This window comes from Vanessa tameamea, chromosome 15 (genome assembly GCF_037043105.1).
Source record: "Vanessa tameamea isolate UH-Manoa-2023 chromosome 15, ilVanTame1 primary haplotype, whole genome shotgun sequence".
Lineage (NCBI taxonomy): Eukaryota > Metazoa > Arthropoda > Insecta > Lepidoptera > Nymphalidae > Vanessa > Vanessa tameamea.
Genome location: NC_087323.1, coordinates 3,245,460 through 3,389,638, shown reverse-complemented (window position 1 = coordinate 3,389,638; position 144,179 = coordinate 3,245,460). Strand labels below are relative to the sequence as shown.

Genomic DNA, 144,179 nt, shown 5'->3' with positions numbered 1-144,179 from the left:
ATCTCAATAATAATGTTGTTCACTTGGCGGTCCAACACGTTACTTATGCTTCCTAGTATTAGCACTATATTAAATTATTGTGTTCTGGTTTGAAGGTGAGTGAGCCAGTGTAACTACGGGTACAAGGGACATAACTTCTTAGTTGCCAAGATATATGCCACACTGGTGATATAAAGTATGACGAATATTTCTTACAGCATCAATGAAGTAGTATATATGTTGACATATGGCAGATTTTCATACTTAGGATGTTTATCTTCACGTCTAACACGAGATTCATCTGATGTACAGTTACTACCACGCCATGGATACTGCAACGGGGGTTTGCAGATGCGTTGCCTGCATTTAAATGTGTAGGCTATTTTCTTAAAAGAACCCCGATATGTATATAAGTATGTATGTAAACAGTATATAATATCTGGTATACCAGTAATTTGCACCTACATGGTGCAAATTACGTCTCACCACATCAATACAAACTGAAATAGCTATCGACGTTTATAGAACGAATATTTATGTGGACTGTATTAACCACAAAAATCTGAACAATACAAAGGGACTACACGTGTAACATTTATAATGGTTTAATTAATTAATCATCCGTTACATTTTGAACATCGATGTGAGGACACTGAAAATCCGATAGTAATCCCTATTGGAGTACTATTCACCAAATTCCCTGTGTAAGAACGCATATTTCCGGTTCTCGATAGCAATCCCCTTTCAATAACTGTCTCTTTGTGCTTTGATACCTTTGCATTGGCTGGTATTCGATACTAATTTCATATATCCAAGAAGAGCAGTAGTATGATACAAAATGTTTAACTAAAGTATGGTTTTTTAAATAAAATATACTTTATTTCAATTAATTTGGTTGATTCTTAAAATGATACCGTAATTTTAAAAGATTATATTGCACTGTACAACAACTACTGTTCTCCAATGTAAATTTTGAAGGTAAAACGAAAAATTCGGTGGTTGTAATTAACATTAAAATATGTAAAATATTTTTTTTATGACCTACATGAAAATCACACAATACTAATAATAACTCCACACTATACATTGTTTTAATGAATAATACGTTTCAATTACTTATTGCCTTGATGTGAGATTTATTTATTCAGCAGGAATTGGTTAAAGTTGGCTCATAAATTCCATAGAAATTTTGACAGTTATATTGAATAATGATTAACGATATCAAAATATCTATTTATATTAAAAGTATCAAAACTGCTCAGTGTCGTTTTTCACGATATTTGTATATTGTATTCATGTACTCGAATCAATACTCAGTTAAATAAAGTAAACTCTAAGGCCTTATTATGAACAAGAAGAGGCTTTTACCCAGTGTGGGCATAATTGTATCCAAAAATAACAATTAAATTCCACAACATTAAAATTGAAAACTAATAAAAAAACATTTTTAGGGGCCCTTTTTTTAAATATCTTTGCTCTCATATATAAATAAATGGAATTTATTTTACATTATTTTTCCTGTTACTAATATTGGATTGGAGTTGGATTAGATTATTGGTGTATTAGAATGTCCTTTTAACATTAGTGTATACAGTGTATTTTTTAGCTGTAAGAAATAATGAAAGCTCGATGTATCGTGATCTTTATTTCATACAGATTACAGATACAGAATATAAGTTTAATAAATCATGTATTCAATTTTGAGATAATTCTGTTAATATAAATTTCGAGTATATAATTAGAAAGTGCTCGGGGTAACTTTGTAAGGACGCCTTAATTGCTGCTTTGACATTTATTGGCGTTAAATTTAGGGTACACTTAAATTTTTATTACAGTTTCCACCTGTTGAAGGCGGAGCTGCTCTGTAATTTAGCACTTTATTAAACGGAAAAATATTTTTTTAGAAAATGTTAAAATTTTAGAATTTTAAGATTAAAAATTCTTTAATAAAGCTTGTGTCTTTTACGATGTAGCATTTAAAACTTATTTAATCATTTTAATTTATCGTATTCGTGCGATATTTTATGTTTCCTTAATGATTTATATTTATAATAAAATCTAATTTAATTATCCAAGACAATTCATATTCTTCAATTCAATTTATAAAAATATAAAACTATTTTTCAACTTATCAATAAATCAAAGAGATAAAAACTCAATTTTCAATTAATAGCAACCCAGCGTATTTCATGAATCAAAAGTCGTAAAACAAAGGAAAGAATCAATTTCTTGTAATTGCATCACTTTTCACGGTACCGCCATTAACGTAACCTTTTTAATCTGTTTTTTTCCGGTTCCGTCCGGATATTGGCGGACGACTAACGGTCCACTTATCCGGATCTATTGAATGGCCATCGGACACTAACTACTGCTTTTCGAAGTTCTTACCAGTTTTTTCTGGTTAATAGATTCTGTGTAATAAATTGCCTTAATTTATTAAAGCCGTTTTAAGAACAACAAGGATTTTATAAAGAGACAAAACTGCAGCAGGTTTTATTGTTGTAAATTTTTTGTAGTAGAGATTATTGTAAACTAACTAAACCCCAATGTTCTTTATATTTTAAGCCGTAAAATACTTTTGTTATGTTTTAAATAAAAAAACATAATGTAGGAAGAATAATAATAATTTCTGAACAGTTTTTTTTATAGTTGTAAGGAAGGCGGGCTTGGGTCACTTACGACTAGACATTGAAAGATATGTACGTGTTGACGGTACCTTTACCGTGTCAACATGACGCTAATCATGAAATTTTAATTGATATTGCTTAAGTCGTTATGGCCCTATAAATGAAGCACGTAGTTTTAACCAAAGTTCTTAATCTCGTAGAACACGATAGAACACGAGATCGATAAGAACTTTGGTCGAAGGAAAACATCATGAACAAATCTGCACGTACTGTGTGATAATTGTGTCACATGTATCATGTAAGCAGTCATCACTGCAACAGCTTGATGTAATATCCAACTTTTTTCCTTACGATGAGAGGAGGAGTTTGCTTAGCAGTGTTGTATTTAAATGATTGTTCCATGTACTTCCTTAATACGGTCAAATAACATAAAAGCATAGTTCCACACACAAAATTAACTTAGAGGAGCTAATTGGCCTCGCTTGGGTTGCAATTATTACAAAGGAATCCGCATTCGAATTCCGACTAATTACACCCAGTAGTCATTGTATTATTATTGTTTAAATGTCAGAATATGAACAACTCAGAGAAATAATTGAAATAATATGATAAATTCGTTTTTTAAATAGAGATGTTGGATCACTCTGCATCTTCTACCAAATTTTTCACGGGGAATGTTCCGAGGCATTGCTTGGATTAATTCCGGCTGCTGAATTTCGCCTTCGGACATCTCGTCAAAATTCCAAATATCACCCGCACCACCTAGATATCCGAAAATCCACAATAGCGCGATTTTTAAGACATTTTCTGCCTCGCTCAACCACTCTGTGGAACCAGCGTTCGGTTTTCTGAACCGATACGACTTGGAAACCTTCAAGAAAAGAGCGTACTCATTCCTGTAAGGCCGGCAACGCACCTGCAATTTATTTACCCCCTATTTTTGTTTCACCATCCGAAATATGGATGGCCAAACTCACTTCATCACGGTTCGTGATGAACTTAAAGTTCTTGGCATGGTCACCCAGCTCCACCAAGTATGTGTTTTTATTTTACCCGATACCTCTCAAAAACCATGTGATGTTTTAAATTTAGTTTTTAACAATTCACAAAATATTTAAAACATAGAAAAGAGTAGACCACGAAAAATATTTCTTATTTCGTGGTCTTTTTTATTTAATTTATGAACAATAACTACCAACGAATTAGGAAAAGACTAAATTAATATGAAATTATACGAGTATGATGTTTTCACTCTCTACGTCAGTCAGTGGTTCCCAAATTTCATAAATTTTAACCAAACTAAATTATCACCAAACGATAATTGATAACACGCAAAATCACGGACAACAACACAATACTTGAATTTGAAAGTCGAATGATTCGAAGGTCATAACTCCAATTATTTTCATACCACGAATACCTTTTCGGAAAGGGTAAATTTATATTGTGTTGCTAAACATCACTTCTATTCTAATTATTCCTTGATATTTATTTTATTACTTTTCATTTGTTTTTAATCGTAAATATTACATTGCTTATGTTAATTATAAGTTAAAAGAGGTTTATGAAAATGTAGCCTATGCTATATATTTTTTAATTTATCTATTAAAGGCGGTCAAGTTGGGGTTGGAGAGGTATAGGCAAGGCCTTATTACACAAGCAAAGTCGCGCTCGTAAAACCAGATTTAAATATAAGTAATAACGAATATTATATAATAAATAATAACTTGACTCGACGACTTAAATTAATTTATAAATATATTTTACAAGTTCATGAAAATTATAAGCTTAATGTTGCCGGACCTTAATATAAATTGATATTTAAATTCAGAATATCAATGTAAATAAGGATTTCTAAATACATTACCCTAACAAATACCACCGAAACATATATGTACCAACTTAAGGTCAATACTGCTAAAGACACCTTCCTAAAATCCTGACAGTTAAAGAATTTAGGCCTTACTTGTAAACGTTGTATAGCGAGTATATCTGTCTCATTATTGTGTCATTCGAAAAAGGGAGACATTTTTTTTTTAACTTATCAGCCTCTAAACTATTTAGAGATAAAGCCGTTTGAACCAATATTTTAAAATTGGTAAGTCTAAATCCATTTTTTCTAATATTATTAGACAAACCGCAGATGAAGGAATTTCAAACATTATAGTGAAGCAACAAAATCGAATACTAAATCAAAATTGAATACATATTATATCCTGGTCTTGGAAAAAAAAGGGAAGCTCCGCCGCCTTTTTGGGCTATTCTTTTAGGTTTCAAGTATGTTTTCCAAACCGAAGTCTAATCACTCAAGAAGGTGCGCGCCTCTACGTTAAATTATCGGCGTTTTAATAAACTTAACAAAAGTAAATATTGAACAATTTATTTATTTTTTTGCTTTCTCGTAGTCGTCTCACGCACACTAAGATATCTAGCGTCACTCACATTGATGCACGCTAATAATAATTTAACGGTTTTGCACGCCTTCGTGTGTAAATAGTTCTATGTATATCTACATTTGACAAATAATACAAAATTAACTTAATATTTAACGATATACTGGAATATTTGTTATATACAAATAACATATCTATATTGTATATGTATATATTTAAAACATGAGGCAAGATGGAAAATCAATAATGATAGTCCAGAATATATACAGAACACGTGGATCTGAGATCACGACTTGAAATACAAATACACTCAAACTTTAATTGTGTATTTTGTTTATAACTCATCTTGTGGTCGACAATAAAGAGAAACATCGCGAGCGAATTGGTGACCATGTGAACAACCGACCAGCACTGGAACGGCATGTTGGAAAAGCTCTAAAGCCTCTAAAATGAGACATTTGGTCAGCGGCAAGACATATACGGAATTACTTTAACCGAAACTCTGAGTAAAACTTAACCTACTAATGATTTCTAAAATTAACGAATAAAAAGGTTTCGAATACATATATATTATGCAAAACATATATATATATATATATATATATATATATATATATATATATATATATGTTTAATATATTATAATTATATTATATATTATATATAATATATTATTATATATTATAGTATAATTATATTGTACGTTACAATATTGTACAAGTGCTCGTAAGTATTAACAAAACACATATTACTGAACGTATTATTACCCATTGCGGTATATTGCGCCCATAGAGTAGTGTATTAGAAAATTAGAAATACCATCCAGCTTTTAACAGAAAAATATTTTATTTTGTTATTAAGAAAAATGTCGACTTTAAAAACATTGAAATGTGTATAGTCTGGCCCATTTTAGATGTTAGTTAAGCCGTAATAGATTAAAGTCATAAATATTGGACAACATCACATACATTACTCCGATCCCAATGTAAGTAGCTAACGCACTTGTGTTATGGAAAATCAAAAGTAACGACGGTACTACAAACACCCAGACCCCAGACAACAAAAAAACGAATTAACTTTTTCTACATCGACTCGGCCGGGAATCGAGCCCGGGACCTCGGAGTGGTGTACCCATGAAAACCGGTGTACACACTACTCGACCACGGAGGTCGTCATAAGATACGATGGAAGGAATTTGGCTCATTTAGTTCAGACCACTGAAACTATTTTAGTTACGACAATACAAGAATTACACGCACGTCGTAAATAAAAGTACATCTGTAATTCACTGAAAGCAGGCATTACTAGTATTCACAACAAAAAATCTCAAAACTCTTTAACGAATAATGGCATCACTATTCATAAATTTTAAAGATATTTTTTTTCCTATTTACAGTTTTTGACAGAAGTACAATCACCAAGAAAAACGGAAAATTAAAAAACTATATTTTCAATGTCAGTCGATCGGCAAGACGATAAGGACGAATCCATTCATTCTCCCTGAAACTAAACAGTCATGTTTTAAAAGCTCATATAAATTGAATTAATACTTTTTACCTAACAACTACAGAAACAAAACTTACCTCGTTCTAATATCTGTATGTTAACAAAATCATAAGCAAATAAAATATTAATCTTCACTGTCGTCTTAAATTGTATGCTGTACCATTTGTACTGGATTCCTTCATCCGTGTTCGTACCAATTTCCCTTCATTCGTTGGTATTCTCGTCCCGTCCGTGCGCGGATAAATTACACTTGCTAGGCTTAACCCTTAGCTGGAATCAATAAATACTTTTTGGGTCTTTTCATTACATAACACCTATAAAAAAAGAGGTAATTTATAAATAGAACTTTTTTATCGAATAATAAACACATAAATATTCTTGAAGTTATACTTCTTTGAGCATGGCGAATTATACTCTTGTTCTTTCGAATCAAAACGTTTTTGACGTAGAATACGTTTCATAGACATAAGTACAGCTTAAATGTACTCTAGCAGTCTCTTTTTGTCATAGATGTTTCAATATAGAATTGATAATACTTGTGAAATGTATTCTACGATTATTTTAAAGATATTTGCAGTTTTCTCTTATATTTTTATTTAATGTCTACGAAAAAGATGAACAACAATATGATTGTATTATCCGAAGAAAGCCGAATCGGTCAAGACATTTATTACAAGATGTTATAACACAAAAAGTAAACAAAAAAATTTCAAATTAGAAGAACAGTAACATAAGAGGGACCTTCACAACGAGGTGGTAACACACCGCCTCTTAAGTTAATGATGACTGTCTCAAGTTTGTGCGAGTCACACATTTTTCCTTGTCTTGTTTCCTTCTTAGACACAAATTATTATTTCAAGACTTTACGTTTAGAAATGGAGGTATTAAGAAAACAATATTCTCAAGGTTTGATGAGCTCCAAGCCTATTCCCCAGGAGAGCCTTAGCCCAAATATGGGGCATTTTAAAGTTATCGTTGTTTTGATTTAGCTTACTAACTGTTTGAAACAGAACATACCAATATAAAGTATTACTCTTTGTTGAGGAGTGGCTAGTGAGCCACTCCTCAACAAAGAGTAATACTGCCAAGCCACTGCTTGTGATCGCTACAACTTTGTTGACAAATTTCGAGGACATTTTAGTGATTAAAAATAGTACGATTACAAATGTACATATGAACACTAATTACAGTACAAAGGTCTAGCGCAGAGCGAGTATTTATTTATTTATTTATTTATTTATTTATATTTTGGAAACAAACAGTGCTATTAATAATTATAAATGTTGTACATAATTAATCCTTAAACCAAAACAGTTTCCTATGACAATTAATACATAAATAACTTTCAGAGTGTAGAAAGCATATTAATAATTACTATTATAAATTATACATTATCAAATGTTAATAGACGCTAACTTCATATTACGGTACAGTAATGGAACTGAAAAGCTGAGATCAGAGAGCAGTTAAGATTCAGCTTTGCGACAAATTTAAACTATAATTACACAGAGCGAGCGAATTAGTGTACCAGTGCATAAATAAAAATTGTTGTTTGAGGAACTTTTTTATTATTATTATTATTTTATGGGACGAGAAATTGGGTCACGGTTTTTTTGTCAACTGTGCCCACCCATAAATACTAGCGAGAAGTATACATCACTCCTAACTCTTACTCCTTACTTACGCAGTAACGTAGAGTAAGCGGTAGATTATTGATGAGTAAGCGGAATCCACCAAGCTCTACTTGATAAACTAAGACCAATATAATAATTGATAAACCAAGCTCAAGCCGGCCCCGTTGCTCAGGGTACACCACGAGGTGGTGACTGACATGTATCCCAAACTAAGACCAACTCCAGACCAGATTTACATATTATTTATTTGAAACATATTTTGGCCTTGGGACTGCAAACTGCATGTCGTGACGATAAACGGCATGACGCTCTCATATTACATCGCGTGTTCTTTCTGACGCCACAACCTACCCCCTTGTGTGTGAGTGGCGTGTATACTATAATTTTATTATACTTCGTTGCTACATAAATATATAATAAATATTTATTTTATTAACAAACCTGTATGTTTTTATTTTGCACCTTATTATAAGAATTATTAACAGTAAGGCCTCAACTATACACAAATAAAAATTGTAAGTTACTGTACGAATCATGACCGCGCCGAATCGTGGCAAGAATGCTAGCAGCATTTTCCCTTGTAATGGTAATTACGATCCTCTGAGCAAGACATGAACCAGCCCTCCTGTCACCAGTGGAGACAATAAGGCGAGGTGTTATACTTTTAATGAAGGTCTTTGCATTACTACTCCAAGGTTTAAGTGTTTCAACCGCAAATGATACAAAGACATAATTTAAAATAAGAGATGAATATTTGGACCGTTTTAGTCCACATTAATTACTGTTTTTGTTTAATTATTATAAGGATACACGGACATAAACCCGCGCATCTTAATCTAATGGAGTTAAAGTCTAATTAATATGTTTAATCAGCTTAAAAAAAAAGGGATGTTCTCAATTTGAATGTTATTTTGTATGTATATTCGGTCATTATATGATATTTTTATGTTCGCAAAATTCGTTATTCCGAAACATTATGACTATTGGTCCCATTTAAATGATTAAAGATCTGATGATGATTTTCGAGCACAGGCAACGTAACTTTTTAATGAATGCCAGCAAATCAACCGCGATTACTGCTATATTATTATAGCATATATATAATACTATAAATATCTGAATATTCATATGTACATATATATAATTGAAATATACATGCGTCTTCTTTGAGTGATAGTTTATTCGAAGCAGAGAAACGCGATCTCGCGTTGATTGCAGTGATCGATATTGAAGAGCCGGTGCTATTTATTACTCCAACCTTTATATCTTTGGCTTGAAAAACACGCAATCCCTAGAGTTCTTTATAAGTCACACAAATGATTCACTTTTTTATTAAATTGACTTTTTTGAACACAATACATAGATTATGATGTTGGGCCTTTTTAGCATTAGCATTAGCAGTCTGTAAATTTCCCACTGCTGGGCTAAAGGCCTCCTCTCCCTTTGAGGAGAAGGTTTGGAGCATATTCCACCACGCTGCCCCAATGCGGGTTGGTTGCGTTGAAATTAGACACATGCAGGTTTCCTCACGATGTTTTCCTTTACCGCCAAGCACGATTTGAAATATAAACACAAATTAATCACATGAAAATTCAGTGGATGCACGCGTTCTAACCACTGGGCCATCTCGGCGTTCGGCCTTGCAAATTAAAAATTTAAATGTACATATTTTTATTTATGAACGCATGCCCCTCCAAATTAAATTTACGGAGTATATTAGTATGAATGCCTCTCGTACATCCACGATGTCATAGTGCGTGTGAGTCGATTAAGATGAAAAAGTAGAGACAACAAAAATTAAAATTAGATTATATGATTACTTCTTATTTTAGGTTTTACATGAAATTTTAGGTGGAATGCCCTCGGCCACATAATGAGAAACCGAAAATACGAGCTGCTGCAACTCATCATAAAAGTCATCCAAGAAAGACGAATTGTGGGTCGAAAAAATACATCTTGACTAAAAAACCTACACCAATGGTATGGAAAAAGCGGCTATTCATTATTCAAAACCGTGACATCGAAGATACAAGTTGCCTTAATAATCGCCGATCTTCGAAAAAAGATAGCACTTTAAGAAGAAGAAATGTTGCTCTACTAGGCTAAATCTCCTCCTCTCATTTTAAGGAGTTTATGTTCGAAAATGTGCCGCGAAAATTTGATATGCTCAAAGTTTTGTGTTATAAAATATTGTCATACTGAATTTTACCTTAACTGCGTTACAATATCACATTATATATTTTGTATTTGTCTAATAACTTGTTAATAATTAAAATGTGTTAATTGCTTCGTCTAACACTAGATGACGTTAGTAGTTGATTGAATCGCGCTATCGTTATGTATTTTTTGGATAATATAGGTCATATTCATATTTGAATAAATGCCTATGCGTTCGGGGTTTAATCTTTAATTTCCCCTGGCTATGTAGTACTGAGACAGTTTTAAAACAATTATTTGATCTAGCATTTTACATGCTGACTATATAGAGAGTGTCATGTCATCTCATGATAAATTATTAAAACAAAAACGTGATTCATAATCCCAGATTATTCTAACTTCCGATAAATTTATTCTGAACCAGCACGAGATTGGGTTTTAGTTAAACCGATCTTATTGTTGGTTGTTTCGAATAGCCGACATTTAAATTTTCGTAAGTTGCGTAGAGAAAGCTGATTAAATTTATCGACCTTTATTCATCCGACTTAGTGCTACCACAAATATTTATCTTAAAGTTGTATAAAAAAATTAATAGTCAGTTAAACTCAAATTAAAGCTAGTTTAATATTCCCGAAGAAAAGAAAAAAGCTATTAACGTACCTTTAATAGAAAATGAAGTTTTTTAAAAATATTGATATAAACATCAAAAGAGGATTAAACATCAAGATTAAGATGATCATGTATAAGATTTTATACATGATCATTTTCAATGAAACGAACTGCGAAGAAATTAATTTTATTATGATTCCTAATAACTAAACCATGTTTTAACTAAATGTTAAAACAACCCGAAATGCTTGTTCAAATAATTTTAAAAAATATTGCAAATAAAATATTGTATAAATAATAATAAAATAGTGTCGTATTAAAAATATTAAAAGTAGAGCAGGATAAAAGAAATAATTTATAAGTCATCTAGTATCGCCAGATTGAAAGGAGGTTTAGTAAACATGATAACCGAAAACAGTAGATAATAATGAAGATCAGTCTAATCTTTGGGACAATCAAATTACCGAACACCTCAAAGACCCTCTCCTATATTTTATTTATAGTGTTATTGAAAATCAATGTTACATTTAAGATGTTCAACGTTTAGCTTATCTTAATTTTAAATTCAAATTCGTAATCCGCAAAATATTCAGGGCACGGTCCGTTCGACCTGTTTTGCGTTGCTAATTTCCCTTGTTACAGGGTTAAGGTTTGTTTATAATAAAACTGTGAAAAGTATTTCGTACACGTTACAGACCCTAAATTGTTAATTTTATTTAGCTTATAATTAATAATTTTATATTCTAAGTAATTTTATATTTTATAACCGTATTTAGAACAAATATATTGTGCGGTGCGGTTCCGGTAGAGTAAAATAGAGAGAGACAGAAGATCATTGTGAAAAAAGTGCTTAAAATTCAACCACCTCAATCATCGCTACAATAATGAGGAACTATCTTATAAGAAAAATGATTACGAAACATTGCTTAAATTACCAATGTGTCAATTTCGACTTTTCCCTCAAAACTACTCTTGTTTTTTTTTTCCTTTCTCTTGTTTGTTTTTACTATTCTTGTTTTTTTTAAGGTGGGATTAACTAAACCTAACTCTGTCTTCTTCATTTGAATGATAAATCAACAATGACAGGAAGAGATAAATATACGTTACAATACGTTTAAATAAACACTCACTAAACAAAATTTATAAGTAAGTCCATAAATCTCTACATAGTATGAAACAAAGTCGCTTCCCGCCCTCTGTACGCTAAAACCTTTTAAACTATGCAACGGATTTTGGCAATAAATAGAATTATTCAAGAAAAAGGTTTATATGTTAAATACATGCATATTATAGTCTACTATACTATATAGAAAAGCTGAGAATTTCAATGTTCCTCAATCAAAAAATCAACAATATATTCTTATTACGAGTATGTTGGGTCTATCTAAAAGTTGTATATAGGCTTTTATTGTTCGTATGAAGTCGGAATGTGTAGCTCCTTACATAATAAGATATAAACTTCTCATGAGATAATGAAATTTAAACAATAATTATTGTACAAGTGATAGAACGAATAGTATCAAATCAAATAAAATCAAAATATACTTTATTCAAGTAGGCTTTTACAAGCACTTTTGAATCTCATTTAACAAACTATATTAAGTGAAGCTACCACCGGTTAGGAACGTAGATTCTACTGAGAAGAACCGGCAAGGAACTCAGTAGTTACTCTTTTTCAACATCTAAAAACAAAAATATATAGACATTAGTCTGGATAAAGCCCGCTCGTTCACGTTTTCTCTAGTAAGTCCTGTTTTAGTAATAAAACTACGATGGCTTAAAATCGACTTCATAACAATAAAATATAATATTTTAGGTAAATTGTCAAATCGTTTTAGAAGATTTTATATTACTTCTGTTCTTCGTATTATTAAATTGACTTATTTTATAAATATTGTACCAACTCACTACTTTCGTGTTGAAATAATTGTTATACCAGAATTAGATATAATTATATTGATCATGGTAAATATTTTTAATATTGGCGTTTTTTTTTCTATGAAGTGGCGCAATTGGCCCGATGGTGGTCACCACATTGGCATTAGTGACGTAAGATATTTTAACAATTCCAAATGTGCCAATAATTTTTGGAACTAATTTCGCAGTCACCTTTAATTATATTTATCAAACTCAAACACAACAATACGAAGTATTGCTGCTTGGTGGTAAAATGTATGATAATCCAATTATCTACAATGCTACACAAAGTCCTACCACCACCAAGGCAAAAGTTTTGGCATGTTATTATATTCTTTAACTTATTTCCCATTGACTGTTGCTGTTGAAAAGACCAAATAATTAAAGAAATAATTTTGATTTTTTTTTTTTGTTGTTACGTGTTGAATAGATGGTACTGTTTTTTCCGACATACATCAAAAATTACATTTATTTTTTTACATTCACAAATGTACCTGTATTATAATAAATCGATTAATTTTATGGTCACTTGTTAAATAGTCTTTTTAAATTAATAATCATTATATCTTTGGATGTTTCGATCTTTAAAAACTTTGCAATGTCAAACAGTAATAAATATATGTTTATACAGTGTGAACAAAATACTTTTACAAGGGACGCGATATAGTTAATGAAACTAAAATAATATAAAAATCTACGTCCCGAATCCGTTTTCTTCCACATTTTATTTGCTGTATAGCATACAAATATTTGCGCATGGAATTCAATATTTTTAATATTTTTTACGTACTTACTATTGGACGCCGAATACCATAAATAAATTCAGCTCACTTCCACTGACCCTTGTGCTATTTCTAAATTGAAAAACGAATTGCAAATGACAAAGCGAGAATTTCTGTTGAATATTGCCCTCAAACTATTATATTTAAAACCTTTTTTGTGTACCAGATATAAAATATGTACAAATCATGCGAAAATAGAAATCCAATAAATATGCTTATACTAGTTAGTACTTTAACAGACATGCTTAAAGTTACTCAAGATACTGTGAGAGGTAGGAAGATATACTATCATACGAACACGTATCGACTTTTTAAAGTAATGAAAATGATTTAATTATTTATGGTGCAGTGATATTTATGTTCATGAATAGTTCTCAAAAATAGTTTTTAGCAAGGAAGTGTTTTCTTTTTATAATAAAGGTGGGTCGACAGACAGATTGGCACCGTAATATATTTTCACCATTCCTTAAAACACAAATGCTGATGAACTTGAAAACTAAGATGGTGACACTTGTGCTTGTAGTAACGCTGGCTCAAACCTTCAAACCCGTACGTTTGGCCAAAATCACTTTCACAAAGTTCGCATCGCAACGCATCGCATCGCATCGTGTAATACAAAAATAGCATTTAACCGTAAGAATTTCTAAGAATCGAAAACAACCAAAGATTCCTAATTGAAACTCAAATTTCGTGAGTTTTTAGGTTTGAAATTTGTGTTTACATATCGCGTGCTTAGCGGTCAAGAAAATATCGCGTAAAAGTTACACGTCATCTCCTCTCTATACAATTCTCTCCTCTCATTTGTAAATATATAATATTTCTATTAGACAAATATATTGTAACTGTGATAACATTAATTATAAACTATACCTTATTCCTTCAATTAACCGCCAACCTGGGATCTAAGGTACGTACGTACGTCATTTGTATGTCCCTTCATTTCCTTTACGAGTCCCTTGTGCCATCATGGTTGTTTTTAACGGTAAAGTGATTGATGAGTGAGTCGTACTAATCCTATAATGCTTGCACTGTATGTACTATATACAAGTTATTAATATTTCGGTGAAATCAGAAATAATATTTTAATCCACATTTTCGTTTATTTGATACGATAACCGCTAGTTTTACAGTATAATAGCATATATGACGCAGCATTATAAATAAAGCCGTGATATTATAATTTCTCTAGTCATTAGTCATTAGTATTTATTCAATAGTCTAAATTTCATCAATATCGTGTTCAATTTTGATTTCATTGAATTTTAGTGGCATTTCGACAAATTGTTAAATATTAACATTTTATATTTTAAATGATTAGCAGTCATTGTATTGTATAAGTGCTTAGCATTACCTTAGTAAGCCCAGGGCCAACGCAGTCGTCGGGACAATGTTGGTAACAAGAATATAATATTACGCAATTATGATCTACATTATAATTATATTTCGTTAGAATTATACATGTACGGCCTCTCTGTCATTAAGTTGTAACAATTTATAAAGGAATTTTACTAGCAATTACTATTTCTTTATCATTATATCTAAGACTATTTCGTATCATATACATAAATCTACACAAATCTATTGTTAATTTACTCATATCGTTTATACTTTTCGAGATTTAAAGTTAAAATCATTACAAGAAGTGACAGCGACAACCAATCCAATTCCGACGTCACAGTACAGTCGTGGACGAAAGCAAGTCCAAAATAAAGACAAAAAAAATCTAAGTATTACAAAGAGGGCTTAACAAACAAGTGTAATAACGGAGAACTCAACTCAAGCAGAGCTCGCTTGATAGGCGGTTGCAACAAATTTTAAAGTCAAATCCCGAATCGCAAAATATTCAAAGCTATGCTGCGGCTGTTTCGACTTGCAAATCGTATCGCCCTGTGTACTAGACTGACTTGATGTTCGAGGGGGCACTATTACACTTATCCGTTACCATTTAAATTACCGTTTTAATAATAATAATAATATAATCTCTCCTTGTATTTGTTGACCTCAGTCAAGGTGGTCCTCGTCAATAGAAATTAACTTAGAAGATACAATAGCACAAGTATGTATGCGTTGCATGTATCCTCCCTCACTCTCTTCTGACTGGATACGGATATCGATGATTGAGAGATCCGGCGTACGGCCAATGGCTCTGAGTAAAATATTTTAAAACACCTCGTTTATTTTATTGCCATCATTTATTTTCAGGCTCGTATAATATATTTCGTGATTAAAAAACTCCGAATTCTTTGAAGCAAATTATTTATCCGTTTAGATATTTTACACAAATGTGTTACCATTATTAAAAATATTTACTCGAACAGATAATTCAATGAATGTTTTTAATTTCATGTTTCACTGTTTCGAAATTCAAACTTATTTCTGTAAATATATAAACTTGATTTCATTCTTTTTAATCCATTTTTATCAAGCAATTATCTTTAATAATAGTCTACAATTATATTTTATATTGTACTAATCATAAATCCTATAATAATAAATCACTAAGAATTTCCGTTAAATATAGTAAGTCCCTCCATAGTTGTATATCACAATGGTTCGTCTGTATAGTAATAAGCCAGTGCTTTAGTTGCAAATATGTCAAAGCTCCGCCAAATATTCAAAACGAAATATAAAATTATACAATTCGTAAACTGTATTAAAATATACATGAAATGTTTTTCCAATATATAATATATCCTATGAATGTTGATAGATATTCGTTCGTTCAGTCTGGTTCATTTACAAAATAATACATAATATTTTTATTTCAATAAATACTAATCGAAAGGAACCAAAGGTTATTTGAAACTAAAATGATGGGTTTCAAATAATTCATAAAACGCATATTTATTATATATTAAATGGAATTTATTTAAACAGATACAGTATGTTAAGTAAATATTTACTCTGTTAGAAGATTTACATATTTCACATTTAGTACAATTACATTACAGAAAAATGTAATTGTAAAATCTTTGAGAGATCGAATAAGATTGACAGTTTAGGGAGTAATGTTTTTTTTTTTAAATTATAATTATAAAAATAGTCAAGACATCTCTCTCTGAAACCAACATTACTTAAAGAAACCTTATTACTCGTTAGTCGTACAATCATCTATGAAAATAAATACTATTTTTCATAATAAACACGGTTATACGGAAGGCTTGATAATTAATAGAACTCTATGTGATACATATAGGTATTTTGTGATTTATATAAAGCATTTGATTGTATAAAATACAAAACATTTTACATAACCGAAACATAGCATTTCTAATTCAGTCAGAATTGAATGTAATCTTCTAAATCTGTCCTAAAAATGGGTATGCCATTACACAGGGATAAATTTTAGGTCGTATTCTATTTTTGGTATATATAAAAGATTTTCTTTCTATATTTTTGCTGAAGATATAGTTACATTTTAAACTAAGTAAACAATGAATTATCAATGATGGGTTTATAACCTATTTTACTTATTAACCTTTTTTTATGCTATAGGGGGCAAACGAGCAGGAGGTTCATCTGATGGAAAGTGATTACCACCGCCCATGGACATCTGCAACACCGGGGGGCTGGCAGGTGCGTTGCCGGCCTTTGAACTACACGTACTTAGGACACAATATCTTAGTGAAGCATTGGCGATGTAAAGAATGGTTTAATATTTCTTACTATGCCAATGTCTATGAGCGGTAATGACCACTTAACATCAGGTGGCCAATTTACTTGTCTGCCTAGGTAGGCAGAGATCTTAGGTAAGAGTATATCATAAAAATAAAACTATAAAACTGACTTTTATAACAAAACAAGCAAAAACTTAACACCAAGTTCCCTACTCCACTAAGTCAATAAACTCTTTCAGGGGCACGATACTTTTCTATAATGAAATTCTGAGGTTATTGTAAATTTTGCTGATGATATGTTTAAATCTTAAGTTAAAAAATAAAACTTGTGTATTTAAGTTCATTGGTGGTAAAGAATACCTACCTAATTATAATTTCTGGTTCTTTTCATTTGATCTTCTAATCATGAAAAATATCTACATAATATATGACATAAATAAATAAAATTGAAGTATGTTATTTATTAATTTTAAATATTATGCATACATTATATTGAAAAGTCTGAGGGTGATTTAAATATTTTATAACTATGATTCAAAGAGGCATTTATCCACGTTAAAATAGCAAATATTTCATATTTATATACATATATTATATATTACCTTTTGCTAGTATATAATAGCAATATAATGAATCTACCGAAGTTAAGAATATTTAAATATTGTTTTACAGCTTTGAAACCTCAAAACATAAATCAAAAATGTCAAATTTTAAAAATAATAGGCCATAAGATATGTTTTCATCTCAGGACCCACAAGACATTAAATGAAATATTGTGTGAACGCAACACTGAAGGATTACTTCTTAATCCGTGCATTGTCTCGAAACGACCTTAACCAGCATCTTCGCGCTTTGAAATTGTTTACGTCGATAAAATTTAAATAATACGCCCATAAAAACTTTATCGCAGAAACCTTCATGATATACTCGCTTTAACAAAGTTACTGTTTAATTCATTAAAATCCATGGTAGCTCGTCGTTCGTCGGGAGATGGTCCGAAATCCCTCGAAGTCTCGTCCCCGGAGAGAAAGTGCTTTGTTACGCGTTATTTTTTCTTTTTAGAAAGATAAGATCTTAAGGAAATATTCTTAAGTAATTTCTTCTGTCGTTTCGGTGTTGGGGAAGCGAAGTCGCGCCTCTATTGTGCTCCGTACTTACTGCGCTCTTAATATTTTTCTTTACTGCGTATAATTTCGACTTAGAGTGAGCCGGACAGTTCATACCGAAATAAAGATAACAAAATTCGTCTCAACGAGCTATACTGCAATTCCGTCTTTTTCAAATGTAGATTATTTTTACTCGAACAAAGCTGTCATACGCTAAGTATATTTCTCTTTCTGTTTATCTTTTAATTTTATGTTACACAAGTGATTTGAACCTTTGTCGAAAACTATAATATAAAAAGAAGTATGTTTCAACCGTGAACCTTGAGATTCACAGCAATTACCATTAAGGAAGAGCCTAGTACATTTAAATATAGCCAATTGTAAGAGACAGTCTCTTAAAATATAGCGCTCATTATTTTTGAATATATTAATAAAATTAGCTTTAAGTTAATAAACCTCATATCACAATCGATATTGTCAAAAAGTAAGCATTATATTCCAGCCAAATTATGGAAACGTATTAAGCACTACCCGTCCTGACTTTACACAAGTGCGAATAATAATGTCCCTTAAAGGACTTCGACCGCGGCAGGTATTCTTTAGAGTTACCGATATCCAATCGCGCAGAAGATATTGTATAGTTCAAGGTGTGTCCAAACTTAGCATTGAGTATTCCCTAAATCCTATGATGAGACAACAATCCAATATAACCGGAAAAGTCTCCAACTTCCAAACACAAAAACTCCACAACTTTTTAATCCAATCCGCTTTTTAATAGTTCCAATCTGGGTTTGGAATTACAGTGACTACTATAAGCTAGCTAGACCACTGGGGCAGTCGTATTGTACACTTAACTAACTATAATTACAGCAAAATTAATACACCACACATGTCTCATTAAAGCCTCCTCTGGGTGTGACGAAGGTTTAGTGGATAATTATGTGTCAAAATTTCAGGCGGGAGAGTTTCCTCTCGGTGTACGCACACACTATCGCTGATAAGATATTGTCAACGCAGCGGGTACACTTAACTCGAAATATTTTTTGTTACACACGCTTTAAGCGTCACTCCGTATTTGCGTGCTTCCTTCTTGAGTTTTTTGTTGGCCTTTTGTTGTGTCCGTTCTGTTTAAAGTTACATAGCACCATACAAATATGATCTTATATATTAATAGCTTAAGCCGATTTTTGTCCCAGTGATTATAGGATGTTGGCTGCACATAAAAAATCGGTTATGGTCTCATTTTAAAGAGCTCCGGCTGTAGATACTCAGAACCATAAAGAGGATTCTTGATTGAAATTTACAAAATTGTTACAATTCAACAAAAAAATAATTTTAGAGAGCGGAAAAAAGTTACTAGCCGGTTAGAGAGCGGTACTAAATAAGGTTTCGTCATTTTAGCGCCAAATGTAGATGAGTGACTTGCAGTTTACAATGAAATTAAATCAATTTTTTTTTAAATTTTGAAATCTATGACAGTTTCCGAAATTTCAAAAAAAAATCTTTTGAATAAACGCGAAGTTTCGCGGGAGACCCACTAGTTATGATTAAATATTCACAATCGACCGAAACAAAAACCTTCAATTCGTTTAAACTAGCGTCAAGCCTTACTAATGAAAAAATAATAAAGTCTAATGATGACAGGTGATATTCTAACTGCTGATGATACCCCTTTGGTTTTTAAAATTAATAGGAAACAGGTACAGTATGACGGTGTAAACAATGCTATGTCTGATATAGTACACTGGTTTAGCGTAAATAATCTTAGAAAATAATCTTAATTTCTGAATAATAAAAAAACTAAAATTGTAAAATTTAGCACACGAAACGTGCAAAATGTAACACCCGATGTACTTATCAATGGGGAATCGATGGATCCAGTTGAAACAAATGAATTTCTTGGCCTTACGCTTGATGCCAAGTTACAGTGGCTCCAAGGAATTTTGAATATGAGTTTAACGTATAGTATATCGATTTTTGTTTATATATAATAAAATTATAAAAAAAATTGATTAATTTGGTAATTTGAAGATAGTCATATGAACTATAAAGAAACCGTTAATTCGAAGCCCCAGGCGAGCATTTCAATTTTATTGATTGTATAGATAAGACAAACTCATTGCCATATATAATTTAATATTACGAATACTCTTTGATTAAAAAACTAATAATTGCATTTTCTGATATTTTAGAAGTGAGTGAAGTGAAGAAGATTTATTGAAGTAAATTCAGGTATATATTTTAAGTAGTTTTTAAAAGAGATATTTTTATAATACATTTCAATAAACTCAAGAATATAACATCTTAAGTATAATACTTGGGAGCGACTTAGGGACGGACTTAAGAAATGATAAATTTCTTACGTGACCACTTTTCATCAGGTCGGCCACTTACCCGTATGATTTCCTAGTTTGAAATATAAAAAATATATATTGAAATAATAACAATTGTTTTATTTTTTACTTTTTGATCATAATCCATATACGATACGATTAAAGGTCTACAAATACTTTAATATTATATATTTTTACTATTAAAACGTCTTCTAGTGAAAACAGATGTATTTATTGATTGATTATTGTGGACATATTGTCTAAACAATATGTCGACAATAATTAAATATGTAATTTTTCAAACTGCACTGTCCTCTAATCTTTAGGAATGAATGCGCCTTTCAACAATCCCACCGTTCGGCATGTACTGACGTCAGTCAATCTTATCTACTCCACTGATTTCATTCAAGTATGAATTCAACGTTTCATAACGACTCGAAAAATTAATCGTCCTATATTTATAAATTTTACAGTGATCTTCGACAAAATATTTATACTTATAAAATATTATGTCCTGACTGACTGATTCATCATCGCCGAGCATAAACTACTAAAGAGATGGCCATGAAATTTGATGAGTAGGATCGTTTTATTGAGTAGACAACCACTAAGGCAGGAATTTTGAAAGTTCTAACCCTAAAAGGGTGAAAGTTTGTATGGAAGTCCGTCATTTTTCGAGTGAGAAACATGAAACTTTATTTTTGGGATACTGATTAAAAATGGGTAGATACGTATTTAAGCGTTTCTGGATATTCTACCCTAAGGGGTGAAATACATACCAATGTGATATACAAAGACGTCTTAAACTAACTTAACATTTTAAGTTAATCTGTAAATATATTCAACTTCCACGCCAGCAAAGCTAGTAAAATTATATATCATAGCATTTTGAATAAATAATTAAACTCAAAAATCTATCAAGATACCAAAAAATGTTTATTCTGTTTTATTTTACGTATATAGCACGTCTGCTTTTTGTTGTAGCAAGAGTTTATTAAAGGCACTTTACGATTACATTTTCCGATCTCACAACGGTCTAAAAACTGAAATAGAATAGATACCTTTTCATGAAAAAAACTTTACTTTCGAAGCTAGCACGCTCAATAAAAACAAGACTATAGTTCGTTAGGTAGTTTTGCATGATAGAGTTACAAAGGGATGCTTAAAATATTTTTATTTCGTACAATACGTACGTTTGCGTGAAGCCCATTTGTTCTATAGTCAAATATATTTTTCACCAGAAAACACCCTCACGGCACAACGTTCATTCGATTTACGATGAATTTTAAAACAAAAATATATGAATTAAACCGAAATGGTTATTGCGTTTAGAATCTCTATCTTTTTTTTTTTAATTATACAAAAACTAAAAGTTTTTTTTATTTATAAGTCATTGAAAGGCTAATATTTTTGGAGACAGCGAAAAGTATTCTTGCATATGAAACGCATAACAAATAATAGTTTGCAAATTTTGATTAATTGGCTAAGGCTTCTGTTTATTTTTTTTTCTCGATGCGAATGTTTGTAAATTATTCCAACACCGTCCGATATACGCGGTTTCCTCACGATATTTTCCTTCATTATCATCGTTCTAAATCCGGTTATTGAACTCGTAATCAACACTTAAAATTCATGTGTTGTAATTATTATGGGATAAGATCGAGCCGAGATGGTTCAGTGGTTGGAACGCGTGCATCTTAACCGATGATTGCGGGTTCAAATCCAGGCAAGCAGCTTAATTTGTGTTTATAATTCATCTCGTGCTCGGCGGTGAAGGAAACATCTGCACGTGTCTAATTTCAACGAAATTCTAAATTCTGCCACATGTGTCCACCAACCCGCATTGGAGCAGCGTGTCGGAATATGCTCCAAGCCTTCTCCTCAAAGAGAGAGGAAGCCTTGTCCCATTAGTGGGAAATCTACAGGCTGTTAATGTTGTTTGTAAAATGGGGTAAGTACTTCATTAGCATGTGGTTTGGCACACGTGCGTGTGGGTGTATCAAAACAATATTATTTGTATATCATTAAACACAAGCTAAAAAGTTGAATGAAAACATTTGCCAATATCTTCGAAAAATTTTATAAGAATAAAATGTGTTATATTTTTTCTTACAATCTAAGTTTACACCTTATAAATAACTAAATCTCTATTAATTTTAGTGAATAAATAAATTTAGAAAAGGGTTCGTGACAAATCAGATCATTACGCTTCACTTTAATCTATTATTTATGTAATCGGTATTACGGTGCTAACGGAGAATAGTATCCGAGATAAATGATCGTCTAACAGTGAATACACTACACTCCCTATACAACTATGAAGTTGGGTATATAAGTGGTTTAAATGGTTAAATGTAAAGGATTGCCCTTTGTATAACTTCAAGAGGCTTCAAAGTTGTTTTCGGAACACTACCCAAAATGAAATACAATAAGAAATTCGAGACTGTCATAAAGCGAAATACGAGTGTACGCGCGTGAGAAAAGTGGACTGTAGTTAAGGAAAAAGGGGAGTTGTTACCTCAAAACTGAGCTCTGACTTATTAAGACACGTTCTTCTTGGGAGCGCTCCCTTGGTCTTCATACACTTGAAGAACACAGCCAAAGGGATGGGTGATATTACAGGAGAAGGATAAGTCCGTTACACAAGCTAATTTCAAAAGCGCGGCGCACTCACACAACACACGTTACCGCGGCTCGCACGAGAAGGGAAGAGAAAAAAGAAGTACGTCATACGTCAAATCATTCCATAGACAAATATTGACGTTTCAATGTACGCATAAACCTAAATACGCTAGAACGAGTATATGTTACTATACGTATTATAAAATTATCAACAATGTCACGAAGAGTTTTGAATATTAATTTTCGTACAGTACCAGTTAAAACGCCAACAAGAGCTTTAAATCTTAAAAAAATTTCTAATATCAGGCCTTGATATTTGATATTATTGGTTGAGGATATGGAAGGGAATCGACAACAGCGATTGAAAAAACAATAGTGGGCAATCAGAGTTCAAGATGTTTGCGGTTGAAAGATTGAGAAGATTAGCGGGAGAATATAAAAGACTCGGATATCCAATGTATCAATATTATATATCAATATTCAGCGCCGTGGAAAGTTGTTTAATCATGGAGAATTGATTTCCCTTCGTTTCCCTAGACGTTTTAATGGCATTTCTCAGTTCTACACATGTTTTAATTAAATTGCCGCGTTTATTTTTACTTAGAATATAGAATTAATTTTATTTATAATGAGCACTTTTCTTTTTCTAATCCAGATTTCTTAGAATGTCAGCTGTTCAGAAATGTTTGTCATAGACCTTTCAATTTCCGAATTTGTGTTTTCAATTTTTTAATTATAGATATATAAATATTTTTTATTTCTAACATAATTTTGAAATCCGAAAGTTCGTCAATTAAATCGTCGTAATACATTAATTAAGCAAAATTACGTAATAACTGGGCCATATCGTGATACTCTGTGTCGGTAATCAATGCGCCGCCAACTATTGGATCGATAGTGTGAGTCAATTTTTTATGATATTTGTATGTAGACGAGCAAATGGGTAATTGATAGTAAATGAATACCACCACCAGCCGAGATGGCCCAGTGGTTAGAACGCGTGCATCTTAACCGATAATTTCGGGTTCAAACCCAGGCAGGCACCACTGAATTTACATGTGCTTAATTTGTTTATAATTCATCTCGTGCTCGGCGGTGAAGGAAAACATCGTGAGGAAACCTGCATGTGTCTAATTTCAACGAAATTCTGCCACATGTGTATTCCACCAACCCGCATTGGAGCAGCGTGGTGGAATATGCTCCATACCTTCTCCTCAACGGGAGAGGAGGCCTTAGCCCAGCAGTGGGAAATTTACAGGCTGATTATGTTTTATGTTTATGATCACCACCGCCCATAAACATTGGCGCTGTAAGAAACATAAAGCATTCCTTACATCGCCATTGCGCCACCAACCTTGGGAACTAACATGTTATATGTCTTGTACCTGTAGTTACATTGGCGCCCAACCTTGGGAACTAAGATGTTATATGTCTTGTGCCTGTAGTTACATTGGCGCCCAACCTTGGGAACTAAGATGTTATATGTCTTGTACCTGTAGTTACATTGGCGCCCAACCTTGGGAACTAAGATGTTATATGTCTTGTGCCTGTAGTTACATTGGCGCCCAACCTTGGGAACTAAGATGTTATATGTCTTGTGCCTGTAGTTACATTGGCGCCCAATCTTGGGAATTAAGATGTTATATGTCTTGTGCCTGTAGTTACATTGGCGCCCAACCTTGGGAACTAAGATGTTATATGTATTGTGCCTGTAGTTACATTGGCGCCCAATCTTGGGAACTAAGATGTTATATGTCTTGTGCCTGTAGTTACATTGGCGCCCAACCTTGGGAATTAAGATGTTATATGTCTTGTGCCTGTAGTTACATTGGCGCCCAATCTTGGGAATTAAGATGTTATATGTCTTGTGCCTGTAGTTACATTGGCGCCCAACCTTGGGAACTAAGATGTTATATGTCTTGTGCCTGTAGTTACATTGGCGCCCAATCTTGGGAATTAAGATGTTATATGTCTTGTGCCTGTAGTTACATTGGCGCCCAACCTTGGGAACTAAGATGTTATATGTCTTGTGCCTGTAGTTACATTGGCGCCCAATCTTGGGAATTAAGATGTTATATGTCTTGTGCCTGTAGTTACATTGGCGCCCAACCTTGGGAACTAAGATGTTATATGTCTTGTGCCTGTAGTCACATTGGCGCCCAACCTTGGGAACTAAGATGTTATATGTCTTGTGCCTGTAGTTACATTGGCGCCCAATCTTGGGAATTAAGATGTTATATGTCTTGTGCCTGTAGTTACATTGGCGCCCAACCTTGGGAACTAAGATGTTATATCCCACGTACCTGTAGCTAATCTCGCTTACTCAGTCTTCATTCTGGATCACAACAATACTAATAATTGCTGTTTGGCGGTAGAATGTCTAATGAGTGGGTGGTACCTACCCATAAGGGATTGTACAAATCGCTACTATCTTTAAAAGTATTAATTAATCTAAAATCATAATATAAATTAAACAGAGCATATTAATTAATTGAATAAGTTCATAAAATTACGTCATAATGCGTAAACTTTGCACTGTTTATTTATTCATCGGATCTTTACGATTTCAGAAATTGTCTGTTCTCGAAATTTAAATTTAACTTTAATAATAATCCTCTTTAGCATCAATGTCAATTGTTAATACCCAAAGGCGGATTCGAAATCAAATTCACCTAATATAGCAGGTTAAATCTGCAATGGTTCTGTATTTCTATTTTCGTATGGCTTAAAGCTGCACTTTAAACAAACATTTGATACATATATAGATATCGCTTCAAAGCGTAGCTATATCTTACTGTATATTATATACTAGCTGTGTAATCAATCGATTAAATAATTGAGGGAATACTTAAATCATATTTTAATTATTTTTTAAGTTACAAAGTTGTTTTAGTAAATTTTCTAACTACATGAGTAGGTAAGTTTGATTACATAAGTATTAATTTAAAATAGATGCGTCCCTGTCCTCTATCTCGAGAACGATTGAAGGTATAAAAAAATGTTTAAAATAAAAGTTATAAATAATATTATCTTCTACAATATTGATACAAAAAATTTTTCAAAAAGACAATTTTTGTGATCGTCGCGTACACCCTACATGTAGGTTTTGAGACAAGTTTTTGATTGTCAAAATAAAAGTTTTTACAAGTTTATAACTGGGTATCTTGAATTTCGAGATACTTACCTGTTAGAAAAACATGGCAGTCTAACTAGTCAAAGACGTTTTTGTGTAAAAGAAAATATGTAAAATATTTAAGATTTTCAGCTTGATAAAATATATCAAACGTTCTCTATTTTTATTACACATGCAAATAAAATATTCGACATAACATATACATAACCCGCTACATGACAAAACCGAATTGAAAATGGCGACTTGTACTTTAACTGACAGATCATACAGTTAGCAAAACAAGTTGGAGCTTTTGAAGATAGCTGTCCTTGTGTTTTGGTTGTACAATAAACATTTTTCAGGCAGTACTAATTTATTTAAGTAAAGACTGCAATCATATGGAGGCGAGTTAGCATTATTCGTGCTTCTATTTCCAAATCGTTTCTTTTGATAAGAATGAAGAACTCTATGGACATTGGTTATTTGCCATAGAGAAGTCTTTGTTACTTTTTTACTGTTAACATATTTTTTTAAGTATTTAATTTGATAGATTTTTCGCCACGGATGTCTAAATAATATATAAAAGGCTCTCGCCACAATTGACGATCGAGCTATTATTGTGAAGGATGCTCTTATTGATACATTGTCCCGTCTCATGTCAAGGATACAATATTAAGGCCGTAGCTGTAGCGAGAAATACTAAACCGAAATAACGGCACAAACACAATTTGCAGTCGAATCATTTGGACCATGGAGTGATATAGCAAACATTTTTGAATAATACCTCGTCTTGTGACATTCATTGGTGACACGACCTGTCCTGATTTATTTTTTATCCGGAGAATCCGGAATGCGATTCAACAGGAAAAAGCTATTAGCATTCTTGCCATCATCCCACGTGGTCATCTTTTATACAATACACATTTTTTTTATACTTATGTCCTCAATGTAAATAAAACTTATTCAAACAAAAAATATTTTTATTTTGTGTTACACAATAAGTATTGTTTCTAAGTTTAAAAGACAAACATATTAAAAACAGTAGTAACATCCTCATTATGTATTGCTTAATGAAAAGGGCGAAACGAAAGAAATAAATATTTTATATAGTTATAATTTATTCTGTAAGAATTCACTTCGTATCTCACTCGCGAAATTTTGACAACCAACTTACGACGATACGCCATTTTGATACAATGTCGCAAATCACTTTCTGAGATTCCACGCTCGTGTTCTTCAGTGATTTTCGAGTTTCTTCTTACAGAATACCTAAATAGTTCTATTTTTTATTCTTTACAAGGTATATAGTAATAGACTGTTCTATTCTCGATAAATCAATTTCGATAGTATTAAATAATCCATCTTACAATGTCAATGAATAATGCAACGATAAATCCGGAAGCGAGACGTTCAGGGTTCAAGTCTAGATAAATTTTGACACCGACTGACCATTTGTGGAAAAGATCAAATTGTATGTAAAATACTGAATGGACTGGACTTATTGGTACTTAGTAAAAGGACTAAGCGCAAATCCTACTTGGTAGGTGTCATGAATTTACCACTTATTCTGCAAGGTTTGAATGTGAGCCCGTGAAACTACAGGCACACAGAACACTACATCTTAGTTCTCAATGTTGATGATGCACTGACTATGTAAAGGATTATAAATATAATTTTTAAAGTATAACTATGTATAGGCGGTAACGTCCACTTACCACTATTCTATTTGCTAGTCTGCTTATTTAGAGACTTTAATAATCCTATAAAAAAAATATCCGGGCAAAATACTGTTCGTAATATTGCACTTTAATATGCTATATAGGGAATGGGACTAAACTTACACTGTCGTCAGACTCAACAATTTTAAAACCCAGTAAGAACCATTTTTAATTTTCCATTCCGGAAGTATTTACAAATTTGTAGTAACTCATAAAAACATTTATATATTTATGTCAAAAGTGAACTGTGCCTTATAAAAAAATAAAAAAACAATAGACTAGAATAGTGGCTGTTACGAGGTTGTGAAATTGCGTAGCCATATAGAACATTAACAATGTACGGACGTACTGTAATCCTCTTAGGATCCATCTACACTGGCATGACTGAAATAGGAAAAACAGAAACTTTAGTCCATGTTTAAATTCAAAGGAATTATATGTCAAAAGGACCCTAATTAACATTTGTGCGTCGGAAGAATTTTGCAATTAAAACATTAATAAACAAGACGTTTTAAGCTCTATACTTTAAATTTCAAGTACAAAATTGGTCCTTTTTAAACCTCGATGCAAAAAGAGGTGTTATGAGTTTACCCTGTTTATCGGTGTGTCTGTCTTTAGCGTATGAGCTCTTAAGCGGATAAACCAATTATGACACTTTTTTTGGTTACAATATGACATCATCAGTTTTTTCTCTTTTTTAGTTGATGAAGGCATGTGAGCATTTTCAACTGATTTGATCGATTCAAAATAATGTATCCTGTGTCTTCAGTGATATTACAATAATATGGTAACCCTGACCGGATGCTGAAGCATCCTCAGCAGTATTCCCAACACCTAAACATACAGCAGTGGTATCGTGTGCTCAAGCTCATTAGATTGGTCTTAGTAAAAGCTTATAAATACATTTAAAATTAATATATTTAATTTGCAGTACGACCATTGATGGATTGATAGATTATAATTTTTAAAATACATATTTTAATATTATATTATAATATTATTTTATTATTATATATTTTATTATAGTGTATACGGAGCCTCACATTCTTAGACTGGACTATGATAACGTCGCCGTAGGTCTGTCCCTGAGATTCGTGGATGGTCATGACGCTTGACCCTTCACCTTTTCCGTATCCCTGGTCCATCAGGAGTTTCTTTTCCTCCTGCGTATGGGCCAGATATTGGGTTTTGGTTTGGTCGGATGGTATGTTGGCGTCAGTGAATCTCTTCATTTTGAGGGAGTGGACGATGGGGCTTGCAGAGTAGATGTTAAGGTAGACCTCGTTAATGGCGTATGCGACGTCCAGGGGGTTTCAGTGCGTACAGGATTACTCACGGGTGACGTTTGTTGTGAGGCTTGGTCGGCAGTACCTCATTTCGAACAGATTTTCTCTGTCGATATAAGGCAACTGGTTGATATCTCCGATGAGGACCACCTCGCTAGCTCCGGACAGCTGTGCCGCGTTTACTATGGCTCCGAAGTGGTTCATGAGGGCTTCGTCAACAGTAAGACGGGAACATTTTATTCTCTCGTTGAACCCGTGCACTAGCACGGATGCCATAGTTCGTACCCTTGATTTACCTTTTTCGCCAAATCGATGTGTAAGTTGTTCTTTTAGGTCTTTGGCGGCTTCGATTGTGGAGGTGACTACCACTTCTTTGTCCTTATCGAAATTCCTGACAATGTGAGTCGTCTTTCTGCATCCTGGTATCCTGTTTATCCACGATATATGTGGCAGTTTCCAACCCACGAGAGATGCATCGACCCCCGGACCTTCTGAGATGGACTTAATCCTTAATCTTAATGGACCGAATCTTGGGCATTCTAGGATTATGTGGAGGATTGTTTCCTCGCATTCGGGGTCACAGACGCAAGAAGGGCTATCTTTGATTTTATATCGGTGGAGGTACGCCGCGAACCCCCCATGGCCGGTCTGAATTTGAGTGTCGGTTGGTGTTAGGACCGATGTTCTTACCAATTTTTTGGCCTTTTTTATGTCTGGTAAGAATAATTTTGTGCCTGACCCGGTTTGTGAGGAGTCGTAGCGTAACTGCCACCTTTTGACAGTTTCCTTTCGTATCTGTCTTCTGACATACAATATATTGTTGGGACTTTGTCGTAGTCAGGAGCCGTCTTTTTTGTGAGAGCTGCTTTTTTGGCTAGCTCGTCCGCTCTCTCATTGCCCGGCGTTCCTACGTGGGCTCGTAACCAGAAAAACCGCACAGTTCTTCCCTCATCTTGGATTTCTCGTATGCAGTCCTTCATGTCAAGGGCCAAAGGATGAGTTACCAATGGACACCTTAGTAGGTCAAGCGAGGATCTTGAGTCGCTCAAGATGTTAGTAGAGCGTTGCTACGATTTCTTGACCATTTTGATTGCTCTGAAGAGTGCATACATTTCCGATTGGAAGACTGTGTTGTGCGGTTCCAGACGGAACGTAGAGTATCTGCATACTCTTCCTTGATCCCACCATGTTAGGGCAGCACCGACTTTCCCTTCTATCTTGCTGCCGTCAGTGAATATAAGGGGGCCGACTATATGGTGATAATTGCAAATTTGCAGCTGTTACAAAATTTTTTTACACTGTTATTCACAAATATCAATGTTTTTCAATAATAAACAGTGTTCCGTATGTTACAAAACGCTGCAAATTTAATAGATGTTACAAAATGCTATAAAAATGATAATTGCAAATTTGCAGCGTGTTACTAAATTTTTCAACATTGGTTTTAACAAAAAACGCTTTTCACCCCTTTTCAACCCTTTCCCTTCAACCCACGACGCTGCAAAATCACACGGTAAGTTGTTTTACCTTACTAAACAAACTTACAAAATTTCGCCGAGTTACGAATTTGTTAGGGATTTTGGGCTTTATAGACTGTACTATTCAATAAGCGCGCTAATGCCTTGATTATGTTGATGTTTATGTTGATGCTTTTTACATAAAAAATTATAATCGGAAATCAATGTTGAAAATAGTAAATGTTCATTTTGTATATAAAAATATATGAATAAATTTTAATCCTTTACAGAAATAAATTAAAGGCTATCTATGAGAAAAAGTAGTCAGACTCTCAAGGACTATTCCTCTCTCCTTCTTTCCTATTAACAGTAATATGTAGTTGTAATACAAATAGAAGTCTGTAATCTGTTTTTTTTTTAATAATTGGAATGATTAACTTTTACGAGTACCTACTGAGTTTCTAGCCAGTTTGTCTTGATAGTATCTACATTCCGAAACGAGTATATTTACTTTCAGGTAAATCCATGCGGATTTAAAATATACGTAATGAATTTATTTACTATATAAATATCAATTTTGATTTAAAAAATAATTGTAGAACTTTTTTATACCACATTAAATTGTAAATAATTAAAAGTTAATCAATTTATGTAGTATGGTTATCTGTTAAGTTAAATTACATTTAAATATGGTGATTGTTCTATAAACGGAAAAAAGGTTCATTTAAGAATACCAGCAACAAAATAAATTATTTATTATTAAAACGACAAAAACAGACATGTTTCCAGAATTGTCGCTGCGTTATCCAGGAAAAGAGCGTAAAGCTGGATACACACGATACACACATTAACGTATTCGATATATAATTAGATATAGCGGTATTCTCATATAGTAAAAAATCCAATACGTAGACTGTAATCGTCTTTGAAGAACCGGAGTTACCGGCATTGCTTGCATGATTAGCAGACAGTGGCTGGGTACATACGTCGGAAGACCCATGGCAATTGGAGCAGATGTGTCCTAGAGTGGAGACCGCTGATCTGCACATTAGGCTCCCAGCCAGGTGGACCGATGACCTGATTGGATGCGGAAGGCGGAGAACCGGGAGCTTTGAGGAAATACCTATGTCCAACAGTGAATTGTGATTGGCTAATGATGATGATAAAGCGTCTGTAAAATAATAATAAATTCTTCTATAGGTAAACGGTCGTCGGAACGATAGTCGGAAACCATTCTCATTGTCTGTCTGGTGGCCGAGAGGCGGACAATGCGCTCGGCTATACGCGTTTGGACGTAATAACTTGATTAACTTGGTTGATTTTAAAATTAACTAGACATAAGGTTTAATTGCATTTTTTAATTTTATTTGATTTTACTTCTTTTTTTTTTTACATATATTCGGAAGTAAAATATTAGCAAGTATTAAAACGTAAAAAGTTTATTCGATTCGCTCGACAAGTGCGGTGCGTGTTCGGAAAACGTTTATTTTGAACATTTTTTGCAGTACAAATAAAGTGTGACCGATTCTACACAAATTGTTTGCGCCACTATTTATTCGATAAGATTTACCTATATTGCAAAAAACTCGCTCGTTATGGAACTCCACAGAAGTGAAATTCGTCTTATAATTATAAAAATATATAGCAACTATTTTTATATAGTAGACACACAAGGAAAAGCGGCGGCGGAAAGGGGGCATGAAGGCATAAGAAAGGCCTGACGCCTTTACCGTCACAGTATGATGATGTCGCTCTGATCGATTACGGTCACAGCCCTCAATCTCAAGGGAGACCAGCCAACTACACAGGACATATTACAGGAGAAAAGTGTGTACACCAACAAAAGCCAACCACCAACTTTCTATTCCCTTAATCTCATAATGATGAGATGATGATGAGATGGGACGGCAATTCTGACACGACAGAAAAGGCTTCTAGCGCAGAACCAACGGCTTCACTTCTTTGCGAAACAATAGATACACTTCCACAGAAAAAATCAGTCATTTTTTATAGGCCCAATCTGTGTTTTGAGCATGGAGTTTCGGAATCGATGATTCGGTTATACTCAAAGGTCCGCCAAAAGATGTTTCAATTAAAAAACGTGCTCAACAGTCCAGTGTGAACCCAGTCTAATATTTTATAAATCCGCTTTATATTAAATACTCGACGTCATGCGTCTTACTGCTCAATTACATCGTAATCTTTTTGCCGATTTACGCGTCTGAGTAGAAATGCGAAGAGGAAAGCGTAATACGTCGTAAGCATTTAGTCATTTAATTTCAATTTATTTACATTTAGACGTACTTTGACTGTTCTTCCGTTTCATTATTATATAATTCTTTATATTGGAAACAGTCAGCTATTTTTAAACCAACCTATACTCAGATTTACAGTATTTCCAACAAATAATAATTACTGACTCCATTTTGTTCTACAAGAAGAGCGAAATAAAAAAAATAAACAAAAAAATAATCGACCTAATTTTTTTAAATATTTAAATAGGACCTCCCAAATAAAATAAATAATTTTCCAAATTTCCATTTTCCTAATAAATATTCATATATCAAATTATTTAATTACACATACATTTTACGTAAAACAATTTCATATTACAATTGTTGATATAAAAATTAGTACGTAACGGTTGATATTACGTAACAGTTTTCAATACAATATGGTCGAAAACAAGTATTCTTCTTGATAAAATAATATTATTACAAAAGTTAAATTCACTTTACACAGAACTACAATATCATATAAAAGCATGGAAACCATAGCTAATCCTTGAATTGAAGGAGGCTCGCTACGAGAGCTGTGGCTGTACCTAAGGCACTACATAGTACCTAGTAAAGACGGCACTACAATAGGATGAAGGGTCCTAGGCTGTCCCCTTGAATGCCTCTCAGACAGCACGCACGGGGAAAAATTCATTGTTAATTTTTAAACTTTTGTCTCTTTAGGTTGCCTCACAGATTTTTTTACGTAAAGTTGTTTTAATATAGCTGTATATTTATTTGATGACCGTCTGACGGAAAAGTAATGAAGTTGTACGCGACTCATACATATATATTATATTTATATTAGCACTAGCATTAGCAGACTGTAAATTTCCCACTGCTGGGCTAAAGGCCTCCTCTCCTTCTGAGGAGAAGATTTGGAGCACGTTGCTCCAATGCGGGTTGGTGGAATTTATATTAGTATTTATTTATAATAAATACACACTTCACACGCTTAATGTGGTGGCAGTACTCAGTATTGTTATGTTCGGGTTTGAACCAGTGAGCCAGTGTAACTACAGGCACAAGGGACATAACATCTTAGTTCCTAAGGTTGGTTGCGCATTGGTTATGTAAGGAATGGTTAATATTTCTTACAGCGTCATTGTCTATGGGCGGTGGTGACCACATACCATCAGGTGGCCCATTTGCTCGTCCGTCTACCGATATCATAAAAAAAAACCAACACATACGAACGACGAAAGCCGTTGTATGCGGTGAAACGGACTATGGTGGCTTTTGTTTCGTTTGCAATCCGCCAATCGTTGCGAAGATTCGATAAATTAGGCATAGTATTCTTGTCAGTTATCTCGTATTTATGTTATAAAATAAGATTAACTTTTAAGAAGTGTATGTTTTTATAAGAGTGGAATAAGTTAAAAGAAAAAATAAAACAAACGAAACAAAGATAACATACATATTATAGTAAATACAAGCCGTCCAAAAATTTGTCCCGTGGCATGAATTGCTAAGCAAACGTTTGCTCTTAGATCACCGGTAGAGTGGATTGGTTTCGTGGAATACCTTTTGTTTTTGGTATGACCTTTCATAATTTTTGTTAATTACTGCTATATCTTTATATATTACCTTTACTTTTGTTTCTATAATTGTAACTATAATTTTTTATCTATGTTATTTTCTTTTAAGATAAATTATAAATGAAATCAAATCATGCTTACTTTTAATTGTCAAATTATACACTACTATCTGACCTGAGAAAAACCGGCGTAAGAATCTCAGTATTTATTATTATTATTATTATTTTTTGTTTATACAAACTACCATAAATCTACGTATTATGCCTACCGGTTGCTAAATACGCACAAGGATATAAAACGTATATACGTTTTACCATCGTACTTATATAAGTACTATGGTAAATACATTTGTTTGTATATTTAAGTGTCGTTTCAGACGTCAAATCTAAGTAGGAAAATTATTCCAATCCGGTGAATCTGTTTTCTCATGACGTTTCGGAATGTAATGCAAACGCTTCGTATATAAATAAGTAAGCGGTTTTAACCGGATTACGTAGCTACCTAATTCATAAATATGAAGAAATAATGAGATACCTATTCATTTATGAAAATGTTTTCATCAATAAAACATTATCCAATACTTCACTCTTATAAAATATATGAATTATTTAACTTATTTACATGTACTCTTCCTTACGAGTACAAGTTACACAATATTAAGCTATCGAACTTTACAAATATTTTATTCTTAACTGTGTAGTGCTTATACAACAAACACTTATTATACATAGATACACTTATTATATATAGATATATTTATAAATCATCGAAATTGTATACAAAATAATTAATTCCAAATTTTCGGTTATAAATACATTTTCAAAATTTTACATTTGATGTTCGTGACAGAATAACGTACGTAGGTGACGAATCTGGTTAAAGTTATACCTTACACCTATTCCCAACTCAATAACTAGGCAATAACTCGAACAACATCTTAGAGATCCGTGAACGTTTTGCATAATATATTTTTTTATACTTTTATTTATAGGTATATAACGTATTTTTGGATTAATTTAATATAATTTAATATATATATATATAATAAAATCGCTGTAAATTTAAAATAATAATTAGCAGTAGCAGTGGGGTCTTTCGACCTGGACTAGGTCAGGTTACCCTCCTCAAAGGTAACATCGGCTTTCTTGTCATTAGGTTTAGATCTGGAAGGTCAACGCCTCATAAACATAGGGGAAAAAATAATCATCAATTTATTGCACTATAGACTTTATTAAAGTTCGTCACTAGATGGCGCTGTAATACATTAACTTCTTTATATACTATTTAGCCGATCGCCTCGACAATTCACAGTTGGTAGGTACCAATATATAGGTATATACCAACTGTCGAGTCTAGGCAGAATAACGTCTGCGAGGATATGTAGGCAGAAAGATAGATATCATTGTTAAATTGAAATAATATTAACCTGAATATTGCATTATATTTTTATTGTTAATTATACGTATTATATGCGTGACACCTGATATCCTTACCTGATATCGTTGTATTGATTTAAAACTATATACTCGCGCAATTGTTGCTGTCACTTAAAAATTATGATACAGTTTTTATGTTGACGAAATTTTGAGTAGCATTGCAGTTCATTCAGTCGTTAGCTTGTTTCATATACGTAATATGTTTAATTTATGTATTGATGTGCAATAAACAATAAATAAATATATATATTATAAACATTCTTCTGAGTAACCATAGTAAATGCTTTGATCTATTTTGTTATTTAGATAATTTTATTTTATTCTGAAATATAAGTAGCATACCCTACCAATAATAAAAATAAAAAACAAAAAAAATGTATCACAATTTAAATCTCCAAAACGTGAAGCCGCGTAAGCTAGTTTTATAATGTGTGAATATTTTATCCTGGAAAAGTTTACAAGGAATAGTCGAAACAGAAAAAACTAAATTTACATATTCAAGAACGACTACGTGAACACAACATCTCTTAAAAATATTTATTTAAATGTACGGAACCATCACTTCATACGGCGCTCTATAAAAGCAAGGGAAACATACAATTTACAAGCTCCTTGTCGTTACAAGGCGACTGTTCTGAATAATAAGGCTATATCTCACGAGGCCTCATTCCGTTATAGAGTGAGCGTTTTATTCGTGACTTTTGTTGAGATATTGATGCTAAAAATATCTTTATATAAATAAAATTATCGTAAATGCTTATGGAAATGTTTTTAAATTGTATGTAGAGTTTTTGTATGGATTTGTTATTACAACGTGACAATAATAAGCTACGATACGTTTTTCACGCTGATATTATTCTTATAAAATCTAGTGCTTGCTGAGTTTTGATACAGGGAAGAACTATTTAGTATAATCATAAAGTATATTTTTAGACCTTTTTATAAATCTGGAGTTTTGAACATAAAAAACATCTATTTTACGATAAAATTCTATCCAATTATTTCACTACAAAGCAAAAATCATTATTATTGTTGTTTTCCGGTTTGAAGGTTGACTGAGCTAATGTAGGCAGGCTTCGAGGGACATAACATCTCAATTGGTTGGTATATTGATGGAATACGATTATTACATAACATCTTCCTATATTGAATTGAAAAAATGTATTCTGCCACGTTAATCGAGTTTTCCGCCTTTCGTATATGGACTCAAGCGTCTAAAGTTAATGGTATGGAAGACTTTGTGCAGCGCCATCTAGTGATAAGGTACAACAAAGTTGATAGTATAAAAACCTTTTATACGAAAAATAGCATCGAAGTCTATTTATCTGAAACAGATATATTTTTGACTGGAAATTTTGTTGGTTTATATCATAGAATATATATATTATGTAATACATTACTTTTTGTTTCCATAATAAAGAGAATAATAAAATACCTAGAAGGATAATATAGATTTTTTTTTTTTACTTTAGGACTTGTTATTTTATACATATAAATAGTTTAGTATAAATTCGAACTATATATTGAAATGGCTTGGTATTTAGAAAATGTGAATCTTAAGCGTTGATTGCGGGTAAATTGAAACTAATTTGTCTTTATAAATAATTCCGTACTCGGCTGTGAAGGTAAACATTATGAGAAAACCTGTATATGTTGAAAGAAGTTCTACCACACGTGTATTCGACAACTCGCATTGAAGCAGCGTGGTACCCTGAGCCCAGCATTTTTAACTTTAGTGTAAATAAGTGTTTTTAGTATATTCATATAAGCGTTACTGGAGGGGTTAAGTGTAGCTTCTATACTGCAATAAAATACAATTTTAATGGGAAGTCAGTACCCGTTTATTTTTAAATTTGTCTTGAACTTGTCTTCACAAACTCTTATGAACAACTAAGTTTGAAAAGAGTAATTAATTAATCATAAGGTACCTTCGGTGCTGTATCTTGACAATTATTAGTACAGGTCTAAACATAAAGAAATTAAATACGTAATTTTTAAAGCCATTGACATAATTTGTGATGGCCTTGAGGGCTTAATTTTTTGACTTGTAAAGTTGTAAAATAGGTACTACCTATTAATTACGACCTATTAACAAATTTCAAAAACACTGATATCAGCTACAGAACATTCTGTATAACAAATGATAAGAATACATACAACGCTAGACGAGACCACAATTCAATTACTCAATATAAAAGAGCCTTATTCAAAAAAATAGATATAAATTTTAACTAAGTCACATTCATATTTTTGTATTAAAACGATAAAACTTAATTAAGTATTAAAACATTTAATACGCTTTAATAAATAAAACCGTTCAAGTACTTTTCTTTGATAATATAAGTCACTATAAGTCATCAAATTCTGATATAAAAGATGATATTTTAAGTGATCGGAAAAGAACATTAGTTATACTAACAGCACCAGATGTTGGTTCAATAAACCTTCGGCTGCAGATATACATAGATATAAATTTAACAGAAGTGTATTAACATTGAAATCAAATAAAATTATATTTTTTTATGATAGAGTTAAACGGACGAGCGAATGGGCCACCTGATGGTAAGTGGTCACCATTACCCATAAACAATGGCGCTCTAAGAAATATTAACCATTCATTACATAGCCAATGTGACACCGACCTTGGGAACTAAGATGTTATGTGCCTTTAGTTTTTTTTTTTTATTTACTTTACAACATCCACGGGCTCACAGTTGCCCGTGCCTTTTTTTACATTTTATTTTTATAAATTGTGGCGTTATTTTATATTTTTACTGAACATCAGCAGATCTTCGCTGGACTTTGAGGTTGTTGTATTTTGAGTTACACTGGCTCACTCAGCCTTTAAACTGGAACACAACAATACAGGGTACTGCTGTTTGGCGTTTGAATATCTGGTGAGTGGGTGGTATCTACAGTATTCATTTTCCCAACTTCCAAACTTCGTACCAGTGCCGAGAATTTCTAAAGTATACACTTCTATGTCCGAGATGCTAACTAAACTTCAGACTAATATTTTTATAATTTGAATTTGAAACACAACCTACAATCTAAATCAAATATGCTATATTCAAGTAAACTTTACAATAAAGCGTTTTTGAATTGTCCGTATTCCACCGTTTCGGAAAGCCCATTGTCAAATAAATTATATTCTTATAATATATAATCTTCGCCCTGCAATCTACAACGAGGTAGTCAGATTAGAACATAAAGATACCGTATCTAGATTGCACTTATCCTTGTTCAGACCCTTTCAAAATTACCTTATTCATTTAACCTTGCAACAGATGTGAATTTATTGATAGATTTTTTCTTGGCCATCCTTTAATGCCCAATAATTATATTTTTTACAACGTTCATAAATTTACATTACTTTTCTCGTTGTAAAACTTTGATGGAATCTTTCATTATGTTAATGTACGACATTATAGCTATTTAAAAATTAATTTTATTAATAAATACAACCGATTAAATACCAAAAACTTTCATTAAAGCGTCAATTAAAGTCTTAATACAATTAATAATGAATAATCATACTAATATTATAAATGCGGAAGGAACTCTGTCTGTCTATCTGTCTCTGTTACTCTTTCACGGCCAAAGCACTTTAATGAATTTGATAAAATTTGATATGAAGCAAGCTTGAACTCCAAGGGAGGACAAAGGCTACTTTTAAGTATATCACCTGACGACCAACCCCTAAAACGCGAAGCCGTGGGCGACAGCTAGTTTAGTTAGTAGTTTTATAAAGTGCCAATACCTAAAAACTACCTTTCTAGATTCAATAAAAAAGAGAGACTCTCGAAATAAGCGTTTTTTTTTCCTTTTTTTACTGACAACGTTATTCTGCACACCGTACTTGAAATGTAATCAACACCGATGGTCGAAAAAACAAATCAGGTAGAAATCCTGTATATACGGCTTTTTATTTAAATTGGATGTTTCATGAAAATATTTGATCGTAAATCGTATTGGAAGTCGACGGGCTTCTTATTATATACCCACAATTAATAATTATGCAGAGTATTAATAATATCGCGTAAGAGAAAACGCGATGTGAATATTTGTGACGTCATAACGTTAAAGTGCTTATGTTGACGAAAATAAATTATGTTAGTTTTTCTAACTTTCCTTTTCAAACAAAGGATGTCTTGGTATGACATATATATTTAAACGATATACTTATTCGACTAATGTAAAACTTGCTCATTAAAGTTTTAGTTTCTGGAGGGATTTGGAGGGACGTTAAACATTTCTTATTATAGTAGTTTATTAAGAAGAGGGAAACAAAGTTAAAGTCAAATAAATAAATAAAAAAAAATCATTATAGAAGCATTACACTTACTTATTAATTGTCAAAGAAAAAAATATCTACCACCGGTCCGGAAAGAAACACCTCTTTAACATTTAACAATAGTCGGTCGTCGTTAACACATCAATTCTTTGTTCTTTGTTCCGGTATGAAGAAAGACCGAAGGGTAAAAACAGCTGACATTAACATCTTAGTTATTACGATTAGCGGCGTAGCGGGTATTTTTGCATATGTTGACTTTTATTCCATTTGTACTAATATAATAAAGCTAAAAAGTTTGTTTAAATGCGCTAATCTCTAACTACCAGTCGTGCTAAAAAAACATCATCCGCATCTGATAGCCCAATTCTTGAGAAAAGTTTTTAACTTTTTAAGATTATGCTACGGCCCACGAGAGTGGAGCAGGAACGTTTAACGAGAAACCGCGCAGTGTTGCTAGTTACATTATAATATTTTTAATATTTTCCTGAACGCAAACGTCAGTGAATTGTATTTGAATAAAAAAATAATAATGATTATGAAAAATAATAATAATTTCATTCAGTTCTATGATAGACCCGATCAAAACCTGTCCACAATTATAGATCGTTAAAAAATAATTATTTTTTAGTCGACAACATATATCCGCAAAATTGATATCATCAAGATATTTTATTTTTTTCACCCCAGCGGAGCCAGGTTTTCATCTAGTAAAAAAATATTTGAGTACATATTTAGTGGTTTCAGTGTACAAACATTCTTTATGAAACCCAATATCCACTTCACATTTGCTATACAAAATACAAAAAAAAATTAATTATTTAACCACGTGAAACAATTTTGGTTAAATTGAAAAATAAATATTTAACACAAAACATTGTACATACCAAGCTGAAATCAAATAATGGCTATTGTGAAGCACCAACTCAACTAAAATGATTTCAATTGGGTTAGTTATTACGTAACTTTTAATCAAAAGTAAGTTATTTTTCATATTTATTGATTATAGTACAGTATATTTGCTTTATGAATGTCGAAATTATTTAACCACATCGGAAAAATACCTGAGTCCTAAGAATAACAAGCGAAAGAAATTCAATGGCTTTTTTCAAACGAACTAAAAATTATTGTCACAATGAAAAATCTCTATATAGTATTCCAAGTTCTATATTCCATCTAAAAAGTCGTTAGATTATTAATTTATTTTTTTAGTTTTCTGAGGTATTATAACAACCAACCTATTCTATATAAAAGACACAATTTCTAGTTAAATGATTTATATATAAATACGCTTGTTATTAATTACAGTGATTCGTGGTCAAATTAAACGTGTGTTTGCTATTTTCAATTAACCGCAATTATTAACCGACAATTGTGGAATAATGTTATAACAGTTTAATATCACTTTATATGTATATACGAAGTGTCTGACTATGATTGACTCAGTAAATAATACAAGTTAGTTCTTTTTTTTTGGAAAAAAAATTCAAATATGACGGCGTGGAATTGTGCACTGAAAGCTAGAAGTCTTTATATGTACGTTCAATGGTAATTCCGATCCTGTGGAGAAAAATGAACCACTCTTCTAGTCACCAGTTGAGGTAATTCAAAGGCCGTAAATTCACCAGCAAGCTTCCAGATGTTCATGATCGGTGGTTGTCTCTTTCCAACAGGTGAGCCTCGGGCAAGTTCCCTATTTATTTATTTTTAATAAATATTATGGCACTATTACTCCAAGATCCAATGTTTCATAATATAACAAAGGTTTGGAGCTTATTCCAACCCACTGGTTTAATTAGGGTTGGTGGTGACATATGTCAGAATTTCGTCCGATTTATTTAAGTAGGTTTTCTCCTGACATTTTATAATATAATTGTTATCAAGTCAAGATAGTTATTATAAATATGTTATATTTATAGTTAATTTAAATGATTTGAGTGTTAATTAACCAGGTTATTAGAATATAATTGTATTTCGTTGTTTCGTTATAACTTTGGAAGCTCCAATTTGGCGAAGTAGGCTAAGTAAGTATAGTCGATGCATTAAGTTAAGATATTACAGTCATAACAATAAATTGATTTTAAACTTACAAACTTTACTTTCAAGGAATATCACTCGCTTCTTCTGTGTCTTGAAAGTGTAAGTTTTTTAGTGAATACGAACATTTTTCTTCTGGTTTTAATGTGAATATATTGAAGATTTTAATATATATGATATTAACGTTACATAACATTACGTCCCATATACTAAGCTGCCGAATTTGTAAAGAATGCAGACCTCGTAGTAATTACATACTTAAACAAATATATTTTATTAAAAAAATATATGTTCTAGTAACGATTTACGAGAAAACAGTATATTATGTAATTCAAATAAAGTTCTTACTCTGGTGTTACGAGATTTCCAATCCATCGAATTACAATACTAGTTTCTGTAATATCTGTTTCGGTTAGTCCTTCAGATTGACTGACATACGCCAAATATTTCACAGGGAATGTCTCTGTTTTCTCTATTTTGTACTTTATAACTAACAGATTAGCAACAAAATAAAAAACTTGTTTGTTTATCTTCTAGACACACAGTCCACGTTCTCCTTATTGTGATGATACTTTGATAAGTGTTCTCCGTACTCCAAGACTGACCCCGACCCAAACAATATGTAATTTGTTAGTTGCAGTAAGTTTTATTTAAAGACTCAATCTACCCGTGCTAAGCTGTACGGGTAGCTAGTTCTGTTATAAAATGGAAAGATTTAAAAGTGGCAACGATACTCATAAATAAAATCGGACTCCACCACGCGTCCAATTCCCAATAACAAACAAACATTTTAATAAACAGTTTCTCCAACGCCCGTTCAATGCTTTATTTAGCGCGCTGCCGGCTCTGAATATATTTTATGACCTCTGCTTAAATCCCAAATCGCATTCGATGGTTTTCAATTTCCCAGTTACAGAGGATTGGTGTATTAGGGATGATATTTAATTTGAATAATTTCGAATTTACCAAAATTATAAATAAAATTTTATGATTATTAATATAATTTATAAAGTTATGTTCAATGATCGGATTTTGATAGCATTTTTAAAATTATTAAGTGTATACATTATGACACGTTTTCATTTAAGAAATATTCCGGTAACAGAAAATTAATATACGAAATAACTTCGTTATATGTTAAACAAAGAAAATGCCTAAATATTATATTTTGTAAAACAACAGATGTTGGTTTTTTTTTGTTTGGTTTGATTTTTTTTTAAGTTGGAACAAAATATTTATAATTTAATTTTATCGACTTATATACATAAAAATCATGTCAGTACAACTATTCCAGATGTGTAAAGTCACAAAAGTCAGCACATATTGGTATTTTTCCATGGATATTTTTGTACTATCCACACTATAGCAACCCGCCAGTAGACGAGACACTGCAATATATCAAATGCTAACCTATTCGACCGATCGCTATGACGATTGGCATGCAAACACAAGCAGGACAACCTATGCCGGGTTTTGTTAGTATGATACGTATGACAATTCATATTTTTATTCGGATGATAATAAAAAAAACGAATTCAATTCAACCATTCAAATTTACGTGGTAGATGTAAAATGTCTCATCTAGAAACGTGGTTTTTAATTCTAAATTTGAAATTTCTTCTCTTGTGTAGCTTAGTAATGTTTTGATAACCAATTACAATAATCACAATATAACAGAACTAAGAAAATATACAAATACCAAAATTATTTGTCAAAAATCCCTTAAACGGCATGACCATTAAGGCCTAAATTTCTAAATAAAGGCGAATAATAATACTACATATGAAACGACACTGGAACGAAGACAAATTCGCGTCGAACTCAAACAAGTCTTTTGCAGTTTCTATTAAACCAATTTTAATCAAGACTAAGTTATAAATTATTGTTTAATTAATGATTTTATTATCAACGAGCATTGGCTGGTACTGACTTGACGTAAAGATACGGCTTCTTAGCAAGAAGAGGGTGCTTCGAAGCGTTATCTTTATGATAATAACAGTATTCTTATCCCAAAGTATACTTAACTTGAGCTTCACCAAAAAACGAATCCATCTAATGACTGCTTATTATTAAAATATACGCATAAATTTCATTTATATTCCATCAGTTTATAGTCTAATAGTCTATAGTCATAATATAATTTATTAAAAGAAAAAAAAGGCTATTAAATATATTTAATTTTTGTAAATAATATGTAATTATTTACAGAAAAAATTGAAATAAAAAACAATACATATTGGGCGAAACCGTATAATTATCTTAATTGACATGCATTTTTTTATCAATAGTTCAAACTAAACAATATCTTCAGAAAAAAAAATTAATTTTTCACCTCAAACAAAGGTAGATCAAGTCGCAAACTTTAAGCCAGTTTCTTAAACCATAAAATAAGAACGTCGAAAGAATTAATCCTTTATTTAGTGTTAAAACTAAGGCCTCTCTGTCCGTTTAGTCCTTATATAAAAACATTATTTTGCGGATCTAGTTTTCTTTTAAAATATATTTCATTTTGGCACACAAAATGATATATTTTGTCACTCGCAATGGGTTTTGAATGTTAAAGGTTATTTTTTAATAATTTGCTTTGCACGCTACTAAAACTGAAAAAAAAGGAAAAATTATTTTTGTATTTGGAATCATGAAAGTATAAACAGTTCGACCGCGTTTCAGATTAAAGCATACAAAATCAGAAGTAAGCATACAAAAATCACTACATCTGCATTGACACCAACTAAATAAAATAAAAAAATATTTATTTATAGATATATATATATTATTAATAAAGGGGCCGACACAACTGATATAAGCAAATAGCATGGGTCAAAATATTAGTAAGCAACCAAAGCATAAAATTAAAATGTCTCTACGAAATCTTCATAATGGCTGAATCAATAAACATGAATCTTTACAGTCGATTAAAAAAATATAGTTTGGACTTTAAATTAAATTTATCTTTAATTAATTTAAGCTAATTTGTAATATTAATAAATAATATTAGAACTATTCAAAAATTATTTTTCATCATACGTTACGCCACTATAAATAAAAACTCCTTTGTATTTTAATATTCTTAAATCAACAATACTAATATAATTTAAAAAACATACTATTTCTTAGCAATAAATCCTACAGGCTGTTCTATATTTTGCGAAGCATATAAAAATGAAATTCAAAGGGACTAAAAAAGAGGACAGAGAGTGTCAATCAAACCTTTTAATCTAAACTCGAAGTTTGATCTTGTTTCTTATGCGTTATTGGTCTGCTTGGGTGCCGTTTATAAAAAAACAGAACGGCGTGGGCGTCTTAAATAAAAAGAGCCGTTTATTCTAAAGCCTAAATATATTTTTTATGTAGTCATGATGTAATTTTACAAATATTAACACCCTCAGGGTTTAGAATTAAAGTTTTCTATATACTACAAGCTCGTTAGGAATTATGATTAGAGAGGAGAGATTTTATCTTCGAGGCCCTCAAGGGGTTTAGTTTCTGTGAAACTTATTCAATAATTACTAAGTCATAACTTACGGCCAGCCAAGCGAACGATTATTAACTAATTGTATGACTCCCTTGTTTGTGTAGTCGCTAGCTTATAAGGCCGACATCCCGAAGTCCTGGGTTCAAATAACTGGTCGGCTCAATATAAAGTAATTGTTTTTTTTTCCGTTGAGTGTTTCTATTAACAGCGCAATGTCTAGAAGGTAACCGTGTTTACACTCCCTTGCTGTGTGCCGCGATAAGCAAGTGTAAGTCGACCGACGGTTTCGACCTGATCTCTCTTCGGTCGGTTCGGATTTGCCGATCGAATTATAAGTGTGAGTCAAGTGCACTCTAACTGTGTTTAGTGGTATAATGCACTGGTCGCTAGTTTTCTCAGCAGGACATCATTCTCAATTGTATTTTATATTCGTATTAACAACAACTAACAAGTAAAACATTAGGCTAGGAAATTTAACTTTGAAAATTATGGCGGAATTACGTATATCGACAATACTTTTTTTATGGTTTTAAAAAAGTCGCCTGATGGTAAGTAGTTACCACCACCAAAGACACTGGCACTGTACAATCTTACATGGCCAATGCGCCACCAACCTTGGGAACTAAGATGTTATGTTCCTTGTTTCAGTGGTTAATTAGGTTTAAGGTTACCTTGAGGAGATCGTTGTTTTAGAACGCTTCTCTTGTAATATACAAGTTCCTTGTTTATATTCTAGGTTTTTTCATTGGTGTACCATACATCATATCTATATTGTATTGTACTGTACGACTCATACAAATAAATTAACATATACACATTTTATGAATGATATGAATAATATATATAATAAATATTTTTTTTATATTAATGACACAAATAAAATAAACTTTGAATTGTAGTAATAAAATTTATTATCCAAGCGTTCTCTTACAATATGACTTTTGTTGGCAGTTGAAGCTATATTCAATTCAAGTAATAGAGAAAGTCATTACAGGAGAGCTTGAATGGCAGGATCGTAAGCCATCCCTCTTAGTAAAAAGTTTTTATACCTAATTGAATGTTTGAAAATTGTTGAATACATTTTGATGAAAAAGACGAAGTAACGTTCGAAAAATCTGTTTTGTTAAAATACCTAAGAAGAAGTACATAGAACTCAGGTATATTTTGCAAAATTAGTTCAAATCCGGAATAATACTACTGATTTTAAATGTGCTTAATTTATATTTATAATTTGTTTTCCTGGTCGGTGGTGAAGGAAAACATTTTGATAAAATCTCCATGAGTCGAATGAGATTTTGCCACACAATCGACACTACCGTATTGAAACAGCGTCGAAACAATCTCCGTAACAAGAGCTTTTGTCCAACTGTGGGATATACAATTACATTATTAGTTTTCATAGTTGAACCTCAATAGTACTATTATCCACGGGCATACGTAACATTGTTACTTATATTCTATCAAAGTAAAATATTTTTCACATACATATTAACACTCAACTTTTAACATTAACATAGCAATATGTACATTATTTTTAGTTTACAACCAACAAAAGATATAAAGTTAATTTATAGGGGTAATCCTCAGATCTAAAGATCCAATTTAAAAAAAAAAACAATGATAGAAAACTACATTATTCCGGAGCGCTATAGGGTATAAATTATATTGATATCATATCTACTTCTTAATTAATTAATTGGACCCGAGCAAAGTCGGGACGAGTTGCAAGTTAGTTAAAATTCATAGTATTTTAAATAGTATGACGAAATAATATTACAAAAAAGTCAAAAGCGGGTCGGGCTTTTCGTCGTGTGCGCTACGGCCATATCGATTTAAAAAAAAAACAGTTTTTTTTAAATATTCTATAATACAGACTTCTTCTATTACTCTGAACTAATTAAGTCTGTAGACTAAGAAAAAGCATTTAAACTTCGATAAGTTTAAATACAATATCTGAGCAATAATAAAACTAAGTACATAGTTATTATATTTCCTTAGTCGTTTATCATTCGATACACTATACAGGCCTTACGATACGGGATGCTAGTAATGTCATGCGATATTCCACATAAAACAAAGGAATAACACGAACGATATCAATCATCTTGAATAATGTAAGCTGGAATAAGATCAGAAAGAATCAGCCGATACATTCCCTCTTCAATAATTAATTTTATTGTCAACCAACTCCTGCGGAATAAATTAAATTTGTATCGATTTCGTGTTGTACTCTCTGCGTTTTCGTTATAAATTACAAATATTGTGTTATTTTTTATATATGAACGATGTTTTGAGTTACACGTTATGTATATTATTGGAGAAATAAATGAGCTATCGGGAGAGATTCATCTTAATTCACAGGTTCGTCTTAATCTAGGAGACAAAGTGCAAAACACTGGGGCGCTGCGCGTTTGAATCACGCGTTCAACTAATAAAGTGCACCTCAAGAGGACTCTTAAAGACCATTTTTTGCGGGAAGAGCAGCTAGATTACACCCGGATGCTTGTTGTCCTTTAGATGAGACTGACTTTATAGCCAGTCCCGCCAGCCATCTACAAAATATCATTAAAGTTTTCACCTGTATTTCAATCACATTATTGTTTTTTAAGCATAAAAATCTAATCTAATCATTGTGATATTTTATCTGCTATATTATAAAATTAATTACATTATATTTACATATTTTGGATTATAATTATTGCTTTTGAATCTAAGTGATTATTAGAAACGTAAACCAAAATGTAATTTAGACTTAAGTAGCAAGTAAGTTCGGTGTTGCTTACACTTATTCTAGGTAAGTTATTTTAGTAAGCAGGAACGAATTAACACGGTGGTTTCATACTAAAGAATACTTCAGATAATGAAAATAAATATGTAGTTATGCGTATGTATGTATGTGTGTATGAGTTGTGGAAGTGGGACGGTAATAAATAATTGTAACCTTAACATGTACGTAAAATAAATTACATTGTATTCTTTGATGCTTTTTGTAGTGATTGGTAAATATTGATTAACAATTCATAATATAATTCTTATATAAATGATAGTCGACAGGGCCACGGTGGTCTACGGTGGATTAGAACTAATAGATACTGAAAATAGAATGTTAACGTAAAATGTTAATAATAAAATATATTTTATTTTTTCAGGTTTAAAGATAACTTTGTTTTTATAATGTAGGTAGTCGGAACGACATATGAAAGATTAACCATTCCTTATATCACCGACAAGTTGTCCATATCTGTAGTGACACTGGCTTACTTCAAAACGGAACACAACAATACCAAACAATACCATTTAACGGTAGAATATCTAATGAGTAGGTAGTACCTACCCAGATGCGCTTACACAAAGACCAAGTAATATTAGTAACTAACTATAGTAATCAATGTATTATTTTAAGTGGAAATTTTTGACGATTTGAGAGACGTTTTCACTCAACAAAATACTTATTGATTTAATAACAAATAGATAGAAATGTATGTCGTGAAACATCTGAGTCCAACTACTCGTTACATTCTCTCCAGTTTCATAAAATGCTGCGTAACTTGTCACATATTTGTGAGCAACATGTATACTAACCGTGAAGCTACTGTGTAACAACAATACGTAACTAGTTTATTCGAGTATTGATGATTAAGAGCTGGTATTTTGTATGGAAAACGAGATCTCTTAAAATAGGTATTGACGCTTACTAGGAGATCTCAAAATTGATTGTAATTATTGAAGCTCACTTTGACTCGAAATAAATATTTACTATTAATATAACTTCCTAGTAATTCAATTTCGACCCACTCTCAAAAACATTGATTTTAAAATCACTTTCATTAACGTACAAAGTGCGTAAAATTTTAATAGGTTAGCTCAGATTATAAAACAATAAACAAAATACTTTTATTTACAAGAAGATGCGTCCTTTTGAACTACCGGGAAAATGTATTCGCTTTTGTTGCCTGCACTATAATGTTGCGCGTGCTTCATCAAGGAGTAAATTTGATCACACTTTAATATTATTTATTTCTATAGATATTGATTAATTAATGAGCCGAGATGGCCCAGTGGTTAGAACGCGTGCATCTTAACCGATGATTGCGGGTTCAAACCCAGGCAGGCACCACTGAATTTTCATGTGCTTAATTTGTGTTTATAATTCATCTCGTGCTCGGCGGTGAAGGAAAACATCGTGAGGAAACCTGCATGTGTCTAATTTCAACGAAATTCTGCCACATGTGTATTCCACCAACCCGCATTGGAGCAGCGTGGTGGAATATGCTCCATACCTTCTCCTCAAAGGGAGAGGAGGCCTTAGCCCAGCAGTGGGAAATTTACAGGCTGTTTATGTTATGTTATGTTAGATATTGATTATTTATTTTATGGCATATGGGTCACCTTGTAGTATGGCGAAGTGGTCACCACCGCTCATAGAAAATGGCGATGTAAGAAATATTCATCATTACTTACATCACCAATGCGCCACCAACCTTAGAAACTAAGATGTTATGCCCCTTGTGTCTGTAGTTACACTGTCTAACTCACCATTCGAATCGGAACACAATATTGAGTACTGCTGTTTGGCGGTAGAATATCTGATGAGTGGGTGTTACCTACTCAGACGGGCTTGCACAAAGCCCTACCAACAAATTTATTTATTTATTTATTTATTGGAAAAGTTACACCATCAACATATCACTAAGCACTTAAAATTAATATCTGTTGGGTAACATACAAAATGATACGTCTTTAAAGGTGTAAACAACATTAATATATAATATAATGAATATAATATAATTTTACCAGAAATGTAGTAATATAAGAAAAAGAACAAGAATTTCAAGAAACCAAAAAACATGTTTGTGTTTGTAGTAGAACTCCTTCTAAACAGTTACTTTGTGAAATTTTGCGTGTATTTTATGGTTTAGATTGGATATGGTCGGGATAGCACGTAGTTTCCTATAAATTTTCTAATGAAAAAACTCAAACTAATAATATTAAGTGCCAATTACATTACATATTAATATATTTCTACAACCGAGTACGAAAATCATAAGATTTTTCCTTAATAACGTTAAAGACGTCGCGGTAATTTGACGAAGGAAACGTTTTCCATGATAATTTAATTATAAAAAGTTTCGAGGAAATTAACTTCTAATTGAGAGCTCTCATTAAAATAAGTTTTTCAAGAAGGATTAAGAGTGACGGGAAAGCGGTCTGCTTAGTTTAATTATTTTTTTAACTTCACAATTTTATAAATAGTTTAAGTTACTTAAATAAATAAAAAAAGGCCAAGACCACCAGCTCATAAGTTTCCATGCGAAAAGGACTGATATATACTCTGGCCAACACTTTTCTCTTGTTTCCACCTAAAATTGTAATAAATTTAAAGACTTACCCGATGTCATCATAGGCCACCGGAGCGTCTAAATAGCGCCGGTGCATCCACAAATTAAAGGATGCGAGCTGAAGCTCAAACGTGGACGCCGGAGCAATATAAATATATGTTATTATAATGATAAGTAAAAGTTATCAAACGTCAAACTCAAAAAACTGAATTTTTAACACATTTCATGCAATATTTTATGGAACATTTAAACGAAAAATGCTGGGACACCGCCACGCCACGGTTCTCTTGATGACTCAATGAAAGGGCTCTTGCCACCATCGACGTTCCTGCTCTTACTGAGCCTCGTGGAATTAGTCGTGATGATGGTAAGAGACCTGATGGATTAACATTGGTTCCCTGGGCACGAGGACGGGCCCTTGTGTGGGACGCTACATGCGTTGACACGTTGGCCCCGTCTCATATCCGAGAAACAATGTTAAGAGCCGGTGCCGCTGCGGCAAAAGCTGAAACAAAAAAGGATCTAAATATTCGGGTCTTATGTCAAATTACTTTTTTGTTCTATTTCCTTGGCCCTTGGAGTTATGGTGCAAAAAGCTACATCAAAAGTATAACACCTCGCCTTATCGCCTCCACTGGCGACAGGAGGGCTGGTTTGTTTTTAGCCCAGAGGATCGGAATTGCGATTCAACGGGGAAATGCTGCTTGCATTCTTGCTACCATTCCACGCGGTCAAGATTTATAAAGTAACTATTTTTAATTCATATTTGTATATATATTTTTTTTTTTCACAAAATAAATATAATTATCATTTATTCTAGAAATAAAAAAAGAAAAATTATATAAACCAACATATTCATATAAGGTATCCTCTAATTTTAAGCGATTATATTTTTTTAATTCCCAACGGAAAAAAGAGGTGAGTTTAATCGTAATTTATTGCTCACTAGCCGTGTACCCGATTGGGTATCCCATCGGTATACAGTGTAAAGTTTGTGATTTACTTATAAACAGACACATAAACACCGATTTCTATGTTTCTAACTTAAAAAATGACAAAGTTGAACGCAAGCTTTCAGTTCGTATTTCATCTTCTGACGAACTTTCGTATAAACTTTCATAATAAGTTTCACTCTTAGAATTTTTAAAAAAGGTTTGACTGTCTATAACTCAATAACATAATCCTAAACACTGAATAATATCCAAATAAATTTTCATCCCCCCATTTTACCCCCCCTATGAGACGAATTTCGAAAAATCCTGTCATAGGCTCACTCAGGAATTCCTGACAAAATTTCGTCTTGTTAAACCCACCGGCTTAGTCAGTCAGACATTTTAAAATTTATTATTTCAATATTAAAAGTATAGAGCTGCCATCTATGCATGATATTAAATACTACGACCAACTGTACTCGAGACTATCACGGCACTGTTCGGCATCTTAACAACGCCTTGAAATGTACATATCAAATAATAGATGGCGCTAGTAGACTAAGGGTTAGGTTTTTTTTTTTCTTTGTGCATATCAAAATGTAATCAATGTTCTGTTCTTTTAAATTATTCACGTATTTGCAATTCAAATTTGAAACGAATGCTTTATTATACAATTTGTTTGAAAGGCAAAAATAAATGATTTTTTTAACAAACCAAGCTTTAATAATTTCATTGTTTACAATATTGACTTCTGTATTAAATTTTCTTTAGACACCTTGATTTGAAAGATGACGTATTGTTAGATAAAAGGATTGTTAAATATAAGGATTTTATTAAATAAAGGAACAATTACTTAGTATGTAGTTATTTATTATATTAATGACTGTGAGAGATAAAATTAGAGTAATGTCTATAAATACTTAGTTAACTAACTTACAAAAATGTAATACACAATATCATTAAAACAAGCACGGATACTACATTCTTATTCGCAACACTGGCAGAATGATCTCTAATATCCTTCATTTCTTGAATACTTCTATGTGCCTTTATTTTATCTGGAACCGCTTCATCCGACGCCATCTCACGATCATCGTATCCCTTCTTCTCTATTGGATTAGCTGAAACAGTTGCTAGACGACTAGTCGTGTATGGATTCGGCTTTTTTTCTTTATTTTCTTCCTTATTCTCATTAACTCCAGCAGCCTCAGTCGTAGAAGACTCCATTGATAAGTCTAGTATACCTTGATTGGGTGTTATGCGATTCGCTAATTGTGTATCTTTGATAGGTTTATGTGTGGTAACGGGAGTGACTATTTTAGTAGCTACGGTGGTTTCTTTAACTTTAATACTTACAGTAGAACTATTGATTGGTTCGGTCGCCATATTTGGTGTTACATTTGGTGCATTGTCGACTTTATCAGTACAATTGAGAAGGAATCTTAGATCAGTGTAAAAAAGATTTCCATTTAGTTGAGTCTCGTCGTAGTATTCATAGTCGGCGCCTGCTACACCTTCAACATCTTCCTGATCTTGTGCACTTTTTTCTGCCTCTATCGTTTTCATCCATTTCTCTCGAAGTTCATTACTTGGAGTGCATTTTAAATTTTCTATCGATAGTTTTAAGTGTGGACTTCGAGTATGGTTCATTAAATAAACGAACCAATCGAGTCGACAATCGCAGGGGAAGTTGTTATCTGAAATTAAAAACATGTTTTTTTTTTATTTTGCGAATATAGTCAACACAATAACAGTTTTTGTGAATGATCCTTACTTTTAACAGTTGCTAGTATATAATAAATATGGACTTAGATTAATTTATACCGCGCTTATAGCGCTAAGTTTTTGATTCCACGAGGTAAATAAATCCTACTTGGGGCAAGATATATCTCGTCTTATATTTTTGTATCTGCTCTAGCTCTAGCTAAAATATTTGATGCGAAATTTAATCACCGTTAGTACTTTAGTATAAAAGTAATGTTTACTTATATAATTTTTTTTATGATATACATAGGTAGGTGAACGGGCATATGAGCCACCTGATGGTAAATGGTCACTATCGGCAGCGTTGTAAAAATATCAACTATTCCTTACATCACCAATGCGCCACCATCATTGGAAACTAAGATGTTATGTCCTTTGTTAGATGTTATGCTGTATTGCTGCTTGGCGGCAGATTATATGATGAGTGGGTGGTACGTATCAGACAGGATTGCACAAAACCCTACTACCAATGAAGTATTTTACACTATTTTACGGTAAAAAAAAACTATAATGAAATTGGCTTAAATATCTTACCTTCAACGTTCAAACTACTGACATTACTGTAAAAGTTTTTCACGATTGGTGCCATCACATCTGGTTTAAGCATCTTTAGTTGGTTACCTTTTAAATTCATCAATGAGAGAGCTTTCAGTTCGTCAAATATCTTGTTATTATCGATTTCTGTGAGCACGTTATGTGCTAGCGAAAGAGAAGTCAATCTCGATAGGCCTTTGAATGCTTTTTCATCGAGCATTTGAATTTTATTCCCTTCTAAATTCAATGAACGTAAATTTTTCAATGGCACAAATGTATTGTCGCCTATAACCTCTAAGCTATTGCCACTTAGATCAAGTTTTTCCAACTTTTTCAATCCTGAAAACGTTTCGCTGTTCAAACTAAACAAATTATTTCTATCAATTTCCAATTCCCTTAAGTTTGTCAAATGTACAAAGGCTCTGTCGTGAATCGTTGTTATTTTATTGCTTGTGAGATAAATCTTTTCGAGCGATGGCAAATCGATAAATACGTCTCTATTTATTTCCACGATTGCATTTGTGTCTAAGCCGATTGTAGCCAAATCTGCATGGTGGGCAAAAGCATTAGTTTTTAAAATCCTAATTTGATTATCAGTTAAAATTATTTCCTTCACGTGACTCAAATTGGCGAAAGCAAATGGTTCAATTATTGCAACATTGCCATATTTTACTTCTAATTTTAACAAAGCGTTCGTATGCTTAAGAGCATTCTTGGGAATATATTTGATCTGGATTCCTCTTGTGTTTGTAAACGTTAGTTTGGTAACGTTTTTTAATTCATCAAAATTTTTCCAATTAGGGTCGTCTTGTGAAATGCCGTCGACTGTTGAATAGCAATCAGCGCTTTTTATTAATTCATTTTTCCGAGAGTCCTTGACGCAGTAGCATTGAATTTTATTAGTATTGTTAAATACTGGATCACAGAGATGCGATTTAGTTTCTCGTTTCTGATGGTAGCGCCTGGCTTCGACAAAGATGAATGTAACACATATAAGCGTCAGTATACCCCAAGGAGCCATTTTTCAGTTCGTGTGTGCAGTGCAGCTTCTGTAATAAACAAAGAGTTCAATTTAAATTTTAGAGATTTATTTTCAAAGCGCAATTACTTAATATAAAAGCTCATAAATTAGTGTATAAATAAATTAAGGTCGATCTGAATAGTTCAACTACTTCTCATTGAATGAAACATCGTTAATATTCAATTTTATGGCTCCATTTATAATAGGGTCAGAATACAAATTTAATTTCGTAAATCTGACTACAATATAAATGTCTGAAAGGGTTTAATGTCATTGCTTAATTTTTACTTATTGAGCATTGTAAATTAGAATTTCACAGAAGCGAAGCATGAAAATTATTGATGTAAATTAAATCTATAAATTTATCAAATATTCAAATGATAATGTTTGTTGTCTTCGTAGATTTTTATTGAAACAAATTCTTTAAAAAAAAAGATATTTTAACAGACTGTAAATATCCCACAGCTGGGCTAAGGGTAAACGTTCTCCTCAAAGGGAATGGATTCCCTTTGAGGAGAACGTCTGGCGTTGGTGCTCCGATGCGGGTTAATTAGTGATAATATTTTCGTGTACGTTGGCAAAATATAAGGTAAGTTGCAATATTTATATATAGGTAGGTTAACAATTTAAAGCAGTGTCTAAATGCTATGTCCCAATTTCTTGAAACTTATTTAAGGAATTACTAATATGCCTATTTACCCCTCCTTTTAAGCTTATCACTTGTGTTAGGACTGGGGACGACAATAGTCCAAGGGATCAGGATCGATCCTGCGACATTTTACATCGCTAGGCGGCCCGAAAACCATTGCGCTATTAACGCTTAAACAATATACTTATTAAATAAATAAATTTTATTCGAAATGAATCAATTATTTTTATCATTTACCAAGACCGTTTCAAAAACTCAATATTTCGTTGTTTAATAAATTTATGTATATTGATAATCTAAACAATTTTATTTTAAGCGTATACTGTACTCTTTTGTATACAAAATTCATCACAATTTATCCAAAATAACCCACACGGCTACGATGACTGACTGACGTTCTTTTAACACGTGGCTTTTAACCTAACATTTCATGCAAGCAAGCACGTGTATGCTTATACAGGGTTATTGGTAATTCGACGTATACCCGTTAGGAGGTGATAGGGGTGACTATTTGCGATAATTTTAAGTAAGTAAGTTAAGTAAATAAGTAAGTTTTTTTACATTGGTTATTATTTTAAATCAATTTTGTGGGAATTTTAAAGAGCGACCTGTAGTACGAATTCGGTCATGTTCGAATACGAATTTCCACCAGCGTTCTTTGTGGTCATTTTATTTCGGTTGTTTTAAAATAAGATCTTAGTTGGTATACATTTTTGGAAAGCTAAGAAAACGGTTATGTTTTTAAAATAATCTGCAGGACAAGTTTCATAACGATTTTTTTTTTTTAAGGCATTTTTGTGGAAAAAAAATCAAAAAAATATTGAAATAATATCGTTTTCCGTCTCGCATTTTTAAATTTGGACCGATAATTATTGTTTAAATATTGAAAAATAACCGTATTTAATCGTTTTTATAAATCAGAAGAAAAAAGTAAATTTTAATTGATACTTTTTTTTAAATCATCATCATCATGCATATGGGGGTTAAAATTATCGCAAATAGTCACCCCTATCGCCTCATAACGGGAATACGTCGAATTACCAATAATCCTGTATAAAGCTTTCACGTGCCTTATTCGTGTTTATAATAATTCATCCAACGTTAGGACTAGGTAAACGTCGTAAGGATCTGCATGTGTGGGATGATATAGTATGCGCAAACACTGCACTCTCTATTCCCTCATAGAGTAATCCGATGGGACGGCGAATCCGACACGACCCGCTTTGAGTGAGAGTACAAATACGGCCCATTTTCAGACTGCCTGATGTCAGTAGTGTCGAGATATTTTTTTCAGTGATAACTCAACAGATAGACCCAATATTTTTAACGGTTCAACATTGGTTTGGAACTCGGAATCTACCGTCATAGATAAATAATAATACCCATGTATAAGCGATGACATTTAAAATATTATGCCTTCAACTACACTGGGATACTCATCATACCAGGAACTATACAGTGTATATTATATTTAGCTTAACTTGACTAAAGACTTACACTTAAAACCAACACTAACAATTACATACCTCATTAATAAAAATAGTGTGTACCTTGTGATGGAAGCCTAAATCATTATTAAATATATGACGAAAACTTACATGAATTACATTGATTTCTACCTTTATTGCTATATTTTAACTGGTAACACTAAATCGATATAGCTACCAAACAAACAAGGAGGAGAAAACGGAAATTAAATATTTGTCTCTTCCTAGTTATATATATATATATATATATCAAATTAAATATAGAAATTTGAGGTTCATTTATAATCACAAATCACTCTCAAAGAGTTCATTTCTGTATAAAATCGATAAACTTTTTTTGTCTGTTTGAAATAAACTCAGCAAAGTGCTTCAAACTCCGCCGTTGTTTAATGAACGCGTTTAAAATTCTTTTAAGTTATTCATTCGTACCTAAAATTTACAAAAGAGAATTTAATGCGTACTTTAATACTATCTTCATTTCGATATTTTTCTACATGTTTCAGCTGTTTTATTCGTCGCTGAATGGACCTAAACAGCTGGACCGATAATGATAAACTTTTATACGTAGATATATGCGAGGTGGTTATGATGGATGATTTAGATTGAACTCTGTAGATATTTCTGCGATCAGATGTCAGGACTTTTTGTTCTAATAAAAAAAACTTATGTTCAATAACTTACAAAAAAAAAAAACACGTTTGTTCAATAAATGTATAATATTTAGTTCAAAAAACAAAATATATTTATTGTTTATAATTCGTTTGTAAATCAAATTATTCTTTATACAAACAGGCTTTTAGAATCGTCAAATTTTTATCGTCGTTATAAAATATATGTTGTAATTTTTTAATTGTTAATTGCAACGCACAGTATATATACAGTAATGGTAAACACTCTCTACTAGACGACCTAAGGAAGTGCAGGAATGAGTGTCTTTAGGTGATAATGATGATTATATTTATTGTGACGCTTCCACAGTTACTGTAGAATGTAGATTCTCCTAATTCTAATTAGCCCCAAAAAACATTACAGTTTCTCTTTTCTACCAATTAAATTGCAGTGGTGTTTATATGTATTCCAAATAAAATACAAAAACAATTTAACTGAGATGAAAAGTGACTATAGGTATCCTATACAGATTTACCTTGGAACTATTTACACATTGTAAGTTATCGCTATTATTAAATATACATCACACTGCAGAAATTTGTTTGTTTTTTTTTGGTTCATTACAACAGTACTTACATTGATTCCCTTGACCGAGAAATTATATTTTAATCGTTTGTTTTTTAAACACTTGTTTATGAAAAAGACCGCCCCCAGACTTATTCTGTGATAGTCCTTAAGCTTGTTATCCACCTAAATGAAATATACGTTATAGCTTATATTATATTTATATACATTTTATGCCTAACGTTAAGATAATTCAATAAAACTAAAAAATAAATAAATCGATGACAGTGAGTACCTTTTCCTAACACATTCGGACATTTACAGAATGTGATCAACAGACACACAGATTACACACTCATTTATTGTAGGGAAACTACTTCGTGAGTAAAATTTAAAAGTCTAATTTGACGTTTATTTGTTTAACGTTTGAATGAAACGTGAAAAAAAAAATCCGTTATGAAATAATTTGCCTTAATGGGAATCAATTTTAATTCACCGATACACATTTTACAAACCGTTTTTAAACATTACGTAACATCATGTTCAATAATATCAACGGAATTAACGTTATTGTTTAGATTGGATAGAGTAAATGTTGTAGGTAGTGCATAAATGTAGTCAAAGGCAACATTCATACAATCTATTCGTGTAGTTGCGAGACCATACTTGCTCGATCGTAATAAAGCATTTACAGCGCACTGGAGTCTGGATATTTCAAACTATCCATATATTAAATTTCATGGATACTGGTAGAAGCGCTTTGTGGAAGCCTTTCTTGGTTTACCATACACTATTTAGTTATTCTACAGCGAAACATCTATATTTTGTTTGAGTGAGTCAGTGAAAATCTTCAGCACTATGGTAGAAAATAGATTATATTTAATACAGTGTTAATATTTATGTAAAACAGAAATCATATTTTAGTCTAAAAAAATTGACTGTATAAAACACAAAAAAAAATGGAATTAAGTGAATAGAAACAATTAATTTGCTACAAATACTGACAATGGTGTCATTGTTTTTTTTTTACTTCTGCTTCACGTATAAGTCACGTCATGTCCGCCATATTGGAATAACTGTGACGTCACATAACACGTCACTATAATGATAAGCAAACAGAGGTTATTCGTGAATATAAGAAATACATACATTTATGTTAGGTCCACTAAATATTTTGTACAATATAACATTCGTAATAGTTTACGTACAAATCAGGAACGCAAGGAATTGTAGCAAGAATGCCAGCAGTATTTCTCTGTTAAATCGCAATTCCGAATCTCTGGACGAAAAATGAAACGCTCTACTGTCACTAGAAGAAGCAATAAGACGGGGTTTTATATATATTAGAAAATAGCACAGTATAGGCATACACTGAAACAGATATTTATATTCATATATATATAGCGTATGTATTAGTATGAAATAAATAAGAAAAATCTTAATCATATCAATGAACTTTTATTTCGCCATTGTTCGGTGATTTTTACTGCAAGCGTTTATCCCTAATTTTCCGTTTAGATTTGTTTACATTAGCGGCATTTATTTAAAAAAACTTTTAATAGTATTGTTTTTAATAAATCGTATAGCATAGCATAGCTTGGTAAGCAACGCGAATGATTCAGCAATGAGGCGTGTATTAATAGATGCATGACATCTGCTTTAGTGAACTGTTTTTTAGATTAAAAGAAAATGATGTCGTAAACCACACCTGTTTGCATTTGGCCGTTTATAATCGGTTGCTATTAATTCACTATTATTGTTTCATTAGGGATATTTGGTACTACATTAGTTCGTGTTTTCGTTACCCATCGCTATAAAATAAATGAACTGGCGACTTATTTACGTGAAATAGCCCATTATCAACTTCTTAATAGACCCCGGCGAAAGCTTCCTTAGAAATAGAACCATTTATATTGAAGATAAACAATTTTCTTAATAATAAATAATGTAGATTGCATAGTTTAATTACGTGTGGTCGCGATAAATATGATAAGCAATATGCTTAGCGTTTTAATCTACGATTCTAGTAGCATTATCTTCTCACCCAAGCATTCCCTATTTTTACACACACACAAACATAGGCCTGCACGCAGTCACGCACGCATATATCCTTACACACACACACACACAAAGATACATTAACATGACTACGAGCTATTAAAGTTACATGTTTTTTTAATGTAGCTGAGTGACAATTTAATTTATAGTTGTTTAATTTGAGAATCGAACACCAATTTTTTTTTTTTAATTACAATGTTGGCGCAATTGAAGGTATAAAGATATAACACGCGGCGCCCTTCCAAATATTCTTGCGAGTTGCGATTTCGTTGACAAGTAATTTTATAATTATTATTTTGAAACTTATGGACACTTAAAATGCAAGCTAGCAAACTCAAGTTTTAGCGTGTATGATTAGCCTTGCAACCGAATGATTTTTAAATAAACTAAATACACATTTCTCGTCGTTCAAGACTCATTACTAAATAGATCGAACATTTTAGACATCAATAAATTTCGACATGAAAAAAATTCAAATAAAACTGCTGTATCATAAAATTTCACAAAAGCGCCCGAATTTAGGTTATTTAAACGAACGCATCTCGCATCTGTAGGAAGCGAAGATTGATGGAGAAATAACTGTTTACTATTCACTTTGATACACATGCCACTTTCCCAAGATAAGTGTTGCAGGTTGGCTTAGGAATAGTGAAAAGAGAATGTCACTATTCTGGAAGACATTTTGATATCAAAATAAATTTATATAATAATGATAGAACGAGCTTGAATATCGTCTCTATATGATATTTTCGTGACGTCATTTTTTTTTACTATGGCTTGGGAAGATAAAATTATCTTATAAAGTAAATCTATGTTTTCGTATGTGTGTAATTAATAAATGTAATGAGATTTCGGTATGGATATATATAATAACGTATTGTTTACATAATATTGTACATCTAACAAGAAACGTGGCTTTAATTATTTCTGACAATTTTATATGATAAAAAATACAATAACGGAGAAACAATTTCTATTCAACAATTCTGACATTATCTTTTATTTAGACTAATAATAATATATATATTATATATTTATATATCGAAAATATATATATTCGTTATAGTTTATGCAATTTTCATAACTAGCAATCAATTTCCAACCACAATAAGTTGGCGCTCAGCGCAGAATGCCAATTATAGAGTTTCGTTTCAATGTTTATAAGTAATTTTAATAAATAAATAAAATATAATTAATGTTAATAAAATTAAAAAATATATGTTTTTTGGTAAACTAAGAGCTAAGTTTGTTTTGTAAAAATAGCATCACGTTTGAAGCCTAATATTGTGAATTTTGCTTGGTTTCCATTCCTGTTTTTCTCAAAAAGAATATATGAATATATGTATTTGTATCAAAACAATCTACAATTGACAATCAACTCGTTTTCTTAGTGAGTACAGAAATAACTTACAATTCATTTTTTGGGGTAAAAAAAATGAGTGCAAAACTGCACATTTTTTAAAACATGCATTTTTAACAGTCTTTGTCATATATCTAGTAATGTTTATTTAGGATTTTGATCAATTGATTCTATTAATAAGAGATTATTCTTTTGTATGGTATTTTTGTTTAAGTAACCGTTAAATATTTGGCTCACAGACCCTTTAAGAAAACTCGTGAAAACGGCTAATCCGGCATAAACGCTCTTAATAACTGTCATAGCGCAAAATACGTGTCACGTCGTCGCAAATATATACTGATATTAATTTAATACAGATGACACAGATGTTTTGTAATAAGTTCTACAAATATGTCACTTTTATAGGCTTCATATAAAATTCCTCTTTGTTGTAACTAACAAATTATTACTAGTAAATTGTGATGTCGATTTCAACCTTTATGACAGTATTCGAATAAAAATACATTAATTCATTCTGTTATTAAATCTGATGTTGGAGCCAGAAGGTAGTAACTCTTTTTGGCTCATTTGGATTGATTTGATATTTTTATGAAAGGAACACATTAATTACGCTTCCGGAATCCAGATCCCGTCCCCACTCGAAAAAAAGTTGAAACTCGGGATTAATTAACCTATACTGTGCGTATAGGCTTTGAGTGGATATATTCGTTTCTCTCAATAACTAACCTAAATAATGTAGGCATATTCAATATTAACATTCCTTATTCTATAAAGCAGGTAAATATAAACAACACTACTACATATCGAGATCAGTTCAAAGCTTATCAAGATTTCGTGTGGATTACTGGAATTGTTAGAATATTCTACATCACAAAGCAACCACTTCTCGCTGTGAGTAAATTAATAGCGGATCTAATGTAGAACGTACATACTACGTACAAAATGCCACTTGACAATGATATTATCTACATATATATCGCGAGTGGGTAGGTGTAGCGCTTCCCAGTGCCTGAAATCACTTAATTACATTCGCATGTCAATTACAAGGCTCGACGGAGATCCAATCAATCCACCAGACAATACATGGTAACATTAATTGAGTTTCTAATACCAGTAAGCGCATTGTTACTCGCTTAAGTCTTTTCAAATTAAATACATTTCAAATTCCTCATGATCAAGTGTTCTATAATATTTTATTTGTTTAATTACAAAATTTGTCCTTCTATGCTGGATATATTAGATGCAATTTAACTTTTCTGGCTCTCTTAATACGTTAGAACGATGTGCCGACAGGACAGAAGACAACAGGCACAAAACGTAAAACTTCTTAAACCCGTTCTATTTCTGAGAATTTCTTACTATTTTATTGATAATATAAATAAATATTTTATTGATCTGATTGTCCAGCAATATGATTCATCATGTTACTCGACTGTATAGACTTTAACAAATGATTCCCATATTAAAAAAAGGTGTCCATGGTTTTATTCAATCTAATGAGTTTACGGTTGATAGCCTTGAGCCTGAAACGATCGCCTTCAGACTGTTTCCTTTTATATTAAATATATGTAATCAATCACAAAATTGGCGAAAAATACTTCGCTGAGTTTATATCGCCGGTTCTCCTTAATATTTTCTTTTCCTATCCGGTGGTAGTGTTTAATTTGACAATCAATGATTAAGTGTAACTTCTATTGCTTCTATATTGAATAAAGGGATTTGATTTGATGCGATTCGGTGCAATAACTTCGCGATCTGCAGCATTACAAGCCAGTAACTAGACGATTGAAGCAGTTCGTTTATTGCTTGGTATTTAGCTAATTAACCTACATTCGGAATTATTATCGAGTTTCAATTTTTACTTGCACATAAACTCGTTCGAATATATTTCTTATTCATTACCCAAGCACGTGAACAGATGTGCCTCGTAAAGGTCTCGCAAACTCACGTAAACTCAGGTAAGCCACACATTACCTATGCGCTACCAGCTTGGGACCTAACTTATCACGTCCCTTGTATTTATAGCGTGACTGGCGCTTACACTTTGTATTGGAATACGTGAACAGTTTTTGTTTGTTACTTTAAATTAAATGTTTCATTATCTGGCGCCCAGTGGGACTATATAAGGCAATAGAAAATGCGTCTATATTTGAACATCTACATGTGCCTATTGCAGACTCCAACTCGGCTCAAGTACAGCTCCACTGGCCTACATCCGTCAAAGGTACGTCTTCGTCGTCGTCATCACTATCGTTATTATACATTACTAGTTGTAGCCCGCGTCTTCGCTCGCTCGTTTCAGGGGTTGGTCGTCGGGTATAAGAAATAAAAACCTATGTTCTTGTTTGGATTTAAAGCTTGCTTCATACCAAATTTGTTGTTTGGCCGTTAAAGAGCAGCGAACAAATATAGTTACTTTCTCATTTACAATATTAGTATAGATTAGACCGCTTCCATTTGTGAATATGGAAATTTCTAGAAAAAGCGTTACAAAAATTAAACATAAATTATCCATATCGTATGTGATAATTTACCATAACTTTTAATCTTTTTATATTACTAGTTTCATATACCAAATATATAAAAATATATTTCATTGTCTACAAAACACGAAACTACGGGGAATATTCTGACAGGTATAAAGGTTAAATAGTTTTGTAAGCACGCCCATACGTTTTCTGTTTAGTCTTTACGATTGAAGAGTCATAACAAAGTAACATACTTTGGAAAATTAAACACGGCATGTAGTTACTGAGATAATTAAGTTTTTATTTTTATAAAATATGTAGGTGGACTAAATGGGCCACCTGATTTTAATTGAGCACCGTCCATAGACATTGGTGCGGTTAGAAATATTAACAATTCCTTACATCGCCAATGCACCACTAATCTAACTAAGATGCTACTTCCCTTGCGCCTGATTTACATTGGCTAACTCACCCTTCAAACTCACTCATCAATACCAAGTATTGCTATTAGGCGGTAGAATATCTGATGAGTAGCACCTCCCTAGACGAGCTTACACAAAGCCCTACCAATAAGTCTTTTATATATAAATAAATAATATTCTTCTTAGTAATGCTATCGATGAAAGTACAATATTTAAAAATTAACTCACATCCCACGTCGTATTACGTTCCATATTTCACTAGCCATAAAATATATTGTTTACATTAAACGATCCATATAGAAGCAGGTACCATTTTGGATTAAACATTAATCACTTATAGAGGTGGACGAACTTTGTTTATGGTGCACTTCCGTGTATTGTTAGTGAGCGATATTGGTCTTTATTTTAATAGCCATATCCACTCCAGATATTATATTTCTATAGCAGTTAGAATAGCAATTTAGCATAAAAGCGTTAGCGCGTAATAATTTGGAAATAAATTCGTTATATTTCTGATATCAAACTGATACGGAGTGGGTGGGCTGAAATGTTTTTCTTGAAGTTCACCTCACATATCTTTAAATCGAACTTAAATCAGATTATAATTTGTACGATTGAAATTGAAAATAATCTTGAGTTTACTTAGGGTTTTATGAAATTTGCTAAAATTATGAATGTGTTGCTTTCTTATTTTGACTTACATTCATGTCTAACACGAATGTTCGTCCTGAAAAAATATCTACCGAACGTCGTCCGTTTTTCATGAATGCCTCCAGTGAGTTGGACGCAGTCCAACCAATATTTAGGTAAAAATGTTATAGACGAACTCCTACATAAGGTTTATCAGAAGGAATTGGTAATCGTTTTAAATGAATCAATAGAATTATTGAAATAAATAGTCTCCATATAAAACCATTCAGTGAAAATTCTCTATCGGTGTTTTATACGCTAATAGTGTTAACTGTACTTCGTTCTATGGCTAAATTCAATAACATTTTTATGCAAACTGGACGATATACACATATTATGAAAACAATATCGATATTGTTTTTATTTAAATTCAAATTCAAATATGAGTAAATTCTAATAGAAAACACAAATATTCTGTTTAAAATTATAGTCCTTACTTGAACAAAGTGACGGGTTACGATTAGTATTATGACATAAGTAAGGGTATTATTTCGATAATTAGACACAATGACTGGACAGTCAATAATTTAAATTACAAGATAGATGTTAGTTATTATTGTCAAACCGTATCATAAGGACAGACACTTGCTATTAGCTACATAAATTATATCAGGATGTAGTTTGTACGCATATAATATAGTATGTATTATCCTACATACCTGAAAAAAACTACATTTAATTTTTCTGTAATAAAAAACTGTTTACAACAGTACAACAACAACAGTAAATTACCCACCGCTGGGCTAAGGCCTCCTCTCCCTTTGAGGAAAAGGTTTGGAGCATATTCCACCACGCTGCTCCAATGCAGGTTGGTGGATACACATGTGGCTTAATTTCGTTGAAATTAGACATATGCAGGTTTCCTCACGATGTTTTCCTTCACCGCCGAGCATGAGATGAATTATAAACACAAATTAAGCACATGAAAATTAAGTGGTGCTTGTCTGGGTTTAAACCTGCAATCATCGGTTAAGATGCACGCGTTCTAACCACTGGGCCATCTCAGCTTAAACAAAAAACGGTTTAAACATAACGTAACTGTTGTTTCTGAGAACTATAAATGAGAACGAAAAGTAGCCAACAAAATCAAATTAATGTAATTTTATTCTCGTAACGCAAGTTTGTGCAAATTAAAAAATAGGTTTAATTTTTTTTGTTCCTTTTGCGAATTTATTCTATATTTTATTGAACTGCTTTCTGAAGGAACAACTGCCAAACCTCGTCCATTATTCATTAATGCCTGCAGCAACTTGGCTGCTATCCAACGATTTAAGTTACATTTTACACTTGAATTTCTTCATTTATCAAAACTTACGGAATATTATCCCATGATAAGTTTAATGAAACTAATATTTATAATATTTAAATAACTCATAAGATTATATTATATTTTATTTGAAGAAAGATACTGAAACTGATCTATTATAAAATGTCAACAATATCATCCAAAACGAACTCTCTGTATTGTTATTTTTGTAGAAACACAAAACACTATTCGAGCCAAAAAATAGTTCTAAATAAAAATCAAAAAATCTTTTACGGCGTCTTAATTTTAATTAAATCTCAGTTATAAAAAAAAACCTTTAAATTAATTGTAGGAACGCAAACTCTGCAGCCGGCCTACCTAATTTAATCACTTTTATCATTTTAATTAGCGTTTACACGAGAAAAAAAATATGATTTTTGTATCAACGCTCGCCATCCACGGTAGATAAGGTAAGCCCTTTTCCCCTTTAAAGTTGTATACAGCAATAAAAAGTTATGGTGTTGATGTTTCAAAGGAACTAATGATTGATTAAGACCCAAACTGGTCTTAACAAAGACCAGTAAGACAGTTTTTTACTTAAATTGTTAATCTGTAAGGCTTGCCAACATTAAATTAAAATTTTTAATGTAGTCTTCACTAGAAATGCTTCTCGGCAGCGCGTCCAATGCAATAAGCTAACAGGGATATTATTAAACTAGTTACGGTGCAGTCAATCGGGTAGTCAATCTAAGTGCAACGTAGGGTGAGCATGGTTTCTGCAATGCTTAACGCTAACGCTAGCTTATAAATATATTGTAGGGCATATAGTCTACTATTATTATATTTACTCCTTGATAACTTTTAGTTATTATTAGCTGTATTGCACCCGCTTCGCCGGGCGTTTCATAATTTATTTAAAATTACTTAGCAAATTCGACAAAAACGAGACGTCATTTAGAAATCTGAAAATGAACATTTCATTTTACAATTAGGATAACCTAGCTAATATTATAAATGCGAATAAACAAACAAATAAAAAGTTTTAATTCGATTTTTTTTTTCTTTTTTTCTCATTTCTTTCATTTCTTAACCGATAAACTTTGCATACACTTTTCAGGCGTACAAAAAAGGACATATCACGTAGGATATCTAACACCTGACACAACTTGCCCCCTTTCACTTGTGAGAAACCGCGGACTGAAAGTAGCACAATAACTATCAAAAAATTGTCTTATTTTTTTCCAGACAACCTTTATTGAAATTATGAACAAAAATTTAGGTTAATAATTGTCTACTGCCAATTTTATATTTAATATATTTACAGTTTTAATTTATATCAAAAATCAAAAATATTAGTCATATTTTAAAGCAGGGTATGAAACTTGAAACCGACTATAATATATCAAAATATTTGGTTTTATTAAGGAACAAATAGTATACAATATATTTAAATGAAATACTACCGATACATTATTAAAACAAACACCAATTAATTTATGGTTTCACTACAGTGCACTTCACTTGTATTTTTTTTTTCTTTATTGCACCTTGGTACGCTCTCGTAAAATGAATTCATGATGTAATATGATCGATGATACGAAAGCAAAGCGAGGAAAGATAACATTGCCGATTACAGAAAATAAAATTCCTAAGTTCGAGTCCGAAAAATTCTCTGAATGGTCATCCGTGTAATTGATTTCCTAGAAGATTTATTAAGCGAAGGAAAGGATTAGGATTGAGACGGGTAAGCAAAGAGCACTTTACGTCTTTGATATTATTTAATAAGATCTTTTAAGGATACTGTACGGATAGGATTCTTACTCCTAATGTTTCCAGTATTATATTTTGTCATATTTGTAGATTTAAAATATATTCTAGAATATGTTAATAGTCTTTTAATGTGCCACGGTTGGACTATTGCTTCTCTCCTTTCTGAGGAGAAGGCTTGGTGCTTACTCGTGTGGATGACATGTGGCAGATTCACATTCACCACATGCAGGTTTCCTTGCTATGTTTTCCTTCACCGCCGAACACGTGATGTATTAATAAAAATAATAGTAAACGCAAATTAAGCACATGAAAATTCAATGGTGTTTGCACGGGTTTAACCTCGGCATCGTCATCTAAAATTCACGTCTTCTAACCACTACTCCACCAATGCCCGTAAATGAGCTATTAAATTTAAAAATAAAATCAAAAACTGGAATTATTTTATCCATAGATTGTATTGTCACCAGATCCAAAATAGCTTGTAAAATTTCAGCTCAATCTGGTAGAACTGGTCTCAAACTCGATTAACAGATAAGACCCACAGACACTAACAGGTGAAGTGAAATAAAGGCTTATAAAAAAAGAGATGGGTACAACAATTATATAAATAAAACTATTAAAATTCCTTAAACAATTCATAACTAGACGCTGATCGATAAATGTAAGCCATTAAACACATCGTATAAATCAACTAAAGCCTAAAAGAATATTCAACCATTCCAGAGGTTGTTAAAATATATCAACTAAAATATTTCAAGTAGATAAGAAACTTTAAAGAGACATAACTCGGATTTAAAATTGATAGTGCAAAAATATACTAAAACGTGATCTCGCCCACTTACACAGACTTGTTCGCCTATCACAAATGCTAAGTTAAGAGACCAAGGATCGAGATAATTACTGTAACGACACAAAATGATTTGGCACTTATGATTAAATTGTTTTCTACTGAATACGATTCAAAATAAAAAAATATGTTTTTTTTCAAATAGGCTTTTACAATTTTTATAACAAGATTATACTATAACTAGTAGTAGTAACTGAAAATTTTATCTACTAGTTTGCAAGGTAGATTCAATTAGCAATTTATACTTCATAAAAATCAACAAATGCTTCACACTTTTTTATATATTAGCCATTCTTCTGTATGTGAATTATATTCATTTATGGTGGTGTTGTTGTATTGGTGTATGTTTTAATGCGGACAATGTCGCCGACCTCGTGGTAGTATTTCAAATAAAAAATAAAATGCAGTCACAAAAGTTGAGTTCATATTTCCTGGTAACAAATAAATGTATATACATACGTATATGTATGTATATCATAACAATAACACGTTGAGTTCGTGCATTTGAATATTTTTCTGATAGGAATATGAATTAATAGTTTTATACCCGTCAAATGCACTCGATGTCGTCCCGATAAATAAATCTACAAAATAAAAATGCAGCTCCCTTTGCTGACATTTCCAGTACAGGCTTTTATTATAAGCGCAGCAAGAGTTATAACGCTGTACATTTTAGTATCGCTCAAATGTATTCAGAATCTACTGCTATCAGTGCATTTCCGAAATTGCGGAGTCATTGAAATAACAATCTTATACCATACTCGGAAGGTTTACTGTGTACTTAGCTATTAATATGCATTTAGCAAATATATGAACGTATGTGTTGGTGTTCCTAACTGCGGGCGGTGGATTTCCAACTCACTTCAACTTCACACAAAATTCACTAGCGGTTTTTATAACTGTAGAATTTCGTATAAATTTTAATCGTTGAATGGCACGAGTAGCGTACCTTCGAACTACCTACTGAGTAAATTCGCCTTAATTTTATTAAAAATAACACGTTCTTATTTCTAGGCTGATTTAACTATCATTTTTGTAAGTAATATATACATATATATAAAGCACATCTTACGTCCTATATTTTTTTCACTTTGCCAAAAATATTATTCAGTTCGCATTCAACGATCCTGTGTCGCAATCCTCAAAATTTCATTGATGAGTAAATTTAACCTCAACTTCATTTCAGTAAGAAATTTTCCTATAATTATATATTATAATCGACCATTCACCAACACATTTAAAATAAATATCGACGGACACTGATTATCTAAGTTTCAGTTATATATCAACCAAATATTATGAAATTCATCAAGAATGCAACTGACAGTTACAAACTTGCTATCACCATGACAACCCAAGATGGATGTCCCTTTCTTTTAGTACGTCTCAAAGGTGACGTCACTTCCTTGACCACGTCATTCAGTTTTCGTTCTACAATAATATATAATATTTAAAATAGTTTTAGATAGATTTACATTGTGTGCAACAACTGCATAGCAATGAAAGCGTATGGCATTGATACACAATTGAAATAAGTTTATTTTAAAATCTTCGTAATTATAAGTCCAGTCCCTGTTTTAATTACGCATTTATAATATTCAAAATGAAAATATTCTTTATTCAAGTAGGCTCATAAGCACTTTTGAATCGTCATGCCACAGTGTTGAATTAAATGTAGATATTTTAGATATTGAGAAGAACCGGCAAGAAACTCGGTAGTTACTCTTTTCCACCATTTTAATTACAGAGTATGTCAGTAAAGTACAATTAAATATCTTTATATCCGGCCTAAAAAATCAATAAATACTAGTTCATGCTTTTTTATCTTTAATATAATCTTTTATTGAAAAATATGTCTTATTTATCAAGGTTTGACACGGGGTTTAATTTTTTCTCCTACGCATTCAATTTTTTTTTTATTAGAAAATCAGTTTCTATATATTTTTAACTATAAAAATCGATATGATTTGTCCAAAAAATCTCTCTCTTATTTCTAAAGAACTAGTTCGTTTATTCGAACTAATTAATAGATGCTTTTAACAAGAAAAATACGCTTAAAAGCTCACGTAGTAAGTCTCAAAAAACAACTTTCGTCATTCCTTAATTGATCATTAAGAAAATACGACAACGCAATACACGAATAAACGTTCAAAGTAAACAGTTCACGGTTCTTCACTGGTTGTATAGCGACATATGTTTAAAGTTTTAATTTATTGTCCAAGAAAACAGAGAACAAGTTACTTGCCGTTAACTAACGTTGTTTAATTTAGAAGTTAATGTAATGGATACGATAAAGTAATTAACCAATTGCATAGGGAAAATAATTCAAGGAAAAGGTTTAAGAACATAAAACATATATCGTAATTTCTGTATATAACAAAATATATTATATGAAGTTATATTTCGTCTTACTAACAAAGAAAATGTGATCTGGTAAAATAGATAATTCTTTCAAGCAAGAGGTATGAGAGGCAAAGAAAACTTATTTGAAATTATTACTGTTATAGAACTATTACTTTCGTCTCAGCGACGCTTCAAAAACGCTTGAGAAAGTGAGAATACTACTCGAGTCTACTTGAGTTATGCATATTTTGATTGATTTAATTTTTTTTTGAAAAACTATAGATCTTTTTTTTTTAAATAACTGATTACTCAAATAGTTTCGATGATGATAACTTAAAATAAATGTGTTAACAAGATACGGAATTTGCTGACTTAAGATTACAACTTTCGGCAAAACAGATATCACATTGAAGTAAAAAAGCGTTTGGACACTTGTCAGATGAATATGAATATTTGCCTTATGTATATTCACTACCCACAGGTATGGCTGGGTTAAGTACGTTCCAAAAAACCTTTTCTCGTATAGGAGGCCAAAGGCCCTAGCCGTGGGTTATTTACAAAATGATAATTATTTTCCATTTTCCTAGATGTAAGTAGTGTATATTAAGCGTATCTTTAATCACAATGGAATTATGTGATGATGAATTGTATTAATTTTAGTAATAAAATTGAACATACTGACATTCCTTTATTCAACTGGCTTCATCGGAATTATTGATAATACTCAAAGCTCGAGGCTTCCCGTAGTAATTGACTAAAAGCAAAACTTAGTTAAGTATTCCTTTTACGTTGTCCAAGTACACAGAAAGGGACGACATTTTTTTTTATATTGCCCTGGATGTTTTTTTAAATGATTACATAACTTCTCGTTACTTAACATTTGACATACTTCGTAATATAATAATTGTTTTCCGTACTGTATAAAAGCTCACACAGTCAGCTGTTAATATTCTCAGTAATAATGGTGAACATATGATATAGTAAACAGAATACGCAATTACACAATCCAGAACATTCGCCAGCTAGCTTAAAGCAGTTGCATCTCTTTGATAGACCTGAAGTATTATTTACAAATTAAATTCAATATAAGGTTTTTTATGATATAGCTAGACGACGAATCCCAATGCGCCACCAACCTTTGAAACTAAGATGTTATGTCCCCTGTGCCTGTAATTACACTACTCCAATGGGTACCTACCAAACCACTCATCATATATCCTACCGCCAAACAGCAATATTAATATTGTTGTATTTAGTTTAAAGGGTTATTGAGCCAGTGTATCTATAAGCACAATGGTTCCTATTTTTTTTACAGCGACAACGTCTATGAGCTTTGGTGTAACCCATTTGCCCGGCTACCGTTTTTATAAAAATAAAAAATTATACATTTTTTTTTTTGATTTAATACAATTATCAATTGAAACATTTCACAATATATATCTAAGCCCAATGCTAACGAGCGACAGAAATATTTCAAATAAAGTGCAAAATTTAATAATTATTAAATGTATTAAAATTTAAAATGTATTAAATCAAAAATAAAAAATTATACATTTTTTTTTTTTGATTTAATACAATTATCAATTGAAACATTTCACAATATATATCTAAGCCCAATGCTAACGAGCGACAGAAATATTTCAAATAAAGTGCAAAATTGGACTTTAAAAGAACTAATAAATCATCGAAAACTCGGCGAGCGTTTGCTTCTTATCCTTCATAGCTTCCAACGTCAAATATCGAGATATCTCTTTTGTTTTATATCGAACAAAAACCATCTGGATTTCGAAGGCGTTGAAATTCTAGTTACGTAAAGTAAAGGCCGTTACATACTATTGACTCGTGTAGTCCCCGGTGACTATTTCTTTTTTCTTTGTACTATTTCATGTGCTCGCTACGACTACATCTCAAATTTATTCGGGAAAAAGCCTGTATCTAAAATAAAAAAAACTGGACATGATAAACATAGACTCGGAAAAAATTTACTATGTTAATACAGATACACAAAAAAATCTAACAACTTTTTTAATATTTTCCGTATAGGTATTTAAGTATGACTGGAGTAAAACAACTGTCATACCGATGTCGGAGCTTTACCTTTGATTGTAAGCAGAGTTTTGCGCAAGACTATTATTAAAATTGAAAACAGCTGCATTTTTACTTGCAATATATTCGAAGTGATGAAGGCGAAGCGAAACATTTTCCTTTTCGCCGTAATTCCTTCGACTGCAAACGAGTCGCGTATTTCCATTGCAAAATATTTTCTTTAAGCGGTTTCAAATTTATGATATCGTATTTTGATGGTATTATATTTTAAATCAATATACAATTCAATTTAAAATAAAATATAAGAGAAAATAGATATAATTAAAACATTTCGTTCGGCGTTTTACTTTGTATCTAAATGTAATATAAGTATGTCATAATACACTGTTACGTAGGAGCTGTCGTGAGAGCGCTTTTCAAGCCCCGGCTTTATGAAAGTCCGAAATACAGAGAATTTATAGCCCACCGGCGACTCAGCAAAGCACTGGATATTAGGTAACCTAAGTCATAACATCTTACGTACAGTGAAAAGGGATAAAATATGTATATAAGGAAAATTAAATTTCTTTTATTCCGTTATATTTCATATTTTCGTTTTAACGTTGATATATGGAATATAAGGTTTAAATAATACGTTAAATACTTGAGTATGACTGAAGAAAAAACGGCTACACCAAGACTAGTCCTACTTATAATCTTAGCTGGTATATAAACATTGTTTCCTCTGTGTCAGTCACAACTGATTTGACGTTTTATAAAAGACAGCATTGTTTAAATAGGTCACCGCCCTTAACAAACATTTTCGCACGTGTCATTGGTGTACTTATCTGTCTCCAATTGGTTCAAACAAAATCCATATATAATGTATTTATTTATAATTATAAAGCCTTAATTTTCGTTAATTAAATGCTCAATGTCTTATGACCAAAGCAATTATGCACCCGTATATTATTGATAATGCATAAACTTATCAATTATGTGCAGTTCAATTAAAGTGAGACATTAGTTAATTGAATGGTCTCACTAATATAATTATAGTGTTTATGGACTGTTAAATTAATAAAGTACCAATACACTCAAATATAAGTGTGGTATCTTTATTAGTTTTAATATAAAGGACTCGCTTCATAAAACTAATCATAAGTAAATAAAATTTATAATGAGAGCGTCGAAGCTAGGTTAGTCTTGTCTATTATGATAAGGAAACACAGAATCAATGTTATACTTATAATTTGTTTTTTGTTATTATTTCAAAAGAAGAAGTATCTCTAGATGCAGGAAAATTTCAATGCTGAATTTTCTTTAAAGTTAATTTGTTTTGAATTGTTTATTATTAAAACAAAAACTAATTTAGAAAAGCCGAAAGTATATGACTTATTACGCTCATTGAGTCGAAGAAAAAGCAATTCAACTTATCGCCAAATCTCAAAGTTAAACGTAACAATTTATTTTTGTAAATTACAGAATTGTACTTCATTAAATTGTCTTTACAACGATATACTATGTTGATTCCGTGAACTAACAGGAGTATAATATAAAAATCTTAAAGTACTCTCTTATGCTTCGCATGTAATTATGGAAAAATGTATATAAATAACAGTTCGTTAAACATATATAAATAAATATATATATATCTACTCTTAAGGTGAAGGTACAGAGCTTAATCCAGAACTCCTATGCGAATAAGATATGCGAGAATTTTGTATTTTTTTTTCACGATCTTGGTTTGTAACAAAATTCTGATCTTCGATACAGATTACAGATGTTTACTGGACTAGCCCGCCAATCGTAATATATTAATTTTAATATTTACTTAAAACAATATACTGTGATAAGTGTATCTTTAATGACAGCTACTCGTCGAGTCATTATTTCCAGAACGACATCATAACTTTAACAGAACCCCTTGTAGGGTCGGCATCCGTTACTGATAGCGATTTAACTGTTATATTTTTATCTAAACTCATATTATTTATTTTTAAACGTTTGAGTCTGTTTTTAAGTATTTTCTCAAATACACAGCGGGTATTTCTCGATGCACTTACAGAACAATCTTCTTATAGAATTAGCTTCGAAAGGATCCTGTAAGTGCATTATAGAGAATATACTTTTAAGTTAATCTGAAGAGTGTCTGTTTTAAATTATAAATTTTGTTCGATAGCTCATCATATTGTCTATTTTAATTAATTAGCAATAATTTCACTATTGTATATATTTTTTTACATGAAATACGCATTCATCGTATGGAAAAAAAAACAATCGTCACGTGTTCAAAAAAAAAAGATATGCGAATATTTTTATTCTGCCGAAGCAACCATTTTCAAATAAAAAATGAATTCACATATTTTATCATTGCGATAAAATTTATTATAAAACATTATTTTTTTCAAAACTTCAAATACGCTAACAAATTAGAAAATAATTTCTTTATAGGACAGTACAGTACAACTTAAATATATAATTTTGTTCAATTGTCAGGTACGACTCACGCCAAATATTATACGTAGATGATAGGGCAGACGTTCACGCAAGTGCCAAAAACAACTGTAAAAAATTTCGACCCAAAATTTTTGTATATGAATTAGCCAATGCGCCGATTTCGCTAGACGGAAAATATAACATATAATTTCCAGTATTTTAAATGTAATAACAAATGAGGTTCCAATAATAGTTTAGTTGTGTGTAAACAGAATATGCATTCACTTATACACAAAAGAAGAATATAAAATATTCTGTATAAAAACATCGTAGATGCTAAATTCGTAGCTCAATCAAACAGTATTGAAACCTATTCATCGAATACAGATATACTAACATAAATTTTTAAAGATCCAAATAAAAAATGCTTACATAAAAATTGTTTGTTTATCGTATGCGTTGCATGCGGCCTCGAGGCCTTTTATTTGCCTACCCCCAAAATTAGAAGTGACTTTCTATTCAACAGTTGCTGAATATTTACGAATGACCTTAATCCTATTTCGTCGGAACATACTTCTGAAATACACCAACTATACCGTTCGACAATTCTGATTCTTACCATGACGTCACACTGGCTAAATTTGCATACACCGAAACTGTTAATCGGCTGGTAGCTGTATGTGTCATAAGTCATAAAATACGTGTTTATTCGTATGGTCATAGCGCAATGTGGATTGATTTCTAATTTCGTACCCCATGACATCATGGCTATACAAACAGACAGCTGGACGCGCACGAAACATTTGAGTCATCCCTACGTATCAATTCAACGTGAGTTCTCTAGGTCAAGACTGAATGTAAAACTTATTAATATAATGTAAGTTACTTGTATAAATTTATCTTATTTTAATTTATTTATTTAATGATGAGATGGTCTTATAAAACACGTGAATCTTCATAGAAAATTACGGATTCGAACCTTATCGAAGTGCTTATAATTGAGTTGAAGAAAGACTGATAGACCGTGAGGAAACTTGTGCTGGATGAAATTGCGCCACCTGTGTTATCACCAACTCGTTATTGACCAGCATCTTAGAATAAGCTTCAAACCTTATTCTCAAAGAAAGAAAGCCTATAGTCAGTAGTGAAACATATGCAGGCTGTTATAATATAAAACTTTGAAAGATATATTTATTCCCTGCTGCTAGTTTTATATTTATTCTTGTGAATTTTTGACTTATAATTGTTGAAAAATACACTATTTATAGTACCAACCAGATAAGGACAAAAGCCGAATAAACGACATTTGATATCTGATGTCGTTATTACAAGAACTACTGTATAACCGAAAAGTAATAAACAGTGGATGCCTTTTTCACCATATGAATGTGAATGTAGCGAAATGGCTAAGCCAGATATTTTAACTAAGGTATAGAGTTTGTGATGTTAGGTTTTGTAGAGTTAAGGCGTATAGAGTTAGAAGTTTGGCTCTATGTGAAATATGATAACATTTTGACAGTGCGAATCATAATAATATTCATTTAATTGAAAAAAAAATTAGTGGGATTTCGAGTTGATGCGAATTCATTGGCCGAAAGCTTAAGATCTAAAGAGTCTATGTATTTGTTAAATTTAAGTTTTATAATATTACATAGATATTTTATATCATATATATATATAATATTATATTAAAATTGTCTAAGCATTAAAATAATTTAATTCAAAATGCCATGTTGTTATCACGTCTAAACAATGAACTACAAATGCATAATAATGTATATCGGAATAGCCTTACTTTATCGAAGAACACAGGAAGTAGAACAGATTGCCTATCCTATTATTGTTTAAACAGCAAATATTTATTTATTAATAGCACTAAAGGTCGGATATTTTACATATAACTAATAATACGGTACCAAATAACTGGCTTAGATCCAGTTATTGCATCATGTATGAAATTGTTTCAAATGCAATGCACATATAGGAAATATGGAATAATTTATCAAGTGCACGGAAAGATAAAACTTAATACAGGGAATTTTCGTAATCATATTTACAGATTACAATTACAGGATGTATATTATATAAGGCTAAACACACTAGACATTAAACAATAGTTCACACGGACAGCTGATTTCTAAATTCGTCGCAGTGAGATCACCAGAAAATTTAGCTGCGCCATCAATAAACGACAATAATGGGCAAAGTCTTTACGCGGAATCGGTAACAAATCTAGAGAAAAATTTATACGTACATCTCCCACGGGAATCTATTTGATTGTCAGATCGCTTGCTCACTAAGAATCGTGACTTTATTATTTCAATTGTCCAATAAAGGTTTATTGTTATTAGAATCTCTATTGTTCATTATAATGATAAGAGGCTTGGTGATCTAGTGTATAAACATCTGGAGTAATTATAACTAACGAGCTACAATTTTATCAAGGCGATACACAGTTGATTTTCTGTACTTTAGTTTTAATGACAGCAATGATGACGGCGACAGTTCTATTTTCTCATTTAAAACATAAAAGCGAGATGTTGTCTCGTCAGCGAAACCGTCGCTTTAAAATGGAAAGCTGGAACAGTTCCATTTATTATCGTAAAGCGGGAAATCTCTCTTGATTTTTTTCTCTAAACGAAATTTCCAACATCGACATTCAAAAATTCTATTTCACAAAATCCAATTTGTAATGTACGCTAGCTTACCTTGGAAACTTATAAGGCGTTTTGACTTTATTTGCTTTGACATTTTCGTTTTCAAGGTTAGAAAAAATTTTAAATGTATAAATATACGATTGTGTTTTTTGCCGATTGAGTGAACTATAACGAGATAAATTATGAATGGAATATCTCATAAAATGGTTTCATACTTAAATAAAATTTTATGTTAATTAAAATCAATAACTTCAAATTTGACTTATTTTGATAGTTTTAGAAAGAATTTCAGTAGATAAGGTTAGGTGTCGGACCATTGTAAAAATAATAACTAGTAAAAATCTTGCTGGTGGACAATCTCTTTCGTTTGGAACATTTTCTACCCCACCAATACAGGTTACTGGATACACAAACACATAGCGGAATTACATCCTACACGTACAGGTTTTCTTACAAAGTTCTCCATCACCACCGAATACGAGATGTTTTATAAATGTAAATTAAGCACTTCGGATTTAAACCCGCAATCTTCGGTTACGATTAACGTGTTCTAGCAAACTGGAAATTGTATTAAATATGCCAAGAGTACACTTTAAACAAACTTAACCACAAAAGTTAAAGAAATTAAACATTCAGGATAATAAATATTACTTCCTATCAATGTTGGTGGTCGATATCACTCTGAATGATTAATAGGCAATTTGTTATGACAGCTCAGTTCTGTCTCTATTTAATAACATTTGCATTCCCAATGTGACTCCAAATCGTGACATTATATACATTTTATATCCCGCGTAATATGACACTCGCAGTTTAAATATTTAAGCGTGGTTTCATATAGACAAAACCGCACGTTTTAACTTTTAGTTTAAATTTATATTAAAGGATTTGGCGGATGGATTTGATGAAACAAGCCGTTTAGCATTTATTCTGTATAGCACACATTTCGTAGCCAGTTTAGCGTTTATGATATAAGCTGTTTTAATTTCAGTAAGTCTCTGGCAATTCTGCCAATTTCATATAGGCACTTATTCGTACCAAACGAGCAAGGAAAAATTATGATAGAGTCGGAAAACTTGAATTATGTCAAACATCTGTTGGTGCGATTTGTAAATGAGACCAACTCGTGTGCTATAACGGCAACTGGAATGACATCTCCTATGCAGTCATGATCTCTCGTCGTCTTAGGGCTTTTTGCAAACTCGTCTGGGTAGGTACCACTCACTTATCAGGTATTCTGCCACCAAACAGCAATATTTAGTATTGTCGTGTTTCGGTTTGGAAGGTCAGAGAGCCAATACAACTACAGGCACAAGGGAAATAACATCTTTGTTCTCAAGGTTGGTGGCGCATTAGCGATATGAGGAATGATTAATATTTCTCTCAGCGCCACTTAACATCAGGTACATTTGCCCATCCGACTACCAAATAAATTTAAAAAACAAAACTCGCGTGTTTGCGTCGCGCGTATACTGTATACTTCGTTGCTATATTGTTATCATTAAAATGTATTTATTACCAGTGTAATCACAGGCACAAGAGACATAACATCTTAGTTCCCAAGGTTGGTGACGCATAGGTGATGTAAGGAATGGTTGATATTTCTTACAGCGCCTTTGTCTATGGGCGGTGGTGACCACTTACCATCAGGTGGCCCATATGCTCGTCCGCCAACCAATATATTCATTTTATTAACAGAACTATGTTTTTTTATTTATTTATTTCACTCAATATTTCTTTAATTATACATAAATCAATAACTGTTCGCTTTGCATTATACCATTATAGGTAAAAAGTTTATTTAATGTTAAACTTTGTAAGGATTACTCACATATTCTTGTCATATGACAATATATATAGATACAACAAATCAGCTCGATGGTAATAAGTGTATACTATATAGATAGTATAATTTCGTATTAGGAACCCAGGAGGTAAAGGGTCGAAATACTACAGATTTGGGTTATTCAGATTGTTTTGTTTTCTTAAATTGCCGTATATGAATAAAAATATTTTTGTGTGAATTTTCAACAGTAAATTCCGATACTAAAAAAAATAAGACAACGTACCTGTATAATATAATAAATTTAAAATACTTAATCCTAATAACTTTAATTTAATAAAGCATCATACATTATTTTAAACACTTGCAATTTCACTATTAGAACTATGATTGTATTACGAGTGAACATTATCTCCTGTACCCGTCTGATGTGGTCAATATTACGTCAACGTTTATTTACCGACTCGAAGACAATGGTGCGTTCAACGATTATTATATTTACTTCAATTCATTGTTTTGTACTTGTGTTCAATTCATTTTGTTTCTATGAATCAACAGTGACTTAATGCATATTTATATTTGTAACGTAATTTCAATGCATTATGTCATAACGACGAATAAATTATCCAATAGCCGGTTCAGATGTACAATATAGACTTTGGATACGACTTTATCTGCATTGATAATATTAGAGATTAAGTATATAATTATCTTTTTTTTTTCGAAAAAGACCGTGTCCTGATGGTCTTGATGACGCGAATAAAACGATGTTTCAATTAATATAACATTATTTAAACATGTGTTGACCTACTCGTAACGAATTTTGTCCTCGACATTCCACTGCACAAGTGTGTCCGCGCAAATACAAGTGCATCTAATAATCCGATGGGATGGCAAATTCTACACGACCGGAAAGAGTTCAGGAGCAGAAATGCCAATATTCAGACTCTCAGCTGTTATTGCGAGTGTCTCGACATATAAACCCTATAACTTTTAATGCCCCTTTGAAACCAGGATCTAGGTATTTGTGACCACATATGATAGACCAACGAGACGGTCAGCAACAATGTATGTACAAGTACGATTTAAGCGAAACTTATTTACGATAAGTATTCCTGACGAAGATTTCAAGTATTACGTAATATACTATGTTTTGTTATATATTATTGATCCGTATCTGATTTACAAAATGTATTGAATCATTTGTAGCCGCAGTTATTATGTTATTTCTTGAAAAGAAAAGTTCCGTTTTGCTAAATAAATACAGGTGCTCTATGTATTTTTGATGACACAGAAATACGAATTGCCACCAATTTGCAAATATAGACTTTATATTTATCATTTGAATAATTCGTTTAATAAATGTATAATAATTTGGTATCAAATAATTTCCTATAAGATTATTTTAAAAGTAAATTGCACTGCAAACTCTCAGTACTTGTACCTTAAAGCTTCACATTTTGAAATGTTAGGTTTACGTAGAATACACGACAGGCTTTTAAAGATTTAAACTTTACATTAAAAAAAAAATATTCGACTGATGAAATTAAATTCAAATAAAAATCAAAAGGAACTTTATTAAAGTGGGCTTTTAAAATCTCTTTTGAATTGTCGCATTACAATATTAATTAATCCTAAGCATCTTCAATGGTAAACGTAAAAATATAGTACAGATTTTATTATAAATCGAATACTCTACCGAGAAAGGTCATTGACTGAGTTTAAAACATGTTGTTAATAAAAAGTAATATGGAATAATATGGTACTAATTCATTGAGCATATCGACATTGTTTATTCAACCGCATAATGACATTAATTAGTAAAGAGAATAATTCAAATTACCAATAAGAGAGAAAAGGAGAAAATATTTTCAGGAGTTACTTATTCATTTCATACCGTTAATATTAAAGGACCAACTTACAAATTTGTAAACCTTATCCGAAACACGCCGCATCTTTGTTATATGTTCTATAAATATATATTTGTTTAGCAGTCTTTTTAGTTAAGCATTACGAAAAATAAACATAACTCCCGCGGCTTCGCTCGCGTTTTAGGAGTTGGTCGTTAGATGTTAGTTATAAAAATATAGCCTATATCTTTCCTTTTCTTCTTCAAGCTTGCTTCGTATCAAATATCATAAAATTTGGTTCATTGGTTTCGCCGTGAAACAGTGACAAACTGAGTTACTTTCGCATTTATAATATAAGTATTTTCAAAATAACTTTAGTCATACTCCGTTTCTTATATTTTCGTCTAATTTTTAAGATTGAGCTAGAAGCTATGTGGGTGACGTCAGTAAATCAACATACAAGTCAATATACTACCTACGGACTACACATCATTAAGCGTAAAACTATTGAGGTTAAAATCTTTATTATAATAAAATGTATAATTGAGAATAGTTGCTTGTATGTACTAGTTAGTTATTAAGCACACGTCACAGAAATATTTGATTATGGAGACACAAAACTATTGAGGTTAAAAAGTTTATTATAATAATATTCATAATCCAGGATGATTGCGTGTGTGTAGTATTTAGTTATTAAGCACACATCACACCAATATTCAGTAATGGAGACACGTCATCACAGTTTCATATCATCATCAATTACTTGCTCCTATCCCATTATTTATTAGCCGAGATGGCCCAGTGGTTAGAACGCGTGCATCTTAACCGATGATTTCGGGTTCAAACCCAGGCAGGCACCACTGAATTTTCATGTGCTTAATTTGTGTTTATAATTCATCTCGTGCTCGGCGGTGAAGGAAAACATCGTGTCTAATTTCAACGAAATTCTGCCACATGTGTATTCCACCAACCCGCATTGGAGCAGCGTGGTGGAATATGCTCCATACCTTCTCCTCAACGGGAGAGGAGGCCTTAGCCCAGCAGTGGGAAATTTACAGGCTGATTATGTTATTATGTTATTCCATTATATTTGAGGTCGATGTAATAGACTTTCATAACCGCCTGCCGGTTGATACTACACCAATTTGCGCTTTTTCTAGTTTATTGATCCCCCATCACCGTACGGGTGGTGAAGCACTTACGTTCTTGACTGATAGATGCACTTAACAAAAAATTCATTTGACGTCTTTTACGACACCTACGAGTCGATCTATTATAGAGGGACTTGCCTCTATTATATTCCGTCCGAAACATCTGGCTCCATTTTTATACGATATAGGTCTATTTCGATATACAAACTGTCTTTTCATACGCCTTACGGAGAATGATAGGGTTTTTATAATATGTATTAATATTAATACTATAATACAGCTAATACATATGTATTAACTAAAATAATTAAATATTGCAATAATATTGTAACTATTTTGAGTTCTTATTTATTAAGTATTTAATGTTAGTAATTATTATGTAAATAAATATTATATAATGCATACGAATTGTTAAAAGCTACTTCTGCGAAGTATATAAAATACAATACACATATACAGGATACGATAATCCTATTCGTTGATATATAAACAATATCACTTTCTTTACAATATTTCTTTCATTTTTTTCTTTTCAGATTGAAATGAAGAAGTTTTTATAACAAAACACCTCGACGCGTATAATACAATTTATATAATAGAATAAGAGCCACGCATGTCCTTCACGTGAATCAATACAATGTTCTACTGTGTGTGATATATGAAAATAGATGCGATAATAAAAATATATTTTTCCTTAAGCATAATTCAAATGTTGCATTGATTTGTTTATAACAGTCAATCAACTCATCAAATTTCCCTTGTTTTTTTTATAGATGAATCACAACACTATCTAGTATATTAATATATTCCAAAATGTTTCAATAATATAATTCATACTAAATGTGATTCTTAACAGAAATTGAGCAATTACAATATTATTTTCTTTAATATATATTAAATAAAAATATTCAAATAAATAAAAGCTTCAAAATAAAATCTTTACAATGTTAATTTTTCAATAGAAAATAAATTGAGATGGGACCACTTATGCCATGCAATACTGAGCCCATCGCACAAAAGAATCATAAAAATCAGTAAATAAATAAAAATACCCGAACATATGTACGTTAAAGAATATATTTTAGTAGAAAACTTGAGATCCGTTTTTATTTTTTAAATCGATTGAAAATGCTCCGTCCAGATTATCTTTTTTTCAATTCTGGCCAAAATTTCTTTAAATTCTATAAAGAAACAAATCCCATTTCCTCTCAGCGACTCTCTGACATCTTGCAGGTGTATTTCCGATACAAGCTGGCTTACCGCGTCCATTCCTTTGGGGATATGTTCTAGACTTTAATTTAAAACTTTCCTATTTTTGTACGAAGAATATCGAATAACTTAGGAATAACGTGACCATGAATGGGACGAATAAAATTACGCCTCAGCTCTGGATTTCGGAGTAAAATCACTTTGGGAATATAAGACTTCACGAGGTTTAGTCAAATTGAAATATGCCAAGGCCTTTTCAAATATCGGCTTAGTTTACTATTATGTGTGAACTATTTTGGTTTAAGGGTTTAGTGCAGGCACCCTCTGGTTAGGAAACAATCAGTCATCACATATTGTGGCGACAAACAGCAATACTTAGCATAGTTGTGTTCCGGTTTGTAGAGTGAGTAAGGTAGTCTCCCAACAGCCAAAATGATTATGAAATCTAAGTTAATAGGATTTCTGGCGTATTTACGATGTAAGAGATGTTTCATATTTCTTCTAGCGTCAATGTTGATGGGCGACGGGGTCCCATACCATTAGGTTACATATCTGCCAGGCTGCCTATCTTTTGTAAAATAAAAAAGTATCTTTTGCCTGTTGTGTTCATTCGCATTTATAGAACTAACGTTATTTTTAATGGGTTGTTTAAAACTGTTACAGTAAATCTTTAAAACTGCAATAAAAGCAAAGAGTGATTCATCATACGAAAGATGTGAAAATACTAACACCCACGTTTTGTTCGGTGAAATCTAAATAGTATTAAAACATTTACGAACTATTATACTGGGGTCAATAAATCTTTTAAAAGTTTTGACGTATCTTTCTTGGAAAACAAATTAAAAAACTGGCTATTTGTTGGATCTCCGATTAGCTAATAACTATTAATTGACTATAATACAAGTAAAATTCCTGATGGTGAATAATGAATCATTGGAAAGTTCAGACGTATATTAGTATTAGTACCAGCTTCCCGTTTCGGCTTTGCACGGGAACAATAAGGATCTACATCTACATATACAATGACTCCGTCCATTGGTAAACAGTATGAAAATTTGTTAAGCACTTTTTAATTTTATCGGTCAGAGATGTAAACCTGGTGGGCTTTGTTTTACAATATGTAATAATCGTTTTCTGTCTTGAAGAAACACAGGTGCACTTTCTATTCTCTCACAAACCAACGGCTTTACGTGCTTTTCAAGGTATGGGAATGTACACAGAGTTTTCTTCCGGGCTGTTTTTTTTCGATAGAAAATTTCAATAACTTATTTTCGGTTTTGAACCCAGTATCTTGTAATTTGCGGCCTTATATCTACAGCCACTATACCAAAGAGGCAGTCAACAAGGTTGTATGCGCAAGCAATTCCGTAGCGACTCCCTGAAGAGACAAAGAGGAACCACTGGTTTTTTAATAGGTAATTGGCAGCGGTGAGTTCCACATAATACCACGCTTCATGCAGAGGAAACTCGCAAATTAGTAAATGTGCATTTACAGATATACTAATATTATAAACGCGAAAAACTCTGTCTGATTGTCTGTTGCTCTTTCGCGGTCAAATCACTGAACCAAATTTGATGAAACTTTTTATGAACAAGCTTGAACTCCGAGGAAAGACATAGGCTACTTTTTTATGCCTAACAAATGACAACGAACCCCTAAAACGCGAGCGAAGCCAAATCAATGAATCAAAACATATCAATTTGTTGACTCGTCGTAGCGTCAAATTACCTAATCTATAGTCTATTAACTTTATCATTAAATGGGCTATCTAACACAAAAATATTTTTTTCAAATAGTACTGATAGATAGACCAAATATAAGCGCGTTTGAACAAACTGTTTAAGTTTATCGACGCATATTGTTTACAAAAACGTAAAAAGATATAAATTCAAAATTGCTAGGGACACTTACATTTAAATTATTTTGAAATTCGAAAGACGATATTACTTACGAAAGGTCAAGTTTCCTTAAAAAGATGATTATTTTAATTTATAATTCCTGTTGATGTACAATGAAATACGACCTCGTACTTTTTGCTGTATTGCGACCTTCACGTCCATTTAAATTCCTCCATAATAAATTGTAAAGAGAGTAATATATTTGCCTGTTATCAGAATGTACTACAATATTCGCAACATATCATTTATTCTATACATCCGATAAAACTGTCACGCAAACCGTTGCTTTCTGTGTATATATTTCCAAGTATTATTTTCCGAAAGTTTTATAAACGCTGATCAATGTGAAATTAATTAATTTTACCAAAACTATATTCTAATTGGCCGATGGCAGCTGAAGACGTAAATAAAAAGAATTAATGACCAAAAAGGATTCAGCATTTAGCAGCATTATATGGTGACGTTAATAAGCATTTCTCGAGGATTCTCTCTGAATATATAATTTTCAAAAAGTACAGTATATTTATTTAATTGATACTCTACTAAACAAAGTCAAGAGTAATCATTGATAAGTAGCTTCTTTACAATTAACGTACCTTTCATTTAGACATATTATTATAGTTCATATTGATAATAATTGACGTGCATTTCTAAATTATATGAGAACACATTTAAATAAATCAAATTTATTCAAAAATAAAATAACGAAGTTCAAAAACAAACGATTCTGTGTTTTTTTTTTTCATTACTTATATATTTAAATTTACAACACAAGAAGTAGTAATAATAGCACTGACATTGCAAGGACTTGGATTAAACTACGTCTGAGGAATCGAACACACCTGCGCATCTAAGTGAAACGAAAGCTTACCTGAATTGGAATCATCTCTAGTCACGTATAAGCGACTAAGCGCGCACTACAACAAAGATTTTGCAGGCACATAATCAGATGTAACCGAAGTTCAACTGATGATTTCGTATTATTTATGTCAAGGGAGATGTGAAAGCAAAAAAATATAAAAAAACAAAAGCGGACGTTTCAAAGAAAACAACTAAAGTAAAACAACATTCGCAGCAACATCTGTTAAGTATAAATGTTGAACTTGAATTCCAGTACGTGACATACTTTATGTTTTTTCTAAGAAACACAATACGTATTATATTTAGAATAAATGCAGTTATAACATGTACTTTAATAAAGAGTGTTTTGTAAAAACTAAAGCCAACGCGTATCTGTAATGTTTTCCCGATTTGAAAGGTGAGTGATTCAGTGTAATAACAGGTATATCAGATATAAATTCTTAGACCTCAATGGTGTATTGTCGAGTACGCAAGGCAATACCAGGTGTACGGCGCAGGTGAGCAGATCTAGATCATAACGATAGACATGGCCCAATAGGTAGATTATGTCAATCTTAACCAAATTTTCATGTGTTTGTGATTCACCAATCCGCTTTGGCGTAGCGAAGTGGAATAAGCGAATCCTTCTCCTCGACAGGTGAGGCGACCTTTTATGGAACATTGTTGCTGTTACTTTATCACTATCATATAAAAAATGATCTGTCTTTATTTCTAACACCACCTTTTCAAAATACGTTAGAGCAACTTAAACTTAATAGTCCTCCTTTTTTGAAGTTGGTTAAAAATTATATCTGTATCGTAACGACGTATAAGGATTAAACGAATTTATCAGAGCATGTGTCTCCGTGTTCGGGTTTATGGAAAAATACAGAATAGGTTTTAATCCTATTTATGTTATAGGTCAATCCTCAAAAAGGTTTTACTATCTATATATAAAAGTAGGGAAAGACAAAACAGTTGCCATATTCGAAATTTTAAACATTTTTTTTATTGTATTGACAGACTTCAGAGTTGCAAATGGGAATTATTAAATGTTTCTTAAATTTTGATGATGATTTTGGTCGACATTGAATAAACACTAGTATATAACAAATATATAAAATGTCATATTTGTGCGAAATATCAATTCGTAGAATTACTTGTTTAAAAGACGTCATTACTTCTCGTGAAGCTTTATAATTAATTAGTATTATTCTAAACTAGTTTTTACTTAACTTGGAAAATTTGTGAGTATGTTAAGGGCAAATCTTGCAATTAAAAATAAAACTACTTCCTATTATTCTACGGAGTTGAAATTTTACATTAGTAATTACAACAACAAAATACAATTAGTTTAACAATTTAGTTTCGATGACAGTGCTATTTGAAGGTAAGTATGTATAACCTGACCTAAATCCATAATTATCTCCAGGCAAAGGAACTCCTCAACTTTGAACAACATAAACAAGAAATGCTCTACATAAAAGCATATATTATTAATCTATTTTAATTAAATAGAGGTGAAAATCCTCTATAATCACTCGACATATCGACAGAGGATATACGAGAATATTCGAAACACAATTACGAATAACATATCAAAAGCATTGTTACCAATTACTGAATATTACCCGTTCAACTAATCGTAAAGCTTCTGGCAAGTTTCAGTGGAAAACAGAAACGAGCTACCGAGCTATTGAGGTTTCAATTAGAGTAACTAACTTTTATAATACAGAAACTTTCGCAATGCTCGATCGTTGTTTTTATATGCTTTATACAAATATTAAATAAATATAAATCATATTTATGAATTATGACATTATTCTAACAAATACATTATTATTTATATAAAAATCAATATATTAACGTGATGAGTAAAATGTTCTTATCTATTATTTTGTCTACTATTCATGAATGTACAATAGTAACAATCATTTGTTGCTTAGACTTCTAGTGACATTATAGTAATACATAAGTTAATAATATAATTAAATTGCCCTTTGACTAAATGGAAGTAAGTCATATTAAATTATAAACGACAATTTACGTTTCGCAAAGTTTACCTAAAATAAAGTATGGTCGATGGTTAAAATTTTGTAATATTTAAATATATTACAAAATATCATAAAATTATTAATTCCGGTAAGTTCGAGTTAGCCAACTATTTAGGGTCCTAGGTCGCGTATATAAGACTATGAATGTTTTTATTCTGTTATTGAAAAAAGTGACCCAAGCGACAAGTTTCATCCATTTAACAAATGTAAGCTAAAAATACTTTGATCCTCTAAATCACTAAGACAAGGGTATTGAAATAAATGATTAAAAACATTTAAATTAAAATACCATACTTTATACTATATATAAACAAACGACATACAAATATTACACGTTATATATATTATTATTTGTAAGTACAAACATTTATAAATGTATTTATAAACGCTATTAATAAATTACGTTTTGAAACCGTAAGGGATATTTAAATCTATCATGAAACGAAAAAACCTTATGTCATCTTTGAACAAAATAAATTCATAAATTAAGATTCTGAACGCATTCAATCGATGACGTAATGGTAAAAAAGACATTAGTTCACATGTGTTTCGAGATAACCTTTGAACTGTAGGCCCGGCTTCGGAATAAGACTTGATTGTTCTGTAGCTGCCCAATTTAAAGCTTTTGACGGTATCGTTATATCAATGTTTTAATTAAGAACTTTCTTTATAATGAACTTATTCTTAGTATTCGTATTATAGTAATTAATATTGTCTTTATTAGTCAATTTTCGTCATACGTAGGGTTCATATTTTTGACGTTACGACAATATAATTTATCAATTTAATATTTTTTTCTATTTGTGTTTATAAAAAATATTAATTAATTTGTTTAAATTGTCGTATATATTTGTTATTATGAATATTGTTTGTAAGAACATAAACATACTTTACACTTATATTGACAATTATACATTATTAATAATACTAATATTATTATGCCCATAAGCTAAACTTTTTTATACGTTCCATTATTTCTTGCTGTGCATTGTATCATGTAAGTATGTCACATATCCAGACAACAATATATTGGTGACGGAAATAAATATTTGGCAATGCAAGGCATACAAATGTTCTTCTTATTTCATTGAATATAAATTATAATATTAAAAAGTATGATAAGTACAGTAATATATTCAGTAAAAAATATATTTGAGTAGCGTAGCTTTTGATGTAATAAAACAAATTTAAACATGACTTCCTTCAGTTTTTTTTTTTTTAATTTTATTTCGATATAAATTTTGTAATACATTCAACTTAAACGTATTTCAGCAATTTAAAATTAGAAATGTCTTGTGTTTCAACCAATAGGATTACAAGACTATGGTTTTATTGAGTCAACAAAAACAGAGATAGAAACTTCGACCAACGTTCAGCATATCTACGTAACGAGTTAATGCTAGTTGTTTTATGGGCGTTTTATCTCGTACCGTTTATGTAAAATGAACTAATAATGTTAGGAATACAAAACATATATTTTGATTGTTATGTATTTTCTTTACTATATATTTTTAATAGTATGTATTCTACATTGTTTTGTTTTATATCTTTTGAAAGCGGTAGTCGAGCCAATGAGCTAATGCTTAAGTTGTTTTTACCTTCGTAACATTAACTAAAAATATAAATTGTTTTTTTTTATAGCTAACGTGCTGCTAATTACAAGATTTGAAATAAACTGGTTCTATTATTAGAGTTCAAAGCTTCAGATGGAGTACCAAAAGTTTAACAAGGAAGGTGTGAAAGACCAATACAATTATTTCTGTGTCTATTATATATATATATAAAAATATTTTAAATTTGTGAAAGTATAGGTAATGTATGGGTTTATACTTTGACACAGTCTTATAAGACCGGTATTATTTGAGCCATAATTATAATTAAAGTTAAAGTTAATAAGTATGCTCGAATCTTAATTTCCAATATGCAATGGAAAATCTCACTTTTTATGTCTGTTATGAAGTAATCTACTTACTAAACTGTCTTTCTTCAAGATCTTGAAGCTGTGATTTTCCAAATAACAATCATTCGAATATGCGAAATAGGTACACACTTCAATACATTTGACATATAAGTATCATAAATGAAAGGTCAAGATTATTCCGTTTTTAAATTTATTTCGACTCCATTAATGCCTTCATTTCATAAGACCTCTTGTCGCGAGTACACTTGAAGCGTCGCCCATGTTACCGTAATGAGAATTGGCGCCTGTAGACCGTACAAAAAGTTTTTATGGCTTAAGTTCGGCCATATTCCGTGATTAACATTTCTGCAGACACTTTAACTCAATTCAAAAATTCTATTCTGTCAAGTTGTTTAATTATATAAAAAAAACACGTAAAGTAAATGTGTAAAAGCTAGACTAAGGTCCTCTCTTCTTTTGAAGAGATGGTTTGGAGCTCATTCCACCACGTTACTCTAATGAAGACATCTGCAACGAGGATACTCACGTTGCGGATTTCTTCATCGACCATGTAGGGTTCATTACGATTTTCCTCCATATTACTAACATAAGCACATTAAAAGTCAGTGGCACTTGCCTGGATTTGATTCCAGAATCATGAAGTAAGATTCACATTCAAATATTCGAGCACTGGGCTATCTCAGCTAGCGTATCATTAAACAAATCGTAATTATAAAATATGACTTATGGGAATTTAAATAAATTATTTTACATTATGCATGAAATTAAAAAACGTAAAGACGTAAAAACATTAGCAAACCAAGATGATAAGTGTAAAACTACCTTTTCTACACTAATCTCCGCTTTAAAAGTAGGTCAAAGTAGGCTATTATGAACGTTATATTTAAGCCTGTTAACGCTTAATTAAAATAATGAAACGAAATCTGTATATCATCATCAACTTTTAAATTGTGTTTCAACGAGGATATAGTATTCTTGTAACCAATTTACTCGCCCATGAATTTTACTTATCATTTCATAGTATGACACAAAGTCGCTTACCACTCTCTGTGCCTATGTATGCTTAGATCTTTAAAATTACGCAACGGATTTTGATGCGGTTTTTTTTAATAGATTGATTGATTCAAGAGGAAGGTTTATATGTATAATACATAGAAGATAAACACTGATAATTTTAGTGATGTATATAAACATATTTTTTGCGCTTACACTGCAAATGCTGGCTCTACCCTACGAGATAGAACAAAAGAATGTACTACAGTATTACACCTTAAAAAGGTCTTCAAAAAAGTCTGCGATGGTATATATCTATCTCTTAGGGATAACCCACAATAACTATTTTCTATCCTTTACTTTTTACGCGAAATGTTGGCTTATTTTCGAAGCGATTTTAAGCAATACAGCATTAATCCTTAACCAATTAAGTATCTTAAATACATTATGAATTTAATATACATCAATATGGCCCTTTACTACATATAATTTAAATGAATATTTTCGAAGATATTACAGATTTAAAACGCAGGGACATAACGTTTTGTGTTGTCTAACGACTGAAAAACTGTGAACGTTGTAAGATATTCTGTAGTATATATAGTTGCAGCATTGCACCCCGGTCGCTAGTTTTTTTATAACAAGAAGTTTTACTCTCAATATTTACTCTACCACAGATAAAAAAATATTTAAAATAATTATCTTAGCTTTAACTAAAACTATTATTTATTAAGTACTATTATTGTACTTAATAGTTTTCTCAATAGACACCGGACAACCAAATAGAAGCAGGCAATCTATGTCTTGCATGATTTAACTAAATATTGCACATATGTGCAATACTATACAAAGTTATACTTAAATAATTTAAAAAAAATGAATAATTCCTGATCGATTCCGGCCATGAATGTTCTTCTCATGTCTGAGATGTTTATTTCCGGACCGGTGGTACAATTTATACAATCAATAAATACATCAATTAATAAGTCTAATAACATATAAATTGATAACATTAAGTGCTTAAATATATATACAATTATAAATTAAAAAAAGTTACTGTATAAATTTTGATCGCGTGGAATTGTGGCTAGAATGCTAGCAGCATTTCCCCGTTGAATCGTAATTCCGATACTCTGGGCTAAAAACGAACCAGCCCTCCTGTCACCAGTGGAGGCAATAAGGCGAGGTGTTATACTTTTGATGAAGCTTTTTGCACCATTACTCCAAGTGCTAAGTGTTTCGACAGCAAATGGGACAAAAAAGTAATATGACATAAGACACGAATATTTAGATCTTTTTTTTGCTTATGTCTTATACTTCTATGTTGAATAAAGATATTTGAATTTTGAATTTGAATCTCAACTGAGACTTCATCTATAAGTGCACAAACACCAGTGCACTCTCTTTAACGCTCATAAACCGATAAGACGGCAATTCAACAAGAGAGCGAGGTTGGGGCTCCAGAGGCCCAGTATAAACACTACCAGGTTCTATATTCTGGATCGCTACTGACTAAAACAAAATAAAATACTTTTTTTTTAAAGCCTTATACTATGCAAATATATCAATCAGACAGCTTATAACAAATAACCTTATACTTATCAGTATAAATACAATCCAGCTTAAAGTGTTTCGTAATAAGAATCATATAATAAGTCGTATCATGTATTATTATGCAGTAGAGATCAAAGTTAAACTCAATATACAATTAAGCTTTGGCGGAAAATATTACTCGACACTACAATGTTTTACATATAAGTTGATGTGAAAGATACGAGCAAAGACTATTTCTGTTCTTAAAAATTAATGGCTATAGAATAAAAATGAATACTTTTTTTTAAAATTACAACAAATACTTTTCACGAATAATGATAAATATTTGATTTTATTTTACTCGAAGTATTCCTGGTAACCCTTAGAATATAATCTTAACGGATTTTTCGTTCTTTAGGCGAAATATAAACCAGCTGGTTTATCACAAAAGCCAATAACTTGGAGTGTTGAATCTTTGATTATTTCTCAACAATATTTCTACAAGGTCGAATAAAATAAACGAATAAAAATATTGTTTTTATATAAAATCGACCTACATACGCGTCATAAATTCTAAAATGTATTAGTGAAGTGTTACGAAACAACAACAAAAGAATGATCGTAAACGTCCATCATCAAGTCAAGAGTGATCACTAAATTTGAAGCGTTGAATCGAATGTGTCAAAATTGACACCCACATATTCACAATTCGGACCTTAAATTAAAATAAATACTATATGTTATGAAAGTATACCTCGGTATCATATAAGATTCCATAGTAATTTTTAACTTGGCCTATAAAAATTTTAAAGCTCATGTCAAAAAAAAAATTGATAAAAGGTATATTACTCAATGCAAAATTATATTAGAAAGATACAAAAGCGTGGACTATTTGAGTATATATTGATTTCTAGGCAGGTTATTTAAAAAATAATTGTACTTTACTGACATACTCTGTAATTAAAATAGCTGAAAAGAGTAACTACTGAGTTTCTTGCTAGTTCTCGGTAGAATCTACTTTCCGAACCGGTGATAGCTTGACATTTAATTCAACACTGTAACGTGATGATTCAAAAGTGCTATTGCTTTTTTACATTATTTAGGTAGGCGGACGACTAAATGGTCCGCCTGATGGTAAGTGCTTCCGACCATAGACATCGGCGCTGTAAAAAATATTAACCATTCATCATCAATAATCTTAACTTACGAACTAAGTTGACCCAGTGTCTATAACACGTGAATCATAACCGAAGATTGTGAGTTTCATTCCGGCACCAACTTGAGTTTTCATATGCTTAATAATTCATAATTCAACTCTTGCCCAGTAGAGAAGTAAAACGTAAGAAAGCCTGCGCATGTCCGAAGAAATTATGCCAAATGTCGCACTAAAGCAGAAGGTATTTGAGGGTTTACAGTCTTATCATTTAAGTCCTGATTCCATTCAAATAGTAAATTGATTACAATGATAGAATTACATTAGGAGAGCTTATACATATTATATTTTGTAAGAAGTTTATCTTAGTCGGAAATCAAAATAGAAATATACTTAAGTCAAGCTCAAGGCTCTTACAAGCGCATTCATTATAAAAGATTACATCTGTATTAATAATTTCGTGCTGGGCTACGATAAACCCAATCGAAACCTATACGCAATTATAGATCGTTAAAAAATATATAAATACATTTTTAGTCGACTACAAATATTCGCAAAATTCGTATAATCGAGATATTTCGATATTAAATCCATAAAATTCATCGAATGAACGTGAAGTTCAACGGGCGGCCATGTATGACGTTTACGGATTATTAACAAATGATAAACCCTATTTGTTTATTTTTATTTATATTACTCGAGCGAGGCCACGTTTTCATCTAGTTCTATTATAATTGTGTAAAGGTACCACCTGTACGAAATGCAGATTCGCAGACAAACTAAGAAGCTCAGTAGTTGCAGCACCAATTAAACAAATTATCTGTAATATTTGTAAAATACAATTATATTCAATATAACAGATTAGTACAAAATTGATTAGAAAATCCTACATAATAAATTGGATTGATGGTAACTTAATACCTGCAGTAACAACACGACTTAAAACATATCTAAATGTTAATCCAATATTTATATCTGTTGACTAATTACTGATGCCCTAATTAATGTTGTCACAGCAAACTCCACAGCCGCAGTCACTAATAATCATGTGCGGAATCGTAAAATTTGACTGACGTAATTTAGGGTTTACGAGTGACCGAAACAGGTCACTGGGATAGCTATAAAGTGTTTCCAACTATAAAGCTATTACAGTTACTTATAGTTAACAGTTTATAAGTGACTAAATTATCATTAAAATAATCAACTGGAAACGTTATAAAGTCAAAATCTGTAAACGTCCCACAGTTGGGCTTAAGTCTCCTTCCCTATTGAAGGGAAATTGTTTAGGTTGATTGTTTTAGATAAACAATAAATAAGTGTAATGCTTCTATAGTGATGAAAGGTTTTGAATTTGGGTGCTTATTCCACCTGACTATAAAAGTGCAGATACACACACGGATAAAGTAAGTGCCGCACGTGCAGGTTTCCTTACGATGTTATGTGAATAATCAAATATTAAGCACGTGAAAATTCAACCCAGTAAAAAATTTCCTATTATAACACTGAGCCATCTAGGCTCAAATAACATTTGGAAACAAAATGCTTCGATGACGCAAACTTCGCTTCTTCTGTGAAAAATAAAAAACGTCTAAGGAGCTTAACAATGTTCCAATTCTGGTTGACGAGCGCTCATATCGTAAAAATATTTCAGCAAATGCGGTCTTCTATTCAATTTAGTCTTCACCACAGAGAGAAAATTAAATACAGCATGAGGATTACTACAATTAAAAAATGAAAGAGAGGATTTAGAATAAAAATGAATATAAAATATTCCATAACTTTGACCAGAACAAACTAGAAAATTTATTATAACCACCTTTATTAAATTGAAACTGTAACGAGAATTCTTCCGAAAGAGAAACAGTAGATTCATTACATATTTTTAGTGCATTATGCACTGCTTAATGTTCTGTAAGCCGTTTCATACCAAGAACGAAAATAGGTCAAAAAGACGATTTATAATAACAAATGAAGGGGCTGGTGGTGAAATCGCCGCGCCATCTAGTAGTATCATTTAAAAAAATTAACCCATACTATGCTCCGATTTTTTGGCACCGATTTCTTTAATTTTTCTTTATAACGTTTATCAAAGACTTTAAATTTAGGACTGATAAATTAGTTTGTAGTTTTCAGCCCTGAATATGCTTTTTGTTCAATTGAGCGATATCACACCTTGAACACATAAGGGTTAATGGATAAAAATTTACTAATGTAATTAAGAAAAATAAACAAAACTTTAATCGTTTAATTTCAATGAATATCTAAATTTTGATATAATTCTTATAAGTACTTCTTCCCTATATATAAATTTCCTTTCAAGACAAGAATATATATTTTAATCAAATTCTACTAAATACTAAGAACCAAGAGATTCTTTGGCCTTTAATTTCTTCAAAATTCGCCGAAGGTTTCCACAATAGGCCCATATCAAAGATGCAGGGAGTATCCAACGAGCAATAGGTTGAAAGTGATCGTCGATTGCGGTTCGGGTGAATATAATTCAAAATCACTGCCGGATATTGAGAAACGTGATCCGAACCAAACCTAACCAACAGCTATTTCCAATAATGATCTGCCAGTTAAATTCAATGCTGTAAAGCGCAAACATATTGAGAGAAGTTTCAGTCTGATCGTCAATCTTAATCAGTATTTGTAGCCATGAGAGTTGATTAAATGATATCGTAATGACTCACATGACCCAATACCCTATAGAGTCGTTTTCATTTAATTTTAACTCAGTGTTACAGATTCTGTGAACCGCATTATATCCGTAGTTTATCACGGACAGTTAACGCACGGTTTTAACATGTTGCGTACATCTTGTTGGTATTTATTTATGTTCGAACATTGTTTATATCTTAGCTAACACTCTGTCGCAATTCCTCAGATATATCCTAAATTCATAACAGGATGACCTTCAGTTTCTTATTTAAAGAATACTTAGGGAGTTTATGTTTTATTTATTTTATATAAGAATAAAAAATATATGTTATTTTGAAATTGTTTTATGATAGTGCTGCGTATAATAATAATCTAAATAATTATTATTATTATCATTAAAAAAGCATTCTTAAAATCAAAATATACTTTATTCGAGCACAATTCACACTTTTGAATCATCATTTTACAAAAAAAATAAAAGATACGATCTATATTTTGTATTTCGGAAAGAAGTGGCAATAAATTCTGGACATTTATTTCATAAATAATGTAATATGTACATGTATATGTATTAAAAAATTGTTAACAATTAAAAACAGAATCTACGACAGTTTTTTCAATCAAATGAGACGAAGACGTGGTCTTTACCCTTTCCATTAATATAATTACTACATTACTACAGTTACCGTATTTTAAGAAGTTTATATTGCATAGAATTTATCATAGCCCTAAGATTAATTGTAAATTAGTATTACTTAATCAACTTGTTACTAAACTGCTACTTCGAAAACAAATAATACTATAACTTTGAAAATAATAACTCAATTAACATTTACGCTTGTGACACAACATCAATTTAAATCTATACTTATTATCGTCTCACCAGACATTTGTCAACGGACAGCCAAAAGCTTCTGACTCTAGAAATTTGAAGCACAGGTTTCTTTATTGGAAATAACAAAGTTTTGAGGTAAAGTATTTATTCTTTGAAACAAGAACACATTTTACGCGTGCGTACTGGACGTGTAGCGAGTATTTATAAAATATTATGTCTATAAAATATTCAAAGATAACTTAAGAGACTGAGTTGTACCGTAAAAATGTTACGGTACATTTCAATCTTTTAGGGGATACATCTTTTGGAATATCTTTATACACATAATACGTTAAGAGGGTACGCGGTAGCTTAAAGTTATATAAAGTTACAGCAAGTTTCGTCAAAGTTTTAAGGCTTATGTTGTAACTTCGCAGACTTTTAAGTAGTTCCGTGAAATATACTATTAAATATCTGGATAACTCGTCTAGAACAAATACAGGATGGTTTTAATACCAAATTATTAATATTACTTAAACCGAAATAAAAACCGTATTGATATATAAAATATATTTTTGATCAGAAAACTATTCTACAAATTTCTAAATTATGATCATCGTCTGAATAGTCTTCAATGAATAGCCCGAAAATAACATTAATGATGCCTGTCATTGACCTACGGAATCGTTTTCATAAATATCTGTAATGTTCACAATTGATAATGTGACCGTTAATATTCCTATACTCTCATATATTTTAATTAATATTTTACATGCAAAAATGAGTTTGTCTTATGTTTATTACGCTTTCACATCTTAGCCGACTTCGCAAAGTCAATACATCTTCAATGATTACAATTTCAGGGGCATGGTATTCGTTTCTATAATAATTCAACTATTTTTAAATTGGCCTATTGAAAAATTTAAAGCTCACGTCATAAAATCTTTGATAAATAAGGCATATTACTCAATACAGGATTTTACTAGCAAAGATACAAAAGCATAGACTATTTGAGTATTTATTGAATTCAAGGCTATATAAAAAAATAATTGTACTTTACTGACATACTCTGTAATTAAAATGGTGGAAAAGAGTAACTACTGAGTTTCTTTCTCTTCTCGGTAGAATCTACTTTCCCAACCCGTGGTAGCTTTGGATTTAATGCAACAGTGTAACATGACGATTCAAACATGCTTTTATGAGTCTACTTGAATATAGAATATTTTGATTTTAACTTCTCATCATTGGTCATGAAATTTTGCGCATGAAGTTACCAGGGATACAGAAAAGGTATATATCATCTGACTCCTCCCCTCAGAAGTGAAAACAAGTTTATAATACAATCAAGTAGCGTTTTCGATGCTCTTTTCCTCCCTTACTTAAAAACAAATCAGTATTACATTATACAATAACTTCAGTAAATATACACATCACATCACTTGGGATGTGTTTCGAAATGTCTCTACAAAATATAAGAGTCCCAACCCCAAGATATTTATGATCTATAAAAACGTCCATTCGACAGCGTTTATTGCCGAAAGGGTATCGCCCGAGCTACCTTACAAGCAGTTTGTTCGAGTTAATAGTACAATATCAGTAAATTTTGTCAGAACAGCCCAAACAAATTTTGCAAAGTATGGAAAAACTAAATCAAAAAAATGAATACCTATTAGATATCCTATTGTAACGTCTTGACGATAAAATAATTATAAATATTTATGTTACGGTTATTACAGCTACTCATGATTTCCTCTTGAATAGAAATTTTAAATTATTATTAACGTCAGCGTATCTGTCTGACATAGGAATATAAAATATCACAAGCTTCCTGCGTCGGTCGGTCTGTTAAAAAGATTGACACGCTAAACAAACATTTGTCTCATCGGAATGAAGATAAGGAAGTTAAATTGTTCTGACACAGTTCTCGGTAATAGTTCTCCTAATATTTTAAATAGTTAAGGTATTACAGAGAACTTATATAAAAAAACAACAATACTTTTATAGATTATTTTCGAGCTGAAAATACTTACACTGTAAATATGTGTTTTATGATGACGTCATAATATAATTGGGAAAATATAATACTTAATATGTGTGTTACACTTTCTATTTATATAAACTACAATATAATTGGGCAATAATTTCATCATATTATAAATTAAAATCTTTCCATAACAATGCATTTTCCCGCTCCGGACGTTAAGAGGTACAATGGACTCCGTAATTAAAACATAGTCTTAATTAAATATCTTTGTCATAAACACTATGGTATACTATAAAATTGAAAGTTTTTTTTTTTATTTACTAACTATTTCATTATTATTAATATAGTAATCTTAAATTAAATATGAATAAAACATATATGAGATGATTGATTCTAATTCATTTCATTTATCAATTGTTTTTTAGGTTCAGAAATCATTCCTTCCTTGTAGTTTTCTTGTTTCATTATGACTAAAATAAGCAGAAGAAGAAGCTTGAAACTAAGAGTAATACGCAGAAGACGCAGAAGAATATCAAAATGGCGTAAGTCGATTGTCAACATTTCACGAGTGAGATACGAAGTAAATAACATAATCCCACTACTGATCATTCATTTCAATCATCTACTTTAAATCAGAGCTATTATTTACGAAGAAACTCGAAACTCACAACAGAAACGATCGTGAGACGCCATGAAGTAACGACGTTGACTATAACAATTAGCATATTTAAACGATACATACATCAAAATAGCGTATGTCAGCAACGTGGTTGGTTTTCAACATTTCACGAGTGAGAATCGGAGTGAGTTCACAGAATAACAGTTAATTGAGGATTTACATTTTATTCATACGAATATATTATTTAAATAAAAATTACTGTTTTAAATATATAAAATATTACTATTTTAAACTTAAAATACGTTTATTTTTAGATTTCATTACTTATATACAAAAAAAAATTAACCCGACAGTGACATCACGAAGTACCTCGTTAACTCGTGAGATTGTGACAAAAGCAGAAATGTTGACCTAAAAGTCTAGAAACAAGACCTACTGACAACTTTACACTTAAAATGAATGTTAAAAGTTATTATCGATCAAATTTATTCATAAAGGTTCTATGCAGTTCGAAATGTGTGATGAAATTTCAAAACTCTATATTAAAATTTCTAAAGTCCCCGATTATATCAATTATCGAGGCGTAGATTATTCCTGCCTTTAGTAATACGCTTCCAGTATAAATATTATTTTCGCAATATAGTTTTTACCGTCTAGACATTAAAGATCAAAATAGGTTTACAAATATCGAGCACATACCTGGGTACAGCAAGGCGTAAAATTAAACACGTGATAAAATCGAGCATACGGAAGATATTGGACGTTCCAATTTCCTGCATTGAAATTCTTTCCTCTATTTGCGTGATGTTAGTAAAAATACACTAACAAACGGAAGAAGCTATTAACTGGGACACTGCATGTAGGTCACCAAATCATTCAGCTTAAATTACATATGAATCTCAATATTAAGCTGTCGATAAGTTATGTGGGAAGTAAGGTCTTAATTCACAGCTGTGCTTTCACAGCTAAATATTATTATCAATATGCATAGCGCATTTGAATTTATACACGACAGTACTAAGGAATACATTTCGGAAAATCACATAATAAGGATCCTCATAAGGACATAATTCAGTTGTATTTGTAAGACTTCACATTATCTTTCAGTTTTTTTAATAGCCCATTGGTTAGCGTACGTGATTGTTGAGGAAGCCTGCATGTGTCGGAGGAACATCTATTAAATGTGTAACCGCATTGCAGCATTAGTGTAATCTCCAAATCTTCACCACAAAAGGAAAGGAAACCTTAGTCCAGCAAGGCTTTCAATTTACTTTTTGTATTAAATATTAATTTTCATAAATGCTTCATAGTTTCAAGTGTTTACTTACATATGTGTATAAGTACACGCTTATATTACCCCTGGAATAACGAGAACTTACAACGATACCACATTATTTTGATTAATCTACCGCCACTACAGTTTCTTAAATTATGATCAAAGTCAGATTAACTAATTTATTTACATACTGAACGCTCATTGGTCAACTGTTGCGCGATTCACTGCTACCGACCAATGACTATTCAGATTAAATTCAAATTAGTTTATCTAACTTAAATCACAATTTCAGAAACTAGAGGTAAATGTTTTAGTTAATAATATTGGTTCTCAACACAAAATGAAACGTTCATCTAACGTAAGATGGATTCTGCATGTTGTTATACAACACTATATAAGCATTAACTGGAATGGTTACTATGCCTTGTTTCGATGTATTGTTTGCTCAAACTCCGTGTAAGTAATTTTCACCAGAAACTCATGTTTATCACTAATATACAAGATACAAATTAAAGTGTATTATCACTGAGATTCGTGATTCGTGTATTTAATTAAATATAACTTAATATTGTAATAATAACTACTTTAAGGTGTATTTATTATAAATTTTATTGAATATAGATACGGCTTTCTATAAAGGTTTTCTAAGGATCTTATTCAATTTAGTTAATTGTAAGAATCACAATAAAACTCTGCGGGACATTCATTGTTATAATCGTATTTTTATAAGACGAGAAGAATATGACCAATAGCTAATGTAAAAGCATTCTCTCGAATCAAAAGATCGAGGCAATGAGATATGTAACAAAATAAACAGATATTTTTGAAAATGGAATTAAGCGTAATTATTCACAAGCCCTGTCTTCGCACGTGTAAAATTAAAGGCTTATTCCATAACTTTTTTAAATATTATTATTATTATTTATTCTTTTGTTATATATTACAATATACTAGTATATAAAGCGAAACTTTCGCTATAGAAAATATTTTAAATGAGTATATTTTTATTTTTATGAGAATAAAAACAAAATTTAACACAAGTTAGTGTTTTTTTTTAACATAAATTTAGTAAATACGGTTTGTCTAGAGAAGATCAATATATTCTGGCGTGGGCTTTTCCGTAGGCATTCCGAAAAAACATCTAAAAAGTTCTTTACTCGTTCACTGTACTTATATACACTACTATATTTTAAATAAGAATTTATATTATTGCATGATACATAATCTATGAATAGATTTATGAAAATGACTATTTAAACTCCTTGATTCTAAACAGACGATAGTTCGTATTATAGTCCGTGAGAAACGTGACTTGAACAAAATATTAGATATCCAAAACGGTATCCACTTGACGTCTCAAGCATTCAAGGGGTCACACGGGATATGAACTAATGAACAAATGTTCGATTAAAGTCGTAAATTTCACCCTCAAATCCCCTGATGTTGAATAATCTTGTAAATCATATGAAAATGAAGTTGGCTCTTTCGTCACAGAATAATACCTTTAATCACTTGGAATCTCAACTAAAATTGCGTGAATAGTTTTCGTTCTATTAATATATGTTCCTGAAACTACCCAACGCCCCGTAGATTGCTCGTATAATGAAGCTGAGCTTAGTGAATGTCTTACTAAGAGGATATTAAGTCTATTATAATTACCAAGTATCGTCGCTGTAACTTGAAACCGAAGTAATTACCAACTATCCTCGACGACTTTGTTAAGTTCTAGCACTACCTCGGACTTTTTGTTTATTTATTTTTTTCTCTTGTCAAAGTCTAGAAATTTTTTTATGTAAAAGGACAAAAGATTGATTATAGTTAGTTCTAGCGAGTTTCTTAGAAATTTCATCATAAAGAAAAAACAACTTAATTACTAATGTAATATATTATTTAATACACTTCACAATAATGATTAGTGAATAAACTCGTTACTTAATAGTTAAGCTTTGTTTTTTTATGATATAGGTAAATGGACGAACAAATGAGCCAACTGACGGTAAGTCATCACCATTGGATGGTGACTTACCATCAGTTGGAGGCATATTAACCATTTCCTACATCGCCAATGCGCCACCAACATTAGGAACTAAGATGTTATATGTAAGTACCTCGCCCTTTAAACCGGCTAAGAGACAACAATTCCAAGTATAGTGTTTATAGTTTTGCGGTAGAATATATTGTGGGAGATTCCTTCCAAGACGAGCTTTTACAACAATCCCGTCTGGGTCGAAAGATATCAAGTAACATATAATGCCAGCCTTCCTATAATGACCTTCTCGTAATCTACTTTATCCTTTTAAATCTTTAATAATAATTTTCTTTCGTTAACCGGAATCACTTAAGAAGAAATATATAATAAATCACGATATATACAGTAACTATTTTTAATTTTTATTTGTATATATAGAAATTTAATAATAATAATATAGAAATTTACATACATTTTATATAGTCATACACATCGTGGTAGATTTTTGACTATCAATAAGCAAGTGTAACACTTCAATATTGAATAAAGATTTTTGACTTTTGACAACACATAGAACAGTCTAAACTAAAAGAACGAAATTCCAAACTTTCTTACGAGAAATTTCGTCGTTCGGCTGATATCAAAAGTCAAAAATTTTCTATCGTATTACGATACGTGCCGATAGGAAATCAACACACATTACTATCATTATAAAATTAAAATGGGGAGGTACATAATCCTTCACGAATGTTTATATGTATGTATATGAGATAAATTGACCCGCATTATTTTTTATGTGATTCGGTCAAGCTAATTCATGAAAACGAATGCATGATAAATTCCAGCAGTTCCATAACGGACACTTTTAATTAAAATTCTCTGCTGCGGTGCAATGAATGGATGTATTTAATTGCGTAATTCTTTTTAATTCTTATCGCGGTGGCACACTCATTCGCGGCTTTTTGTTTGTTTGTTTATATTACTGCATTTAAAGTGCAGTAGTTCATGCTATCATTGGTTATTATCAATTCTATTAACTATAGTAAATAAAATCTCAAATATACATGTTTTTATGGATGACACCTGATGAAAAGTGACCACACCGTCCATGGACATCTGTAACACGGGGGGGGGGGGGCTTGCAGGTACTAAATACAGCGGCTAAACACTCAGGCAAGCGTCACTGAACCGCCACAAGCATATACATTTTTTTTAAAGTTATAGTTTATAATTCATCTCTTGCTCCGCGGCTGATGAAATATTCGTATTGAACCTACTTTTATCGGATCTAATTCTGGCATGTGTGTAACCAGCCACCAACCCGCATTAGAGCAGCGTAGCTCCAATAAGTTCCAATTGTTCTTCTCTACTTTTTTATAATATGACGTATGAAATAAACTCTCACCTACTCTTATAGCATTATTATATTAATCTTTATATAACAAATAAAAAAAAAAAAACAAAAGTAGTAAATAGAACATAAATAAAAATATATTTACTCTTCAATATTGTACATATTATTTAAAGTCACTTTTAAAATCCCACATGTCCTAACAAAATGTATGTAAAGTACGTGGTATTAAATACATACACTTGTGAGTCAAAGACAAAAGACAAATTATACTAGATAACACTGTAGACAAGTTATGATGTAAAATGTCCTTTGACGGTCAAGTCGACCTCATCAGCATCCTACACCTCGCTAACGGATATCTCGCAAATGATACTAATCTAGCAGAATCGAGGTCGTTTCACACAAAACGATTATTCATACGCTATTATATTTTATGTTAAAATAAATTCATCTATTACATATATACAATAAGAGTAATACTATTAATAAAAACTAATATTTTTATTAACAAGCATTATATGGGAAATCTGTAAAAAATGTTAGGTCTTAGAACTAACTTCGATCACAAGCTGTTAATTAATTACAATGATGATTACATTGTTGGAAGGTAATGTCGTCAACGTAAGAAAACACGATAAATTTCAGTAAAAAAAAATCTTCTCACTTTGTAAAAGCGAGCTGGTCCAATGTCTTACGGTTAGTGTGAACGGAATGTCATCCTTCACAGCGGAACACGAGATGAATTATAATCACAAATATAATTATAAACTCACCAAAACTAAAAAACTAAGTGTTGTCCTTGTTTATGCTTCTGTTCATATGTTCTATTCGAATATCTTGACTCTTACAGCAACTCCTATTGCGCCGATAGTAAGGCGTAGGCCCATTTGATTATGAACAACTCGCTCATGATATATTCTACCGCCAAACATTATTTTTGACATGTAAACTTCTTTAGCGGCGTTGGGCACTTTTTTTATTTTCTGTGTTTAAACAGTAAGTTAGTCACTATAAATAAAAGAAATATTATGTTTTATCAGTCGATGAATAACTAATTTGTACTTCTTGCAATGCTAGTATTTATGGACACAAGTGAACATGTATCGTCAAATGTCCCAGATATTAGTCTACCCTTCTAATCTAAATAAACTCAAAATTATATTACGCAATTTCACTATCATCAATCCCTAAAATTTAACACGGCCGACGCAAAATGAAGTCTCTTTCGAAGCTACTAAACCTTAAATAATTACTTAATGTATTTTTAATGTTATTTTGTTACACGTTAAAACAATATGTTTCCTCGGGGTTGTTAATTTAATCTTCCAAAATCCAAATGAACATCTAAATAGTTTGTAAGCAACAAGTTTTTAATCAGGTTGAACAAACAATGAGTAAGTACGTAAGTAAAGTGAAGTAACGATGTTTGTTTGTTTACAAGCCCTTTCTAAATTGATGGTTACACGCTAATTATATCACCGTTTACGCCTACGGGAATGACGAATTCATGACGTCACGATTTGCATATTTACTTGTTTTATAGCAGAATACACAAATTCAGTTGGTTTAAGTGGTCCGCAATTTCGTCTGTGTTATTTATTTAAATTTCTTTAGATAAGAAAGGATAATGGTCCATGTGAAAGTTTTTAGACCTTTTTTTACCTACTCTTTTATATTTTCTACTCGACTTTTTTAAATAAATTATTTGTATTGATTGATATTACGGATATTCTAAATAATTTTGTCAATGCGACGTTTCAGGGTCACTCAGCTTTTTGTATAATATATTGCAGACTAGCAACGCGCCCCGCGTTTGCACGGGTGCAATGTATTCATAAATAAAACGATGTAAAAAAAAATGTAATTTAATTAAAAAAAATATTAGAATTGGATTTTTAGTTCCAGAGATTGCACTAATCAAACAAATTTTACTTCTAGAATTTTAGATAGTATTCAACTGTAGATTTGAATCGAGACATCGAATTTTAGCACATATGTATATTAAGGTTTCATGGTTTAAAGTAATCTGTCGATCTTTCTGTTGTGGAATATACTATTACAATTGGATCTTTAGTACCAGAAGGGATGGTGTCTCCAAATATAGGTCGCGAAGTAGTTCACTTACGAAGTCTATTAACATTTTACGAGATGCTTCACTAATATTTAAAAAATAAAAATATTTTTTGTATTGTTTAAAAATATATACATTTGCACATACATAGTTTTTTTCTTCGTTTTAAAAAATACTTTTCGCTGTCCAAATAGAATAAACTGAACAAAGTTATTCTAAACGTTAAGACCGAATAACATTACCTCAAGCGTTCGAAGCATTGCACTTGATAAAGTTAACCCGAACTTCTAAATCCAATTCTAGATTTTGCACGATACCATTGTACGTTTAACAACTTACTAATTTTACATCAATATTGTTTAGTAGACATGGCTGCTTTGTTGGTGTAGTGGTTTGCTTATACTGCCGCAAAATCTAAGTAGCATTAATCCGAAGCCGAAGTTTAGTATTTGGTAATGATGTTGGTCCTGCACCTGAACTTCAGTCAATCCAGATTGCTATCCCGTGAGATAGTAAGCTAATCTTTTAAGATATTTTGAAAAGACTTACGAATCTCACAAATATAGTTTTTTTTTTGTGTAATAGTTGTAGCAGCTTACGCTTTGAAAACATCTGGGCCTACAATTTTCACTTCGATTACATCGGTATATTAAGCTATATCGCAAAAGCTATACAACATATTAATACGATAGAGCCTTTGTACAGTATCAATTGTATTAGCAGTTTTATGTATGCTGAGATAGCCCATTGGTTAAAATATTTGAACAAACGGAAATTTGTTATGCTTAATTTGTTTTTGTAATTCAGTGATTAGCGGTGATTGAAATCATTGTGAAGTAGCCTGAACGTCGCTGCATTAGAGAAGCGTCATGGAATAAGCTCCAAACCTTCTCTTCAATATAATTCACTTTATAATATTAATATGACAGAATGATTCTGTCTGTGATTACATTTATTAATTTATCATAAAAATAAAGTATTAAATATATCTAATATTTCACCTAAAAATTATAATAAAATTATAATATTTTAAAACAATCGCCGTCAAACCATTCGATTTTAACTAACAAAATTAATCGAAATTGTACGGGTGGCCTTCTGAAAATAATTAACTCACTTTGGTGACGTTTTTTTTTCTGAAACGACGTTTGACTATCCAGTCAATGTACTTAACTATCAATATCACTATCCAATATCAGGTAAAGAAATAGTTTTACTCTTAAATATTAGATTATTATTTGTTTTCGTTCAATCATGTTGTTTCAAATATTATATTGTTACAATTCTTCTGATTAATCGAAATAATAAATAGTAGTAGTATAAGTTGAAACATAATTTTTTATCTGTCAAACCTACTAAATTGATTTTAGTCAAAATGCTTTAATTATATCTAATGTCAAATTACTATCAAGTGCTATCAAATGGGGCCGGTAACCGGCATGTTATGCGGAGGAATGAGGACCATGTTGTGAGGAAGGTCTTGAGCTTGGACGTGGATGGATATAGAGGAAGAGAACAACCAAAGAAACGATGGATGGATTGTGTGAAAGACGATATGGCTGGAAAGAATGTTGCTTGTGAGATGACGTCAGACAGAGAAGTATATATTCTACCGCCAAACAACAGAACTCACTATTGTTTTGTTCCGGTTTGAAGGGTGAGTGAGCCAGTGTAACTACAGGCACAAGCGACATAACATCTTATTTCCCAAGGTTGGTAGCGCATTGACGATGTAAGGAATGATTAATATTTCTTACAGCGCTATTGTCTATGGACGGTGGCGACCACTTACCATCAGGTGGCCCATATACTCGTCCGCCAACCTATACCATAAAAAAGTGATTTAGCAAATATGAAATGAGACGCGTACGTGTCCCATACAAAAATATACTTCGAAAATTGGGTGTTGTTTCTAAGTACAACTAACAAGCTTTCGTTATTTGTCTGTATGCGTGGGTCAAATCCTGCAACTGCCTTTTAAACCCGTTTCATTCAACTAATTGAGAAACGTTTACGCACTTCGTACTGTTGACAATGATAATATAAAATTTTTGGAAAAAAACCGACATCAAATCAATTTTGAGAAAATAAATTATAAATAAAATTCGACTAAAAATTTCATCTCGCTTTTTTTCACGCTTAAGGTTGGTATTTTTGAATTCAATTTTTAATGTGACCAACTGAAAAAAAAATTTCAAGTCGAATTGAGAACTTTGTCTTTTTTTAAGTCGGTTACTAAAACAAGCTAATATATTAAATTAGGATTGTAGATGGATTAAATAATTAAGGTTATTTTGAATAACCTTTATTATGTCTATAGCCTTAAGCCTATTAAAATCAATCAAGGAATATAAACAAGTAAACAACTTTGACATTAAATTGACGCAATATTGAGATCTTGTACAATAGTATGATTTCAAGAAAAAATGGCCCTTTGAATGTCGGCTGTTGTTATCAGGACTTTGGAATGTAAATTTAAGTGGATAGTAAAACAATATTGTATTATAAATAAATATATACTGAAAGAACTGTTTGTAGTACATAATATATCAGAGCTATTAGAAAATCACATGGGACATGAAAATGTAACGTTTTGTTTATCTTTACTCCTCTTATAATACATTATACATATAACATAACACAACTGAAAATACTACAATGTATATCAGCATAGGTAAGCTAGATATAACAGGCCATAAATGTCTCAACGCTGAGCAAAGATGTTAAGCTCTATTGCCACTCCAGTAAATATGGATTATGGACAAATCGTCATTATCAAACCAATATGTGCATTTTGAGGTTTACAACATTTCTGTATAAAAGGCGTGCTATGTACAGAAATAGCAGCTATCTGTCGAAAGAGTACATAACATATTTGGTTTGACCACCAATAATTACGACTGTTAATATAACATCTGCCATGTATTTATTATATATTTATATATGTGTCTTATGTCAAAATACTTTTGGTCGCATTTGCTGTTGAATCACTTGGCCCTTGGAGTAATAGTGCAAAAAGTTTAATTAAAAGTATATCACCTCGCCTTATTGCCTCCACTGGTGACGGGATGGCTGGTTCATTTTTTGCCCAGAGGATCAGAATTACGATTCAACGGGGAAATGTTGCTAGCATTCTTGCCACCATTGCACGCGGTCAATATTTATGCAGTAACTATTTTTATTTAAGGACTTAATGTTAATAATTCATATGTAAATAAATATCCGAGTACTATTTATATACTCAATATTACCTGTATATTATATCTCAGATTTTCTTCCAAAGCATAAAATTGACGTTGGAATGTTTTACTTTATCGATGTAAAGAAATAAATACAAGAACAAATTTAGCTCTTCAAAAACTCAGACGGACTAAGCCGGATCTACAGTGCTATTCTTTGAAAACTCGCTTAGTATCTTACATGTGAAATGTTAAAAATCGGCTTACAGTGATTTTATTTATTTATTTATTTTATTTAATGTTATAGTTTTATAGCCAATGTCGCAAATTACTTTCTAATAATTCACGGTTGTATTCTGTATTTAATTTCAAGCTTGTTCTTACAGAATAGGTATACTGAACTTTGGTTAGAAATTATAATTTTTCGTAGTACGCAAAAATCAAGATTTACACAAGTTCAAAAGAAAAATAAATATTATTATTATAATCAGAATCATAGATATTTCCATCTGTTTGTGAAGATAAGAAAATAGACTACAGTATTTGTTTTATATACTGTTTTAAAGATAAAAGTAATACTGAAAAACTATAACATACATTTTAAATTTTATATTACAGCATTTGAACAAATTGTATCTGCTTTAAAGCTTTTACTTTGTGACCACGTACGGAAATGTTCGTCAGTGTTTGACTACTCAAATACACTAGAACAAGCCCTGTTACAAGTTAAAATTTATCTCAAAAAACGTTTAAAGCAAATTGACTCACATGTTAAAGCACTTTAAATTCAATTTGGAATGTCATTTTATTTGCATGGAATACATTACCGCTGCGGATAGCAGCACGAAAGCCGGGAATGAATTTATCACGTTGATGCTGAAGTAAAACAAGCTCTAAAGTTATGAGAAGTTAAAACCCGACTACGATAAAAATATTCAGTAAATCCAGAAAAGTTGGATAAACTACATACATTGTAGCGTATGTTTATGAAATAATCTCGTTATTAAAAATACTTATTTGTTCTTACAGTACTTTTGCTGTGACTGTACAATGTACATATAAAAATACGAGTATATGTGGGCGATTTTGGAAACGAATATATATCGTGTATATTCATAATAATATTTAACATTTTCACTTATTCACTTTTTAGTAATCAGGCTGAAGGACAATTATCCTCCGAACAAATCTTATTCTCTTTTATATATTACACAATCGGTCCGTCGATATAATAAGTATATCGATCGCTTGATTCATAAATACTTACTCTTACTTATTAATTTACTTACTCTTACTTATCGCCCAAAAAGGAGACGACGATGTTGATGTTGAAGTATAAAATACGATGAAACACACTAACATATTTGTTTTTTTTTTTTTATTTATTATTACTGTTGTAACATATAAATATTGGAAATATTTGACTCTTTCTCTCTTCTTATAATTTGAGAATTTTTTTTAAATTCTATTATAAATATTATCTATATTATCTATTCCTAAACATAAAATCTGCTTTGGTACCAATTATTGTATCTTCAAACCCCATCCAAATCTCATATAACCTGCAGTTTAGAATCGATAAGACTTTTAGAAACATACTAAAATCGTTCTCATATTTTTCAGAATTTGATAGTTACTTAGAAGTGAAACTGAACTGATACTACGAAGCGAGGAAGATGAACTCGTAGAATAAGAATTTTTTTATGAAGTAAACTCGTAGAAATCTTTTGAAATTCTACCCTTAGATAAGAAACAGGCTTTAAAAATTTCTAAAGAAGTCTATCTATATTTAAAATTAAAACAATTTTAAGTAGACGGTTCTGAAATATTTTCAAAAGTCGAGAAAATAAGTCATACATATTATGGGTATATACCTACTATTTTTAGGTAAATTTTAAATTTAGTTGTTGATAAATGTAAAATGGTCCTCTGAATTTTATTATTGAATGGAATTCTGATTCTTTTGTTTAAATAATAAGTCCATGAAATAAATAAAGAATAGAAAATTTTTGTTTGAGAAAGTTTAAGAATTTTGACTTTTACTCATATGCACATGAAATGAGAAATAATTTTAACCACGTATTCGGGAACTAGTGATTATTTTATACAGATTTATATATTCTCTGCCTTATGGTTTAACAAACCATGCAAAAGTGTTTATAATTGGAAAAAAATAATTATTACACATTCTAATCAACGCTAAATTGAAATACAATGAATTTATGAAAAATATACTTCATTTTTTTCTGATTTCACGGTTTGACTGATTTAGGTTTCATAGATTTCAATGATTATATTCCAAAAAAATATATAGATGCGAGAGTTTAAAATAATAACGTATAACATATTTGTATATATACACATAATAGGGCCATGATGATATAAAAGAAAATCTTTATATTTTTGTTATAAGACTTTAATTATTATTATTACCTCTTATGATTATAGGACTTTAATTATAAGAGGTATTTTTATTGCTACTTGAAAAAAAAAAGAGTAGCAACAAAAACCCAAAAAAATAAACATAAGTTTAGTAAATGACCGAATGAGGCTGATTTAATAAAATATTTCGAAAGAAAACAAATTTGATAATATTTTTTATTTTTATTGCAGAATAGCTTAGCAATGATTATTAAAAGGTAAACCTTTAAAAAATGCATTACTTTAAAAAATATATAAAATTTATTCAGATTTTTTTATTTAAAATAAAGTAAATATACAAAATAAAAAAAACCAACGAACTGAGTGAGAAAGACTTCGCTATTAATTTTTGAAAACTTGCAAAAGTAATACCTTTTTAGACATCAACACGATTATAATAATTTATAAATTTCTTTATATACCGAAAAATTTATTGAAACAATATTTTTTTTATGTACGTGAAATAATATTTATTTATTATAAAAAAATACAAAAAAATTGCTTACCTTTGAAATTGTTCACTAAAATTCGTCGCAATTTTTCACTTCACCTTCACAGTCCGTGTTACATTATTTTAAGCGCTTTGTTGATATAATAATTTCATATGCAGTTAATAAATGTATTTTTTTACGAAAGAGTTTCGCTATACTTTTACGAACACTCGCTCATGCTCAATGAATAAACTTTGTCATTCAGACCACCACACAGCTGACAGCCGGCTTTTTCAAATGCCCATAGTTCTTTACCGGCTTCGCGCCTGCGTCTTTACAACGAGCTCTATTCTATCTATATTTCCCGCCAAATTGTTAATTGTCACAGATAACAGTAACTACTACAAGACAATAATTGGATCATATGTTTAATTAGTTTTAGAGTTTTATAATAACAAAGAAATATAATTTGTAAATATAATATTAATAATGAATAACTCTAACTTTTATAAATATTAACACATATCTTTTTAAATTACATGATCGAATAGATCTTCTACTCTATCTAGCGGTAGAATAAAACATCACTTAAGGACTACTGTACATGTACAATTTATTGTTGTTTTTAAAGGTACCGATAGATGGCAGAAATATTATCTTAACAATATAGAAAACCACACGAATAAACGACTGAATAATACAACAATGAAATTAGTTGGATATTTTCTAATAATTATCAATGTTATATAATTGTTATGATCATCGTAATTAACAATCTAACAGTAATTTTCAAACCTAAAACGATACTTAAGAAAATCACTTTAGATAGTAATTTGATGTCTAACTCAAAATTCACTAAATAAATTGTGAAAAAATAAAATCAAAAACTACTAAAAAAGTTGTATTTAAAAATATGAGTTGCTGTATCCCACAAATAGTTTATTTTCACAATTTGTTTTCTGTTGTTGTATGAAAAGCGTTTTGTTTTTGCAAAAATGCAAATCAAGTTAATTAAAATATGTTCTTGCACGTTAAAAATTTATCAAATATTCGTTTTGATATAAAAATATGGTCTATGAAATATAAAATTTTAAGTCTAATAAAATTAATCTTTCTTTTCTCAATTTCTTCCAGTTTCCACTTTCCACTGCTATATATATAAAAGTTGTATATAAATAAAAGTTGTCTTCATTAGAGCACTTTAAATTGAAAGAGACAAACCAAGTAGAATTGGTTTATTGGGTGCCCATCGTACTTGTGAATAAATTATTAATTTTATTTAAATATTTTGTGCATTAATTAAACATTTTAAACTTAAAAACTTATTCCATAAACATCTAAAAAATAGGTATTGACTATTGATAACAGTGGGTTATATTTTATGGGTTGTAGAATAATTTAATTTGAAAATAAAAACAATAACTTGCATTTTGACAATAAGTATTTCTTTTAATTATATTTTATAGGAAGTCATTTCTTTATAATATTCATTAAGAGTTACTTTATCGCCTCGTTATGCTTCGGCCAATAATTATTACAAGTCTAAAAACATTTTTAGAAAAACAAAGTGTCAGATATAAAGTAGTTAAACCCGTTTCATACTTGAAACCAGCGGATAAATTAAAGCAATTTAATAAAGAAAATAAGGAACTCTTTGGGCCCCTATTAGAAACGAATAAGCAAAAAAAAAGTAGATTGAAAAAGGAAGGTTAGTTTAAACTTTAAGCAAATCGATTATTTTAATTTTTGGCATTTTGCTGTGCATCGTAACCTTGTAAAATAAATATTTCAACTTTCTATATTGCCTTTTAGTTGTCATTGTAGTGTTGGTTACCCTTCATGATAAATCTTTAATTATACATTTATACAACGCAGTGACTTATTACGTTCTAATGTTTCTAAAGTAAAGTAAATATACGATGTGCGTCTTAAATACCAGAAGCGTGTGAACAAATCTCGTATGTAATCATATGACTTTTAGCGCCGTGTGATATACTCATGTACATTTTTGCAGTTATAAAATTATCTGTTTTAGCTAAAAATAGACCACATCAAAACAACGAAGTGACCGCATCGAATGAAAGTACGCAAAAGTTTATCGACGTTACGAGACAAGATGCTGTAGTAAATCAGAGCCTTTGTGCTAATAGAAGATACATCAGTGCTATTAGGAGTGTAAAAAGTTTTAAACACACTATGTGGCAAAATACGAGGACTTGTTTTAATCTAGTGGGAGTTTTATTTAATGGAACACCTGTCAGGGGTATAAAGACATTTGTAGTGAACAATGCAACCGGCAGTTCAGCTGCACAACCTGGGTACGTCAGTGAGGACAAAATTCTCCAAATTAAACAACACCAGAATGATTATGCCCAACAATACCCATCTGTTACTTTAATATTAAACAAAACAATGACCGAAGAGTCAAGAAAATCATTAGATAAATGGAAGAAAGAAAGAATAGAAGAAATGGGGTTGGAAGAATTTAATACATTTTATCAAGGTATGTAAAAATGCTTTATTTAATGTGTTATCATAAAGAAACATATGTTAAAATTTACAGACTGTTTTTAACAAAATTAAGTAATTTGCTTTTTTTAACTTCTGGAAGTGACAATTGATGCCATATTCTACTATATTAATGTATACTATGTTCATATATACTAAGTTATTTTATAGTATTATGTTGTTTACACTGATACATTTCTTTCCAGTAATTAGCCAAAAATCTATTAAGAGACATTGTTTAAAAATACTTAGTTACATTAGGCCAGTCAGCTATGAGTTTAAAAGTTATATTGATATATAGACAGGACATTGCACTGTATATTACTTGGCAAGGAGACTCAGTCACATTATATGTTAAAGATATAATATATAGTAAAAGTATTATATGATCAGCGTTGAACAATGTTTGAAATTATATATATACAAAGGTTTTGATCAGTATTAGTAGTATTTGACAAAAATACTTATAAATCTCTTATATATTAATATTGTCATTATGGGACGATAGCTGCACATTAAAAAATGATTATGGTCTTATTTTGAAGAGCTCCTGACGTAGATGTACAGAAAATTAAATAGGATTCTTGATTGCAATTTGCTACATTGTTACAATTTAACAAAGAATTTATTTTAAGAGAGTGAAAAAATGTTACCGACTTAGACAGCAGTGCTATATATAAAAAAAAAGAAAAACACAGTCTCAATTCTCAAAATCAATCTCAAATAACAAACTCTAATTCTAACTGAGCTAATGTATTCTATTTGACATTATAAATTTAATTTATATAAAGTTTCATCATTTTAACGCCAAATGGGAATGAGTGACTTGCAGTTTACAATGAAATTAAAACTAAAACAAAATCTGCCATAGGTTTCAATATTCCTAAAAAATCCTTTGAATAAACGCGAAGTTTCCCACCACTAGACTAGACCCACTAGTTTATTATAAAGGAACCATATAAACTGTTGTATATACCATTATTTTAGTAAAATTTAATGTTTAACATAATCAACAGTGCTTACAGGTCCTTTTAATTCTCTTCCGTATTAATTACATAGCTAATCATATTTTCATTGTTATTTCCACTTTTGATCAATGGTTATACCTTTTACTATCTAAAATATGATCCAGATGTTGATGACATACACAATAAGTGCATAGGATATGTGCTTATTGTGTATATTAAATGAATAAATTACAATGTTTTTAATTTTTATTTTGAATAGTTACACTTAAAATTATTTACTATATAAATATACAGTTAGTAGATAAAAGCTACATTTTATTGTATTTAATTTCAATAAGAATACTTGAGATAATATTTTATGAATCAATATATTTCTTTGATAAACAAATTTACACTAACAAAGATAACTTCAAATTCAAACTAAATAATAATCAAACTTAGAATAATTATTTCTGTTTATAAGGTGACTTTAAATAAACAATATCAAATAATTTCATAAAGATAAAAAGAAAATTAACAAAAAAAGCCTACTTAAATAATATATCAGGAATTGCAATTCATTTGCTGGAACTTATTGAAGTGTATGATTGTCTGTCTCTGATACTCGTCACTAGATTTTTACAGAAATTAAAATACTTTTTCTACAAAAAAAATAAATTGACATAGACTTCAATTTTTTTTTCCATTGGTTAAACACAAACACTAATCAGAATTTGTGCATTTATTAATAAAAATAACTGTTTGTTCCCTTAATTTCCTATTGAATAGTGTATTTATTAATATAAATATAAATCTAGCATCATTTTATTGCTTTTGTCATGTTGTACTTCACATAATGCTATTTAAAAGTTTAATAACTTTCATAATATTATAGAATGTTACTCTATATCGGGAACAATCACATGTTCAACATGCACTTGTACAAACATTCTGTTGAATTTTCAAATATGGTAATAAAATATACGAAAACACCCATTATGATCTCTTTAACATGCACTTTAAAATCTAATACGAATAATGTTAAGAGTATCAATCAAATATCAATTACCTCTTATAATAACTATATTAAGGTTAAATATATTAGGAAATTACAAAGAGATTAATTTGTTAAAAGTTGTTTCTTGTTAGTTTTATGATACATCATAACATGACTTGATTTCTATTCTTTTTTATGTATATTTCTTTACATAGAAGATCAGTAATCAAATTGTCATGGCTGTTATTTTTTTTTTTTATTTATAAATCAAAACAAAGGTCAAGAGCAAGTTTCATTTTTACATCTATTCTACACTATATTATAAATGCGAATAAAGTAATTCTGTCTGTTACCCTTTCGCTATTTTGATGAGATTTCATACAAAACCATCTTGAATCCCAAGGATGGATATATGCTACCTTTTATTTGTATTTTCTTTCCTTCAAACGGTGTTAAATTGGTAAGGTAATGATTATATGCAATTTATTCAATTTTTAAGATGACTATATATCTATGATGACAAAAAAGTTACAAAATACTATCATAAAGGGTATTTAGGGTTGAAATATATTGTAGGTCCCCATATGGTGTTTTCATACTTTGTCATGGTAGAAATGTAAACACTAATATTTAGGCTTTTAGTACAAATAACAATTAATCAAGTGTTTTTTGAATCTCTTTTCAATTAAATAGGGATTAAACTGAATAAATTATGTAATCTTAACTTTTGAAGAATTTTGTAGTGTAAATTCATTTGTGTAGAAAATTATCTTAGTAGATATTTAATCATAGGTGTGAATTTAACGTTTTTATCAACTTCACAATAAAATTATTAAAATAGGAATAGATATGAGTTAGTAGATAACAACTTTGAGTGTTAAAATTTCTTTTTTTCAACAAAATGACAATCTGTATTTTACGCGTGTGAAGACGCAGGTTCAGCTAGTTTTCTATAAGAAGTTTTTCAAGGAGAGTCAAAACACAGAGACAGAGTATTTACATAGAAGGTTATTCAAATAAATAATTGACATACCAGCTAAAACTAGTCAAGTAAAAGTGACCTTAGCTTATGACCATGAGTCATTTGCGTACTGTAACTTTGAATACAACCATGGCCAAATAATGGTAATGACATATGAATTGAATTCATTTATAAATATGTAATAAACTGTATCTTATTCAAATACCTATTATGGCTATAATTATTTGACTTGGTGTGCTAAATTGAATTGCAATTTTAATCAATATACAACAATATTAAAAAAAGGTTGTGATATTATTTACTTGGTGTTTAGGACTTTGTGCAAGCCCTAACTAAGTTCTGGGTAGATACTCATCAGATGTTCTACCGTCACAGCAATATTTAGTATTGTTGTGTTCCCGTTTGAAGGGCGAGTGAGTTAGTGTAACTACAGGCACAAGGGATGCACAACTTGGGTTACATGGTTGGTGGTGCATTAGCGATGTAAGGAATGGTTAATATTTCTTACAACGCCATTGTCTATGGCCGGTTGTGACCACTTACCATTAAGTGGCCCATTTGCTTGTCTGCCTACATATATCATGATATATTTTTTAATTACAATTAGAGATATTCTGTATCCTTACATATTATTTATTTATTTTACAGCTCAATTGGCATCCGGCACAAAATTTCATAATACCCTGAAAACATATTTCACGCAACCAAGGAACCAACTACGTATAGAAAAAGATGTCGAAGGTGTCTGGTTGTCCGTCGCGGAGGTATTGAAAAGTATATCTTCACCGAAGGCGATAGAATCTAATGTAATACACCCTGTATTGAAATACCGTGGAGTATTTGATGCTATTGCTGATTATGAGTAAGTGTATTTTTTATAATAATAATTAATCCAATGCAACAATATAACATATAATTTGTTTTATTGTATGTCTGCCTTTTAACACAACTCGTAAGAGTAACTATCAATTTAAATATACTATATATTACATGTAGTAAAATATTTTTAATGTACAAATTTTTATTTGTGCAATGCTAACACACGCTAGGTGACAAGCATCCTACAAGTGTTGTCAATTCAATATATAATTATTGTTATTTTTACTAGTTGAACGATACAGAAGATAAAATACTGAAGCATCATCTTGTGGCAAGTTATAACTACCTACATAGTGTAAACCCTTTTTAATGAAATATATCTGTGTCAATTCTCATGGTGGCAATTGAGCTATCTAATTGAACACTATCTGATTAGGTCAATACGACCCAGAGACATTGGTAGTGTAAGAAATGTTAACCATTACTTGTTACATTATTTGTTACATTGTGCATGTACCAGCAATTTTTCTAACTACAATGTTACATTGTGTCTGTGGTTACACAGGCTCACTTACCTTTAAAATTGAAATAAATTAAACTAAGCATTGTTGTTTTTAAGGAGAAAATATGATGAGTGGGTGGTACCAACCCATATCACACTACTTACACAATGATCTACCACCCAGTTGTTATTAAATAAGCATATAATATTTCTTTGATATTCCAGAGAAAAACCAACACTTATTGAATGGAAAAAATCAGACAAGCCACGAAAATCGATAGCAATGACATACGACAATCCTGTCCAGTTGGCAGCTTACTTTGGTGCAGTATGCAATGATCTGAATTACAAACACTTCAACGTAAGAGACGCTTTACTAGTCATAGCTTACACAGATGGTTCTAAGGCAGATGTATTCCATCTATCAACGGATAAGCTTAGAGAACATTGGGCACAATGGTTGATCAGACTGGAAGAGTATATGGAGAAATATAGCAATGATTCAGAGAAGATTTTGAAGGGTGGGAAACGGTCGTTCGAGGAGGAAATTGGGAAACTCTAATAATTTAAGGTAGTTGTAATTTATTACAGAGATATTTTAACAACCATTCTTTGTCATATTAATCTTTACTATGGGACAAAATAAAATAATGCATGTAGCAGATATAATTTAACCGTTTGCTAAGTTTTACTCAAATTATTTGAAGAAATGAAACTCTATTGATCAATATGTTTATTAAATTATTTATTTGTAATTGACAATATTGTTTTTGGCAGCATCTCTCAGCTTTAGGCAATATAGTATTAACACTGGGGAATAGGCGAAAATATCCCCCACCCGCCGTTCCACATACTTTAAAGCGGCCGTATTCTGAACCGCCCCCAATTATATTTTTACAAACTAAAAAACGAAAAACAAAATATTAGTTCGGTTATCGCCTCGATAAAAATAACCTTGACATTCGCCTTAATCAGTAAATTAATATTTTACAGAGACAATTCATCAATCACCTGTTGGATCTTATCTACAAGATAATCGAAACAAAAAAACCTCGAAATTGGAGTCTCACTAGATTGAGGAATAATATGCGGTACATTACATACAAATGTTACCATTTATTTGAATAAAATAGCACATGTGATATGCCAATATTTGAAGGAAAATATGACATTCATAATATTTACGAAATGATCATAAGTTTCTTTAAATTTTCACAAGCACTGCATAAAAAAAGCTATCTAATATTTGTTTGTAATGTAACTAGTATATTCTGTGGTCAATTATTATAAAAGAAAATTAAAAAAAAAAGTTCCATTGCTAATGACATTTCTAGCGTGAATGCATTTATTAATTCCAGTTCTTATATTTTCCTTACATTTGTAGTTCTAATTCAGCTGTTATAGAAATATTATATTAACATATCTTTATTTGATCCATATACTTAAGTTTTCAACTCAGTGGAAAATGAAATTGCTTGTTCCATGGGCATTAATGAATAAGGTGAATTTTTGCCTTCTATTTCGAAACTTATTTAAATATCACTCAGATATAAGGTATGTTTCACGTTTTCACTGGAATATTTGTGCTTTTCAATGCCTTATAAAGTCAAAATCAATACAAAACATTGTTAAGTTAGTTGTTTAACAGTTATGGTAAAGAAACATGACATGAATATATGTTTTACACCATAATATTGCAATTATTGTTTCTGTCGTGAATAGTTTAATATTTACAAAAATAAGACAATTTGTCAATGGTGGCTGAGGTAAAGACTGGAATTGTTATTGGGTATGTTGTTATCTTAGAATGTTGTTAGAGGAAGAGTGAGTACCAACTGAAGCTTGAAGTTCAAAGCGGAGTAATGTGAAGTTATAAGGCTCCAAAACACATGTACACTAAAATTATATGATAGAAGTATAATATAATTATATCTGTATTGCTTTAATCTATGAGTATGCTGGTTGTTAAATGTTCTTATTAAATATAATTTTAACTTTATTAATTGTCCTAGCTTAAAAGTGAATATGTAGTGCGTAAAATTTTATTACATATGTATCTTATTTCCTAAGTAAATTAATAATTTGCTAAATTGAACTACTACATACATACATGTGAATCGTAATAACTAATTATTATATACCAAAGTTATTTTTTTAATGTTTAAAAGTATCTTTTATGTATACTTCTGATACTCCCTATATATAATTTAGCATTTGAACTATGCTAAGACATACATGTGTGTTGGAACCTTAAGAAACTAATTGGTGAATATTTAAGTGTCTGTATTTATTATGGTTAAGTCTTTATATTATAGCAACGCATTGCATTGGTCGTTTTTGTAAATTATTGTTATTTAAATTAATTAATAATAAATAATGTTTTGACTAGTTTTTTTTCGCGTTTGTTAATTTTTTTTTATCTAATCTAATGTAGTACAAAAACTTTTTTTTTAAATAATTAAAATAAATTCTAATGAATGAAAAAAAAATACGAAACAATTTTTTTTTCATACAAGTAAAACTGTAATACTATCTTATCGATGTAAAGGGAAAATAATTGTTTACGGGCATTATTATCGTGGTATTTATGAAAGCTTATCAAAAACAACAATTGCCACATCTTATTATGTTAATTTGATATAAACATTTTTCATTACAAAATGATGGGTTTTCATTATTTCTCGAATTCTTTTTATTTCATGTTAAGTGTTTTTAGTATGCCAAATAAATCTTTAACAACTAGTCAGTTTTCTTATTATCGCTTCAATATACTACAACAATAGTTATCATTCCTGTCCGTTCTATAGATCAATGTTAGTAACATTTTCTATGTGATTCATGACTAACTAACAAAAGTTAGAACGTAGATTGATAACAGCTGTCTATAATTTTATTATAAATAATACTTTACTATATGTGTTTCATAAATAGTGACACTCATTATGTTAAAATATTGTATAAACATAATATCAAATGTTCTCGTCTATCAGAAAAACATTAATTGAAGCGAATTTTCTGTCTATTTCATTTTGAAAGACTGTGCCCTTCGCCGACTCATTTTGTGATCTAATTTAATTAGGTTGTTATTGTTATAAAATGTCAGCTATTAAAGTATTTACAAAAAAGGATGTTTTTTTTATTTAATTTTTATTGGTATATTTTATTATAAAACAATTAATTAAAACACTCTTATAGCGCGCCCTTCAACGTTTCATAAATATTGGCGTACATTAGTGTTAGTGACACTCGTGCTTAAGATGTCTTACTGTGCGTGAGATGACTAACAATGTGTGTGTAGAGACAGTAAAAAATTTCAAATGAGATTATATTAACGTACTTAACACTTAACGACTATAATTAAATGTGGTTTGGCACGCCCCTCTACAGCGCGCGAATAGATGTATACTCAACAATAATAAAAAGTTAAATCTATCTACCAATCGGATAGGCTCAGTACCTCACGTACTGTGCAAATATTATCTTTACTAAATACATTTATGTTATAAAATATTACTTAAAAGCATAATTAAAACAGCGACAAGTTTTTTTCGTTTTTAGAACATGACGTACTTCTAAAAATTCTCATTAATTATAAGATCAGTCTTTTCCTGTTCTCGCTCCGCAGTCTCCTGGACCATGACGGTCTTGCGTTTGCGTTTACCATAAAGGAAATTACGCAAGGATAAATTCAACCTCGCGGACCATGATCTGCTTCGCCGTGTACTTGGTCACCTGGACGTTTAAATGACCAATACAGGCATCCGAGTCCGATGATTTCCTAATCCTAAACAGTTTAAAGAACCAAAACGCCTAAGTATTATAATCTGAAGGTCCAATGCACAGATCTTGAGCACTTTGGTTCTCTCGAAATTCTCCCCCGATGCCAACATCAACGTGTCACCCGCAAAACAAACGGCGCTACTACTTTCATCGGAAATCAAGATGCAGAACTAAGTCGTACGGGAGGTTCCATAACAGAGCTCGAAAATTGATACCCGTGGAATCACTCCGCTCACCTCACTCTGGGTATTCGTGCCGTGTTTTTCTATGTAAGAAACTAATCTGACACGTAAGGAACCACCGACGATTGCTTGCAGGTAGGGGACCAGACTATGGTGTAAAAGTGTCCCATAAAATCGCGTAGTGACCGCGCAAGATCGCGTCGATAATCGAACGGCCCTATCGGAAACCAGATTGGGGCCGACACGTTACGAGACTTGTTTAAAGAAGACTGAGCCAATTTCGTATCACTATACCGCCTCGATAGTGGCTGAAGACTATCCGATGAACACTTGAGGAATATGATTCTTTGTTATTTACTTCACTGACGAAATCCTTGTTGCACGTTCATCCACACTGGCCCTCTACGCTGGTCACGCCGACATCACGGCGTCCTACACGGTAATGATCTAGATATACCTGGCTCAAGGACAGCACGACTGACAACATAGGACTTGTGCTTGAGTGATGAGTTCCGACTTGAGATCATCATTATATATTTTCCGCCCTATGCTGGAATCTAGTAATCTAGCAGGGATTCCTCCAGGGCTACTGCGTGACACATCTCAAACTTATGCCGTTTTTTTATTTATCGGACAGGCATTTGCCTCCACATCACCGGTAAATGGTAGTGGAGTCCAAAGACGAAGATGGCTAGTACAGTCAGGAAGAATGGACTATCGCCCACGCCATACCGGCCCGCAAGATGCTTATTCATGCCTCGATTGAAGAAGGTTATAAGAGGAGGGGAACACGGGTACTGGTAGAGAATTCCATTTTTTGGCGGTGCGGCAAAGAAAAGAGTGATTACTCAGGCGGCGACATCGCGAACCAGCTTGCTTAGGAATTAGAGACAATAATTTCACAGACCACTCACCTTGATACAGTTGATAGAAATCGCTTAGCGCCGCTATCTAACTCAAACATAGATTCAACAATCCAGGGGATTATCCCTTGGCGTCAATTGGAGGGATGGAACAAGAAAAAATGGTGACTTTTTTGTGAAAGGGCATAGCTGCCTTAACCACATTTGGCAATGAGTTCTAAATTTCTAATATCTTATCGAGTTCAAAAACAAGATCACTACGTCTCTTCTCAGTTTCCGCTCGCCCGGCTACTGCACCTCTGTGGTAACCCCCATGCACTGTATTATCACCTGCATAGCAATGTATGTTCATTGATATGCAAAAGAAAGAGTGTGGAGGAAAGCACCGAACCCTGGGGAATCCCAGTATTTACTGCGTGGAATTTTGAAACGCAATCATTACCTAAAACGCAAAGGCTACGCTTGTGTAGGAAACTGGCGATCCAGGTGCAAAGCTGAGCTGGCAAACCGTATAACGGAGCTTGGAGAGGAGACTTCTGTCGAAAGTCTTTAACCCAGAGGTTACGTACGCTAGAAGATTATACACACACACACTCTCACACGCACTCGCGCGCATACACACACACACGCTTGCACATTAGACTCTCTCTAAGCCTCCGTCACACATCCTGTTGAAAGAGACGGCTGGAACAGGTGCGTGAACACTGGAGACAACTCCGCTGCACACATCTTCAACACTATATCTGGTATTCCAACAGGACCGCTAGCTTTCCGTACATCAAGTGATTGCAGCTCTGTGCGCACATCATGCTGCCTAATTTTAATGTGGCCACTTTCTTCTGCGGATTTGGAGCTAGCGATCCAGCCCGATACCTGAGCGGTGGCAGCGAAAGTTGACATAATAGTTTTATACAGATCTGATTAAACACCGAAAGCTAGGGGAGCTCGAAGGATGCCAAAAATAATAAATATAAATTATACCCACTAAATATTGATTCTATTTTATAATAAATTACTAAAACTGAAATTAGCATATATGTACTTGGTAGGGCTTTGCGCAAGCCCTTCTGGATAGATACTACCCATTCATCAGTAATACTAAGTATATTTCATATATTCCAGTTTGAATGATGAGACAGCCAGTGTAACTTCAGGCTCAAGGTAGATAAAATGTTTGCTCCTAAGGTGAACAGGGGCGTAGCTACCGCCCTTTCAATTACACGGGACCCCCGGGCCACGGGGGCCCAATATAACTTAATTTTTAAAGTTTGGGTCCATTTAAACCACAAAGATCGTTTCCAAAAGATTCAGAAATTAACCGACCTTTTTCGGTCTACTATTATTCATATATCAATAAGGCAGGCATATAAATTCCAAGCCCATGGTTATGTTATCTCAACGTTTTAAACAAACCGTATTGCCATCTATGTTGGTTATTAGTAGACCATCAAAGCAAATAATACTCTGCATGCGTTGACGGTGTTTCCATTAGTAATTTGACGCAAACTATACTTGACCATGAAAAATGTCTTTTGTAAAAAATCTTTTCGTATAAAAATTTGTTGGGGCCCCTTAGGAAGGGCCTAAGGGGCCCCAACATTTTTTTATACGGGGCCCCGCCAAGGCACGCTACGCTTCTGGTGGTGAGGTAATATTCCTTACACTGTATATGGGCAGTGGTGGTCACACACTATCATGGATCCATTTACCCAAAATATGTTAACAATATTATAAAAATAGGAGGCTCTATTACATAGGCATATTAGAACAAATACTATAGGTACTTTTGATTTTGATTCCGACAGAAGATCCTCAGACTTACCTAATTATGTAGGCTGCTTTTACTTATTATTATTAGCCGTACTAGTAAACACTATCTCGGAATCGTGGTTAAAGAATGGAAATATTACCAATATGAATAGGACACATGAATCATAACCGAAGATGCGAATTAAAACCCAGGCAAGCATCACTGTATTTTCTTGTTTATTCCATAACTGATTCAGAGTAAAAGCGATTACAGTCTCGCCATCGCCTCTTTCTTCAGGTTTAAACTAATCTAAATTTGGAAATAAATAGATGACGAAATTTTTGCCATGACTTAAATTTGTAAAAAAATTTAATTTTTAAATGATACATATGTTATGATAATGTAAAATTATATGATAATGTATACATATTCAATGTAAACATTAATACAGCTGACGAATCGTCAGTGACGATGACAATTGATAGAGTTAAATATTGAAGTGCCAAAATTGCTTGATACTGTTTAAATTTTGTTTTAGTTAAATATATAATCATTGTTCCATGATAATTCCTTACTAGTTCTAACTTGCAAATGATTATGTTAAGCAAAACAAAATAAAAAAAAAACTGGTTTAAACTTTAATCTACGACGTCGTTGTTTTACACTTGATTAATTATTATGTGTCAGTTCAAAGTCTATTTTACAAACAGCAAGTTTATGGAACAATGTTTCATATAGTTGCTGTAACTACCTAAATAGGCATTGCTATTATGCCATTGTTTAAAGAGTGCAGTGAGTGAATTATTTGTGGAAAACTAAAAAGATAAAGATAAAACATTAGCTATAAGTGCAAACAAATATTTTCGTTAGTGTCTCTTATCAATGTAGATAACGTGCTATATTTTATTTTTATTCCGTAAGGATATATTATTTATTAATTATTCTCATTATTGCAATTTTACATATTTACATGTACAAGTTTTTTAGTGTTCAATTAAAAATTTAAATGTTTTGAAGTGTGAATATTTATTGGTAACTTTTTAATTACCTACAATTGGAGTATAATGGCCCATATTTTTCGCCGTTCAGCTTACCAAATTATTTATAAAAATAAATTATTATTATCTCCATCATCTCGTCAAAAATCTACTGAAGCTAATATACTTAAGTCTGTATATAAAGATTTCGAATTAACCTGTCAAACGGTCAGAGATTTTGCATGGCAAAACTTGGACAGATGGCCAGACAAAACTTTAACAGTAAGTACCTTTTTTATATTTAATTTTTTTTTAAATTACCAATTAATAAATTGTACCAGTAGTGCCTCCTGTTTGTACCGCCCACTCACCTTTTATTCTTTTGGCAGACAGGTGCCCATTTATCAGGTGGATTAAGAATTCCTAACTATAAATGATGAAAAAAAAAATGTTTGGCACTTTAGTTTTTAATAAAAAATATATTTAAAAAAAAACAATATATTTATGATTTGATAAATATATTGTTATCTGTGGTTTACCTAAAATAATAGTTAATTTTAATAAATTAATTTTTATTTTCTCTTCTAATTAGGTATGTGCCGTGACTGGTCACGGTTACACTTATGCTCAATCATACAGGATGTCTATTTGTTTCGGTGCATCATTACGCAGTAAACTAAAATTACAGAATGATGATAAAGTGGCGGTAATTTTGCCAAATGTCCCTGAATATCCTTGTGTTGTGTTAGGTATTCTTGAAGCTGGAGGTATTGCTAGTATAATGAATCCTGCTTATACACCACGTAAGTATTTGATATGATTTTTAATTATTACACTTATTATTACTAAATATAAATATACATTTTAAAAGAATTGCCTAATTGTTTGATTAATTCCAGATGAATTAAAACATCAATTAAAACTAATTGAATGCAAAGCAATAGTCTCCTCTAAGCTGTCTTATCCCAACATAGTACTAGCTCTAAAAGAGATAAATTTGAATATACCTATCATATTAATAGACAATGATGTACCGGAAAATACCATAAAGTTTGCAGAATTTGCTGAAGATTTGAATATAGATACAGATTGTTTGAAAAAAGTAAAAAGAACTGCTAAGGATCTAGCCATTTTACCATTTTCAAGTGGCACAACTGGTTTCCCTAAAGCAGTGGAGCTGACACACGAATGTTTAAACACAATGAATGAAATGATATTAGCCCCAGAAGTAATTGGTGTAGAAGAAGCTAGTGGTTTGTTATTATTAAATTATATATATCTTATTATTAAACTGTAGACAATTACTTATCTTTTGCTAAAATAAAATTTCAAATGATACACTCAAATGTGTAAAAGTGAGATTTGAGTGAGGTGTGAGAGTTAACATAAGCATTAAAATGATAATTACTTCTGACAATTAAGCCAATTGTTTCATGTATTTTAAATATTTTTATCATAACATATAGTATTTTAATAGCTTCAGTTAATACCTTTTTTGTTATTCATATATATTAATTATTTAATATTTTATAGGACAAAAAATGGACCATAAAAAATTGTTTAATATTTAAGTTAATTTATAATGTTGCTCATGTTGTGTTCATCTGAAAGTGGTATAGCATTTAAATGTGTACTTTATACAATATTGTATATTATTCTGTTGGTGGATAAATACATTTTGGATGAGTGAAGTCAGTACTTTTTGAAATATATGAAGTATGCATTATTTTATAATCTCCACAGTTTTGCTGAACAAATAAATTTAATTAAGATCAATTGATGTCGTTGTACGCAATTTCTAAATTTTTCTTTTTACCAGGTTCCTTCCAGTCAGTAACACCAGCAGTGTTGCCATTTTTCCACATCTTCGGTTTCAACGCACTGATGTTGAATCTAATGTCAAGAGGTATTAAGTTGGTGACAATGCCAACATTCAAGGCTGATCTTTTCCTCGAAACTATTGTTCGACACAAAGCGAATCATTTGTATGTCGTTCCGCCAATGAGTAAGTCAACAATATAAATTCTAAATCATTTACATGGCAGTACAGTTACAATATTTCTCTATGTCAAAAATTTATACAGAGATCGAGCATATATATATATATTTAGTTTTCTCCAATATAAGCGCGTTTATTATACACATTATGACGTCACAAACACTACTTTCTGGTTTTGTAGTAACATATTATTTTATACATTTTTAATTTAGTATATTATATATAATGTACATATTTATATGTATTGTTCACGAGGCGAATAGTTGATGAGTTAATGAATTTCTTCTCTTATTTTCTTGTCAGTCGCAAACTTGTTGTTCGTACGCACAAAACGGATATAAAAACAATATTTTGACTGTGATATAGTCGCGCAAAATTTTATTTTAAATTGTCCATTCTCACTTACAGTGGTATTTTTGGGCAAACATCCAGCGGTGACTCCGAAATACCTGGAAACAATACAGGGAATTATTTGCGGAGCCGCCCCCATTTCTAGTCACGACGCGAGTGCAGTTCTCAATAAAAATGTATGTCTGGCTTATATATACATATGTATGTGTTGTGTAATTCCGTAAATACTGTTTATTTATCTAAATTTTATTTTAAATTTGTATTAAGTAAGTAAGTTAAGTAAATATGTAGGTTTTTTTTCATTGGTTATTATTTTAAATCAATTTTGTGGGAATTTTAAAGAGCGACCTTTATTACGAATTTGGTCATGTTCGAATACGAATTTCCACCAGCGTCCTTTCTGATCATTTTATTTCGGTTGCTTTGTAATAAATTCCTAGTTTTTATACATTTTCGGAAAGCTAAGTAAACGATTATGTTTTTAAAATAATCTGCAGAACAAGTTTCATAATGACTTTTTTGGTTTTTCAGGCATATTTGAGTGAAAAAATAAAAAAATTTTTGAAATAATATCATTTTCCGTCTCGCATTTTTAAATTTGGACCGATAATTATTGTTAAAATATTGAAAAATATCCAGTGTTTAATCGTTTTTATAAATCAAAAGAAAAAAGTAGAAGTTGCAATTTTGACTTATTTTGAAAAAATCTAAAAAACGTGATAACTCAAAAATGGCTCACTTTTGCATTATGCATATTAAAATTATCGAAAAGAGTCACCCCTATCACCTCCTAACGGGAATACGTCAAATTACCAATAACCCTGTATATATAACAGGTATCGGACACAGGCATTTCTTAGTGTTAACGCTGACGTATAAATATGTCTCGGAAAAGAAATCAGTATTACTTATTTACTTTTTCTTAATTGTTACTTTACTTTAACTAAATTTATTGCGTTATTGGAGTAAGTCGTAGTAGGCTTCGTGCAGTCTCGTTTGTGTGACACTACCCGCTCGTCAGTTGTTTGTGTTGCTCAATATATTTTTAATAGTTCGTATTGCTTTTTTTCCGTGTTGGGTCTACGGTATACCAAACGGTGACCGAGTTTAATTACAAACATAAGATGCATAACATGATACTTTCCTTGGTAAACTATTTAAGGTGTAAGGAATAGTTAAAATTTTTAGCAGTCCTAATTAATCGAGGTGACCACTTCGCATCAGGTGGGCTGATAAATAAAAATACAGAAATTTTACTGATGTATAACGGTTTTTAAATATACATATACATATATATATTTAAAAATAAATTAATATATATATATATTTGTTACTTTTATTATTAAGAATACTAATTTATATATTATTATTTTATATATTTAGTTATTCATCCTAATTGGAACATCAATTTTCAAACTAAATTTGACATGTAGATTAACAAAATTTGCATAAATATGTACACTTGTGTTTAATTAATATATTAAAATTTACTTTAAGCAATATTTATATCTGTAAGGAAGTCGTACGCCAGACATCGAATATTATTATCATTTAAACTTAATTTAACTAAAACAAAAATTGATTTATATATATTCGTTTTAGTTAATTCAAAAGGTTTATCGGTAACCATAGATATTTTCTATGGTACAAATGTCCCACTGGACTGAGTTATTCCTTCTTTTTAAGAAGTAGTTTTGTAGGTTATTCCATGCTGCTTTAATTCAGGGTGTTTCTACTAAATAATTTAATGACGATTAATAGATTTTTTTTTTAATATACATATATAGTTTCTACGTAAAATAAAACAGATTCCCCGGTGTTCGTCTTATAAGTAATCTATTTTAGGTCAATAACATCTTATCGTAATAATGCATAATAATATGTTTCGATAAAACGACGTCACACCTAGAGTTTACTTATCTTAATATGTATTTTATCAATATATTACAATGTTATTTACAGATAAAAAGCTAAAATAAGATGATTATGTTTGGAGATAATATTTAAGTACAACGGCAAAGTCCGTGTCACATAAATTATAATTTCATAATGATTACCAGTAAAGTATAAAATCGTCCTAATGCCGTTTGATGCCCTAACCTCTATTATTTGAGCTCATCTATTGATTAAGGGCAAGCGAATGATGACGTAAATATGCATTTTTGGAACGATTAATATAATGGATTATTGGCAAATAAATGAACATCGATAAAACAGTTATTGGACGTTTTTTTTTTATCAAATATGTAGGCGGACAATCAAATTGGCCACCTGACGTTAAGTGGTCACCACCTTCCATAGACATTGGCACTGTTAGAAATATTAACCATCCCTTACTTCACCAATGCGCCACCAACCTTGAGAACTAAGATGTTATGTTTTTGTGCCTGTAGTTGCACTGGCTCACTCACCTTCAAACCGGAACACAACAATACCAAGTATTGCTGCTTGGCGGCAGAATATCTGATGAGTGAGTGGTACCTACCAAGACGGTCTTGCTCAAAGCCAAGTAAAATTAAAGTGGATAAAAGTAGTTTAGCCTAGTGTTGTATTATAAATAAAGATATATTACTCAGGAACTGTTAGTAGTGCACAATATAGCTGAACTATTAGAAAATCGCGTGGCATACGTAAATCTAAGGTTTGTTTATCTTTATTCCTTCTTCGATTGGAAGAGACTGTAGTGCTCAAGCGTGTGTGCTAACACAAGTGCTTCAGTCCCTCATACTTAAATCCCTCGGCAAAGATGCGAACTGTCAGGAACAGACCGAAGTAACCTTGTCGAACAGAACAAAAAATTTATATTTTATATAAATTACATGGAATTAGCTAATCACTTACACGAGATTCTACAGAGAGACAATTATTAATTCCATGTACTTTATTTCAGGTATTTAATATGATAGAGATGATATTAAAAAATACAAATAAATATACATGTTAATAAAATTAATTTTACAAATTTTTTGAACTAATTCATGCATTTTTTTTTCTGTCTTCAAGTCGTCACGCTCACTTAGACATCTTGTAAATAAGGGCGTCACTCGTACTACTGTAAAGCGATAATATAACGCGTAGGGGCGCCATCGTGAGTGAATAAATCTAGAATCTGGGATTAATAATATTTGTTTACCTTTAAATTTAAAAAATAGCACAACTGAAATGAATTCTTGAATTTATAGTCAGTGTCATTCGGGATAATGAAATGAGAATCAAAAAACGAAACAAGCAACTAGAAACTCACATACAAGGAGTCTGAAAATATTATACCCCTTTTATTAGCAGTCGTGTAAAAATATGAGTCTTTAAATCAATATAACTTTTTTTCAGAAAAATATCATCTTCAGGCAAGGCTATGGTCTAACAGAGACCTGTGGCGGGATATCTGTGGGAAACAAAACTGATGCTAATCACGCGTCAGTGGGTCATGTATTCGGGGGTGCTGAAGTGAAGATAACAGATCTGAACACCATGGAGGCCTTGGGGCCAGGACAGGTAATTAATTTTAAATTTATACGTCACCAATACAGTGAATGTCACAAATATGTTTTATAAGATATATGTTACTAACCTTTGAGTGAAGATACAAAATAAAATAAATGTGTGATGCTAACTAAAAATATTTAACAAATCTAAAATAAAATGTTGCCAGTTCTTTCGATACAATAAATTACTTTTTAAATGGAAACTCTTTTGTTAAATTTTAAATAATTATGTAAAAAACAAAGCATAGGCATAAAATGTATGGTATGAAATCTACATAAATAAATACGAAATACCACACACTGATTAATCACGAAATCTCAGAAACTATAATACCTACAAACTTGAAATTTGCCAAGTAGGTTCCTTATAAGGTGTAGTCATCTGCTAATATTTTACAAAACTTCACCCCTACGGGGGTAAAACGGGGTTGGAAGTTTGTATGAAAGTCCTATGTTTTAGAAGTAAGAGACTTGAAATTTAAAATGTATGGCTCTGCTTTGAGTTATACAAGTCATCTCTATATTATTGTTTTATAGAACGAAAACAATTCTTACATAATTAAAAATACCTATAGTTTTGTGCTTAACAACATACAGCAGTTTCTTTTTTCCTCAATGTTTTCCTCCATAAATTACATCGTAACTATAAGGCACGTACACATTATCTCTACATAGTATGTTATTATCTCTACATAGTATAAAATAAAGTCGCTTCCTGTACGCTTAGTTGTTTAAACTATGCAATCGATTATAATGCGGTTTTCATCAATAAACGGAGTGAATCAAGAGGATTATTTATATGTTTTCATACATGAGAATTTCATATTGTATTATACCTTACCTTTATAGCTTTATCGTACATGCCGGAACTGGTTGCTAGTCTTTAAATTATATAAAATATAATTACTTTACAGTGTGTTTTCTGTCTTCAAATGAATATTAATAGCACGATATTAATTTATTTTATTTTCTAAATTTATCATTATCGACTTGTTAGAGTTTTTAATACACTCTACATTATTTTGACCAAGTAATCGTCTGTACAGGTGACCCAAAATTCAACGATATATTAAGATGTAGGCCATTTTAGCATACTTATAAAAATATTTCCAAAAAAAAAAAATTCTACACCCTTAACTAGTATGGTTATGTTATAGGGTTTGCTATTCTTTCACTACCAAGCGGTCACTATCAATATCTATCGTCAGCGATAGTAACCGCTTTTTTGATTAAATATTAACCTGTTCGTCAATCGCTGATGCGTGACTAATCATGGAAACTAAGATCTCATGTCACTTTTGTCTGTAGTTACACTGACACACCCTTCAAACCAGAACACAACAATACTAAGTAATGCCGTGTGGTGGTAGAATGTCTGATGAGTAGGTGGTACCCACCCAGACGGGCTTGCACAAAGCCCCACCACTAAGGACGTTTACTACGCGGTGCGTTATTTTAAAAGTTGACGCAACTAATCCGGTTTCGATACATTATAAAAGTTTTATTTGTTTTCCTTACAGGAAGGTGAAATCTATTATCGAGGTAAGAATCTTATGAATGGATATTATAAAAACGTTGAAGCGACTAAAGAAGTGATGACTGAAGACGGCTGGTTCAAAACTGGTGACATTGGGAAATATGATGAGAATAAATATTTGTACGTTACTGATCGGTTAAAGGAACTTATAAAGGTAAATAGTGAAATTCGTATTCGTTTGTTTTTTCCATACAGGACATATTTAGCTGTATAAAAGTAGTTCACTATAGTACGACACAAGTACACAACTTAGATGCAGCATCGGCAAAATTCATAAAACCGATCACATCCGAATTAGCTGACTTCAAAATCATCAATCTTTATTTATTTGTAAATGATCTTTACATTATACATCAGCAGCTCATACTCGTTCACTGCTGGACATAGGCCTCTCCAATTGCAAGCCACTGTGATCTCTCTTCGGCTACTCGTATCCAGCTCCTGCCAGCCGTCTTGCGCAAATCGTCACTCCCCGAAACGTAATAATTTGTAATCTCATATCACCAAATGCAATCGCCAAATTAACGATTGATTGTTTTTCTGCGATGCTACATTTAAATTGTGTCGTACTATACGTATTTAATTTGAGGAAACTCACTGATTTTTGTCGTTTTTTTGGATATGAACATTTCCAGCCGGTGGTTAACTCTACTTTCAATTTAATCCTATAAAATTATTGAAATGTTCATGTAATATCTTATTTAATACAGAATATTTTTGATTTTGATAATATACAGCGATGCGACTAGGTTGCAGGAATTTAAAAATACATCTTATTGCAAGAAGTCGAATATATATTTACAAAAATTGCTAAAAACACTATTAAATCAAATCAAATTTGAATATGTATATGTAATTCAACAACGCTACTACCGTTTCGGAAAGCAGCCTCTAACGAGAAGATACGACAAGAAACTAGCTTTTCCAACAAACAGATTTACAATGTTAATAACAATTACTGTTCAATCAGTATTGTAATAATATTATAATATCATAAATATATTGTGAAGCACCTTTTAATGCGCCTATTTCTTTAATTACATAAGGTTCTTTAAATACATACAAATATTTGTGCTTTATAATATATTCCACGCAGACGCCTAGTCTCTAGAAATCGGTCTGAACGATATCAACATAATTTCTCATCCGAAATGTATATTGTCCATAGGTTAAAGGATTCCAAGTACCACCTGCTGAACTAGAAATGGTTCTCCGAACTCATCCCAAGATCCTCGACTGTGCAGTTATGGGTGTCCCTGACCCAATCTCAGGGGAGGTACCGAAGGCATTTGTGGTTACACAAGCTGGGGAATGTTTGAAGAGTGAGGAGATTTTAGATTACGTTAACAGCAAAGTTGTGTCTTTTAAGAATATCAAAGATGTTCAATTCGTTGAAGCAATACCTAAGAATTCAGCAGGTAAGATATTGAGGAAGGAATTGAAAGCGAAGTATTGTTAGCGATCAGTTTTGACGTAATACGGTTAAATTGTAAAAATACACTCACACATATACAACGCGCCATTATTTTTTAAATATTTACTTTAGTAATAAAGCAAAGATACAACGACGTAAAGTTTAATACTTAGTAGAGTACTATATTTTTATAAGTCGTTTTACGACTATCAAAACGATAAAATATATATTTTACAATCGAGAGTATTTTTAATGATGGAATTTATATTTAATAATCTTAATATCTTTTAATATCTTTTGATAAATTACTTCATAAAAAATAAAGAAAATTTTTAAGACATATTTATCTCAAATATATTTTATTTAAATGTTATTATTATAAAATCTGTCATATTTAGCTCAATTGTTTGTTACAAATAGCATCTTTTGAAAAATATTACACGTAAAACTAGTTTGGCGTGAAATTGAGTTTAAATTTTACAATAAATAATCTAATAAGGTACTATAAATATAGGGTTAAACCTGTAAGATGGAAATTCTGCTACATGTAGGTATATTTACTAACCCGTATTGATACCGGTTCAATATCTTTTTTTGACACGACCTTTATAAAGCAAAAACAAATCGTTTTTTAATCTGTTTTAATCGATATGTCATCCAAAAAAAAAAAATCTCTAAAAAAAGATTTAAAAAAAAATCACATCGATTTTATCATATGTATTGGGGTTATACGGCGATTAAAACTTATTGCATCCATTCTAAAGTCTATAAGATCGTGAGAAAACTAACATTTGGTTAACTAGGGTAATACTTTTTTGTCAACACTAACAATAACGCAATATTTTAATAAGAGCTCAAAAAAGGTCTTACATAATAAAATAATCGATAACATTGCAGAATAGGTTATGTATATGTTTTGTATGATGATACGAGACGAATATTGTAGTGTGCCATTTAAGAGTAAAATTTCAAGGTCAGATTAAGATTTTTCCGTTTGTGTGATAGAGACAAAAATATATTAGAGAAAAAGAGAGGCATACAAACACTTTGGGAGTTTCTGATGAAGTAAAACCTTTTTGTATCAGAAACTCTTGCATGACACACATTACTAATTTAAACAATGTTTTGTTATTTTGAATGTCTGATGTGTATCTTGGTGTATTTGTATAAATCATTAAACATACACATTCATACAATTAATATCGGATCCGTTTCTATTGATGCGACGGACAATGTTTAAACTATCTTGTCGTAAAATAAAATCGTAAAATATTGAAAAACTAAATAAATATATTTTAATTTACATAATTATCGCTAGGGTCATTTAGAATTAAATAATATCTGTAACAATATAAATATTAATTAAAAAGAAATAATACAAAAAAACTTGCCCGAGCTTATTATATTTATATTAAAAATAAAAACGTATAAAAACATACTTTAATTTTTTTTTTTTTTTTATAAATTCTTAAGTTTTTAAAAACGCAACAAATATTTAATTATTTTACAAATTAATAAATTTTTTTTAGTTTAAGGCTTGCGCTTATTGTTACATCACATTTATTATACCAATATAAATATAATTTATTTAGTAATATATTTTGAATAGCTCTCTAAATGCTATACACGATTTTAATACTATATATTAATAGTTACATAAATAACTGAAAATCTTAACATATTATTTATTTAATAAGTTTAAAATCTATAAAACACTGAAAGATATAAAGAAAGATTTTTAAATAAAAACAAACAACGAAATTAGTAAATTTTTACAATTCGATAATTCAAATGGGGGGGAATCAGATTTTTCTACAAAATAAAAGACGAAACGCACGTAAAATGTAAACAAAGACGACAATAAGTAACGAAGTGATTAATTTGACTTTATATTGTTCTCACACGTCGTAAACGACACCACTAATTAATTTGCTTATTTTAATATGATTAAAATATTACAGCAGTGCTTTTCTATACGAACTCATTTCGTAATTCACTCGTAACATGTTGAAACTGACTTATGGTGCTGTTATGCTACTTGTATCCTTATATTATATTTACAATTATACTCAATGTTATAAATAACCTGCTGACACTTTACAAGCACCTTCTATGGTTGGTTTCGTTTTTGTAATAGAATAGTTCTTTACTTAAAATTAGTTCCCACCTCGCCCACCAGATGTCATGTCTTGTGTTAATCGCAATATTAAAAATTACTAATAGTATAATTAAATAATTTGTATATCTAACGTTAAGGGTTATTTTGATTGTATTATAACAACTTGTCGGTAATTTAAATAAAATAAATAAATGAATACTTAAGTAACCAGTGCCTTATAAATGTTTAAACTTTGAAAAAGGATTATTATTTTTTAATTAAGACTAATTTTTTGGTTTTAACTATTTTTATTATATTGTTAAGCGTAAGAGCATATATCCACAGTTGGCAATTATTGTGTTTTACCACTAATTTAAAACGAAAATCAAAATCAAATTCAAATTTGAAACAACACAAAAGTTGCCAATTATTTAGTTGAGAATTGATGTGTGACATCATTTTTATACATTTTTTTTTATATTTAAGCATTTATAAATAATTATTGTGGACCAATTTGTAAGCAAAATGTATTTTTAATATAACTACTTACTCATGTTATTTTTTAAGAATTTTACAAATTTACTAATCACGTATACTAATAATATGCAATTTATATTTTAAATGTATTTTATAACGAAGATATATGAAATATTATACATAGATTGATTTATATTTATATGAAAGTTAACAATCATGAAATATCTAAAACTGTCAAAACTTAAACAATTGATATTTTCTCCTCATGTTTAAAATAAAAATGAGAGCAAGATTTACTTCTTTGAACAGTTCTGTCTCAAGCATAACTAGCCCCCGTCAAGCAATATTCGGGAAATCTTCAAACACCTCAAAAGATTTTTAAATACCTTGCCTCACCGTGGTTAAAGACTTCCATCGGCGAGGCACCCCCTACACCCTGGATTAAAATCGTTGTGCATGTAATTTAGTGATCGTATAAGTTTTATCTCACTCAGAAGAAAAGTCAGCCCGTCAATTTTTAAAATGATGATTAAATTCATTAGTTATCATAGACTAATGATCAATCGAATTAAACTGTTAGTATTTTTTCCTTCTCATAATAGTTTCATCAGAGTTTCAATACTAGTCGGTTTATATGTTATAAAGAGCGTTTATTGAACTATAAAATATAACCATTCATATAATATATATTATATAATTATAAGTGCAATATAGAATATATTCGTATGTTACTACTTTTTGTTAATTGTTATTTGTATTTTATATAAAATATTATTAAAAATATATTGGAACATCAAGTTTTTAATTTTTTAATAATTCATCTTGAAAACTGACGTTAACACTTCGATTTTCCGGATAAAATTACGCACGACTCATAAATTAAGGCAAGCTTTATTTAACTGACCAATATTTTGTTGTCATGTAATGTTACGTTTGTAAACATTCCTTCACAACTACCCCAAATTATTAAGATAATTACTGGTGTTTACTGCATCTACTGCTTATGTTTATACCTGTCCCAGAATATTTTTTGTTACTTGGAATTATTATAAGCCATCATCAAAGGGCCTTTACAATGTAACTTGTTATTTTTTTCTAAACTGTTTTATTTGTCATTGATTGATAGGTTATTAACGATTCCTTTTTAAAACAGACTTTTTCTTGACGATTTCTGCCATTTCACTTTTTACTGTAAGCCGCGTAACTGGACTTCGTTCTACAAACCCTTCTGAACAAGTGCAACAAGTGTTACATAACTAGATTTTTTATTTATTGCTAGAAATAGAATGCGTCTAGAATGCCGGTCATATTCAATAAAGTTAATTTAAAAGATTCTTACTTAGCCTTGATTCGATTAACTCAAACTCAAAAAATAACTTGTTGAGTATTGTTGATGCCTAAATGACAATATTCTATTCGTTTCTCGTATTATAAACATTGCCTTTAATGAATGATCTGATAAATACAATTAGAACTTGAGATATTCAATGCTATTTTCCTGTACTTGAACTTCGATATATACCACTAATTATACACGTCTTTTGTTATATTAAGCTATGAGACAAGTTTACTGAACTTTTTACGTTTTTGAGATTCGGCAACTCTTTGACGTCAATGAACTCCCCACTTACAAACAAATTTTACTTCTTTATAACATTAATATAGATGTGAATCATTGTCAGTTCAACGGTTCTCATGTATGCGGCTATAATTGATGCATTAATGATCATTCTTTGAACACAATGAACGTACTCACCAGAAATACATAAGGTTAAGTAATTGTGTTTTAGGTCGTTGTCTGTTACACGATATTAAAAAAAATGTTTAAAAACAACAGACAATCGTCTCAGCTAGTCACTTCACCGTTACATTGCTCTGTTAACAGACTCATTTTTGCATACCTGAAAATTTGACATCCTTACAAATGATTATATTTTATTAAATCACTGTTACACTTTATACATTAACTATTACACAAATAAATAATCGATTTATTTGTGGTTTCAATACAACTGCCTTTTTAAAATGAATGTTGCTTTTAATAGAAAATGGCGGAAGGGCAAATGTCACCTAATGGTTCGAACCATAATTACATTAAACTATCATCACCCATATATATTACCGCTGTAAGGAATATTCACCAACTCTAGTAGCGAAGACTTTTTGTCCCTTTTACCAGCGTAACTGAATAGCTCACTTACTTTTCAAGCCAGAACATGCAAATACCAATACAATGAAAATATTTTCAAATAACCAAAACGGACATAGTTTTAAGTTTTGTCTGTTGTTCTGATTCTTCGTGGTAGATTTTATTGTGTAATATTCCTATCGAGTTCAGAGGGTCGATGTAAATGGTAAGAGATGTCCCGGGGCTCCAATACATATGGGGTCCCTCAAGGATCTATCCTTGGTCCATTTCTCTGCCTCATTTACATTAATGACTTGCCTGGTCGGAGTAAATATAAGATTGTATTCTTTGTCGATGATAAGATAAGAATACGGTAATAAAAAAAAAATATGTCAATTGTTACACGACGAGGTTAACAATGCTCTCACTGATATAGTACATAGGTTTAGTGCCAATAACTTACTTCCTAAATGGTTGAATGCATCTAAAGTTGTAAGAACTTACGTACTTTGTTATTAACATTTTCAGGATTTTTCGGAATTCAGCCGAGATATTCTTAAAGCTCTATTTTGTTCCCGTTAGTAAAAAATTTGGTTTTATGGTTTTTTTTTATTACTCCATATATAATGCAAACTTATCGCAGGTAAAGATATTACGTGTAATTGCCTATATAAAACGTGCAAGTTAACTATGATACGACCGTGACGAAATCTTTACCAATAAATATGAATTAAAATATATATACCTATATTTAAAGTATTACATATATTAATGAAGAACTATGTGTAGTGCATAATATAACAGTGCTGCCTCTTTGGTTTGGTTTGGATTCAAACCCCAGATCCAGCCGATGAAAATGAATTGGACTTTTCTATCGAAAAAAAAAAAATCAGTAACAGCATGGAGTTTGGAAATAGGAAGTGTGTACACTCGCGTGCCTCGGGAAGTAGTTAAATTTTATTTATTTATTCTATAACTAAATATTTACATATGGATTAAACAAAAGATGCATGAATGCAACAGGCTTGAATCCGTTGGTTGTGTCAGATTTGCTGTCCCATCGGATTACGAGTGAGCTAATCTTTTACTTATATGGAATTAATATTATAAGTTTTTTTTATATCTTTACTCGATCTTCGTTTGTAATAGCTTGTATCTATAAATCTTACAAAATATATAAATTAAGTAATCTAGGAAGTAAATAATGCTTGCAAGTGTTCTTAAGGATAAAATACCATTCATTAATTTCAATTATTGTGTATTGTTTGATATTATAATTGCATTAATAAACGCAGATAAACAACTCTTTTGATCACACAAATTTGCAAAATATAGATATTCTGATTAGTTGTCTTGTATATTATTATAAATAGAGCAATTTTGTGATCTAATTAAGAGTTTTCTAATATTTTTAAAAATATTTCTTGTTAGGAATATTACATATTAGTAAAAAGTAGTGAAATTGTCTATGTCTAAATCTCATTGTGTTTGTTTATATTTGACAGACCACCAAAAGGCTATGTTTGAGTAGAGTCTATGATTACGACTCTGTAGTAATAACCATTATTGAATAAATAGATCAACAAGATTCGATAAGTTACTAGTGATAATTAACACACGTACTTAAACTAAACTATAGATTTGGCTTTCACTTCTTCTAATAAATAACTATATTACTATTAGTTCTATTTTAACTTCCTCAATTTATTCAACCTCAACACATTACAACGTTACATGTTGTGTGTACTAACCTAACTCTAAAAATACTTACATTAGTAGGTTATGATAAAAGATAAATGTTTGTTTAAATAATATTTTATAAATTCATCTTTTAGCACATTTATTATAACTATAGTTATTTATTTTCGGGAGAGTGTAAAGGAATTAACACGATTCTATGAACGAAACATTCGGGAAGCTGATTGAACGGCGCCGTTTAGTGAAATGGTTAGGCTATTAATTGAACAGCTTATTAAGTTAGGTAGCCTGTGATATATTATATAAAATAATCAGAGACGATATGTTATTTTTTTTAATTATTTCATATGAACGTGTTGATAAAACTATCAGTATCTATGGATTGTTG

General features: G+C 31.3%; 3 protein-coding genes across 3 annotated transcripts; 2 read left to right on the top strand and 1 right to left on the bottom strand.

Annotated features, from left to right (window-relative positions):
- Positions 1-53,028: 53,028 nt before the first annotated feature.
- On the bottom strand, positions 53,029-114,657 carry LOC113399178 (connectin-like). Its single transcript, XM_026638255.2, has 3 exons — positions 114,373-114,657; positions 54,478-55,526; positions 53,029-53,876 (listed from the first exon to the last, which is right to left on the bottom strand). Exons 2-3 carry the CDS (start codon positions 55,496-55,498, stop codon positions 53,113-53,115), a joined length of 1,785 nt encoding a protein of 594 aa, XP_026494040.2. The 5' UTR covers positions 55,499-55,526; positions 114,373-114,657; the 3' UTR covers positions 53,029-53,112.
- Positions 114,658-115,726: 1,069 nt separating this feature from the next.
- Positions 115,727-123,794, top strand: LOC113399180 (mitochondrial genome maintenance exonuclease 1-like). The gene is made up of 5 exons (XM_026638260.2): positions 115,727-116,005; positions 116,333-116,800; positions 120,380-120,593; positions 121,278-121,623; positions 122,046-123,794. The coding sequence occupies exons 1-4, from the start codon at positions 115,813-115,815 to the stop codon at positions 121,612-121,614; spliced, it is 1,212 nt and encodes a 403-aa protein (XP_026494045.2). The 5' UTR covers positions 115,727-115,812; the 3' UTR covers positions 121,615-121,623; positions 122,046-123,794.
- Positions 123,795-128,257: 4,463 nt separating this feature from the next.
- LOC113399179 (uncharacterized) lies at positions 128,258-137,548 on the top strand. Its single transcript, XM_026638258.2, has 8 exons — positions 128,258-128,886; positions 129,197-129,407; positions 129,504-129,857; positions 130,424-130,609; positions 131,012-131,130; positions 134,285-134,449; positions 135,960-136,130; positions 137,145-137,548. The coding sequence occupies exons 1-8, from the start codon at positions 128,692-128,694 to the stop codon at positions 137,433-137,435; spliced, it is 1,692 nt and encodes a 563-aa protein (XP_026494043.2). The 5' UTR covers positions 128,258-128,691; the 3' UTR covers positions 137,436-137,548.
- The last annotated feature ends 6,631 nt before the right edge of the window (positions 137,549-144,179 follow it).

What these genes read in the sequence shown, in the direction of transcription:
- LOC113399179 (XM_026638258.2), top strand. Translation starts at nt 128,692, where the DNA reads ATGGCCCATATTTTTCGCCGTTCAGCTTACCAAATTATTTATAAAAAT. An exon ending in GTATGTCGTTCCGCCAATGA is followed by an intron (nt 130,610 to 131,011) that starts GTAAGTCAACAA and finishes TCTCACTTACAG; the next exon opens with TGGTATTTTTGGGCAAACAT. An exon ending in AGGCCTTGGGGCCAGGACAG is followed by an intron (nt 134,450 to 135,959) that starts GTAATTAATTTT and finishes TTTTCCTTACAG; the next exon opens with GAAGGTGAAATCTATTATCG.
- LOC113399178 (XM_026638255.2), bottom strand. Translation starts at nt 55,498, where the DNA reads ATGGCTCCTTGGGGTATACTGACGCTTATATGTGTTACATTCATCTTT. An exon ending in CAGTAGTTTGAACGTTGAAG is followed by an intron (nt 53,877 to 54,477) that starts GTAAGATATTTA and finishes TTTTAATTTCAG; the next exon opens with ATAACAACTTCCCCTGCGAT.
- LOC113399180 (XM_026638260.2), top strand. Translation starts at nt 115,813, where the DNA reads ATGCTTCGGCCAATAATTATTACAAGTCTAAAAACATTTTTAGAAAAA. An exon ending in AAGTAGATTGAAAAAGGAAG is followed by an intron (nt 116,006 to 116,332) that starts GTTAGTTTAAAC and finishes TATCTGTTTTAG; the next exon opens with CTAAAAATAGACCACATCAA. An exon ending in GATGCTATTGCTGATTATGA is followed by an intron (nt 120,594 to 121,277) that starts GTAAGTGTATTT and finishes TTGATATTCCAG; the next exon opens with AGAAAAACCAACACTTATTG.